The sequence below is a fragment of the Hypanus sabinus genome, chromosome 29 (genome assembly GCF_030144855.1).
Source record: "Hypanus sabinus isolate sHypSab1 chromosome 29, sHypSab1.hap1, whole genome shotgun sequence".
Lineage (NCBI taxonomy): Eukaryota > Metazoa > Chordata > Chondrichthyes > Myliobatiformes > Dasyatidae > Hypanus > Hypanus sabinus.
This window is the reverse complement of record NC_082734.1, coordinates 958518-1078388: the sequence shown is the minus strand read 5'-3', so window position 1 is coordinate 1078388 and position 119871 is coordinate 958518. Positions and strand designations below refer to the sequence as shown.

The 119871-nt window shown below is 50.2% G+C and overlaps 3 protein-coding genes and 2 long non-coding RNA genes across 13 annotated transcripts; 3 read left to right on the top strand and 2 right to left on the bottom strand.

Moving 5' to 3' along the window:
• Nucleotides 1-13815: 13815 nt before the first annotated feature.
• LOC132382855 (uncharacterized) lies at nucleotides 13816-20381 on the bottom strand. The gene is made up of 3 exons (XR_009508482.1): nucleotides 19694-20381; nucleotides 18519-18646; nucleotides 13816-13958 (listed from the first exon to the last, which is right to left on the bottom strand). It is a non-coding gene; the product is annotated as an uncharacterized LOC132382855 (long non-coding RNA).
• Nucleotides 20382-20858: 477 nt separating this feature from the next.
• Nucleotides 20859-35785, top strand: gdpd3b (glycerophosphodiester phosphodiesterase domain containing 3b). Of its 2 annotated transcripts, XM_059953327.1 has the most exons (10): nucleotides 20859-21132; nucleotides 21390-21432; nucleotides 22783-22918; nucleotides 23356-23401; nucleotides 23863-23981; nucleotides 26150-26239; nucleotides 32094-32227; nucleotides 32460-32519; nucleotides 33378-33429; nucleotides 33991-35785. In XM_059953327.1, exons 1-10 carry the CDS (start codon nucleotides 20997-20999, stop codon nucleotides 34138-34140), a joined length of 966 nt encoding a protein of 321 aa, XP_059809310.1. In that variant the 5' UTR covers nucleotides 20859-20996; the 3' UTR covers nucleotides 34141-35785. The 2 variants fall into 2 exon arrangements, with proteins under 2 accessions (XP_059809310.1, XP_059809311.1); XM_059953328.1 differs by lacking the exon at nucleotides 32460-32519.
• Nucleotides 35786-53425: 17640 nt separating this feature from the next.
• On the top strand, nucleotides 53426-57877 carry LOC132382847 (fructose-bisphosphate aldolase A-like). 3 transcript variants are annotated; one of them, XM_059953318.1, is made up of 9 exons: nucleotides 53426-53548; nucleotides 54502-54625; nucleotides 54826-55037; nucleotides 55454-55508; nucleotides 56248-56408; nucleotides 56609-56692; nucleotides 56793-56967; nucleotides 57083-57282; nucleotides 57423-57877. In XM_059953318.1, the coding sequence occupies exons 2-9, from the start codon at nucleotides 54514-54516 to the stop codon at nucleotides 57516-57518; spliced, it is 1095 nt and encodes a 364-aa protein (XP_059809301.1). In that variant the 5' UTR covers nucleotides 53426-53548; nucleotides 54502-54513; the 3' UTR covers nucleotides 57519-57877. The 3 variants fall into 3 exon arrangements, with proteins under 3 accessions (XP_059809301.1, XP_059809300.1, XP_059809299.1); XM_059953317.1 differs by having other exon boundaries at nucleotides 53444-53576; XM_059953316.1 differs by lacking the exon at nucleotides 53426-53548 and adding an exon at nucleotides 53905-54066.
• On the bottom strand, nucleotides 57572-61578 carry LOC132382853 (uncharacterized). The gene is made up of 2 exons (XR_009508481.1): nucleotides 61152-61578; nucleotides 57572-60885 (listed from the first exon to the last, which is right to left on the bottom strand). It is a non-coding gene; the product is annotated as an uncharacterized LOC132382853 (long non-coding RNA).
• On the top strand, nucleotides 60868-112142 carry ppp4cb (protein phosphatase 4, catalytic subunit b). Of its 6 annotated transcripts, none has more exons than XM_059953321.1 (8): nucleotides 60868-60897; nucleotides 62132-62242; nucleotides 63261-63312; nucleotides 68318-68368; nucleotides 68942-69043; nucleotides 109847-110020; nucleotides 110341-110467; nucleotides 111452-112142. In XM_059953321.1, the coding sequence occupies exons 1-8, from the start codon at nucleotides 60878-60880 to the stop codon at nucleotides 111805-111807; spliced, it is 993 nt and encodes a 330-aa protein (XP_059809304.1). In that variant the 5' UTR covers nucleotides 60868-60877; the 3' UTR covers nucleotides 111808-112142. The 6 variants fall into 6 exon arrangements, with proteins under 6 accessions (XP_059809304.1, XP_059809306.1, XP_059809305.1 ...); XM_059953323.1 differs by lacking the exon at nucleotides 60868-60897 and adding an exon at nucleotides 61575-61701; XM_059953322.1 differs by lacking the exon at nucleotides 60868-60897 and adding an exon at nucleotides 61608-61652.
• Nucleotides 112143-119871: the final 7729 nt, after the last annotated feature.

Here is a 119871-nt window from a genome sequence, read left to right as displayed (position 1 = left end):
AGACTTTGTGGCTATCACACGTACTGAGGAAGTGAGAGACTTTGTGATTGTCAAACGTATCGAGGGAGTGAGAGACTTTGTGATTGTCAAACGTATCGAGGGAGTGAGAGACTTTGTGATTGTCATACATACCGAGGGAGTAAGAGACTTTGTGATTCGCACACGTACCGAGGGAGTGAGAGACTTTGTCTGTGATTGTCACACGTACCGAGGGAGTGAGAGTCTTTTTGATTGTTACACATACCGAGGGAGTGAGAGACTTTGTGACTATCACACGTACCGAGGGAATGAGAGACTTTGTGATTGGCACACGTACCGAGCGACTGAGAGACTTTGTGATTGTCACACGTACTGAGGGTATGAGAGACTTTGTGATTATCACACGTACCGAGGCAGTGAGAGACTTTTTGATTGTCATACGTACCGAGTGAGTGAGAGACTTTGTGATTGTCACACTTACCGAGGGAGTGAGAGACTTTGTCTGTGATTGTCACTCGTACCAAGGGAGTTAGAGACAATCTGATTGTCATCCGTTCAAAGGGAATTTGAGATATTGTTATTGTCATACGTACCAACTGAGAGGACAGACTTTGTGATTGTTACACATACTGAGGAAGTGAGAGACTTTGTGATAGTAACGCGTACCGAGGGAGTTAGAGACATTGTTATTGTCACACGTACCGACTGAGAGGACAGACTTTGTGATTGTTACACATACCGAGGAAGTGAGAGACTTTGTGATAGTAACGCGTACCGAGGGAGTTAGAGACATTGTTATTGTCACACATACCGACTGAGAGGAGAGACTTTGTGATTGTTAAACATTCCGAGGGAGTGAGAGACTCTGTGATTGTCACACATACCGAGGGAGTGAGAGTCTTTTTGATTGTTACACATGCCGAGGGACTGAGAGACTTTGTGATTGTCACACGTACCAAGGGAGTGAGAGACTTTGGGACTATCACACGTACCGAGGGAATGAGAGACTTTGTGATTGTCACTGGTTCCGAGGGAATGAGAGACTTTGTCTGTGATTGTCACATGTACCGAGAGTCTGAGAGACTTTGTGATTGTCACATGTATCGAGGGAGTGAGAGACTTTGTGATTGTCACACGTAGCGAGGGAGTGAGAGACTTTGTGATTGTCACACGTAGCGAGGGAGTGAGAGACTTTGTCTGTGATTGTCACTCGTACCAAGGGAGTTAGAGACAAACTGATTGTCATCCGTTCAAAGGGAATTTGAGATATTGTTATTGTCATACGTACCAACTGAGAGGACAGACTTTGTGATTGTTACACATACCGAGGAAGTGAGAGACTTTGTGATAGTAACGCGTACCGAGGGAGTAAGAGACTTTGTGACTATCACACGTACTGAGGAAATGAGAGACTTTGTGATTGTCACACGTATCGAGGGAGTGAGAGACTTTGTCATTGGCACACGTACGGAGTGAGTGAGCGACTTTTTGGTTGTCACACGTACCGAGCAAGTGAGAGACTTTTTGATTGTCACACGTACCGAGGGAGTGAGAGACTTTGGGACTATCACATGTACCGAGGGAATGAGAGACTTTGTGATTGTCACTGGTTCCGAGGGAATGAGAGACTTTGTCTGTGATTGTCACATGTACCGAGAGTCTGAGAGACTTTGTGATTGTCACATGTATCGAGGGAGTGAGAGACTTTGTGATTGTCATTCGTACCAAGGGAGTTAGAGACAAACTGATTGTCATCCATTCAAAGGGAATTAGAGATATCATGATTGTCACACGTACCGACTGAGAGGGGAGACTTTCTGATTGTTACACATGCCGAGGGAGTGAGAGACTTTGTGATTGTAACACGTACCGAGGGAGTGAGAGACTTTGTGACTATCACACGTACTGAGGAAGTGAGAGACTATGTGATTGTCAAACGTATCGAGGGAGTGAGAGACTTTGTAATTGTCATACATACCGAGGGAGTAAGAGACTTTGTGATTCGCACACGTACCGAGGGAGTGAGAGACTTTGTCTGTGATTTTCATACGTACCGAGGGAGTGAGAGTCTTTTTGATTGTTACACATACCGAGGGAGTGAGAGACTTTGTGATTGGCACACGTACCGAGCGACTGAGAGACTTTGTGATTGTCACACGTACCGAGGGAATGAGAGACTTTGTCATTGGCACACGTACGGAGTGAGTGAGCGACTTTGTGGTTGTCACACGTACCGAGCGAGTGAGAGACTTTTTGATTGTCACACGTAGCGAGGGAGTGAGAGACTTTGTCTGTGATTGTCACTCGTACCAAGGGAGTTAGAGACAATCTGATTGTCATCCATTCAAAGGGAATTTGAGATATTGTTATTGTCATACGTACCAACTGAGAGGAGAGACTTTGTGATTGTTACACATACCGAGGAAGTGAGAGACTTTGTGAATGTCACAGGTACTGAGGGAGTGAGAGACTTTGTCTGTGATTGTCACACGTACTGAGGGAGTGAGAGACTTTTTGATTGTCACACAAACTGAGGGAGTGAGAGACTTTGTGATTGTCACACGTACCGAGAGTGTGAGAGACTTTGTGACTATCACACGTACCGAGGGAATGAGAGACTTTGTAATTGGCACACGTACCGAGCGACTGAGAGACTTTGTGATTGTCACACATACCGAGGGAGTGAGAGACTTTGTCTGTGATTGTCACTCGTACCAAGGCAGTTAGAGACATTCTGATTGTCATCCGTACCAAGGGAGTTAGAGACATTGTGATTGTCACACGTACTGACGGAGAGGAGAGACTTTGTGATTGTCACACATACCGAGGGAGTGAGAGACTTTGTCTGTGATTGTCACTCGTACCAAGGCAGTTAGAGACATTCTGATTGTCATCCGTACCAAGGGAGTTAGAGACATTGTGATTGTCACACGTACCGACGGAGAGGAGAGACTTTGTGATTGTCAGACGTACCATGGGAGTGAGAGAAGTTGTCTGTGATTGTCACACCTACCGAGGGAGTGAGAGATTTTCTGTATGATTGTCACACATACCGAGGGAGTGAGAGACTTTGTGATTGTCACACGTACTGAGGGAGTGAGAGACGTTGTCTGTGATTGTCATACGTACCGAGGGAGTGAGAGACTTTGTGATTCTCACACGTACCAAGGGAGTGAGAGACTTTCTGATTGTCACACGTATCGAGGGAGTGAGAGACTTTGTGATTGTCACACATACCAAGGGAGTGAGAGACTTTGTGATCATCACACATACCGAGGGAGTGTGAGACTTTCTGATTGTCACACATATCGAGGGAGTCAGAGACTTTCTGTGTCAATGTCACATGTACGGAGGGAGGGAGAGAATTTGTCTGTGATTGTCACATGTACTGAAGGAGATGAGAGTCTTTTTGATTGTCACAAGTACCGAGGGAGTGAGAGACTTTGTGATTGTCACTACGTACCGAGGGAATGCGAGACTTCGTGATTGTCACAGGTACCGAGGGAGTGAGAGACTTTGTCTGTGATTGTCACTCGTACCGAGGGAATTAGAGACATTCTGATTGTCATCCGTACCGAGAGTGAGTGACTTTGTGATTGTCACACATACCGAGGAAGTGACTGGCTTTGTGATTGCCACACGTACCGAGGGAGTGACAGGCTTTGTGATTGTCACACATACCGAGGGAGATGAGAGACTTTGTGATTGTCACACGTACCAACGGAGTGACTGGCTTTGTGATTGCCACACATACCGAGGGAGTGACAGGCTTTGTGATTGTCACACGTACCGACGGAGATAAGAGACTTTGTGATTGTCACACATACCAACGGAGTGACAGACTTTGTGATTGTCACACGTACCGAGGGAGTGACAGGCTTTCTGATTGTCACACGTACCGAGGGAGTGAGATACTCTGAGATTTTCATACGTACCGAGGGAGTGAGAGAGTTTGTCTGTGATTGTCACACATACCGAGGGAGATGAGAGACTTTGTCTGTGATTGTCACAGGTACCGAGGGAGTGAGAGACTTTGTCTATGATTGTCACATCTACCCAGGAAGTGAGTTACTTTGTGATTATCACACGTACTGAGGAAGTGAGAGACTTTGTGATTGTCATCCGTACCGAGAGAGTGAGAGACTTTATGATTGTCAGACGTACCGAGGGAGCGGTAGACTTTGTGATTGTCAGACGTACCGAGGGTGTGACAGGCTTTGTGATTGTCACACGTACCAAGGGATTGACAGGCTTTGTGATTGTCATCCGTACCGAGTGAGTGTGAGATTTTGTGATAGTCAGACATATCGAGGGAGTGAGAGACTTTGTGATTCGTACACGTACCGAGGGAGTGAGAGACTTTGTCCGTGATTGTCACACGTACCGTGGGAGTGAGAGACTTTTTGATTGTTACACATACCGAGGGAGTGTGAGACTTTGTGATTGTCACACGTACCGAGGGAGTAAGAGTCTTTGTGACTATCACACATACTGAGGGAGTGAGAGACGTTATCTGTGATTGTCACACGTACCGAGGGAATGAGAGACTTTGTGATTGTCACATGTACCGAGGGGGTGAGAGACTTTGTCTGTGATTGTCACACATACTGAGGGAGTGAGATACTTTGTGATTGTCACACAAACTGAGGGAGTGAGAGACTTTGTGATTGTCACATGTACCGAGGGAGTGAGAGTCTTTTTGATTGTTACACATACCGAGGGAGTGAGAGACTTTGTGACTATCACACGTACCGAGGGAATGAGAGACTTTGTGATTGGCACACATACCGAGGGAGTGAGAGACTTTGTCTGTGATTGTCACTCGTACCAAGGCAGTTAGAGACATTCTGATTGTCATCCGTAACAAGGGAGTTAGAGACATTGTGATTGTCACACGTACCGACGGAGAGGAGAGACTTTGTGATTGTTACACATACCGAGGGAGTAAGAGACTTTGTGACTATCACACGTACTGAGGAAGTGAGAAACTTTTTGATTGTCATACGTACCGAGTGAGTGAGAGACTTTGTGATTGTCACACTTACCGAGGGAGTGAGAGACTTTGTCTGTGATTGTCACTCATACCGAGGGAGTTAGAGACATTCTGATTGTCATCCGTACCGAGAGTGAGTGACTTTGTGATTGTCACACATACCGAGGGAGTGAGAGGCGTTGTGATTGTCACACGTACCGAGGGAATGAGAGAGTTTCTTTCTGATTCTCAGACGTACTGTGGGAGTGAAAGAAGTTGTCTGTGAATGTCACACCTACCGATGGAGTGAGAGACTTTGTGATTGTCACTACGTACCGAGGGAGTGAGAGACTTTGTGATTGTCACAGGTACCGAGGGAGTGAGAGATTTTGGCTGTGATTGTCGCTCGTACCAAGGGAGTTAGAGACATTCTGATTGTCATCCGTACCGAGAGTGAGTGACTTTGTGATTGTCACACGTACCGAGGAAGTGACTGGCTTTGTGATTGCCACACGTACCGAGGGAGTGACAGGCTTTGTGATTGTCACACGTACCGACGGAGATAAGAGACTTTGTGATTGTCACACGTACCAACGCAGTGACAGGCTTTGTGATTGTCACACGTACCGAGGGAGTGACAGGCTTTCTGATTGTCACACATATCGAGGGAGTCAGAGACTTTCTGTGTCAATGTCACATGTACGGAGGGAGGGAGAGAATTTGTCTGTGATTGTCACATGTACTGAAGGAGATGAGAGTCTTTTTGATTGTCACAAGTACCGAGGGAGTGAGAGACTTTGTGATTGTCACTACGTACCGAGGGAATGCGAGACTTCGTGATTGTCACAGGTACCGAGGGAGTGAGAGACTTTGTCTGTGATTGTCACTCGTACCGAGGGAGTTAGAGACATTCTGATTGTCATCCGTACCGAGAGTGAGTGACTTTGTGATTGTCACACATACCGAGGAAGTGACTGGCTTTGTGATTGCCACACGTACCGAGGGAGTGACAGGCTTTGTGATTGTCACACGTACCGATGGAGATAAGAGACTTTGTGATTGCCACACGTACCGAGGGAGTGACAGGCTTTGTGATTGTCACACATACCGAGGGAGATGAGAGACTTTGTGATTGTCACACGTACCAACGGAGTGACAGGCTTTGTGATTGCCACACATACCGAGGGAGTGACAGGCTTTGTGATTGTCACACGTACCGAGGGAGTGAGATACTCTGAGATTTTCATACGTACCGAGGGAGTGAGAGAGTTTGTCTGTGATTGTCACACATACCGAGGGAGATGAGAGACTTTGTCTGTGATTGTCACAGGTACCGAGGGAGTGAGAGACTTTGTCTATGATTGTCACATCTACCCAGGAAGTGAGTTACTTTGTGATTATCACACGTACTGAGGAAGTGAGAGACTTTGTGATTGTCATCCGTACCGAGAGAGTGAGAGACTTTATGATTGTCAGACGTACCGAGGGAGCGATAGACTTTGTGATTGTCAGACGTACCGAGGGTGTGACAGGCTTTGTGATTGTCACACGTACCAAGGGATTGACAGGCTTTGTGATTGTCATCCGTACCGAGTGAGTGTGAGATTTTGTGATAGTCAGACATATCGAGGGAGTGAGAGACTTTGTGATTCGTACACGTACCGAGGGAGTGAGAGACTTTGTCCGTGATTGTCACACGTACCGTGGGAGTGAGAGACTTTTTGATTGTTACACATACCGAGGGAGTGTGAGACTTTGTGATTGTCACACGTACCGAGGGAGTAAGAGTCTTTGTGACTATCACACATACTGAGGGAGTGAGAGACGTTATCTGTGATTGTCACACGTACCGAGGGAATGAGAGACTTTGTGATTGTCACACGTACCGAGGGGGTGAGAGACTTTGTCTGTGATTGTCACACATACTGAGGGAGTGAGATACTTTGTGATTGTCACACAAACTGAGGGAGTGAGAGACTTTGTGATTGTCACATGTACCGAGGGAGTGAGAGTCTTTTTGATTGTTACACATACCGAGGGAGTGAGAGACTTTGTGACTATCACACGTACCGAGGGAATGAGAGACATTGTGATTGGCACACATACCGAGGGAGTGAGAGACTTTGTCTGTGATTGTCACTCGTACCAAGGCAGTTAGAGACATTCTGATTGTCATCCGTACCAAGGGAGTTAGAGACATTGTGATTGTCACACGTACCGACGGAGAGGAGAGACTTTGTGATTGTTACACATACCGAGGGAGTAAGAGACTTTGTGACTATCACACGTACTGAGGAAGTGAGAAACTTTTTGATTGTCATACGTACCGAGTGAGTGAGAGACTTTGTGATTGTCACACTTACCGAGGGAGTGAGAGACTTTGTCTGTGATTGTCACTCATACCGAGGGAGTTAGAGACATTCTGATTGTCATCCGTACCGAGAGTGAGTGACTTTGTGATTGTCACACGTACCGAGGGAGTGAGAGGCGTTGTGATTGTCACACGTACCGAGGGAATGAGAGAGTTTCTTTCTGATTCTCAGACGTACTGTGGGAGTGAAAGAAGTTGTCTGTGAATGTCACACCTACCGATGGAGTGAGAGACTTTGTGATTGTCACTACGTACCGAGGGAGTGAGAGACTTTGTGATTGTCACAGGTACCGAGGGAGTGAGAGATTTTGGCTGTGATTGTCGCTCGTACCAAGGGAGTTAGAGACATTCTGATTGTCATCCGTACCGAGAGTGAGTGACTTTGTGATTGTCACACGTACCGAGGAAGTGACTGGCTTTGTGATTGCCACACGTACCGAGGGAGTGACAGGCTTTGTGATTGTCACACGTACCGACGGAGATAAGAGACTTTGTGATTGTCACACGTACCAACGCAGTGACAGGCTTTGTGATTGTCACACGTACCGAGGGAGTGACAGGCTTTCTGATTGTCACACGTACCGAGGGAGTGAGATACTCTGAGATTTTCATACGTACCGAGGGAGTGAGAGAGTTTGTCTGTGATTGTCACTCATACCGAGGGAGATGAGAGACTTTGTCTGTGATTGTCACAGGTACCAAGGGAGTGAGAGACTTTGTCTATGATTGTCACATCTACCCAGGAAGTGAGTTACTTTGTGATTATCACACGTACTGAGGAAGTGAGAGACTTTGTGATTGTCATCCGTACCGAGAGAGTGAGAGACTTTATGATTGTCAGACGTACCGAGGGAGCGGGAGACTTTGTGATTGTCAGACGTACCGAGGGTGTGACAGGCTTTGTGATTGTCACACGTACCAAGGGATTGACAGGCTTTGTGATTGTCATCCGTACCGAGTGAGTGTGAGATTTTGTGATAGTCAGACATATCGAGGGAGTGAGAGACTTTGTGATTCGCACACGTACCGAGGGAGTGAGAGACTTTGTCTGTGATTGTCACACGTACCGAGGGAGTGAGGGACTTTGTCTGTGATTGTCACACGTACCGAGGGAGGAAGAGTCTTTTTGATTGTCACAAGTACCGAGGGAGTGAGAGACTTTGTGATTGTCACACGTACCGAGGGAATGAGAGACTTTGTGATTGTCACACGTACCGAGGGGGTGAGAGACTTTGTCTGTGATTGTCACACATACTGAGGGAGTGAGAGACTTTGTGATTGTCACACAAACTGAGGGAGTGAGAGACTTTGTGATTGTCACACGTACCGAGAGTGTGAGAGACTTTGTGACTATCACACGTACCGAGGGAATGAGAGACTTTGTAATTGGCACACGTACCGAGCGACTGAGAGACTTTGTGATTGTCACACATACCGAGGGAGTGAGAGACTTTGTCTGTGATTGTCACTCGTACCAAGGCAGTTAGAGACATTCTGATTGTCATCCGTACCAAGGGAGTTAGAGACATTGTGATTGTCACACGTACCGACGGAGAGGAGAGACTTTGTGATTGTTACACATACCGAGGGAGTGAGAGACTTTGTGATTGTCACACGTTCCGAGGGAGTAAGAGACTTTGTGATTATCACACGTACTGAGGAAGTGAGAGACTTTTTGATTGTCATACGTACCGAGTGAGTGAGAGACTTTGTGATTGTCACACTTACCGAGGGAGTGAGAGACTTTGTCTGTGATTGTCACTCGTACCGAGGGAGTTAGAGACATTCTGATTGTCATCCGTACCGAGAGTGAGTGACTTTGTGATTGTCACACGTACCGAGGAAGTGACTGGCTTTGTGATTGCCACACGTACCGAGGGAGTGACAGGCTTTGTGATTGTCACACGTACCGACGGAGATAAGAGACTTTGTGATTGTCACACGTACCAACGCAGTGACAGGCTTTGTGATTGTCACACGTACCGAGGGAGTGACAGGCTTTCTGATTGTCACACGTACCAAGGGAGTGAGATACTCTGAGATTTTCATACGTACCGAGGGAGTGAGAGAGTTTGTCTGTGATTGTCACTCATACCGAGGGAGATGAGAGACTTTGTCTGTGATTGTCACACATACCGAGGGAGTGAGAAGCGTTGTGATTGTCACACGTACCGAGGGAATGAGAGACTTTCTTTCTGATTCTCAGACGTACTGTGGAAGTGAAAGAAGTTGTCTGTGAATGTCACACCTACCGATGGAGTGAGAGACTTTGTGATTGTCACAGGTACCGAGGGAGTCACAGGCTTTGTGATTGTCACACTTACCGAGGGAGTGACAGGCTTTGTGATTTTCACACGTACCGAGGGAGTAAGAGACTTTGTGACTATCACACGTACTGAGGAAGTGAGAGACTTTGTGATTGTCACACGTACCGAGGCAGTGAGAGACTTTGTGATTGTCACACTTACCGAGGGAGTGAGAGACTTTGTCTGTGATTGTCACTCGTTCCAAGGGAGTTAGAGACATTCTGATTGTCATCCGTTCAAAGGGAATTAGAGATATTATCATTGTCACAAGTACCGACTGAGAGGAGAGATTTTGTTATTGTTACACATACCGAGGGAGTGACAGGCTTTGTGATTGTCACACTTACCGATCTAGTGACAGGCTTTGTGATTGTCATACGTACCACGGGAGTGTGAGAGTTTGTTTGTGATTGTCACTCATACCCAGGGAGATGAGAGACTTTGTCTGTGATTGTCACACGTACCGAGGGAGTGAGAGAGTTTGTTTGTGATTGTCACTCATACTGAGGGAAATGAGAGACTTTGTCTGTGATTGTCACACGTACCGAAGGAATGAGAGACTTTCTTTCTGATTCTCAGACGTACCGTGGGAGTGAGAGTTGTCTGTGATTGTCACACCTACCGAGGGAGTGAGAGATTTTCTGTATGATTGTCACACGTACCAAGGGAGTGAGAGACTTTGTGATTGTCACACGTACTGAGGGAGTGAGAGACGTTGTCTGTGATTGTCATACGTACCGAGGGAGTGAGTGACTTTCTGATTGTCACACGTATCGAGGGAGTGAGAGACTTTGTGATTGTCACACATACCGAGGGAGTGAGAGACTTTGTGATCATATCACGTACCGAGGGAGTGTGAGACTTTCTGATTGTCACACATATCGAGGGAGTCAGAGACTTTCTGTGTCAATGTCACATGTACTGAGGGAGGGAGAGAATTTGTCTGTGATTGTCACACGTACTGAGGGAGATGAGAGTCTTTTTGATTGTCACAAGTACCGAGGGAGTGAGAGACTTTGTGATTGTCACTACGTACCGAGGAAGTGACTGGCTTTGTGATTGCCACACGTACCGACGGAGATAAGAGACTTTGTGATTGTCACACGTACCAACGCAGTGACAGGCTTTGTGATTGCCACACGTACCGAGGGAGTGACAGGCTTTGTGATTGTCACACTTACCGATCTAGTGACAGGCTTTCTGATTGTCACACGTACCGAGGGAGTGAGATACTCTGAGATTTTCATACGTACCGAGGGAGTGAGAGCGTTTGTCTGTGATTGTCACACATACCGAGGGAGATGAGAGACTTTCTTTCTGATTCTCAGACGTACTGTGGGAGTGAAAGAAGTTGTCTGTGAATGTCACACCTACCGATGGAGTGAGAGACTTTGTGATTGTCACTACGTACCGAGGGAGTGAGAGACTTTGTGATTGTCACACGTACTGAGGGAGTGAGAGACTTTGTGATTGTCACAGGTACCGAGGGAGTGAGAGATTTTGGCTGTGATTGTCACACGTACCGAGGGAGTGAGTTACTTTGTGATTGTCACACGTACCGAGGAAGTGACTGGCTTTGTGATTGCCACAGGTACTGAGGGAGTGACAGGCTTTGTGATTGTCACACGTACCGACGGAGATAAGAGAATTTGTGATTGTCACACGTACCAACGGAGTGACAGGCTTTGTGATTGTCACACGTACCGAGGGAGTGACAGGCTTTCTGATTGTCACACGTACCAAGGGAGTGAGATACTCTGAGATTTTCATATGTACCGAGGGAGTGAGAGAGTTTGTCTGTGATTGTCACACATACCGAGGGAGATGAGAGACTTTGTCTGTGATTGTCACACGTACCGAGGGAATGAGAGACTTTCTTTCTGATTCTCAGACGTACTGTGGGAGTGAAAGAAGTTGTCTGTGAATGTCACACCTACCAATGGAGTGAGAGACTTTGTGATTGTCACTACGTACCGAGGGAGTGAGAGACTTTAGCTGTGATTGTCACACGTACCGAGGGAGTGAGTTACTTTGTGATTGTCACACTTACCGAGGGAGTGACAGGCTTTGTGATTTTCACACGTACCAAGGGAGTAAGAGACTTTGTGACTATCACACGTACTGAGGAAGTGAGAGACTTTGTGATTGTCACACGTACCGAGGCAGTGAGAGACTTTGTGATTGTCACACTTACCGAGGGAGTGAGAGACTTTGTCTGTGATTGTCACTCGTTCCAAGGGAGTTAGAGACATTCTGATTGTCATCCGTTCAAAGGGAATTGGAGATATTATCATTGTCACAAGTACTGACTGAGAGGAGAGACTTTGTGATTGTTACACATACCGAGGGAGTGACAGGCTTTGTGATTGTTACACATACCGAGGGAGTGACAGGCTTTGTGATTGTCACACTTACCGATCTAGTGACAGGCTTTGTGATTGTCATACGTACCGCGGGAGTGAGAGAGTTTGTTTGTGATTGTCATTCATACCGAGGGAGATGAGAGACTTTGTCTGTGATTGTCACACGTACCGAGGGAGTGAGAGAGTTTGTTTGTGATTGTCATTCATACCGAGGGAGATGAGAGACTTTGTCTGTGATTGTCACACGTACCGAGGGAATGAGAGACTTTCTTTCTGATTCTCAGACGTACCGTGGGAGTGAGAGAAGTTGTCTGTGATTGTCACACCTACCGAGGGAGTGAGAGATTTTCTGTATGATTGTCACACATACCGAGGGAGTGAGAGACTTTGTGATTGTCACACGTACTGAGGGAGTGAGAGACGTTGTCTGTGATTGTCATACGTGCCGAGGGAGTGAGAGACTTTGTGATTCTCACACGTACCAAGGGAGTGAGAGACTTTCTGATTGTCACACGTATCGAGGGAGTGAGAGACTTTGTGATTGTCACACATACCGGGGGAGTGAGAGACTTTGTGATCATCACACGTACCGAGGGAGTGTGAGACTTTCTGATTGTCACACATATCGAGGGAGTCAGAGACTTTCTGTGTCAATGTCACATGTACGGAGGGAGGGAGAGAATTTGTCTGTGATTGTCACACGTACTGAGGGAGATGAGAGTCTTTTTGATTGTCACAAGTACCGAGGGAGTGAGAGACTTTGTGATTGTCACTACGTACCGAGGGAATGCGAGACTTTGTGATTGTCACAGGTACCGAAGGAGTGAGAGACTTTGTCTGTGATTGTCACTCGTACCGAGGGAGTTAGAGACATTCTGATTGTCATCCGTACCGAGAGTGAGTGACTTTGTGATTGTCACACATACCGAGGAAGTGACTGGCTTTGTGATTGCCACACGTACCGAGGGAGTGAGAGACTTTGTGATTGTCACACGTACTGAGGGAGTGACAGGCTTTGTGATTGTCACACATACCGATGGAGATAAGAGACTTTGTGATTGTCACACGTACCAACGGAGTGACTGGCTTTGTGATTGCCACACGTACCGAGGGAGTGAGAGACTTTGTGATTGTCACTACGTACCGAGGGAATGTGAGACTTTGTGATTGTCACAGGTACCGAGGGAGTGAGAGACTTTGTCTGTGATTGTCACTCGTACCGAGGGAGTGAGTTACTGTGTGATTGTCACATGTACGGACGGTGTTGAGAGACTTTGTGATTGTCACAGGTACCTATGGAGTGAGAAACTTTGTCTGTGATTGTCACACTTAAGGACAGCGTTGAGAGACTTTGTGATTGTCACACGTACCGAATGAGTGAAAAACTTTGTCTGTGATTGTCACAAATTGTAAAGAACTGACATCTGACATTAAATTGTGTTCTCTGATATTGGCCATTTCTATCCTGGGAGAAAGTCTCTGGCTGCCTGTATATACCCCTATCAAGTCAATTCTCATCCTCCTTCGCTCCGAAGGGAAATGCATTTGCTGACTCAACTGGAACTGCCGACTGTGTGGAAAACATCACATGTGGACCCATTACCCAAGAAGGGTCTACTGAAAGTCTTGAATGACAACCATCCAGTGGCCCTGACCTCTCACATCTGGAAGACCCTCGAGAGGTTGATCCTGGCTCACTTCTGACCCCTTTATCAGATCTGCCCTCAGTCCCCTGCACTTTGCCCACCAAGGGAACATTGCAGTCGATGCTGCTGTAATCTACTTGCTCAATGGAGACTACTCCCATTTGGATAACCTGTGAGGACCAAGTTTTATTTTGATTTCTCGAGTGCCTTCAATACCGCACAGCTGGGGAAAACGCTCCGTTCAGTGCAGGTTGGCTCTTCCATTGTCTCCCGGATAATGAACTCCCTGACTGGCAGACCTCAGTTTGTGTGGCTTCAAACCTGTGTGTCAGACGTGTGAAGGGGAGAGGGGGGAAGGAGAGAGGGAAGGATAACGGGTAGGATTTAGGACAGAGGGAGGGAGGAAAGGATCAGTGGGGACGGATTGATGGGGGTTGAGATTCAAATTCAGATTTCTTATCACTGATACGTTATGAACTTACTTCTGTGACAGCAGTACATACAAATATACTATAATTTACAGTAAAAAGTATTGACTGAGTGCCACTTTTTTAGGTAGACCCAGGTGTGGTCTTCTGCTGCGGTAGCCTGTCCATTTCAAGGTTCAATCTGTTCTGCTTTCAGAGATGCTCTTCTGCACACCACTGTTGTAACGTGTAGTTATTTGAGTTACTGTCACCTTCCTGTCAGCTTGAACCAGTCTGGCCATTTTCCTCTGACCTCTCTCACTAACAAGGCATTTTTGCACACAGAACTGCTGCTCACTGGATGTTTTTTGTTTTTCACACCATTCTCTGTAAATTCTAGGGTCTGGTGTGTGTGAAAATCCCAGGAGATCAGCAGTTTCTGAGATACTCAAACCACCCTGTCTGGCACCAACTATCATACCACAGTTAAAGTCACTTAAATCACATTTCTTTCCTATTCTGATGTTTCTTCTGAACAACAACTAAACCTCTTGACCATGTCTATATGCTTTTATGACCAGCTGAAGAAGACGATTAACACACACTCAGTGGCCACTTTATTGGACCATCAGATATAGGAGGAGAATTAGGCCATCTGGCCCATCGATTTTACTCCACCATTCAATCATGGCTGGTACTTTTTTTAATCTCCTCCTCGACCCAGTTCCCAGCCTTCTCCCTGTAACCTTTGATATTGTGTCCAATCAAGAACCTATCAATCTCTGCCTTAAATACACCCAATGATCTGGCCTCCACAGGTGTACGTGGCAAAAAAATTCCACAAATTCACCACCTTTTGGCTGAAGAAATTTCTCCACATCTCTGTTTTGAAAGGGTACCCATCTATCCTGAGGCTGTACCCTCTTGTCCTAGACTCTCCCAACATGGGAAACATCTTTTCCACATCTATTCTGTCTAGGCCTTTCAACGTTCAAAAGGTTTTAACGAGATTACCCCTCATCCTTCTGAATTCCAGCAAGTACAGACCCAGAGCCATCAAACGTATGATAACCCTTTCATTCCTGGAATCATCCTTCTGAACCTCCTCTGGACCCTTTCCAATGCCAGCACATCCTTTCTAAGATGAGGGGCCCAAAATTGTTCTCAATACTCAAGGTGAGGCCTCACCAGTGCCATATAAAGATCCAGCATCACATCCCTGCTCTTGTATTCTAGACCTCTTGAGATGAATGCTAACAATGCATTTGCCTTCCTCACCACCGACTCAACCTGCAAGTTAACCTTCACGGTGTTCTGCACAAGGACTCCCAACTCCCTCTGCATCTCAGATTCCTGGATTTTCTCCCTGTTTAGAAAATAGTCCACACATTTATTTCTACTACCGAAGTGCATAACCATGCATTGTCCAACATTGTATTCCTTTTGCCACTTTCTTGCCCACTCTCCTAATCTGTCTAAGTCCTTCTGCATCCTACCTGTTTCCTCAACACTACCTGCCCCTCCACCACTCTTTATATCATCTGTAAACTTGGCAACAAAGCCATTTGTTCCTTCATCTAGATCATTTATATACAGCATAAAAAGAGGTGGTCCCAACACCAACCCCTGCAGAACACCACTAGTCACTGGCAGCCAACCAGAAAAGGATCCTTTTACTCCCACTCACTGCCTCTGACCAATCAGCCAATGGCCTAACCATGTTAGTGACTTTTCTGTAATACCATGGGCTCTCAACTTGGTAAGCAGCCTCATGTGTGGCACCTTGGCAAATGCCTTCTGAAAATCCAAATATACAACATCCACTGCATCCCCTTTATCTATCCTACTTGTAATGTCCTTAAATAATTCCAACAGGTTTGTCTGGCAGGATTTTCCCAAAAGGAAACTACGCTGACTTTGTCCTATCTTGTCCTGTGTCACCAAGTACTCCATCACCTCATCCTTAACAATTGACTCCAACATCTTCCCAACCACTGAGGTCAGGCTAATTGGTCTATAATTTCCTTTCTGCTGCCTTCCTCCTTTCTTAAAGAGTGGAGTGACATTTGCAATTTTACAGTCCTCTGGAAGCATGTCAAAGTCCAATGATTTTTGAAAGATCATTTCCAATGCCTCCACAGTCTCTATTGCTACCTCTTCAGAACCCAGGGTGCAGCTCCTCTGGTCCAGGTGACTTATGTATCTTTAGGTCTTTCAGCTTTTTGAGCATCTTCTCTCTAGTAACTAACAGCACCCATTTCCCTTCTTTCACACACTACCACATCAGGCATACTGCTGGTGTCTTCCACAGTGAAGACTGACGCAAGCTACTCATTTAGTTCATCAGCCATCTCCTCATCCCCCTTTATTATTTCTCCTGCCTCATTTTCTAGCAGTCCTATATCCACTCTCAGTGCTCTTTTATTTTTAAGATACTTGAATAAACTTTTAATATCTACTTTGATAATATTTGCTAGCTTGCTTTCATATTTCATCTTTTCCCTTCTAATGATTTTTTACCTGTAGGGTTTTAATTTTGTTACATTTATTAGTTATGTCCTGTTCCTGCCGTACCTAACAAAGTGGCCAAGTCTATGTCCATAACTATAATTCATAATCCATAAGTTCTACGTCCACTGCAGTTTGTCTACAGATGATGCATTTAACAATGGTCTGAACTTCATACCACAACATCTCAAGGTATTTTTTAAGAGAAAAAGGATTGCAAGGGACAAAATATGGTCTTCTGGAAGATCAGAGTGGTAATCCATGTGTGGAGCCAAAATTGCTGGGACCCTAGCAGATATATTTAAATCTTCCTTAGCGAGGAGAAGTACCAGAGGATTGGAGGGTAGCCACGTTCCACGTTGTTCCACAGTATTAAAAAAAAGGCTGCAGATGTAAATCAGGAAGCTATAGGCCAGTGAGTGTGATACCAGTTGTGAGAAAGCAATTCGAAGGTGTTCTAAGGGACTGGGTAGACATGGACTGATTAAGGATAGTCAGCATGCCTTATGGTGGTAGATCATGTCTCTGACTGGAGGCCTGTGACTAGTGGTGTGCTGCAGGAATCAGTGCTGGGTCCTTTGTTATTTACCATCTATATCAATGATCTGGATGATAACGTGGATAACTGGATCAGTAAATTTGCAGATGACACCAAGATTGGGGGTGTAGTGGACAATGAGGAAGATTATCACAGCTTGTAGTACGATATGGACCAGTTGGAAAAATGGGCTGAAAAGGGCAGATGAAATTTAATGCAGACAAGTGTGAGGTTTTGCACTTCAGTAGGACCAACCAGGATAGGTTTTGCACAGTGAATGGTAGGGCACTGAGGAGTGTGGTAGAACAAAGGGATCTGGGAATAGAGGTCCATAATACATTGAAAATGGCGTCACAGGTAGATAGGGTCGTAAAGAGAGCTTTTGGCTCATTGGCCTTCATAGGTCAATGTATTGAGTACAGGAGATGGGATATTATGTTGGTTGTATGAGACATTAGTGAGGCCAAATTTGGAGTGTTGTGTGGAGTTTTGGCACTTACCTACAGGAAAGATGTAAACAATCAGAATCAGGTTTATTATCACTGGCATGTGACATGAAATTTGTTAACTTAGCAGCAGCAGTTCAATGCAAAACATAATCTAGCAGAGAAAAACTGATAAAAAAGTAAATCACTTACAGTATATGTATAATGAATAGATAAAAAATTGTGCAGAAACAGAAATAATATTTATTTAAAAAATGAGGTAGTGTCTGAAGCTTCAAAGTCCATTCAGGAATCGGACGGCAGAGGGGAAGAAGCTGTTCCTGAATTGCTGAATGTGTGCCTTCAGGCTTCTGTACCTCCTATCCTATGGTAACAGTGGAAAAAGGGCATGTCCTGTGAGTTGAATTGAATGATCTTTATTGTCATTATACATAGGTACAATGAAACTCTGTTTGGCTTCCTCTCAGGCAATCAAACAAAGTGGTAGATAAAAACAAGACAGTAATAGAAAAACAGTATTAAATAGATAAGTAGCAGAAAATAAATTACAGCAGCACCAGAATGTCACAGTAATGCGATAATCGATGCTGCCTTTCTGAGATACTGCTCCTTGAAGATGTCCTGGATACTTTGCAGGCTAGTACCCAAGATGGAGCTGACTAGATTTACAACCCTCTGCAAATTCTTTCGGTCCTGTGCAGTAGTCTCCCCCCCGCCCCCCGCCCATACCAAACAGTGATGCAGCCTGTCAGAATGCTCTCCGTGGAACATCTATAGAAGTTTATGAGTGTATTTGTTGACATGCCAAATCTCTTCAAACTCCTAATGAAGTACAAATGTTGTCTTGCCTTCTTTATAACTACATCGATATGTTGGGACCAGGTTAGGACCTCAGAGATCTTGACACTCAGGAACGTGAAGCTGCTCACTCTCCCCACTTCTGATCCCTCTCTGAGGATTGGTGTGTGTTCCTTCATCTTACCTTTCCTGAAGTCCATAATCAGCTCTTTCGTCTTACTGACGTTGGGTGCAGGTCGTTGCAGTGACACCACTCCACCAATTGGCATATCTCGCTCCTGTACGCCCTCTTGTCACTATCTGAGATTCTACCTACAACAGTTGTACCATCAGCAAATTTATATTGATATTTGAGCTATGCCTAGCCACACAGTGATGGGTATAGATAGAGTAGAGTAGTGCGCTAAGCACACACCCTTGAGGTGAACCAGTGTTGATCGTCAGCAAGGAGGAGATATTATCACCAATCCACACAGATTGTGATCTTCCAGTTAGCAAGTCAAGGATCTAATTGCAGAGGAGGTACAGAGGCCCAGGTTCTGTAACTTCTGTAAATAACATTGAAAGAGTAAAAAGAAAATTTACAAAGGTGTTGCTGAGTCTGGGGGACTTGAGTTATCAGGAAAGATTGAATAGGTTATTCCTTGGAATGTAGAAGATTGAGAGGAGATTTGATAGGGGTATACACAATAATAAGGGGTATAGATAGGGTGAATGCAAGCAGGCTTTTTTCACTGAAGTTGGGTGGGACAACAACCAGAGGCTGTGTGTTAAGGGTGAAAGGTGAAAAGTTTAAGGAGAACATGAGGGGAAACTTCTTCACTCAGAGGGTCATGAGAGTGTGGAATGAGCTGTCAGCACAAGTGGTGCGTGCAAAGTTTGATTCCAACATTTAAGTGAAGTTTGAATTGGTAAATGAATGGTAGGGGTAGGGAGGGCAATGGTCAATGGGATTAGTGCACAAGAGCTCGATTTCAATGTTTAAGGGATGTTTGGACAGGTAAATAAATGGTAGGGCTATGGAAAGTTATGGTCCCATGCAGGTCAATGAGAGTAGGCAATTTAAGCAGTACAGTATGGTATGCATTAGATGGGCTGAACAGCCTGCTTCTATGCTGTAGTTTTCTATGACTCTGCACCACTGACTGCATCTCCAGTGATCCACTGGTTAAACTGATAAAGTGTGCAGATATCACCACTGTCATTGGACTAATGACCAGAGGAGACAAATCCAATATCAGCAGGAAGTAAAGAAATCACAACAGCTTGGAGATGAATGCTCTGTAAACACTGGAGATGCAAACCGATTTCAGGGGGAATGTGTCTGTTCCCCACCCACTCATCATCTAGAGTTTTTACCATTTCAATGCTCGGGTTCCCGGGTAACATTGTTCCCACTTGGAGGAAGAACCACATCTCCTTCACAAAAAAGCTTGGCAGACGATGTTCTTTTTACAGCAGCAGGTAAAACTCCAAGTTCCCCAGAACGTACTGGTGCAATTCTACACTGCCATCACAGAGAGCATCCTCACATCAGCCATTTCCTTCGGGTTTGGTTCAGCATCCTCTCACAGCATACAGAAACTACACAGAAGCATCACGTCAGCAGAATAGATCACTGTCTGTGGTCTGCCATCAAGCCCGGCCCAGTGTGTGTGTCCAGGACAAAGGGACACATTGCAGGCACTTCCCACCCACACAGCAACCTTCCCTTTCCAAAAGCTCCCTCTGGAAAGTGCTATAGGGTTAAATAAAAATCAAAACCTTCCCACTATTTTAAAAGCACCTTCCCCCAGGCAATTAATCTGACCAACCATTCCAGTTAGCTCCACCCTTCTTATATATTAGCCAGCACTGCACTGACCCTCAAACTGTTAAACCAATTTTTAAAATGCTTAGGTTGTACTGTAAATAGAGGCTGGTGTTTATGTATATTTTATTCCATATTTGTACCCTCCAACTTTATTTTTATCTAATTATTTATTCTTTATAATTCTTTTATTGCAAGATGCAACAACACATCACAGCAAATTCCTAAAGCATGCAGCAGCATACTGATAATGTTTAATTCTTGTTAAAAGCGAATTAGCAAGGTAACCCCCCCCCCTTCACTCTCTCCCCTTCTCACTCTCTCTTCCTCTCTTCCCCATTCACTCTACATCTCTCTTCTCTCTGCCTCCTTCCTCTCTCTCTACCTGTCTATTTCTTTAGCCCCCCTCTCTATCCCTTACTCTCTCTTCTCTCAATCTCTCTCTCCCTCTATTCCCTCTGTCTCTCTTTAACTCTGCTTTCTGTCTTTCTATTCCTCTCTCTCTATCCCTTCTCACTCCCCTCTCTCTCCATCCCTCCCTCTGTCTTTAACCCCTCTCCCTCTGTCCCGAGGGTCAAGTCACTACACAGAGAGCAGAGGGAGAACTGGGCTGTGGGAGGTCAGTGTTTGGCTCTGCGCAGACAGTCTGCGCTTTCATTCGCTGACAACAGGTACAGAGTCCACACTGACCCACCCGGACACACCCCACATCCTCCAACATCCTGAGCCAGCACTGGGCTGGAATGTGCCTGGACAGGGTTGAATGAGACCAGGACAGAACCGGTCGGACAAGTAGGAGCAGAGGCTGGTGCTGGCGAAGCGAGAGGGAACCCGAGGAGGAGGTGCGGTACGATGTTTCCACTGCTGACGGCTCTCACCACTCTGGCTGGATACATACTGGCCTCCGCTTGGTTTCTCCGTCACCCATGGGTGCTCCACAGGAGGAAGAGACTGGTGTTTCAAGCCCGGCACATCTCCCACCGTGGAGGTGAGTGAGGGACGACAGGCAGGAAAAAGAAAAGAGGGTGGGGGTAGAGGATGGAAAAGGAGGCAGGGAAGGGGATTTGGAGGGGAGAGGGTAGTAAGAGTGTAGGGGAAGGAGGGATAGAATAGAGGGAAGGGAGGAGAGGAGGACTCGTGCTCCCCGGTTGGATCTGCCTCTCCATGGACTCGCTCCCATGTTGGAGAAGGAAGGATGTGTGTGTGTGTGTGAGATCTGTCTGATTTACCCCATTCCACCGACAGGAGCCGGAGAGCGGATCGAGAACACGATGGAAGCCTTCCAACAGTGAGTGTCTCCCCACCCTGCTATCATCATTGTCGCCACCCTCCCTCCACAGTGAAAGCCACAACAGCAAGTGCCCCTCCTCCATCATCGTCTCCCTCTCCTTCCATATCCCACTCTGCCCTCTCTGAAGCACACTACGATCCCACACCGCTGTCCAATTGGCTCTGCCTGCGTCCGCACCTCCTCGGGCCGTGAGCACTCAGCCACGTGTTCTCATTGGCTGCTGCTCTGTGAGAGTCCCACAGGCAGCCTGTACAAGATACAATCACACAGACTACCGTCCTTATGCCCACGTAGTCCTGGACAGTCTGTACAGAGTCAGCGGACTCCCTGAGCTAATTGACTACCCGCACCAAGCTTTATCCCCATGGACGGCAGATGCACAGTGCAACCCCATGACCCATTATGAGTGTCCCAGGAACTGCCCTGATTGGCTCTCCCCTGTCTCCCTGAGGTAAGACCATGACACAGGAGCAGAATTAGGCCATTAAGCCCATCGAGTCTGCTCTACCTTTCCATTATGGCTGATTAATTATCCCTCTCAACCGCATCCTCTCTCCTCTCTGTAATTTTTGAGGCCATGACTAATCATTAAACTTTGTAGGACCTTGTCAAAGGCCTTGCTACGGTCCATGTAGAAACATCCACTGCCTTGTCTTCATTCACTTTCCTGGATTCCCAAGAACCTCCCCAGGTCTCTGGACTCTAACTAGTGCCTTATAAAGCCTCAGCGTTACATCCTTGATTTTATATTCTAGTCCTCTCAAAATGAATGCTAAACATTGCATCTGCCTTCCTCACCACAGACTCAACCTGCAAATTAACCTTTAGGGAATCCTGCGCAAGCACTCCCAAATTGCTTTGCACCTCTGATTTTTGAATTCTCTCCCAATTAAAGAAAATAGTCTATGCATTTATTCCTTCTACCAAAATGCATGACCATACGCTTCCTGACACTGTATTCCATCTGCCACTTCTTTGCCCATTCTCCTAATCTGTCCTTCTGTAGTCTCTCTACTTCCTCAAAACTACATGTCCCTCCACCTATCTTTAAATCATCTGCATATTTTTCAACAAAGCCATCAATTCTATAATGCAACCTCATGTGTGGCACCTTGTCAAAGGTCTTCTGAAAATCCACTTACACAACATCAACTGATGTCTATTTTTGTCAACTTTGTCTATCTTGTTTATTATTTTTTCAAAGAATTCCCACAGATTTGTCAGGCAAGATTTTCCCTTGAGGAAACTATGCTGACTTTGGCCTACTTTATCATGTGCCTCCAAGGTGGAAGCACAGTATGATTCCACAATCCTCTCAGACTGGCTCTCTCCACACCCCACTCCCAGTGCTGCCGAATGTGGAACAGACATGCTGGAGTTGGACTGCTGCCTTACTCGGGATGGGGAGGTTGTTGTGTCCCACGACACGGCCCTTGAGAGGCAGGCCGGCCTCGAGGTCAGAATCCGGGATGTCGACTACAAGGTCAGTCTCTCGGCGAGGGAGGGAAACCTTGTGGGGTGGAGGGGAGGCACTCAGGGTAAGGGGAAACCCTCAGTTGGGAGGGAGACCTTGTGGGGTGGAGGGAGGCAGAGGGATGGGGTAGGGGGAGACCCTAGGGTATAAGGGGAAACCCTCAGGTGGCGGAGAGACCCTCAGTGAGGTAGGAGACCGTCGGTGATGGTGAGTGACTATCAAGGAGGAGTAGAACTCTTGGTGATAAGTCCATCAGGTACAGGAGCACAGTAGGCCATTTGGCCCATCAAGTCTGCTCTGCCATTTCATCATGGCAGATCCAATTTTCCTCTCAGCCATGATCTCCTGCCTTCTGAGGAGTGAGGGAGGGAGACCCTCCATGATGGACCCTCAGGGAGGGGAAGGTCCTTGCAGTGTTGACCCTCACTACTCCTCTCGTCCCCCAGGATCTGCCCCCCTACAAGGAGCAGTTGGAAGTTACTTTTTACTCAGGTGAGTCTGTGGGGTCGGGGGAAACGTCTGTGGGGGTCAAGGTTCACAGTGCTGGGGAGTGGCGGAGCCAGGGGTCAGAGGGGCATTATGCGTCAGATTTGAACTCAAAGGGTCGTTGGGGTTAGGGAGGGATGTGGCAAGAGGAGGTCGAGAGTAACAGAGATCTGGTCCAGGGTTGTCAAGACAGTCAAGGGTCGTGGGGTCACGATCATCAAGATGCATGGGAGTCAAAGGTCCGGAGGAGTTCCAGGGGCTCAGGGATCACAGTAAGTCAGGGTCAAGGTGGTTCTGGGGATGTAAAGGGTCACAGACGTAAGGGCTCCTGGGGTCGTCAAGGTCAAAAGGTCAGATGTAATGGTGCATCCAGATTGGTTCAGGTTGTGGGTCAGGGGTTGTGAGAATCAGGGTTCACTGGGGTCAGGAATGCTTACGTCAAGTCACCTGTGCTCTCTCCACCTCAGGACACTTCAGCACAGGGACAGATCGACGGATCCCACGGTTGGAGGAGGTTTTCCAGAACTTTCCAACACTCCCAATCAATGTCGAGATCAAAGAGAATGACCTAATGCTGATCCGCAAGGTGAGCTGGCCTGACCCCTCACCTTTCTCCAGGGTCAGAAAGCACTTTGATCCAACCAGTCTGCGCTGAGCCAGTCCCATTTGCCTACGTTTCTCCTGTTTCCCTCTGCATGTAGTTAGAGCAAAATGCAGCACAATGTTAGACTGAAGTTTCAACCCACATAGCCCTCTACTTTCCCCTCATCCATCAGCCTTTCTAAAGGTTTCTGAAATGCCTCTACCACCACCCTGGCAAGGTATTCCACACACCCATCACTACCTAACTGAGACATCCGCCCCATACTTTCCTCTAATTGTCCTGAAATGATGCTCCCTTCTATTAGCCACTTCTACCCTGGGAAAAAAGTCTCTGACTGTCCACTCAATCTCTGCCTCTTATCAAGTCACCTCTCATCCTCCTTCATTCCAAAGAGAAAAGCCCTCGCTTGCTCAACCCTTCCACATCAGACACGCTCTCTAATCCAGGCAGCATCCTGGCAAATCTCCTCTGCACCCACTCTAAATCTTCCTATAATGAGGCAACCAGAACTAAACATAATATTTGAAATGTGGTCTAATTTCCCATTCTGATATGTCTTGGTTGTCTCCTCTACTGTACTGATGAGGCCATACTCATCTGAGGAGCTTCCAACCTGATGGCATGAACATTGATTTCTTGAACTTCTGCTTATGGCTCACCCTCCCCCCCATTGTTCTCCTCTCTCACCTTATCTCCTTAACTACTCCTCACTTCGTCCTTCTCTTTCTTCCATGGCCTTCTGGTGTCTCCTTCACCAATCAACATCTCAGCCCTCCCCCATCTCCGTTTCACCCCTCACCTACCATTTTGTACGTCCTCCTCCCCCCCCCCCCCACCTTTGACTCTGACCTCCCCTTCCTTTCCGGTCTTGGCCCAAAAAGTCGATGGTTTTCTCTTTTCCATAGGTACTGCCTGACCTGCTGAGTTCCTCGAGCACGTTGCGTGTGATTTCCAGCATCTGCAGATTTTCTCATGTTGGGCTAACTAAGCTTGCCTCTTTTCCAAACACAATGACCATCCTCCTCACGTTCACGTGCTTACCTCTAAAATCCCTAATGTTTCTGCCTCTACCACCACCCCATCTCTGGGTAAAAAAAACTTGCCTCTCACATCTCCTTTGAACCTCCACTCCCTCTCACCTTAAATCCATGCTCTCTGGTTTTAGACATTTCAACCATGGGAAAATGACACTGCCCATCTACTCTATCTGTGGCTCTCAATCTTATAAACCTCTATCAGATCCCCCTCAGCATCTGCTACCCAAGTTTGTCCGCCTCCAGGCCCTCGAATCCAGGCATCACCCTGGTGAGCTGCCTGCTGCACTCTGTCTGAAACCCCCACTCCCTCACTGTAATCAACCAGTCACTAAGCTATACTACACAATCTACAGCCTGAGGGAGCCTCAATTGTTTGACAGTTTTCCACTGTCAGCCTCCCTCTTCCATCTCCCCTCTCACTCCCTACCCTCCTCTCTCTCACCACCCTCACCACTCTTTCACCTCCCTCTCTTGCCCCAGGTCTCTCGCCACCCCCTCTCTCGGCCCCCTCTCCTCTCCCAAGGACTTATCTTCCTCCACTTGAAATGTACCCAGTGACTTGGCCTACTCAGCTGTCTGTGGCAATGAATTTAACAGATTCACTGCCCCCTGGCTAAAGAAAATCCTCCTCATCTCATTTCTAAATTGACATTCTCCCATTCTTCTAGTCTGAAATTTTGCCCTCTGGTCCTAGACTCGCCCACTGTAGGAAACGCCCTCTCTACTTCCTCTATGTGTGCTCTCTGGTTCTCGACTCTCTCACTGTAGGAAACACCCTCTTCACATCCACTCTATCAAAGCCTTTCAATATTCGAAAGGTTTCAATGAGATCCCCCTTCATTCTTTTAAACTCCAGTAAGTACAAGCCCAGAGTCATCAAACACTCCTCATATGTTAACCCTTTCATTCCTGAGACATTTGCATGAACCTCCTCTGTCCCATCTCTCGTACCAGCACATCCCTTCTTGGATAAGAGGCCCAAAGCCGCTCACAATACTCCGTGTGGTCTGACCGATGTCTTATAAAGCCTTAGCTTTGGATCCCACCCTCACCTGCCAGTCTAGTTTTGTTTCTCTGAGAATGCCTTGGTCTTGTGCTCTCTTTCGGCCTCAGGTGTCGGACCTGGTGAAGAGGTACAAGCGGGAACAGATCACAGTGTGGGCCACTGAGAAAGACGAGATCATGCGGCAGTGTCACAGGGAGGTGAGGCAACTGCGTGAGCTTCACTGTCAGGTGTCGTTTAACTTTCTGAGAGAAAGTGCAATGCAGGTAGATGATAAGTTTCTAGACCAGGTAGATTGTGAGGTGAAGAGTTCATCTTTTGAAATCCATCCAACACTCTGGCAATAGCATGTAGAGGGTGTCATTGAGCCTAACTGTTCTGTAAGACCATAAGAGATCAGAGGAGATTCTTGTATCTTCTGTCCAGTGGCAGGTGGGGAACAGAGACAACAAAAAGGTCAAATTCAGGCTTAATGTCTGACCCCAGGTTTAATGTCCGACCCTGGAGTTTGATGTCCGACCCCAGGTTTAATGTCCGACCCCGGGTTTAATGTCCGACCCCGGAGTTTGATGTCCGACCCCAGGTTTGATGTCTGACCCCAGGTTTAATGTCCGACCCCGGGTTTGATGTCCGACCCCGGGTTTAATGTCCGACCCCGGGTTTAATGTCCGACCCTGGAGTTTGATGTCTGACCCTGATGTCCGACCCTGGAGTTTGATGTCCGACCCTGGAGTTTGATGTCCGACCCCGGGTTTAATGTCCGACCCTGGGGTTTGATGTCCGACCCTGGAGTTTAATGTCCGACCCCGGGTTTAATGTCCGACCCTGGAGTTTGATGTCTGACCCTGATGTCCGACCCTGGAGTTTGATGTCCGACCCTGGAGTTTGATGTCCGACCCCGGAGTTTGATGTCCGACCCTGGGGTTTGATGTCCGACCCCGGGTTTAATGTCCGACCCCGGAGTTTGATGTCCGACCCTGGGGTTTGATGTCCGACCCCGGGTTTAATGTCCGACCCCGGGTTTGATGTTCGACCCCGGGTTTGATGTCCGACCCCGGGTTTGATGTCCGACCCTGGAGTTTGATGTCCAACCCCAGGTTTGATGTCCGACCCCGGGTTTGATGTCTGACCCCGGGTTTGATGTCTGACCCCGGGTTTGATGTCTGACCCCGGAGTTTGATGTCTGACCCCAGGTTTAATGTCCGACCCCAGGTTTAATGTCCGACCCCAGGTTTAATGTCCGACCCTGGAGTTTGATGTCTGACCCCGGAGTTTGATGTCTGACCCCAGGTTTGATGTTTGACCCCGGGTTTGATGTTCGACCCCGGGTTTGATGTTTGACCCCGGGTTTGATGTTCGACCCCGGGTTTGATGTTCGACCCCGGGTTTGATGTCCGACCCCGGGTTTGATGTCCGACACTGGAGTTTGATGTCCGACCCCAGGTTTGATGTCCAACCCCGGAGTTTGATGTCTGACCCCGGGTTTAAATCCGACCCCGGGTTTGATGTCTGACCCCGGGTTTGATGTCCGACCCTGGAGTTTGATGTCTGACCCCGGGTTTAATGTCCGACCCTGGAGTTTGATGCCTGACCCCGGGTTTGATGTCCGACCCCGGGTTTGATGTCCGACACTGGAGTTTGATGTCCGACCCCAGGTTTGATGTCCAACCCCGGAGTTTGATGTCTGACCCCGGGTTTAATTCCGACCCCGGGTTTGATGTCCGACCCCGGGTTTGATGTCCGACCTGGAGTTTGATGTCTGACCCCGGGTTTGATGTCCGACCCTGGAGTTTGATGTCTGACCCCGGGTTTAATGTCCGACCCTGGAGTTTGATGTCTGACGCCGGGTTTAATGTCCGACCCCAGGTTTAATGACCGACCCCGGGCTTGATGTCCGACTCCAGGTTTAATGTCCGACCCTGGAGTTTAATGTCTGACCCCAGAGTTTAATGTCCGACCCTGGAGTTTAATGTCTGACCCCGGAGTTTAATGTCCGACCCTGGAGTTTAATGTCTGACCCCGGAGTTTAATGTCCGACCCTGGAGTTTAATGTCTGACCCCGGAGTTTAATGTCCGACCCTGGAGTTTAATGTCTGACCCCGGAGTTTGATGTCTGACCCCGGAGTTTGATGTTCGACCCCGGAGTTTAATGTCTGACCCCGGAGTTTAATGTCTGACCCCGGAGTTTAATGTCTGACCCCGGAGTTTAATGTCCGACCCTGGAGTTTGATGTCTGACCCCGGAGTTTGATGTCTGACCCCGGGTTTAATTCCGACCCCGGGTTTGATGTCCGACCCCGGGTTTGATGTCCGACCTGGAGTTTGATGTCTGACCCCGGGTTTAATGTCCGACCCTGGAGTTTGATGTCTGACCCCGGGTTTGATGTCTGACCCCGGGTTTGATGTCCGACCCCGGGTTTGATGTCTGACCCCGGGTTTGATGTCCGACCCTGGAGTTTGATGTCCAACCCCAGGTTTAATGTCCGACCCCGGGTTTGATGTCTGACCCCGGGTTTGATGTCCGACCCCGGGTTTGATGTCTGACCCCGGGTTTAATGTCCGACCCTGGGGTTTGATGTCCGACCCTGGAGTTTAATGTCCGACCCCGGGTTTAATGTCCGACCCTGGAGTTTGATGTCTGACCCTGATGTCCGACCCTGGAGTTTGATGTCCGACCCGGGAGTTTGATGTCCGACCCCGGAGTTTGATGTCCGACCCTGGGGTTTAATGTCTGACCCCGGAGTTTAATGTCCGACCCTGGAGTTTAATGTCTGACCCCGGAGTTTGATGTCTGACCCCGGAGTTTGATGTTCGACCCCGGAGTTTAATGTCTGACCCCGGAGTTTAATGTCTGACCCCGGAGTTTAATGTCTGACCCCGGAGTTTAATGTCCGACCCTGGAGTTTGATGTCTGACCCCGGAGTTTGATGTCTGACCCCGGGTTTAATTCCGACCCCGGGTTTGATGTCCGACCCCGGGTTTGATGTCCGACCTGGAGTTTGATGTCTGACCCCGGGTTTAATGTCCGACCCTGGAGTTTGATGTCTGACCCCGGGTTTGATGTCTGACCCCGGGTTTGATGTCCGACCCCGGGTTTGATGTCTGACCCCGGGTTTGATGTCCGACCCTGGAGTTTGATGTCCAACCCCAGGTTTAATGTCCGACCCCGGGTTTGATGTCTGACCCCGGGTTTGATGTCTGACCCCGGGTTTGATGTCTGACCCCGGAGTTTGATGTCTGACCCCAGGTTTAATGTCCGACCCCAGGTTTAATGTCCGACCCCAGGTTTAATGTCCGACCCTGGAGTTTGATGTCTGACCCCGGAGTTTGATGTCTGACCCCAGGTTTGATGTTTGACCCCGGGTTTGATGTTCGACCCCGGGTTTGATGTTTGACCCCGGGTTTGATGTTCGACCCTGGGTTTGATGTTCGACCCCGGGTTTGATGTCCGACCCCGGGTTTGATGTCCAACCCCGGAGTTTGATGTCTGACCCCGGGTTTAATTCCGACCCCGGGTTTGATGTCTGACCCCGGGTTTGATGTCCGACCCTGGAGTTTGATGTCTGACCCCGGGTTTAATGTCCGACCCTGGAGTTTGATGCCTGACCCCGGGTTTGATGTCCGACCCCGGGTTTGATGTCCGACACTGGAGTTTGATGTCCGACCCCAGGTTTGATGTCCAACCCCGAAGTTTGATGTCTGACCCCGGGTTTAATTCCGACCCCGGGTTTGATGTCCGACCCCGGGTTTGATGTCCGACCTGGAGTTTGATGTCTGACCCCGGGTTTGATGTCCGACCCTGGAGTTTGATGTCTGACCCCGGGTTTAATGTCCGACCCTGGAGTTTGATGTCTGACGCCGGGTTTAATGTTCGACCCCAGGTTTAATGTCCGACCCCGGGTTTGATGTCCGACTCCAGGTTTAATGTCCGACCCTGGAGTTTAATGTCTGACCCCAGAGTTTAATGTCCGACCCTGGAGTTTAATGTCTGACCCCGGAGTTTAATGTCCGACCCTGGAGTTTAATGTCTGACCCCGGAGTTTAATGTCCGACCCTGGAGTTTAATGTCTGACCCCGGAGTTTAATGTCCGACCCTGGAGTTTAATGTCTGACCCCGGAGTTTGATGTCTGACCCCGGAGTTTGATGTTCGACCCCGGAGTTTGATGTTCGACCCCGGAGTTTAATGTCTGACCCCGGAGTTTAATGTCTGACCCCGGAGTTTAATGTCCGACCCCGGAGTTTAATGTCCGACCCTGGAGTTTGATGTCTGACCCCGGGTTTAATTCCGACCCCGGGTTTGATGTCCGACCTGGAGTTTGATGTCCGACCTGGAGTTTGATGTCTGACCCCGGGTTTAATGTCCGACCCTGGAGTTTGATGTCTGACCCCGGGTTTGATGTCTGACCCCGGGTTTGATGTCCGACCCCGGGTTTGATGTCCGACCCTGGAGTTTGATGTCTGACCCCGGGTTTAATGTCCGACCCTGGAGTTTGATGTCTGACCCCGGGTTTAATGTCCGACCCCAGGTTTAATGTCCGACCCCGGGTTTGATGTCCGACTCCAGGTTTAATGTCCGACCCTGGAGTTTAATGTCTGACCCCGGAGTTTAATGTCCGACCCTGGAGTTTAATGTCTGACCCCGGAGTTTAATGTCCGACCCTGGAGTTTAATGTCTGACCCCGGAGTTTAATGTCCGACCCTGGAGTTTAATGTCTGACCCCGGAGTTTAATGTCCGACCCTGGAGTTTAATGTCTGACCCCGGAGTTTAATGTCCAATCCCAGAGTTTGATGTCCGACCCCGGAGTTAAAAGTCCGACCCTGGAGTTTAATGTCTGACCCCGGAGTTTAATGTCCGACCCCGGAGTTTAATGTCCGACCCTGGAGTTTAATGTCTGACCCCGGAGTTTAATGTCCGACCCTGGAGTTTAATGTCTGACCCCGGAGTTTAATGTCCGACCCTGGAGTTTAATGTCTGACCCCGGAGTTTAATGTCCGACCCTGGAGTTTAATGTCTGACCCCGGAGTTTAATGTCCGACCCTGGAGTTTAAAGTCTGACCCCGGAGTTTAATGTCCGACCCTGGAGTTTAATGTCCGACCCTGGAGTTTAATGTCTGACCCCGGAGTTTAATGTCCGACCCTGGAGTTTAATGTCTGACCCCGGAGTTTGATGTCTGACCCCGGAGTTTGATGTTCGACCCCGGAGTTTAATGTCCGACCCCGGAGTTTAATGTCTGACCCCGGAGTTTAATGTCCGACCCTGGAGTTTAATGTCTGACCCCGGAGTTTAATGTCCGACCCTGGAGTTTAATGTCTGACCCCGGAGTTTAATGTCCGACCCTGGAGTTTAATGTCTGACCCCGGAGTTTAATGTCCGACCCTGGAGTTTAATGTCTGACCCCGGAGTTTAATGTCCAATCCCAGAGTTTGATGTCCGACCCCGGAGTTTAATGTCCAATCCCAGAGTTTGATGTCCGACCCCGGAGTTTAATGTCCAATCCCAGAGTTTGATGTCCGACCCCGGAGTTTAATGTCCAATCCCAGAGTTTAATGTCTGACCCCGGAGTTTAATGTCCGACCCTGGAGTTTAATGTCTGACCCCGGAGTTTAATGTCTGACCCCGGAGTTTAATGTCCAATCCCAGAGTTTGATGTCCGACCCCGGAGTTAAAAGTCCGACGCCGAGTTTACCGTGAGCACAGTAAAAAACTGACTTACAACAACATCACAGGCACAGAGAATCAGAGACATAATATTCACAGAAAACATCAGTTATCTTAAACTTCTACATGGAAAAACACAGTGAAAACAAAAAATGTCGTCAAAGTGGGAACAGGGCTGCTGTGCTGAAGAGTGGTGAGGAGGGAGTAGGGATCTGTTGAGGAAGGAGGTATTTGGGAGGGGTTAGGGAACAAAGGAGGGAGGGGTGTTGAGCAGGGAGGTGGTGTTGAGGATGGAGGGAAAGAGGGAAGGAGAACAGAGGGGGTCTTATGGATGGAGGGAGGCTTGTTGAGTACAGAGGGCTGTTGGGAGGGTACTGACCCTCTGTCCCCCAGAACAGGTCAATGCCGCGGGCGTTCACCATGCACCGGATGATCTATCTCCTGCTGGCCTACATTTCCGGGATCCTCCCATTCCTGCCCCTCGGTGAGGCCTGCCTCGAGTGTCCCATGCCATCCATCGTTGGCAGGTAACATCCCCCTCCCCTTCTGTCCTACTCCTCACTTTCCTCAAACCCCTGATTTCCTTTTTCTCTCCTCCTCCTCCTCACCCTCTCATCTCCCTCACATTACCCTCCCCTCCTCTCCCCACCCTGCTCTATCTCCCTCTCCCTCCCCTCCAACTCCTCCCCAACCTCTTGCTCCCTCATCCCTTCTCCCCCTCGAGGCCCCTTACCTCACTTGTTCTCCTTCCTCCCTCAGGTACTACATCCCCAGGACTGGGCCCTTAAGCTTCCCTCTGCTCCCTCAGATTCTCGACTGGTGAGTGGGTGGGGGTGGAGGGAGTGTGGGATGGGAGGGAAAGAGGAAAGAGGGCAAAGAGGGAGGGTGTAGGTGAGAGGGCAGAGTGGGTGTGAGAGGGAAAGAAGGGGAGGGGGAGAAAGAGATTGAGAATGGAAGCAGAGAATGAGAGAGGAGTGAGTCGAGGGAGGTGGGAGGGAAGAAGTCGAGGGGAATGTAGGAAGAGTATGGAGGAGGGAGGGTGTGGGGAGATTGAAGGGGGTGTGTCTGAGAGAGGATGGAGTGGAGGGGGGACAGAGAGATTGGGCTGTAGGGGAGGGAGGGGTTAGAATTGCAGGGGAGTGAGAGTAGAGTATGAGGGGGTCTCACGAGGGTTACAGGTTAGTGGGGAGGGGAATCACATTTCCCCAACAAGTGGGGCTGAGCTCAGGAATGATGCACCCACCCTGCCCCTATAGCAATAGAGGGGAGGGGAGGGGAGAGATCCTCAATGAGTTGTGAGGGTGGAGGAGACAAGGAGGCAGGGGTACTTGGGTAACATCAGGCAGAGTGGAGCATCCCAGGACAGGAGGGAGAGGAAAAACAAGCCGGAGGCTGGAGGAGAATCTGGAGGGAAGGTGGGGGAGGGAGAGGAGAGGGAGGGGAAACAGATGAAAGGTGGGGGGAGAGAGGTGTGGTTGAAAGCATGGTTTGAACTACAACTAGTGACAAAGTAACTCTCAACCTGTTCCCCCCCACTTCCCCTTGCCCCTCTGTCTCACACCCTCCCTCACCCCCTCTCCCTTGTGAACATTCACTCCATCCTCCCCACCACACTGTACTACATCTCACACTCTGCTTTCCTTCTCACCCGCTCCACGCCCCTCTCCCTCTCTCCAGGTTACTGACCCGAAGGACCTTCATTAAACACCTGGTGGATAGAGGGATTCAGGTAATGGGACACAGGGGGACGAGAGCACATGGGAGATGTTCACACACTGTGGTAGGCAGAAAACATCCCTACTCTGTACATAGTGTGGGCATCGAGAGCCCCTGGGGTAGGCAAATACACACTGTCAGTGGTGGGTAGTGTCGAGGGACAGGGGGTCCTCCATGTATCCATGTACAGGGTAGGAAATGCACCAAGACTGGTTGGGAGACTCGAGGGACAGAGACACCTCGAAGTAACAGGGTATGACACACACTATGAATGGTGGAGAGTTTCAAGTGAGAGACACAGAGCACAGGGGTAGGACACACACATTGAATGGTGGGGAGTGTCGAGGGACAGAAGAACCTAACTGTACACGTGTAGGGCACACACTATCAATGGTGGGGACTGTCAAGGGACAGAGGAACCTCGGTGTACAAGGGTAGGATACGCACCATGAATGGAGGGGAGTGCTGAGGGACAGAGAGACCTTGGTGTACAAGAGTAAGGGACACAAACCCAGAGGACTAGACTAATACACGTGTGATTTCCTCTCCTTCCCTCGCTCTCACCCCGGATCAGGTTTACTTCTGGACACTCAATGAGGAAGCGGACTACCGAAGGGCATTCCTTATTGGAGCCACTGGAGTGATGACAGATTTTCCCAGCAAACTCCGGAGATTTCTGGACCAGAACCCTGATCTCAGTCCTCATCAGGAAAGCTCTGGATGAGCTCTATTCCCCTCACCTAGTTGTGTGTGGATAATATTCCCTCTGTTCCCAACTTTCCTCACCTCTGTTCCCAACCTCACTCCCCTCTCCCACCTCCCTCCTCCCCCACCACTTACCCTTTCCCCTGCCTTTGCCCCTTTCCACCCTTTTCACTCCTCCTCCCCACTCCCTCCGTTTCTGCCGCCACTTCCCCTTGTCCTACTGTGGTGAACTACATATACCTGTCTGGACACGCCCCTCTGCTGACTACTCCTGTGGCTCCCCCTGTATAAAGGCGATTGGAGACACTGCTCCTCCCTCAGTCTCCAAGATGTTGTGGTCACGTTTGCAGCTAATAAAAGCCTATCTTTTGCCTCCCGTATCCAAGAGTTATTGATGGTGCATCACCTACGTGCTCAGTAAAGTTCAGCGGCCTATCCTTCTGTTGTGTACAATCATTTATTTCCCCAAAGAATTGGAGTCACGGAGGCGAGACGGGGAGGGGTTTGATGATAGTCCATCACTCAAGCACAGACCTTGCTTTGGAAGATTTCACAGAACAGGCCCTTCACCCCACAATGTGCTGCCTATCCTTTAACCACTATAAAATCAATCTGATGCATCCCTCCATTTTTCTATCATCCATCTGCCTATCTAAGAGCCTTTCAGTTGTCCCTAATGTATCTGCCCCTATCATTACCCCTGTGAGTACATTCCACACTGTGTAAAAACAACAACCTATATCCCCCTATACTTTCCTCCAATCACTTTACACAGTATGCCCCTTGTGTTAACCTTTTCTAGCCTGGGCAAAGGGTAGTGGCTGTTCTGTCTTTCAATATGGATGTGGACCCCAAAATTCCTCTGTTCCTTCACACCAGGGATGGCCAATCTATGGGGCATGCACCAAAAGTGGCGCATTGCACACCAGTGATAATAATACAAAAATCAGCCTACTCATGCAGAAAAGTATTAACCAAAAACTGATTTGTAGAAAAAATAGCTTAGAGCTAGAAATGGGTTTTACTGAGAATAAATCTAAAATTTAGCAATTATTTTTAGTGATATTATTTCATGCACATCTTTTGGTGAATGTTATCTTCTTTCACAGTAATCTGTTTTCAATTTAAAAATGTTCAAGGAATCAAACTAGGAAAGAAAGACTTTTGTTCTTCAGTCATTGCATAATTGTTCAATACACGTTTGATACTTTTTGCCAGTCAGTTTACAATTGACACTCATGCGCTATGGAGTTGTGCTTTGTTCATCCTTTGTGAACGTTTGCAGTTTTGTACTTTTTCTAAAATTAAGCCTTTTTTTTACATTCAGTTACCCATCATAGTGCAAACAAAAAGCAGAAAGTGATAGTAAGCATGAATTCAATGAACAGTGGGAAAATGAATTCTTATTTATAGCGGGTCCGTCAGGAAAACCGTTGTGCATTGTTTGTGAAAACACTTTCACACATAATAGATCTTAATAGACACAATAAAACACAACATCAGACTGAAATAGGAAAACTGAAGCTAGTGCTTGGGTCTGAGTTACGGAAAGAATATGTGATTAAGAAAAAGGAAGAAATCAAAAGAAGATTTGTTATAAGTCTCATTATGTAATGTTTATCTTGTTTTTATATTAAATCAATATATCATGTAAAAATGCTAAATATGTCTATATTATCTTATTTTCACAAGAATTTACGGCACATCTGAACTCATGCGAAAAAATTGACTCATGGAATGTAAAATGTTGGCCACCCTGCTCTACACTAACAATCTTGCCATTAAATCAATATTCTGCCTTCAGGCTTCCTGCGAATATGGGCCAAAGGCGAGTAAATGGGGCCGGTTCGGTTAGGAATATATGTCAGCATAAGAAAAGCCTGTTGTTGTCCCGGGCAACACCGAAAGAGGGAAAGAAATGTAGTTATTCCAGCTCATTTCCGCCCGCAACAAAGATGGTGGCATCAACATGATTTCACCATTCCCCCGGATAGAGCTTCCCGCGAGAAATATGGCACCGCAATACCACGTGAACTGCCAACAACAAATATGGCGCCGCCAGCTCTTGTCTGGCCCCACAAGTTAAGTTGGCACCAATTTCTTGACCGCAAGGAACATGGTATCGGACAACGCCTTCACAGCGCTTGCATTCTGTCCGCAGATGAAGTTGACTTTTGACAGCTGCCCACAACAAATATGGTGGCAGCTGTGCATTCAAGTCCGCATGGACAAAATGGGCTCCGGAGATCTGCCCCGAGCTAACATAGTGGATGCAGGCGACGGTAGCGGAGGAAGCAGTTTCCCTTTAACGGGCACCTGGGAATAGTTGTATTTTGCAATTTGCAGATGTGCTGGAGGCGTGGGGGGGGGGGGGGGGAGAGAGATTGTGAGCCGGCGTTGGGGAGTTCGGCGTAAACGATGCTTGCCCCTCACCAAGGTGGCGGCAGCTGGAGCCCGCCATCTCGATACGCGCAGGGGCCCGGCCGCCATTTTGTGAGGCCGGCAGAGAGGCTGCCGGGAGTCTGTAGGAAAACTGAGTTTCTGCCCCAAATCAGGGAAAATATCGAGAGAAAGGAGAATTTCTCCCCAGAATCAGGGACAATATGCAGGGAACGTTGGAGGGGGTATTCTAGCCAAGAGAGAAAATTCACCAGAGAAGGTGGGAATCTGACCCCTCTCAAAATGGAAAACTGGTAGATTAGAAATTCCAGAATTGGGAACAAAGTTCCCTTGAACTGTCATTCAACCATACATGAAAGTGAAAGCCAAAGGAAAGCCTTCCTCTGGGGACAAGGTGCAAAGCACGTTGCCCACAGCACATGATGCAGATGGTTACAATTTTAGGAAACGTGGTTGCAAAGAAAGGAAAATAGAGGCCAAATCCCAGAGTGGTACAGAAACATAGAAAAATCTCTATGACTGCAGATTCCTGGTCCAGCTTGTTCTACTGTGTGAACGCCTGGGAGTGGTGCCAATAGGACGGGCCAGCATGCCCAGCAGAGGCCCCTGGGCAGCTGCAACGGGCCACCCCATGACTGAGACCTAGTCCTTGCTACAACCAAGGCAACTCCCGCCGTCAGTCTCGCCAATGAAAAGACCTTGTACTCTACGGTGCCAATGTCCAACAGGGTCTTGCAATCCCAATATAAACACTATCATCTTATTCTGAGAAAGGGGACATTTGCCCCACCAACATGTGAGGATTGCAGGAAGCCAGGAAAAAAATGCTTGGAATTGGAAGAATTCATCCCACAAACTGGGAAAGTGGAAATTCATCACATTTGACATTTCAGGTCGAGACCCTTTCTCAGAAAGAAAGATGGATGGTAAAAAGATGTCGGGGGATAGTAGGACCCTGGGGGAGTGTTGTAGAACAGAGGGATTGAAGGGTACAGGTATGTGGTTCCCTGAGAGTGGCATTACAAGTAGTCAGGGCACTGAGTACAGGAGTTGGGTCGTTATGTTGCAGTTGTACAAGATGCTGGCAAGACCACATTTGGAGTATTTCAGTTCTGGTCACCCTGCTCTACGAAAGTTGTCATCGAGCTGGAAAGAACGCAGAGATCAGAAAGAAAACAGAGGATCTCTGTTTGTTTATCTAGTGATACAGGGTGAAGTTGGTCCTTCAAACCACACCACCCCAGAAACCCCACATTAACCCTTAACACGGGGCAATTTTACAATGATAAATTAACCTACCCAGTTCACCTTTGGACTGTGGGAGGAAAGCGAAGCACCGGAGGAAAACCCAGAATTGAACTCTGAACTCTGAGCTGCAAACTGTCACCTAAACACTACGCTACTGTGTCGCCCACAGCATGGGACTCGGGGGACTGAGGAATGGAGAGCGTGGACAGGTTGGGACCTTTTTATTTTTTGGAGTGTAAAAGACTAAGGAGTGACCTTCCAGAGGCGTATAAAACCACGAGGGGCACAGATAGGGTGAATGTGAACGGTCTTTCCTCCCAGGGTTGGGGAATCAAGAACCAGAGGGAACAGGTGAGAGGAAGGAGATTTAATAGGGATCCAAAAGACAAGTTTTTCATCCAGAGGGTGGTCTGTACATGGAACGAGCTGCTAGAGGAAGCGAATGAGTCAGGTATGTTAACAACATTTAAAAGACAATTGGACAGATACACGAAGAAAGGTTTAGACCAGGAGTTGCCAAGCTTTTATATGTCCTTATGTTGAACAAGGGGTCAGTGGATCTCAAGTTGAGGATGCCTGCTTTAGAGGGGTATGGGTCTGGATTTGATGCAAACCTGGGGGCTTCCTGTTGAACCTCTTCTGCCCCTTTTCCGAAGCCCCCACACCAATGTAATCAATTACCTCACTCAGCCCGGAATTCATTCTTCCCTCTTTCACCGGGCAGAGGATAGAAAAGCCTGAAAGCCTGTCTCACCAGACGCAGGGACAGTTGCTACCCCACTGGATGGACCTCTTTTACGATAATATGGTCTCCGGAACTCACATCTACCTTGTTATGATCTTGCACATTATCATTGACCTGCACAGCACTCTCTATAACTGTGAAACTTTATTCTGTTGTTGTTTTGTCTTGTTCTGCCTCAGTGCACTGTGTAATGATCTGATCTGTATGAACATTGTATGAGACAAGTTTTTCGCTGTATCTCTGTACAAGTGACAATAATAAGCCAATTCCAGTACAAAGAGAAATTTGCTAAAGATAGAATCAGTGACGTACTTTATCTCTGATACATGTTGTGAAATTTGTTGTGCTCGTGGTAGCAGTAGAATGCAAGACATAAAAATAATTACAATATTAGAATGAGGAATTGTGTGAGATAGTACAAATAAAGAATAGTGAGACATCACGGGCCTTTCAGAAGTCTGATGGTGTGGTGAAGGGGCTTTTCCAGAGTGGGTCTGCAGGCCACTGTACCTCCTCCAGATGGTGGTAATGAGAAGAGGGCACGTTCCGTATAGTGAAGGTCCTTAGTTTCCCGAGGCACGCCTCTTGAGGATGTCCTCGATGGTAGGGAGTGTTGTGCCCGTGAGGAAGTTGATTGAGTCTACAACCCTCTTGTGATCCTGTGCAATGGAGCCTCCAGACCAGACAGTGATGCAGCCTGTCTGAATGCTCTCCACCGTACATCTGCAGAAATTTGCAAATGGTGATGTACCAGATCTCCTCAAACTCCTAATGAAGTGTAATTGCTGTCGAGCCTTCTCCACGACTGCATCGATGTGTTGGGCTCACGACAAATCCTCTCAGATTTTGGAACTCAGGAACTGGAAACTGCTCACCCTTTCCACTGCTGACCCCTCAATGAGGACTGGTGTGTGTTCCCTCGACTTCCCCTTCCCGAAGTCCACAATCAGTTTCCTGGTCTTGCTGAATTTGATTATGAATCTCTGGAAGGAACTTGGGGGCAGAGGAAAGATTCCCAAGGGCTCCCTGGTTCCTACATCCCAAATGACTGACTGCTCCCACCCCCATTTATTGCTCTAATTCCCTTATTTTGAGGAGAATTCTGCATGATTTTTTCTGTTTGTCAGGGAGAGTGGAACAGGCCATTTGGCCCAAATTCAAAAGGATGGGTCATAGTTCATTGTAGGACCATTGATGGGAGAGGGGAGAAGAGACTATTTCTTCTCTCTTCTACAGATGTACGGTGGAGAGCTCCAATGCACAGGATCGCAAGAAGCTACAGAGAGTTGTAGTCTCAGCCAGCTCCATCATGGGCACAACCAATCTTACAGACCAGGGGTTTCCAACCTGGGGTCCATGAACTCCTTGCTTACAGTAGATGAACTGCTGTCCAGTAGATGTTGTCCACAGGGACTTTAGCAAGCCATTTGACAAAGTCCTGCATGGGAGTTTGGTCTAGAAGTTTCAGTCACTCAGCATTCAGGATGGGATAGTAAATTGGATTAGACATTGGCTTTGTGGGAGATGTCAGAGAGTGCTGGTAGATGACTGGAGGCCTGTGACTAGTGGAGTGCCGCACGGATCGATGCTGGGTCCATTGTTGTTTGTCAATTATATCAAAGTAAAATTTATTATCAGAGTACATACATGTCATCACTTACAACCTTGAGATTGTTTTTCTTGCAGGCATTATCAGCAATTGTAGAATATAACTGTAAACAGGAACCGTAAGCAAACTGTGCAAATGCAGATATAAATAATAGCAATAAATAACAAGCATAAAATAACAATGTAACAGAATCCTTAAATTAGTGTAGCTCTCCCATTTTGTTCAAGAGCCTGACGGTTGAGGGATAATAACTGTTCTTGAACCTGGTGGTGTGAGTCTTGAGGCTCCTGTACCTTCTACCGGATGGCAGCATACCTGGGAGGATTGTAGAAACGAGTGTGGCCTGGGTCGACGATCTGTATGATGATGTGGTGAACTGGATCAAATTTGCAGATGACACCAAGACTGGGGGTGTAGTGGACACTGAGGAAGGTTATCATTGGAAAAATGGGCTGAAAATGGCAATGGAATTTAATGCAAACAAGTGCAAGATTTTGCACTTTGGTAGGACAAAGGTTTAAGAAGTGACCAGGCCTGTTGGAGCTTGTCTGCTGAGTGGGAGATTACTTGCTAGTAATTTAGCAAGGACCCATAAAAAGAACCAATGCATAAGCGAAGCGGCCATTGTTGGAATGGGCCAGTGTTAACAGTGGTCAGACTTCTGCTCAACAAGCATCAGGGAAACAGGCGCAGGCTAAGGTTGCTGAGTCATTTGGAATAGGAGATTGTAGAACTTAAGAAGTTAGAGCCAAAGGTATAACGAGTGTAGACAGGATTTCATTTCAAGCAGTAAGAAGCATTCTACATAAAATGTGGGATTAGAGGGTACCTAACAGTATCCCTGATGACTATGTCCACAGGAACTACACCAGGTTTCCTGGAGCTGTTTGGGGGAGGGGTGGGATGAGAGCTGGACTGACCGGGCTGAGGACAGGCAACTGATATACAAGTTGATGCAGTGTGTAATGAGACGGTGAGGAAGGACAGGCAGATGATCAGGCAACTGTTCAGTCAGTTGCACTGTAACAAGGGGACAAAATGGAAAAGGGGATAAATACAGGACTGAAGGTGTAATACTTGAATGCACACAGTATATGGATGATGCACCATCAATAACTGTTGGAGATGTGAGGCGAGATATAGGCTTTTATTGGCTGGAAGAAAGAACAAGCAGCAAGTGACCACCACACAGCATCCTGGAGACTGAGGCCAGGGCTGTGTCTCCAATCGCCTTTATACCGGGGTCTGTGGGAGGAGCCACAGGAGCAGTCAGCAGGTGTGTCCAGACAGGTATATGTAGTTCTCCACATTCACCCCCCACCCTTTGTTTTAAAAGAGAGTCCCCATGGGGCGAAGTTTCTTACAAGTATATTTACAGGTTAAGTCTATCAGGTGGTCGAATCTGTCGCTGCGATCTACATAGCACTGACTGTGATTGCACAGGAGCTGGTGGTGATTGCACCAGAGATGGTGGTTGTGCTGGTTCCAGCCTAACTGGAGGTGTCAGCCCACTAGGCGTCAGTGATCCCTCATGTGTGTGCCTGGTATATGCACGTGCGAGACGCCCAGTATAGGAGTGTCGTGAGGAGTCTGTGTAGGGCTCGGTGTGCGCGGTGTCACCTTGGGTACAGGGTTCATAGTTACCGTGGAGTGTTCGGGGTAGTGGTCTGCTGCTCCTGTGGGCACCAGGTCGCGGACGGAGACCGTGTCCTCCCGCCCATCAGATAAGACCACGTAGGCATACTGGGGGTTGGCATGTAGAAGGTGAACCCTCTCGACCAGCGGGGAGTATTAATTGCTCCTCACATGTTTCCAGAGCAGCACTGGCCCTGGGGGATGTCAGCCAAGCCAGTAGGGTGGTCCCAGTGGCAGACTGCCTGGGAAAAGAGAATAGGCGCTCGTGAGGGGTGGCATTGATGGACGTACATAACAGGGAGCAGATAGAGTGGAGTGCCTCGGGGAGGACCTCCTGCCATCGAGAGACCGGCAACCCTTTTGACTTAAGGGCTAAAAGTGTGGCCTTCCACACTGTGGCATTCTCCCTCTCCACCTGTCCATTTCCCCGGGGATTATAGCTCGTGGTCCTACTAGTAGCAATGCCCCTAGCCAGCAGGTACTGGCGCAGCTCGTCACTCATAAAGTGGCAGGCTCAGTCACTGGAATCTGTTCCAAGTATGATTGGAAGCATGCAAGCCAGAGTTCAAAGGCAAGAGCTGCTTCTGAGTCTTGAGGATCAATGTCTAATTTTTCTGGACGTAAAATGCTTTCCATGTTTTAAAACTTCCAGCCAATAAAATTGATGCACCATCAATAACTGTTGGAGACGTGAGGCGAGATATCGGCTTTTATTGGCTGGAAGAAAGAACAAGCAGCAATTGACCACCACACTACATCCTGGAGACTGAGGCCGGGGCTGTGTCTCCAATCGCCTTTATACCGGGGTCTGTGGGAGGAGCCACAGGAGCAGTCAGCGGGGGGCGGGGGGGGGGGATGTCCAGACAGATATATGTAGTTCACCACAATGGAATGAGGTAGATGATCTTGTAGCTCAGTTAGACATTGGCAGGTATGATATCGTGGGTATCACTGCATCATGGCTGGAAGAAGATCATTGTTGCAGCTTTACATCCAAGGATACTCCTTGTATCAGACGGATAGGTAGAAGGGGTGGGATGTCTCTTTTGGTAAAAAAATAATGCCAAATCCTTAGAAAGGTGACATAGGATTGGAATATGTAGAATCATTGTGGGTAGAATTGAGTAACAGCGAGGGTAAAAAAGACCCTGATGGGAGTTGTATAAAAATCCCCGAACAGTAGCAAAGATGTAGTATACAAATTACAACAGGAATAGAAAAACCATGTAAAAATGTTATGGTAGTCATGGGGGATTTTAAAATGCAGTTAGATTGGGAAAATAGGGTTGTTGCTGGATCCTCAAGAGGGGGAATTTGTAGAAGGCAAAGGATATATACATCCAAAGAGGAAGAAGTATTCTAAAGGGAGGATGACATGACCGTGGCTGACAAGGGAAGTCAATGCCAGTATAAAAACCAAAAAGAGGGCATATAATAGAGTAAAAATTTGTGGGAAGTTAGAGGATTGGGAAGCTTTTAGAAACCATCAGAAGGTAACTAAAGAACTAAAGCCATTAGAAGGGAAAAGATGGAATACAAAGGTAAGCTAGCCAACAACATCAAAGAAGATACCAAAAATCTTTTCAGATATATAAAGAGTAAAAGACAGGCAAAAGTAGATATTGGACTACTGAAAAATGACACTGGAGAGGTAGTAATGGGGGACAAGGAAATGGCAAATGAACTGAATAAGTATTTTGCATCAGTCTTCACTGTAGAAGACACCAGCAGAATGCCAGAAATTTGAGAATGTCAGGGGGCAGATGTGAGTGCAGTTGATATTACTAAGGAGAAGGTGCTTGGGAAGCTGAAAGGTCTGAATATGGATCAGTCACTTGGACCGGATGGTCTACACCCCAGCGTTCTGAAAGAAGTAGCTGAAGTGGGGGCATTAGTAATGATCTTTCAAGAATCACTAGATTCTGGAATGGTTCCAGAGGACTGGGAATTGAAAATGTCACTCTGTTCTTCAAGAAGGGAGGGAGGGTGAAGAAAGCAAATTATAGGCCAGTTAGCCTGAATTCAGTGTTTTCAGTAACTAGGAGGCACATGGTTAAATATGCCAAAGTCATCACGGTTTCCTTAAGGGGAAATCTTGCCTGACAAATCTCTTGGAATCCTTGGAGGAAATAACAGGCAGGGTAGACAAAGCAGAGTCAGTGGATGATGTTTACTTGGATTTTCAGAAAGTCGTTGATAAGGTGCCACACTTGAAGCTGCTTAACAAAGTATTACTGGAAAGATACTGGCATGGATAGAGGATTGGCTGATTGGCAGGAAGCAAAGAGTGGGAATAAAGGGCCTTTTCTGGTTGACTGCCGGTGACTAGTGCTGTTCCACAGGGGTCAGTACTGGGACTGTTTCTTTTCATGTTATATGTCAGTTATTTGGATGACAGAATTGATGGCTTTGTGGTCAATTTGCAGATAATACAAAGATAGACCGAGAGGCAGGTAGCGTTCAGGGAGCAAGGAGTCTGCTGGAGGATTTAGACAGATTAGGAGAACGGGCAAAGAAGTGGCAGATGGAATATAATGTCAAGAAGTGTATGGTCATGCACTTTGATAGAAGGAATAAAGGCGTAGACCATTTTCTAAATGGGGAGAAATTTCAAAAATCTGAGGTGAAAAGGGACTTGTGAGTCTTTGTACAGGATTCCCTAAAGGTTAACTTGCAGACTGAGTCAGTGGAAAGGAGGGTAAATGCAATGTTAGCATTAATTTTGAGAGGACTAGAGTATAAGAGTAAGGATGTAATGCTGGTTCTTTATAAAGCATTCGTCATACTGCACTTGGAATATAGTGAGCAGTTTTGGTCCCCTTATCTAAGAAAATTTGTTCTGGTATTGGAAAGGGTCCAAAGGAGGTTCGTGAGAACTATTCTGGAAAAGAAGGGGTTAACATACGAAGAGTGTTTGATGGCTGTGGGTCTGTACTCACTGGAGTTTAGAAGAATGGAGGGGGATCTCATTGAAACCTGTCAAATATTGAAAGGCCTCGATGGAGTGGATGTGTACAGAAGGACCAGAGAGCAGAGTCTCAGTATAGAGGGACATCCATTCAGAGATGAGGAAGAATTTCTTTAGTGAGAGGTTGGTGAAACTATGGGATCCATTGCCCCAGATGGCTGTGCAGGCCAAGTCATCGAGTCTATTTAAAGTTGAGATTGATAGGTTCTTGATTATCCAGGGCATCAAAAGTTATGGGGAGAAAGCAGGAGAATGGGTTGAGAAGGAAATGGATCAGCTATCAAGTCAAGTCACTTTTATTGTCATTTCGACCATAACTGCTGGTACAGTATATAGTAAAAATGAGACAACGTTTTTCAGGACCATGGTGTTACATGACACAGTACAAAAACTAGACTGAACTATGTAGACTACAGACCTACACAGGACTGCATAAAGTGCACAAAAACAGTGCAGGCATTATAATAAATAATAAACAGGACAATAGGGCAAAGTGTCAGTCCAGGCTTTGGGTATTGAGGAGTCTGATAGCTTGGGGGAAGAAACTGTTACATAGTCTGGACGTGAGAGCCCGAATGCTTCGGAGTCTTTTCCCAGATGGCAGGAGGGAGAAGAGATTGTATGAGGGGTGCATAACGCTATTTCCTTTGCAGATGCAGCGTGTAGTGTAAATGTCCGTGATGGCGGGAAGAGAGACCCAATGATCTTCTCAGCTGACCTCACTATCCACTGCAGGGTCTTGCGATCCGAGATGGTGCAATTTCTGAACCAGGTAGTGATATGATGAAATGGTAGAACAGGCTCAATGGGCTGAATGGCCTAATTCTGTTCCTATCTCTTATGGTCGTAAACCAGAGCAGGACTGAAACATTGAACAGTAGGAATATGGTAGAAGAGAGGGATCTGGGAAAATAGATCCATAATTCCTTGAAAGTGGCTGCATAGGTAGACAAGGTCTTAAAGAGAGCTTTTGGCACATTGACCTTCATTGATCAACGTGTTGAGTACAGGAGTTAGGATGTTATGTTGAAATTGTACAAGACATTAGTGAGGCCTCATTTGGAGTATTGTGTGCTGTTCTGGTCACCAGCCTACAGGAAAGATGTAACCAAGGTTGAAAGAGTACAGAGAAAACTTAGAAATATGTTGCCGGGAATTGAGTACCTGAGTTAAAGAGAAAGTTTAGGTTTAGGACTATATTCCCTGGAGCACAGGAGAATGAGGGGAGATTTGATAGAGGTATACAAAATTATGAGAGGTGTAGATAGGGTAAATGCAAGGAGACTTCTTCCACTGAGGTTGGGTGAGAACTAGAACTGAGGTCATGGATTACGGGTGAAATATGAAATGTTTAAGGGTAACATGAGCGGGAAGTTTTCACTCAGATGGAGGTGAGAGTGTGGAAGTGGTGGATGAGAGCTCAAATACAATGTTTAAGAGAAATTTGGATAGGTATATGGATGGGAGGTGTGTGGAAGGTTATGGTCCAGGTGCAGTTTGGTGGGGCTGAGCCAATTTATAGTTCAGCACTGACTAGATGGGCGGAAGGGACTGTTTCTGTTCTGAGTATTCTATGACTCTATAAGCCTCCTCACCATTGAGGACATCCTCAAGAGGAAAGCATCTGTCACTGAGGGCCCTCATTTCTACCATCAGAATGTATACTGAACGATTTAGAAACTACTTCCCCACCGCCATCAGATTTCTGAATGGTCCATGAATCCTACTTTGGTACTCCTATTTATCTTTGTAATTTACAGCGGTTTCTATATCTTTGCATTTCCAAACAGTCTTGCGTTCTGGTCACCTTGATATAGAAGATGGAGGATTCAGGATTCAGGGGGGAGTATCATAGGACTGGAGGCCTAGGGAGAAAGAAAGGGGGAGGGAAGCACCACAGGAAGATGGAGAACAGGCAAGGAGTTATTGTGAGAGAGAGAGAAAGAAAGAAAAAATTTTAAATTAGGGATGGGGTAAGAAGGGGAGGAGGGGCATTAACAGAAGTTAGAGAAATCAATGTTCATGCCATCAGGTTGGAGGCTGATGGAATATAAGGTGTTGTTCCTCCAACCTGAGTGTGGCTTCATCTTGACAGTAGGGGAGGCCATGGATTGACATATTGGTATGGGAATGGAACGTGGAATTAAATTGTGTGGCCACTGGGAGATCCTGCTTCCTCTGGCGGACCGAGCGTAGGTGCTCAGCGAAACAGTCTCCCAGTCTGCGTTGGGTCTCACTAATATATAGAAAGCCACACCGGGAGCACCGGGCACAGTATATCACAATAGCAGACTCACAGGTGAAGTGTCGCTTCACCTGGAAGGACTGTCTGGAGCCCTGAATGGTGGTGAGGGAGGAAGTGTAAGGGCAGGTGTAGCACTTGTTCCGCTTACAAGGATAAGTGCCAGGAGGGAGATCGGTGGGAAGGGATGGGGGGGGATGAATGGACAAGGGAGTCGCGTAGGGAGCAATCACTGCGGAAAGCAGAAAGTGGAGGGGGAAGGGAAAGATGCTTGGTGGTGGGATCCCATTGGAGACGGTGGAAGTTACAGAGAATTATATGTTGGACACGGAGGCTGGTGGGGTGGTAGTTAAGGACAAGAGGAACCCTACCCCTAGAGGGGTGGCGGGAGGATGGGGTGAGAGCAGATGTGTGTGAAATGGGAGAGATGCGTTTGAGGGCAGAGTTGATGGTGGAGGAAGGGAAGCCCCTTTCTTTAAAAAAAGGAAGACATCTCCTTCGTCCTGAAATGAAAAGTCTCATCTTGAGAGCAGATGCGGCAGAGACAGAGGAATTGAGAGAAGAGGCGGTGTAGTGGATAGTGAGAAAGGTTTTCAAAGCTTGCAGAGGGATTTGGACCAGCTGGAAAAATGGGCTGACAAATGGCAGATGGAATTTAATGCAGACAAGTGTGAGGTATTGCACTTTGGAAGGAAAAACCAAGGTAGAACATACAAGGTAAATGGTAGGAAACTGAGGAGTGCAGTAGAACAGAGGGATCTGGGAATACAGATACATAATTCCCTAAAAGTGGTGTCATGGGTAGATAGGGTCGTAAAGAGAGCTTTTGTCACATTGGCCTTTATGAATCAAAGTATTGAGTCTAAGAGTTGGAATGTCATGGTGAGGTTGTATAAGACATTGGTGAGGCCGAATTTGGAGTATTGTGTGCAATTTTGGTCACCGAATTACAGTAAGGATATTAATAAGGTTGAAAGAGTGCACAGAAGGTTTACAAGGATGTTGCTGGGACTTGAGAAACTGAGTTACAGAAAGAGGTTGAATAGGTTAGGACTTTATTCCCTGGAGCGTAGAAGAATAAGGGGAGATTTGATAGAGGTATATAAAGTTATGATGGGTATAGATAGAGTGAATGCAAGCAGGGTTTTTTCACTGAGGCTAGGGGAGAGAAAAAACAACAGAGGACATGGGTTAAGGGTAAAAAGGGAAAAGTTTAAAGGGAACATTAGGGGAAGCTTCATCACACGGACAGTAGTGGGAGTGTGGAATAAGCTGCCAGTTGAAGTGGTGAATGCAGGCTCACTTTTAATATTTAAGAAAAACTTGGACAGGTACATGGATGAGAGGGGTATGGAGGGATATGGTCCAGGTGCAGATCAGTGGAACTAGGCAGAAAAAATGGTTCGGCACAGTCAAGAAGGGCCAAAAGGGCTGTTTCTGTGCTGTAATGTTCTATGGTTCTATGGGATGGTATTTTTACAAGTAACAGGGTGGGAAGAGGAATAGTCCAGGTAGCTGTGAGAATCTGTGGGCTCATAGCAGATAAGCTGTCTCCAGAGAGAGAAACAGAGAGATCAAGGAAGGGGAGGCAGGTGTCAGAAATGGACCAGGTAAATTTGAGGGCAGGGTGTAAGTTTGAGGCAAAGTTGATGAAGTCACCATCTCCAAACCAGGAAGCATTCTGGTAAATCTCCTCTCTGGTAAATCTCCTCTGCACCCTCTCCAATCCAGGCAGCATCCTGGTGAATCTCCTCTGCACCCTCTCTAATCCAGGCAGCATACTGATGAATCTCCTCTGCACCCTCTCTTATCCAGGCAGCATCCTGGTAAATCTCCTCTGCACCCTTTCCAATCCAGGCAGCATCCTGGTGAATCTCCTCTGCACCCTCTCCAATCCAGGCAGCATCCTGGTGAATCTCCTCTGCACCCTCTCTAATCCAGGCAACATCCTGGTGAATCTCCTCGGCACCCTCTCTAATCCAGGCAACATCCTGGTGAATCTCCTTGGCACCCTCTCTAATCCAGGCAACATCCTGGTGAATCTCCTCGGCACCTCTCTAATCCAGGCAGCATCCTGGTGAATCTCCTCTGCACCCTCTCTAATCCAGGCAGCATCCTGGTGAATCTCCTCGGCACCTCTCTAATCCAGGCAGCATCCTGGTGAATCTCCTCGGCATCCTCTGTAAAGGTCCCGAATCCTTTTTGCCAACTTTCCAGCTCTTAGCTTCATCTCTCCCCCTCCTGTCTTCTCCTATCATTTCAGATCTCCCCCTCCCACTCTTAAATCTGTTTTTTCAGTTAGACCTGACGAAGGGTCTCGGCCCAAAACGTTGACTGTACTTCTTCCTATAGATGTTGCCTGGCCTGTTGCATTCCACCAGCATTTTGCATGTGTGGTTCAAATTTCCAGTATTTGCAGATTTCCTCATGGAAATGTGGGAAGGGTTAGATTGGTCAGTTAAAGGTCAGCATAACATTGTGGGCTGAAGGGCACAGTACAAGCCCTCTTATATTTCACAGCATGTAAAAATGATTCTGATTCATGGACCTCCCAGGAACTGGGGAGGAGTGGGGCAGCAAGTTGGGGAGTGGCCAAATGGACTGCAAAAGGAGATTCCTCCCCACCCCCACCCTGCCTCCCAATTTGGAACATTCCAGAATGCCAGCCAGCAGCTGGTGCTTGGGAAAAGGTTAGTGGTGCAAGGGGAGAAGGTCAGAAAAGACACCGTCTACCCTCCCCCGGGCCCCTATAAAAGGCAGGGCAGACGGTGCTGGGATTCACCTTGCACCTTGGTCCCACCCCGCCGCCCTCTCGCAGACGCAAGCAGACTCATCGGGCACAGTAAGTCCACCATCATGCCAACCTTCCTTTACCAGACCAGAATTACCTCCACTGTACCTCAGGAGATGTGTCGCTTTACAACAGCGGTACAGTGTGAGAGATTAAAATGTTTATTAATGTGAGTTAATTAATTAACAACTCTAATGAGGATGTTGATGGAACATCTGGTTATAGGGAAAAGTTGAATATGTCAGAAAGCTACCTCATGGTTCTTTCCTACACTATTTATTTATATTTTTATCGTAACTGTAGTAGGAGTATTTTAAAATTTATTCAGCAGCAACAGGTATCTGCAGACAAAGGAGGCACTGTACACATGTTAAAGGTTACACTGTGAAGTGGTGGAAGGTTGAACCTGAAGGCAGAATACAGAATTAATGGCAGCATTCTCAGCAGTGTGAGGGAACAGAGTGATCCTGGGATTCACATCCATAGACTTGTCAAAATGGTCACACAGATTGAGTCCTGATGAAGGGTCTCAGCCTGAAGCATCGACTGTTTATTTTGCATAGACGTTACCTTGCCTGCTGAGTTCTCCAGCATTTTGTGTGTGATGCAAGTTGATAGGGTGTCGAAGAAGGCATATCGTGTGTTGGCCTTCATTAATCAGGGGATTAAGTTCAAGGTGCTGTTGCAGCTCTATAAAACCCTGGTCAGACCACACTTGGAATATTGTGTTCAGTTCTGGTCTCCTCATTATAGGAAGGATGTGGAAGCTTTAGAGAGGGCGCAGAGGAGATTTACCAGGATGCTGCCTGGATTAAAAAGCATGTCTGATAAGGAATGGTTAAGCAAACTAGGGCTTTTCTCTTTGGGGTGAAGGTGACTGAGAGATGATTTGATAGTGGAGCATAAGATGATAAGAGCTACAAGTAGAGTGGACACTTAAGAGACTTTCCCTGGGCAAAAAAAGCTTATTCAAGGAGGCATAATTTTAAGATGATTGGAGGAAAGTATAGGGGGAATGTCAGAGATAGTTTCATACACAGTGAATGGTGGTTGTGTGGAATGCGATGCCAGGGGTGGCGGTAAAGGCAGCTACATTCAGGACAGTCAAGAAAATCTTCATGGATGAAAAAAAAAATATTGGATTATGTGGAAGGGAAGGGTTAGATTGATCTTGGAGTTAAAAGGTCAGCACAATATTGCTGGCAGAGAGACCTGTACCTTATATTGTTCTATGTCCTAAGAAATTACTTTATCAGAGAAACATAAAGAATAAGACCAAAAGTAAAATGGTTAATGAATTAGTAAACAAGGCAAAATAATATTTATCAACCAATCACTGAACCACGTCACATGATATCTTGCTGAAGGAACCACATTTGTCTTTCCTCTCTTTTCTGTACTCTTCTCTCTCTCCCCCTCACTTTCTCGCCTCCTCTCCTCTCCCCCAATCCCTCTCTCCAGCTCCATCAGTCACAACCCCCAAGCTAAATTTCCCATTTGCACCAAGATGGTGGCCCTCTTTATACTCTTCAGAGCTCAGCTTTGTCTTTACCCCAGCACTTTTCCATGTTGTAGTGACACCAGCTATATCGTGGTCTCCATCATGACCTTCAGACGAGGCACCTAACAGCAGGCTTGCCAGGAAGGAAACAGATTCATCTTGTGTATTTCAAAACCTACAGTGAAACTCATCATTTGCATTCAAACCAACGTGCTGGGGGCAGTCCGCAAGAGTTGCCACACATCCGACCACTGATGTAACTTGGTCACCATGTTCAACAAAACAAAAATAGATGAACAAATTCCTTTCCCAAACTCCCACCCACTCAGTCAGACAACCCCTCCTAGCCTCCGAGCTCCAGTCCTTGGCTGAGTATATCATCCTTCACCATTATATGTGTAACACATCAAGGAGGAATTTCTTTAGTAAAGCTGTGGAATTCCTTGCCACAGACAGCAGTGCAGGCCAAATCATTGGGTATATTTAAAACAGAGATTGATAGGTTCTTGATTAGCCAGGGCATCAAAGGTTATGGGGAGAAGGCAGGATAATAAATCAGCCATGATGGAATGGTGGAGCAGACTCGATGGGCCAAATGGCCTAATTCTGCTCCTGTATCACATGGTCTGGTTTTATTATAAGCTGACATCATCTTATCTTACAAACTTCAATTTAGGATATATTGAGAAGAGTAAGTTATTGGCTTACAATCCTTTTTAATGTCTTGCACTGTATTGCTCCCACAAAACCACACATTTCACGACATTTCTCAGTGATGATAAACTTTGAAGGAGTGCAGATAAAATTTACAAAGATGTTGCTGGATCTTGAGGACCTGTGTTATAAGGAATGATTGAATAGGTTAGGACTTTATTCCTTAAGAGAATGAGAGGGAATTTGATAGAGGTATACAAAATTATGAGGGGTTCAGATAACATAAACGCAAGCAGGTTTTTTCCACTGAGGTTGGGTGGGACTACACCCAGAGGCCATAGGTTAAGGGTGAAAGCTGAAAAGTTTAAAGTTCAGAGGGTGGTGAGAGTGTGGAATACGCTGCCAGCAGAAATAGTGGATGTGAGCTCGATTTGAACATTTAAGAGAAGTTTGGATAGCGACATGGATGGGGGGGTATAGAGGGCTATGGTCCATGTACAGGTCTAAACAAATCAAGTCAACATGGACTACGTAGGCTGAAACGTCTATTTCTATTTTGTATTGTTCCATGACTCCAATTAAGTTAATATTTTATTGTAAGTTATAACAACAAACTATAAAGAACTAAATTATAATTATAAATGACAATGTTAAATATAATACAATATAAAATTATATTATGTGAATATTTTTGTTGCCATACAACGAACATACATAAACGATACAAAAGCGGAATAGTGAGGTGGTGTTCCGGGTTTCAGGAGGCGAGGATGCAGTTTCAGAATCATCGAGGCTCCTGTTGGTCTGGGTAGAGATGGGTTAGTAAAAACCTGGGCTGAACAGTCTGTCTCTTGTCTGTGTGATTTTGTCACAAAATGAGGTGGCAACTCCTCTACCCCTAAACTTCTCCCTACTCCACCCTTTCCCCATCTCTATCAACCTCTCTCTCTCCTACACCTCTCCCTGTCTTTGGCACTCCCTCTATCCCCGTCATACTCTCCCTCTCCTACATCCCACCGTCTCCCCAATATCCCTCACCATCTCCATTGTACCGTCTCCCCCAACCCTCCCCATCTCTGTCACATCCTCCCTCCCCTACACTACTCCCTGTCTCTGTCACCCTCACCTGTCACCTCTTCCCTCCCAGTCTGTCAGCCCTCCCTCCTCTACACCCCTCGCCATCATCACCCACTCTCCCATCTCCATCACCCCTCCCTCCCCTTTATCTCTTCCCGTCTCCATTACCCCTCCCTCCCCTCACTGTCTCTCTCTGCCAGCGCTTCTTCACCCCGTTGCCATCAGCCCTCTTTGCATCCGTCAGCGCCCCCATCAAACACCTCCGTGTCCATCATCCCCTCCTTCCCCTGCAACCCACCCCATTTCTGTCACCCCCTCCCTCCCGTACACCCCTCCCCATCTCCGTCACTCCCTTTCTCCCCTCTTCGCTTCACCCTCTGCCCAGGTCAGTGGGAGCTGGGAGCTGCTCCCAGGGGTGTGGGTGTCGGGTGACGACTTGACCTTTTCGCATTTGCCAGGAATGAGACGGGGAACAGCTGCCGGCTGATCCCAGATTCCGGCTGTTGGCTCCACCTCGGATCACAGAGCGACTCACCGTGTGTCAGCACAATCGCAAGGTCACCTCTGGGGTCGGGGTATAAGGGGGTAAGAGAGGGGCAAAGAGAGAGGAGGGAGGGGAGGGAAGAGGTTCGAAGAACAGGAGGGGAAGGAGAAAGGCGGACAGACGGAAAGGAGGTGAAAGCCTTGAGTAGGGGTGAAAAGGGGAGGAGTAGGAAAAGAAGTGGAGGGGGAGGCCTGTGGTCAAACCTCACCTGATTGAACAATCCCTCAGCCTGAGGTCCCCCCCCCCCCGGAAATCCCGACCATCCACGGGGAGGTCCCGGCAGACTGACCCACCCTCCTGAAGCCGGACTCGCCTCTCCCATCTCCCCCTTCGGGAGGGTTTTGCCGCAGTGTGCCTGGGCCTTTAAGAGGGATCTCCGCAGTGCTCTTCTGACGTCGCTGTGTATCTGAGCCCGGTCACGTAGAGGGACGGAGGGAGGAGGAGGAGGAGGAGGGCTCTGATCCGATCCGTCTCTCATTGCACAGAGGAACGTCAGCGGGGACGGAAGCAAGAGGCACAGCAGCCGAAACGGTAGGGGTGGAGGGAGGGCAGGTGGGGTGGGAGAGAGGATAGGTGAGAGGGAGGGATGGACAGGAACATGCAGACATACCCCCTTCCCTCATAGAGAGAGACAGACTTACTCACTCAGAAGGACGGGGACTCATACGAGGGCACATGTAATACAGACTGGGACAGTCTCACATGCCCGACCTCTCGGTGAACAGGGGTGCGGGGCAGGCAGAGATGGGAATTTGGAAGTGGGTGCCGGAGCCCTGGTGCCATGATGGGAAACTTTCTCACTTCCTGTCCGCATCTCCCTCTCTCTCGCATGAGGGTGGAGAGAGGCTCGGTGTCTCCTCCCCTCAATGCTCTGTGGAAGGGCGCACGTTAAACCGGTGTGATCGCAGTTACCCTCACCGGGAACCGGGACGGTGATGGAGTAACCGAGATGCTATGTCCCCACAGGCAGAAGCCAGCATGACGCACCAGTACCCGGCCTTCACCACCGAACAGAAGAAGGAGTTGTCGGACATCGCCCGTCGGATCGTGGCCCCGGGCAAGGGCATCCTCGCCGCCGATGAGTCCACCGGTAGGTACACCCACCCATACCCGTCCCTGTGTCCCTCACATACTCGCTGGGTCAAGGGTTTGCCAAACTGAGGTGAAGAGTTATAACCAACCCCTCATTCTCCCGTCTCTCACCCTGCCTCTCTTCCTGTCCACCCATATCCCACCCCTCGCCTCGTCTCCCCCTCCCTCTCTACCCTTACCCCTCTTTCCCCCTCCCAGGAAGTATGGCTAAGCGGATGACCAGCGTAGGCGCGGACAACTCGGAGGAGAATCGCCGTTTCTATCGACAGATCCTGTTCCAGGCCACAGAGGAGGTGAAAGAGTATGTCGGGGGCATCATCTTCTTCCACGAGACCCTGTATCAGAAGACCGATGATGGGACCAGCTTTGTCAAATTAATCAAGGACAAGGGTATCGTGGCTGGCATCAAGGTGATGTGGGGCAAGAGGGTGCATATTCCCCCCCCCCCCCCCCCCCCCCCCGGCGATCTGCCTGTCTCCCTCCCTTACCACCCTGTCAACCTGTGTGGCCACCTTCCGGGAGCTCTGGGCATTGTCCTAGGATCCCTCCGTAGGTCAACACAGTTAAGGGTCCTGCCATTAACTGTGCCCTGTCCTGTTACATTTGACCTCCCAAAGTGTAACACCTCATTCCTGGCCGGATTAAACTCCATTGGCCATTTCTCTGCTGTATCTGTAACTGATCTCTATCCCGCTGTGTCCTCCGTCATCTTTGCTGCCCACGGGTCCAACTGACTGCTGACAAACATGATGATTGTACTGAGCCAGGAGAGGGGTTGGTGTCTGTAGAAAGGGGACTCAACTTCTCCCTCTCTTCCCTCCCACAGGTCGACCTCGGAGTGGTTCCGCTGCCTGGTACCAATGGTGAGACCACAACTCAAGGTAGGTCATTGCCCGAAGCCAACCCTCCCTCCTCCCTCTCTCCCCATAGGTCTCTTTCCTTTCTCTCGCACGCTGCATGCTTTCCTCCCCCCCCCCCCATTCATTGATTCCAAACTGAGAGGTGAGAAGGATGGAGGGGTGGGAGAATGAATGAGGGGGACTGGGAAGAGAGACAGAGAAGAGGTTGTAGTGTAGATGGAAAATGTTACAGGAGAGAGGGAGGAGAGGAAGGTGTAAAAGGGGAGGAGGAGATGGGAGAGAGATTGCAGGAGAGTGAAGGGGAGATGGAAGAGGAGAGGTGTTGCACAGAGAGGGAAAGAATTGAGGGGGACATGTTACAGGGTAGGGAGATGGAAAAGAAGGGAGGTGTTACAGAAGAGTGGAGAAGGTGAGAGGGTAGCAGATGATGTTACAAGGAAGGGGAGAGCAGATATTACTGGAGAATGAATGGGGAGAGGGAAATGTTACACAAGAGGGGGAGATGGGGAGAGGTGAGATGTTACCCTCTGTAAGAAGGAGGAGGTGAGAAGGAAATGTTACAGGGGAGAGGGAGATGGGGTGATGTTACAGAGGAGAGGGTAGGAGATGGGGACTGATTGTTCTGGGGGTAAGGAGAGGGAGAGTGATGGTTCAGGGAGGGGGTAGGGAGAGTGAAGGTGGTACAGGGAAGGGAGATGTTCTGGGAAAGAGGAAGTGTATATGAGTAAGACTAATGGTCCCCTTTTCGCCCCCATCCCAGGGCTGGATGGACTGAACGAGCGCTGTGCCCAATACAAGAAGGATGGAGCTGACTTTGCCAAGTGGCGGTGTGTACTGAAGATCACCGAGACCACCCCGTCCCCACTCGCCATTATGGAGAACGCCAACGTCCTGGCCCGATACGCCATCATCTGCCAGCATGTACGGCTAGAGGGGAGGAGGAATGAGGGTGGTGTTGGGGGTGAGAGGAGGAATAAAGAGCAGAGGGAATGGGGTAGATGAGGAGAGAATTGAGAGAGGAAGGGGGGAACAAACAGCAGGGGAGGCAGATGCCCGAGGGGGCAGGTACGAACACTGTCTATTCACCCGTTTTCCCTCCTTTCTCCCATCTCCACCCACAGAATGGCATCGTCCCAATCGTTGAGCCTGAGATTCTTCCTGACGGCACCCACGACCTCAAGCGCTGCCAGTACGTCACCGAGAAGGTAAGAAGTCTGTTCAGCCCATTGGGGCCTGCTATATGCTGGTACACTCCTCCTCGCTTGCTCCCTACTCAGCCCTCGACTCTCTTCCTCCCCTGCCCAGGTGCTGGCTGCAGTGTACAAGGCCCTGAGTGATCACCATGTTTACCTGGAGGGAACACTGCTGAAACCCAACATGGTGACACCTGGACACGCCTGTAAGGAAAAGTACACCTCTGAGCAGATTGCCATGGCGACTGTTACTGCCCTGCGCCGCACCGTTCCTCCAGCTGTGCCAGGTCAGTCTGACGTAAAAAGCTGTGTGTGAGTGTCCCTGTAAGTGGGAAAGGTGGGAGGAGGCCCCAACCTCGCTCTCCATCCCTATCCCTGACTGTCTCTTGGTCTCAACTCTAGGTATCACCTTCCTGTCGGGCGGTCAGAGTGAGGAGGAGGCTTCCATCAATCTCAGCGCCATCAACCGCTGCCCGGATCTCAAGCCGTGGGCTCTGACCTTCTCATACGGACGCGCACTCCAAGCCTCTGCGCTCAAGGCCTGGTCTGGCAAGAAGGAGAATGCCAAGGCAGCCGCCGCAGAGTTCATCAAACGGGCCAAGGTGAGGGGGAGCCTGTTGTCAAGTGGGAGAGGGAGCTTGACATCAGGAATATATATCTGGGGTGTGGAACAGTGTCTGATATGCCCGTGGTTTGCATTGTACCCCTCACACTGACCCTATACCCTCTCTCTCTCTTACAGACAAATGGATTGGCAGCCCAGGGCAAGTACGCTCCCTCTGGGGCGTCAGGAGCCGCAGCTGAACAGTCTCTGTTTGTGGCCGGACATGCGTACTGAGATGGTGTGTACGTCCCTCCCTCCCCTCTGGACCCAACCACTGTTTTGTGTGAGTGTGCCATCTCTGTGCACCCCCCCCCCCCTGCATCCTGTGTAGTGGCAACAGCTCCCTGCTGTGTGTAACGGTTCCCTCGCTACACCCTGCATTGGCGGGGGTGGGGATCGGCCCGCAGTGGAGTCAGCGTTTTCCCTCCGGGCTGCACTTTATCCCCCTCAGTACCCCCCAACTCGAACTCTACACAGGTCCCAGTGTGCCTGTGTCGTTGGGATGATCCCAGAGAGAACGCTCCTTTCTGCCGTCTCACCGGCAGTGACAACTAGGAACTAAACAGTAACTAATAAAAGACTGGTCAAATGCTTTACCTCGTCGTGTGTCTTCATTACCATACAGTCAGGGCTGGCCATAATGTTGTGTTGGCCCTCACTGTACTAAATCCCTTCTGCCTGCACAGTGTCCCATCTCCCTACATTCCATACACATTCATGTGTCTGACAGCACCATAAAAGCCTCTGTCGTATCTGTCTCCATTACCGATCTCTGTTGAGCTCCTCTCTCCCACCGTAAATGCATATCTTCCTTGGGGCGGGGAGAGAAAATACCGGCTATCTACTCTGACTCCTGTACTCTCTCAGATTTCCCCTCAGCCTCTGATGCTCTGGAGAAAATAACTCAAGTTTGTCCAGCCTCTTCTTCCAGCTCATGCCTCTAATCCAGGCAGCATCCTGGTGAACCTCCCCTGCATCCTTTCCAAAGCCCCCACACCCGTACTGTGATGGGCTGACCAGAACTGTACATAATAATCCAGATGTGGCCTGACTGGAGTTTTATAAAGCTACAAGATGAATTCCTGACTCTTGAACTTGACTAATAAAGGCAAACATGCCATGCACCACCTTCATCAGCCTGTCAACCTGTGCAGAAACTTTCATAAAGCATGGAGCAGTTGACAAGGACACCTTGATTCCTCCATACGTCAACACAGGGGTTCTGCCGTTAACTGTGCCCTGTCCCTTTACATTTGACCTCCCGAAGTACAACCCCTCACACTTGTCCGGGTTAAAACCCATCTGCCATTTCCCTGCCTGTATCTATATCCCACTGTATCCTTGAGGTACAGCGAAAACCTTATTTTGCACACCGTATATACAGATCAGTTTATTACATAAGTACAAGAGAAATGCAGAATGAGGTGTTACAGGGTTAGTGGAGGCAGACAGTAAGGAGCAAGGTCATGGGGTAGATTGTGAGGTCCTTTCAATAGTTCTTTTGTGCATGGTGGAAGGTGTCTTTTAGGTAATCTCTCCTCATTCCAGAGTTTATTGTCAGAGGTCGAGGTGTGGTGAAAACTAACTTGGAGCAGCATCAGATACACAACTCTCACAGGATAAGCATAAATTATACCCAATTTTTTTGGCAAAAAAATGAACACAAATAGAAGAAAAGCAAGTATCCATTGTATCACAAAGTGGTCATGGTGTTTCTGTACTGAGATGGTGGTTCGGATTGTGCCTGTTGGTTCAAGAACCAACTGGTTGAAGAGAAGTCGCTGTTCCTGAACCTGGTGGTGTGGGACGTCAGACTTCTGTACCTCCTGCCTGATGGAAACTGAGAAGATGGCATGGCCTGGATGGTGGGGATTTTGATGGTTAATGTTGTCTTCTTGCAGCAGCCCCTCCTGTAGGTACTAATGATGGTCGGAAGAGCCTATGATGTACTGGGCTGAATTTGCTTGCCTCTGCAGCTTCTAACATTCTTGTGCATTTGAATCGATGTCCCAGACTGTGACGTGACTAGTATAACCAGATTTAACCGTGATGTAACTAATGTAACTGATGTGCCCGTGATCTATTGGTAGCAGAGCAGTTCGTGCAATCACTTTCAAGATTTCCAGTACCCAAGTGTAAAGGAGAACAAAATAATTGTTAAAGTGGGTCTGATGCACAATAAGATAAATTAAATACATGAGATAGTTTATTATACATGGTATGTGAATAAAGTGACACTAGGCACAGGAGTGTCTGTACATAAGGTGACAGGAGATGATAAAGTAGTGGTAGTTGGGGGTGTTGATCAACTTTCTGAGTTACTGCTGGTCTGGGTGGGATCCTTTATGATGTTACTGGTCCTTTTCCCACACCTTTCTGTATATATATCAGGTAGGCTGGTGCCGGGTAGTTTTGACTACCAGTGTAAAGCCTTCCTGTCTGCCATAGTGCCCTTTCCTTACCGAGCAGTGATGCAGCTTGTTAGAAAGCTCTCTACTACGCATCTGTAGAATGACATGAGTATGGATGTACAGGGTTCGATTTACAATGTCAGTGATCACTGATGGTTCAATTCCTCCTGCTGTCTGTAAGGAGTTTGGATATTCTTGGTGTGACTGTGTGGGTGCTCTGGTTTCCTCCCAAGTTCCAAAGATGTATGGGTTAGAGTTGCACACTGGAAGCATGGTGAGTATTGCAGGCTGCCCCCAGCACATCCTTGGAGCACGTTGGTTGTTTATGCAAAAGATGGATTTTAATGTACATGTGACAAATGAAGCTAATCTTTAAAAAATGCTATCAAGTCTCTGCAGCTCAAAGGTATGCTTGCTGGTATTAGATATTTTCACCCTGAAGAAAAGATTCTGGCTGTCTACTCCATGTATCACATAATCTTATAAACCTCAAACCTCCACTGCTCCAAAGAAAACAACCCAAGTCTATCCAGCCTCTCCTTGCAGCTTGTGCCCTCTAATCCAGACAGTCTCTTGGTGAACCTCTCCAAAGCCCCCACACCCTTTCTGTCGCGGCTGATCCATTTTGGTCATCCTGCTGAAGGAAACATCACATTAACTTGAAAAGACTACATAGGAGATTTATGAGGTTGTTCTCGAGACCGAGTTATGGAGAATGGGGACTTTATTCCTTGGAGTATAGGAGATGGAGGGGTGACCTTACAGAGATGTATAAAACCATGAGGGGCACAGTTAGGGTGAATGCACACAGTCTTTTTCCCCAGGGTTGGGCAATCAAGAACCAGAGGCTACAGGGTTAAGGTGAGAGGGAAGAGATTTAATAATTAAAACAATTATTGAGCACTTTTCATAGGCTGCTCTACAATGGAATAGTGGAATATAAAAACAACATGAGAATAAAAATCAAGGTTAAATAAATAGGTTTTGAGCTTTGTTTAAAACAACTTAGTTTAAAAATGACAAGTAAGTATGCATTCCATATAGTTTTGGGAAATGAATTTCACAGTTTAGGAGCGTGGTTCAGAAAAAGCTGACCTGCCAATAATCCACAGAGAGAGATTTATATGGAAGCAGGCAGAGTCCCAGCCAAAGCGATTCAGTGATGTTCTCCGGTCCCAGACCATGAAGAGCTTTAAAAACAAGTAAGAGAACTTTAAAATCAATTTCTAAAGGACACAGGATAGCAGCGGCGCTTTGAACAAGTTGAAGTTTGTCTAGAATTCTGAATAGGGAGCCGAGCGGTAACTTTTTCACCCAGAGGGCTAAGGACAAAGCTGTCATAAATTGGTTGAGGCAGGTACATTTAAAGGGCACTCGGGCAGGTACGTGGATAGGAAAGGTTCAGCGAGAGATGGGCCAAATGATACTGGCCTAGAAGGGGTATCTGCGAACGCACCCACATTGATCCCAATTGTCCTATTGATCCTGTACTGGGGTGGGACACAACAAGGAGTCCCATTGGCTGCCCCTCAACAAGATGGCACAGGGAGCCTCGTTGATTGCGATCTGTGCCCCTCAACAAGATGGCGTAGCCCGCCACTGTTAGTCCCATTAGCTCCAATTTGCAGCCCTCAAGAAGATAGTGGCGGCAGTCCGGAACTGAGCGAGAATCATCAACTTTATCAGTCTCTTAAAGAGATGGCGCCGACCCACTTCACGGCTTCCATCGCCACTCTCTCTCTCCGTGGCCTGTCCCTCAACAACATGGCGCCGGCAACCTCGTATTTCCATTGGCTGCCCCTTTCCTTCTGTCCTCAATAAGATGGCAAACCTAGATCACGTGATTGAACCGCCACCTGGCGGACGTTGTAGCCGCGAAGGGAGCCGGAGTTGCGCCTGCGCAACGATCCTCCCTCCCCCTCCGGAACCGGCCGGAAGTGGCGCCGCCGCGCGGGTGGTTGGTGGTCGGAGGGAGCGGCGGTCGGGGAGGGAGCGGAGGGAGGGAGGTGAGGGAGCGCCTCGGGGCGGTGAGTGGGGAGGAAGGCACTGAGGGGATGGGGCGTCAGGGAAGGAGGGGGAGCGACAGGAAGGGTAGAGGAGGGTTTTAGGGAGGAGGGACCAGGAAGGGAGTCAGTTGGGGGAAGCACTGCCTCAGGTAGCTGGAGGGGGTGAGGGAGAGACCCGACAGGGGGAGGAGGGATGATGTGTTGTATTAGAAGGAGTGGTTGGTGGGAAAGGGAGGGAGGGCTGGGGGAGGGACGGACGGAAAATCAGGGGGAGGGGAGGAAGAGTTTCTGAAGGAATTGTGGTGTGGGAAGGGATGTCGAGTGTTATCTGTGTTGGAAGGGTTCTGGGGAAAGGGGAGACGCTTCTGGCCTCTCCTCAACCCCTCAGACACTATTATCCCTGTCTAACTCCTTCCCTCTCGTTTCCCAGGTCACTCTGCGCCATGACTGAGATCAGTGACCTGGATCGCCAGATTGAACAACTCCGCCGCTGTGAACTCATCAAAGAAAATGAAGTCAAAGCTTTGTGTGCAAAGGCCAGGTGTGTCCAACCCCAGGAGTGTGTGATGGGACGGTGTGGAGGAAGATTCACTCTGTGTCTGACCCCGGGAGTGTGTGATGGGACGGTGTGGAGGGAGCTTCAGTCTGTGTCTGACTCCGGGAGTATGTGATGGGACGGTGTGGAGGGAGATTCACTCTGTGTCTGACCCCGGGAGTGTGTGATGGGACGGTGTGGAGGGAGATTCACTCTGTGGTTGACCCCGGGAGTGTGTGATGGGACGGTGTGGAGGGAGATTCACTCTGTGTCTGACCCCAGGAGTGTGTGATGGGACGGTGTGGAAGGAGATTCACTCTGTATCTGACCCCGGGAGTGTGTGATGGGACGGTGTGGAGGGAGATTCACTCTGTGTCTGACCCCAGGAGTGTGTGATGGGATGGTGTGGAAGGAGTTTCACTCTGTGTCTGACCCCGGGAGTGTGTTATGGGACGGTGTGGATGGAGCTTCACTCTGTATGTGATCCCAGGAGTGTGTGAATGGACGGTGTGGAGGGAGTTTCATTCTGTATCTGACCCCGGGAGTGTGTGATGGGACGGTGTGGAGGTAGTTTCACTCTATATTTGACCCCGGGAGTGTGTGATGGGATGGTGTGGAGGGGGTTTCATTCTGTATCTGACCCCGGGAGTGTGTAATGGGACAGTGTCGAGGGAGCTTCACTTTGTGTCTGACCCCGGGAGTGTGCAATGGGATGTGTGGAGGGAGTTTCACTCTATATCTGACCCCGGGAGTGTGTGATGGGACGGTGTGGAGGGGGTTTCATTTTGTATCTGACCCCGGGAGTGTGTAATGGGACGGTGTCGAGGGAGCTTCACTCTGTGTCTGACCCCGGGAGTGTGTGATGGGACGGTGTGGAGGGAGTTTCACTCTGTATCTGACCCCGAGAGTGTGTGATGGGACGGTGTGGTTGGAGACTCACTCTGTGTCTGACCCCAGGAGTGTGCAATGGGACAGTACTGAGTTTCACCCAGTGTCTGATTTCTTGCTCTCTCTCTCTTTGCAGGGAGATTCTGGTCGAAGAGAGCAACGTGCAACAGGTCGATTCCCCGGTCACTGTGAGTGAATTTCTTTGTAGATGTTTTTAAAGGACAAGCAATTTGATGAATGGTCTCAGAGGCTGAATGCTTACAGGCTTTTTCCGGAGTTTGGGTAAGAGTAGAACAAGCAGTCTTATGTTCAGGGTGAAAAGTGAAATAGTTAAAGGTCACCTGAGGGGGATCTTCTTAATTCGTGGGTGGTGAGATTGTGGATCAAAGTGCTCCGCGTGTTTGATGTGGAATCGATTCAATTCAGGCTGGTATGGACTAGATGGGCTGAAGGGCCAGTTGCTATGTAGTGCTCTTTTTCTTGATTTCTACCCTTCCTTCAGTGAGATCATGGCTGACTTTAAGTTTATTGTTTATCAGAACTGCAAAGGGACCTGCGAGTCATCATGCAGGTTTCCCTAGCTTGCAAGTTGCATTGGTGGTGAGAAAGACAAATGTAAGATTTTCATTTATTATGAGAGGACTCAAATATGAAGCTAAGGATGTAATGTTGGGGCTTTATAAGGCATTGATTGGTCAGAGCACACGGAGCAGTTTTTGACAGCTTATCTGAGAAAGGACTTGCTGGCTTTGGAGAGGGTCCAGAGGAGGTTACAAGAATGGCCCTGCAGTGAAAGGGTTAAGGTACGTGTTGCTTCTGATGGCTCTGGGCCCGTACTTACCAGAGTTCAGAGGAATCTTATTGAAATCTCTTGACTTTTTGAAAGGCCTGGATAGAGTGGATGTGGTTTCTATATTGGGGGAGTCCAGGACCCAGAGGGCACAGCCTCACAGTAGAAGTATGTCCCTTTGGGACAAAGATGAGGAAATTCTTCAGCCAGACGATGGTGAATCTGTGCAATTTATTGTCACAGACGGCTGTGGAAGCGAAGTCACTGAGTATATTTAAAGTGCAGCTTAATAGATTCTTGATTAGTCAGGGTGTTAAAGTTACAGGCAAAAGGAGGGTTGAGAACAATAATAAATCACTTAGAATGGAATGGTGGAGCAGACTCAATGGGCTGAATGGCCGGATTCAGTTCTTCTGACTTGTGGTCTGAATGAAGCAACAAGTCCACTCAGTGATGAAAGGATTAACCAAACCACAAATCCAAAACTGCAGATGATGGACTTGGTAACAAGCCCCCACACCCTTCTGGTGGTCATGACTCCGATATAAGATGACTGTCTGGAATCTCTGACATCCCTTCCTTCCTGTTTTTTTCCTCCAATCATCTTAAAAGTCTGGCTCTCCACTCTATTCCTCTTATCTGGCCGCTTCCATCCCTGACCCTGTTCAGGGCTTCCTTCACCATGTTGGTATCTTCCTTGGTTTTCACTGCTTTCAGTCATGCAAGTCCCATGTGAAGACTCTGAAACACCATCGCACTCAGATGTAGAAGGATTCTTCATTGCTGTTTCCGTAACAATTTTGTTTGACCAGTCAGGCTGAACCCCCTAACCTGGAGGACAGGTGGACCACTCTTAGTCTGGCCTCTACCCTTTGACCTGTTTGGCTTGGGTGACCCTACCAAGAACCAAAGCATAAAGCCCTGACTCCAGCCAACAGTAGCGGTTTCGGGGCCACTGAGACACACAAGCCTCCACACCCTATGAGATGTTGAGGTCCTCTTGAGCATCTCCAGCACTTTTCCAGATTTTCAGCATCTGCAGATTCTCCTTATGCTTGTAGCTACAAGACTAAATCTGTTTGTCTACGATATCGTAACACAGGAAACAGCAGAGGAACCTAGCAGGACAGACAGCTTCTATAAATGGTAACTATTTCTTCATGAGGGAGAATTTTGTATTTTCCCCTGAAGTGGTCCAACTTATTCCTGAAAAACCAGTTGCCTCCTTGCTGACAGTCAACTCAAGGATGAGTGCTCTACTCTCTCTACACCTCTGTGTTGCTAGGCACAACCCAAACATCATCTGTAAGTTTGCTGATGACACCACTGTTGTTGGCAGAATTTCAGATGGCGTCAGGAGAGAGATCAGCTAGTTGATTATTGTTGCAACAACAAGCTTGCATTTAACATCAGCAAGAGCAGAGAATTTGATTGTGGATGAGGAAGGGAAAGAGGGGAGAACAAACACCAGTCCTCATCAAGGGGTCAATGGTGGAAAGGGTGACCTGTTTGAAGTTCCCGGATGAACATTTCAAAGGATCTATCCTGGGCTTAGTACATTGATCACATCTCAGTGAAAGTATGTGAGGTCTCTACTTTGTGAGGAGATTTGGTTTGTCATCAAAGTATTGGATGAACGAATAGATCATCAATCCGCTGTGAGTCAGAACAGTGACTTTCAGGTCTGCCAAACAAGTAAACAGCAGAGGTCCAGATGTGACCTTTGGAAAGCTATTTCACATGCAAGGTAGCAATTCCAGATCAAACTTGAATCACGGAAGGATGTTCGACAACTGTGGCAGGGTTTGAATCCATGGAAAGCATCGAGCCCAGGCAGTGTACCTGACCGAGGACTAAAGGCTTGAGCTGATCAACTGGCTGGAGTGTTCACTGAGATCTTTAACCCCTGGCTTTGGCAGTCTGATATACCCACTTGCTTCAAGCAGGCTTCAGTTATACCTTTGCCTAATAACATGGTAACCTGCCTCAATGACTATTGTCCGGTAATACTTACATCCACGGTTATGAAGTATTTTGAGAGGTTGGTGATGAAACGTATCAGTTCTTGCTGAAGAAGTGACTGATCCACTCCAGTCTGCTACGGGTCGACAGCAGATGCTATTTTATTGGCTGTTCGCTCAACCCTGCAACATCTAGACGGTGAAGGTACATGCATCACGTGCTCTTCATTGGCTGCAGCCCAGCATTCCTCTCAAAACTAATCAATAAACTCCAAGACCTAGGACTCAATGGTCCTTGTACAACTGGATCCTCAACCTCCTCACTTGCAGACCCAGTCAGCTTCGATTAGCAACATCTATCACAAGACTGGGTGCTTTGCCCCTTGCTCTATTTGCTTCACATTTATACACACTTATCACACTTCACACTTACGCACAGCTCCAATGCATATTCAGGTTTGCTGATGACACCACTGCTGTGGGCCAAATCAAAGATGGTGACAAGTCAGCATAGAGGAGAGAGACTGGAAACCTGGCTGAGTGGTACCATACCAGCAACCTATCACTCAGTGTCAGCAAGACCAAAGAACTGATTATAGTCTTCTGGAGGAGGAAAGCAGAGGTCCATGAGTCAGTCCTCATCAGAGGTGGAGAGGGTCAGTAAATCATGACCTGGTACTGAATCACCAATGCCATTGAATGGAAAAGCCTACAAAAAGTAGTGGATTCAGCTCAGTCTATCATGGGTAAAGCCGTCCCCAGCATTGAGTACATCAACACTGAGTGTTGTCACAAGAAAACTACATCCATTGTCAAGGAACCGCACAATCTTTTCTCTCTGCTGCCATCGGGAAGGAGGTACAGGAGCCTCAGGACTCACACCACCAGGTTCAGGAACAGTTACTACCCCTCAACCATCAGGCTCTTGAACCAGAGGGTGTAACTTCACTCCCCCAACACTGAACTGATTCCACAATCTATAGACACGACAACTCATAGTTTTAATACATAATTTGTGTACTATTATTTTGTATTTTTCCCCTTTTTGTATTTATACAATTTTTTTCCTTTTGCGAATTGGTTGTTTGCCCATCTTTGTAGTTTCTCACTGATTCTATTTCCTTTGTACAATGAATGCCCGCAAGGAAATGAGTCTCAGGGCTGTATATGGTGACGTGTATGTACTTGGGTAGTAAATTTATTTTGAACTTGGAAGACTGGCAAATTTGCATAGATGTATGCTGACTGGTTGCAGGCTCGTCCAGCTCCACCAAAGGCATAACCCGCTCTGGAAATGCAGACGCCTTCCTGAGGCAGTGCTTCAGGAAGGCCGCATCATTGGTGAGGAGCCTGGGCACCCACGGTCCACCAACGGGTTTCTAATGGTGCATGAACAAACGTTACCTCATTAATTTATCCTGTTTATTTACTCTTTCGGAGTTTATTTTAATTGTTGCAAAACAACAAATCTCCATAAGACATGGGAGCAAATTAGGCCACTCGGCCATCGAGTCTGTTCTACCATTTGATCACAGTTCATCCATTTCCTACTGAGCCTCATCCTCCAGCCTTCTCAATGCAACGTGACTAATCATGAACCTCTGCCTTAAATATACCCAATGACTTGGCCTCCACAGCTGCCTAAGGCAACAAATTGAACAGATTTCATCATCTCCTTTCTAAAGCAACATCCCTCTATTAGAAGTTGTGGCCTCTGGTTCTAGACTTGCCCCACTATAGGAAACATCGTCTTGACGTCCACTCTATGTAAATTTCATGATGTACACTCAGTGGTCACTTTTTTGACTACCTCCTGTACCTAACAAAGTGGCACTGAGTGTATGTTCATGGCCTTCTGCTACAGCCCGTCCACATCAAGGTTCAATGTGTTGTGAATTAAAAGATGCTCTTCTGCACACCACTGTTGTAACGTGTGGTTATTTGAGTTACTGTCACCTTCCTATCAGCTTGAACCAGTCTGGCCATTCTCCTTTGACCTCTCGCATTAACAATGAGCTTTCTCTCACAGAACTGCCTCTTATTGGATGTTTTTTTTGTGGTCTTTTGCACCATTCTCTAAACTCTAGAGACTGTTATGCATGAAAATCCCAGAATTTCATCAGTTTCTGAGATACTCAAACCGCCCCATCTGGCACAAACAATCATTCCACAGTAAAGGTCACTTATCATATTTCTTCCCCCATTCTGATGTTTGCTCTGAACAACAACTGAACCTCTTGACCATGTCTGTATGCTTTTATGCATTGAGTTGCTGCCATGTGATTGGCTGATTAGATATTTATATTAATGAGTGGGTGTACCTAATGGCTACTGAGTGCATAATCCTAATTAACAGGTTTGTTCATTATGAGAACTGAACAGACTAACTACTTTAAAAGAAAAGTGGTTCTTTTTTAACCCTCTCTTCACCTTCACCCACAGGTCTGCGGAGACATTCATGGGCAGTTCTATGACTTGAAGGAGTTATTCCGGGTGAGTCTGGTATCCTTCCCTTCTGCCTGCAGTTTGACACCCATACACCCTCCAAATCAAGCTTCCCTTCCTCCCCCACTTCTTCTCACCCGCCATTCGCCCCACCACTTTGCACTTTGACCTCCCCCACCCTGCCATCCAAGTCTCTCCCCCTTTCTCTCCATGCTATTCTACACAGTCTTCACCCCCACTGCTCTGTCCCTGGATTCATCTCCCCAGAATCTACACCGTACCTACTCTCTGCCTACAAGTTCTCTGACTTGCACTCGTTCTCCCTCATCATCTCCTCCCTGCCCTCTGGTTTTGCATGCTCCCCACCCCCCAGGTCCCTCACACTCTTAACCCCCGGGCCTCCCCTTTTTTCCTGTCTGACCAGCCTTCTCCCCGGGGCTCCATTGGCTCTCTCTCACCATGTGTTTCTTATTCCTTTCCCCACGACCTGTGAGTCCTCCTCCCCCACTCTGTACCACCACAATACCTCTACCATATCCTTCCCTGCCCTCTCCCCAGCAGCATACTGGCTCCTACTGACCTGTTATCTACTCTCTCTTGCCCTCCCTCCCTCCCCGTCAGGTTGGGGGAGATGTACCAGAAACAAACTATCTGTTCATGGGTGACTTTGTGGACCGAGGGTTCTACAGTGTAGAAACTTTCCTCCTGCTCCTTGCTCTGAAGGTAAGGCAGCCTCATCATGAGTCCGAGATCGGAAATATGTGGTGGAATGGTGCGGATGGAGCTTCACTCTATTTCTTACCTGGGACTGTGTGGAGGGAGATTCACGCTGTGTCTGACCCCAGGAGAGTGTGATGGGACAATGTTGATGGAGATTCACTCTGTGTCTGACCCCGGGAGTGTGTGATGGGACGGTGTGGATGGAGATTCACTCTGTGTCCAACCCCGGGAGTGTGGGATGGGACAGTGGAGGGAGATTCAATCTGTATCTGACACCGGGAGTGTGTGATGGGACAGTGTGGAGGGAGATTCACTCTGTGTCTGACCCCGGGAGTGTGTGATGGGACGGTGTGGAGGGAGTTTCACTCTGTGTCTGACCCTGGGAGTGTGTGATGGGACGGTGTGGAGGGAGATTCACTCTGTGTCTGACCCCGGGTATGTGTGATGGGATGGTGTGGACAGAGTTTCACTCTGTGTCTGACCCTGCAACCATGTGATGGGACAGTGTGGAGGGAGCTACACTCTGTGTCTGACCCCGGGAGTGTCTCATGGGATGGTGTGGAGGGAGATTCACTCTGTGTCTGACCCCGGGTATGTGTGATGGGATAGTGTGGAGGGAGTTTCACTCTGTCTGACCCCGGGAGTGTGTGATGGGACGGTTTGGAAGGAGTTTCACTCTGTCGAACCCTGGGAGTGTGTGATAAGATGTTGTGGAGGGAGATTCACTCTGTGTCTGACCCTTGGAGCTTGTGATAGGACAGTGTTGAGGGAGTTTCACACTGTGTCTGACCCCAGGAATGAGTGGAGGGAGATTCACTTTGTGTCTGACCCCAGGACTGTGTGATGGTACAGTGCGGTGGGAGTGTCACTCTGTCTGACCCCAGGAGTCTGTGATGGGATGGTGTGGACAGAGTTTCACTCTGTCTGACCCCAGGAGAGTGGAATGGGACAGTGTGGAGGGAGTTTCCGTCTGTGTCTGACCCTGGGAGTGTGTGATGCGATGGTGTGGAGGGAGTTTCACTCTGTGTCTGACACCGGGAGTGTGTGTTCGGATGGTGTGGATGGAGTTTCACTCTGTGTCTGACCCCGGGAGAGTGTGATTGGACTGTGTGGATGGAGTTTCACTCTGTTTCTGACCCTGGGAGTGTGTGATGGGAAGGTGTGGAGGGAGATTCACTCTGTCTGACCCTGGGAGTGTGTGATGGGACGGTGTGGAGGGAGTTTCACTCTGTTTCTGACCCTGGGAGTGTGTGATGGGAAGGTGTGGAGGGAGATTCACTCTGTCTGACACCGGGAGTGTGTGATGGAATGGTGTGGATGGAGTTTCACTCTGTCTGACCCCGGGAGTGTGTGGAAGGAGATTCACTCTGTGTCTGACCCTGGGAGTGTGTGGAGGGAGATTCTCTCTGTGTCTGACCCTGGGAGTGTGTGATGGGACTGTGTGGATGGAATTTCACTCTGTTTCTGACCCTGGGAATGTGTGATGGGACGGTGTGGTGGGAGATTCATTCTGTGTCCGACCCCGGGAGTGTGTGATGGGACTGTGAGGATGGAGTTTCACTCTGTTTCTGACCCTGCATCCGTGTGATGGGACAGTGTGGAGGGAGCTACACTCTGTGTCTGACCCCGGGAGTGTCTCATGGGATGGTGTGGAGGGAGATTCACTCTGTGTTTGACCCCGGGTATGTGTGATGGGATAGTGTGGAGGGAGTTTCACTCTGTCTGACCCCGGGAGTGTGTGATGGGACTGTGTGGATGGAGTTTCACTCTGTTTCTGACCCTGCAACCGTGTGATGGGACAGTGTGGAGGGAGCTACACTCTGTGTCTGTCCCCGGGAGTGTGTGGAGGAAGATTCACTCTGTGTCTGACCCCGGGAGTGTGTGATGGGAAGGTGTGGAGGGAGATTCACTCTGTCTGACCCTGGGAGTGTGTGATGCGACAGTGTGGAGGGAGATTCACTCTGTGTCTGACGCCGGGAGTGTGTGATGGAATGGTGTGGATGGAGTTTCACTCTGTGTCTGACCCCGGGAGTGTGATGGGACAGTGTGGAGGGAGTATCACTCTGTGTCTGACCCTGGGAGTGTGTGATGGGAAGGTGTAGAGGGAGTTTCACTCTGTCTGACCCCGGGAGAGTGGGGAGGGAGATTCACTCTGTATCTGACCCCAGGACTCTGTGGAGGGAGCTGCACTCAGTGTCTGACACCGGGAGTGTGTGATGGGACAGTGTGGAGGGAGTTTCACTCTGTTTCTGACCCTGGGAGATTCACTCTGTGTCTGACCCCGGGTATGTGTGATGGGATAGTGTGGAGGGAGTTTCACTCTGTCTGACCCCGGAAGAGTGTGATTGGACAGAGTGGAGGGAGTATCACTCTGTGTCTGACCCTGGGAGAGTGTGATGGGACTGTGTGGATGGAGTTTCACTCTGTTTCTGAGCCTGGGAGTGTGTGATGGGAAGGTGTGGAGGGAGATTCACTCTGTCTGACCCCGGGAGTGTGTGATGCGACAGTGTGGAGGGAGATTCTCTCTGTGTCTGACCCTGGGAGTGTGTGCTGGGACTGTGTGGATGGAATTTCACTCTGTTTCTGACCCTGGGAGTGTGTGATGGGACGGTGTGGAGGGAGTTTCACTCTGTCTGACCCTGGGAGTGTGTGATTGGACAGAGTGGAGGGAGTATCACTCTGTGTCTGACCCTGGGAGTGTGTGATGGGACTGTGTGGATGGAGTTTCACTTTGTTTCTGAGCCTGGGAGTGTGTGATGGGACGGTGTAGAGGGAGTTTCACTCTGTTTCTGACCCTGGGAGTGTGTGATGGGAAGGTGTGGAGGGAGATTCACTCTGTCTGACCCTGGGAGTGTGTGATGGGACGGTGTGGAGGGAGTATCACTCTGTGTCTGACCCTGGGAGTGTGTGATGGGACTGTGTGGAAGGAGTTTCACTTTGTTTCTGACCCTGGGAGTGTGTGGTGCGACAGTGTGGAGGGAGATTCACTCTGTTTCTGACCCTGGGAGTGTGTGATGGGAAGGTGTGGAGGGAGATTCACTCTGTCTGACGCCGGGAGTGTGTGATGGAATGGTGTGGAGGGAGTTTCACTCTGTTTCTGACCCTGGGAGTGTCTCATGGGATGGTATGGAGGGAGATTCACTCTGCGTCTGACCCCGGGTATGTGTGATGGGATAGTGTGGAGGGAGTTTCACTCTGTCTGACCCCGGAAGAGTGTGATTGGACAGAGTGGAGGGTGTATCACTCTGTGTCTGACCCTGGGAGTGTGTGATGGGACTGTGTGGATGGAATTTCACTCTGTTTCTGACCCTGGGAGTGTGTGATGGGACGGTGTGGAGGGAGTTTCACTCTGTCTGACCCTGGGAGTGTGTGATTGGACAGAGTGGAGGGAGTATCACTCTGTGTCTGACGCTGGGAGTGTGTGATGGGACTGTGTGGATGGAGTTTCACTTTGTTTCTGAGCCTGGGAGTGTGTGATGGGATGATGTGGAGGGAGTTTCACTCTGTTTCTGACCCTGGGAGTGTGTGATGGGACGGTGTGGAGGGAGTTTCACTCAGTCTGACCCTGGGAGTGTGTGATGGGAAGGTGTGGATGGAATTTCACTCTGTTTCTGACCCTGGGAGTGTGTGATGGGACGGTGTGGAGGGAGTTTCACTCTGTCTGACCCTGGGAGTGTGTGATTGGACAGAGTGGAGGGAGTATCACTCTGTGTCTGACCCTGGGAGTGTGTGATGGGACTGTGTGGATGGAGTTTCACTTTGTTTCTGAGCCTGGGAGTGTGTGATGGGATGGTGTGGAGGGAGTTTCACTCTGTTTCTGACCCTGGGAGTGTGTGATGGGATGGTGTGGAGGGTGTTTCACTCAACTGACCCTGGGAGTGTGTGATGGGACGGTGTGGAGGGACTTTCACTCTGTCTGACCCTGGGAGTGTGTGATTGGACAGAGTGGAGGGAGTATCACTCTGTGTCTGATCCTGGGAGTGTGTGATGGGAAGGTGTGGAGGGAGATTCACTCTGTGTCTGACCCTGGGAGTGTGTGATGGGACTGTGTGGATGGAATTTCACTCTGTTTCTGACGCAGGGAGTGTGTGATGGGACGGTGTGGAGGGAGTTTCACTCTGTTTCTGACCCTGGGAGTGTGTGATGCGACAGTGTGGAGGGAGATTCACTCTGTTTCTGACCCTGGGAGTGTGTGTTGGGAAGGTGTGGAGGGAGATTCACTCTGTCTGAGACCGGGAGTGTGTGATGGAATGGTGTGGATGGAGTTTCACTCTGTCTGACCCCGGGAGTGTGTGGAAGGAGATTCACTCTGTGTCTGACCCCGGGAGTGTGTGGAGGGAGATTCACTCTGTATCTGACCCCAGGAGCTGCACTCAGTGTCTGACAGCGGGAGTGTGTGATGGGACAGTGTGCAGGGAGTTTCACTCTGTTTCTGACCCTGGGAGTGTGTGATGGGACAGTGTGGAGGGAGCTGCACTCTGTGTCTGACCCCGGGAGTGTCTCATGGGATGGTATGGAGGGAGATTCACTCTGCGTCTGACCCCGGGTATGTGTGATGGGATAGTGTGGAGGGAGTTTTACTCTGTCTGACCCCGGAAGAGTGTGATTGGACAGAGTGGAGGGAGTATCACTCTGTGTCTGACCCTGGGAGTGTGTGATGGGACTGTGTGGATGGAATTTCACTCTGTTTCTGACCCTGGGAGTGTGTGATGGGACGGTGTGGAGGGAGTTTCACTCTGTCTGACCCTGGGAGTGTGTGATTGGACAGAGTGGAGGGAGTATCACTCTGTGTCTGACCCTGGGAGTGTGTGATGGGACTGTGTGGATGGAGTTTCACTTTGTTTCTGAGCCTGGGAGTGTGTGATGGGATGGTGTGGAGGGAGTTTCACTCTGTTTCTGACCCTGGGAGTGTGTGATGGGAAGGTGTGGAGGGAGATTCACTCTGTCTGACCCTGGGAGTTTGTGATGGGACTGTGTGGATGGAGTTTCACTTTGTTTCTGAGCCTGGGAGTGTGTGATGGGACGGTGTGGAGGGAGTTTCACTCTGTTTCTGACCCTGGGAGTGTGTGATGGGAAGGTGTGGAGGGAGATTCACTCTGTGTCTGACCCTGGGAGTGTGTGATGGGACTGTGTGGATGGAATTTCACTCTGTTTCTGACGCAGGGAGTGTGTGATGGGACGGTGTGGAGGGAGTTTCACTCTGTTTCTGACCCTGGGAGTGTGTGATGCGACAGTGTGGAGGGAGATTCACTCTGTTTCTGACCCTGGGAGTGTGTGATGGGAAGGTGTGGAGGGAGATTCACTCTGTCTGACACCGGGAGTGTGTGATGGAATGGTGTGGATGGAGTTTCACTCTGTCTGACCCCGGGAGTGTGTGGAAGGAGATTCACTCTGTATCTGACCCCAGGACTGTGTGGAGGGAGCTGCACTCAGTGTCTGACACCGGGAGTGTGTGATGGGACAGTGTGCAGGGGGTTTCACTCTGTCTGACCCTGAGAATGTGTGATGGGACGGTGTGGTGGGAGATTCACTCTGTTTCTGACCCTGCAACCGTGTGATGGGACAGTGTGGAGGGAGCTACACTCTGTGTCTGTCCCCGGGAGTGTGTGGAGGAAGATTCACTCTGTGTCTGACCCTGGGAGTGTGTGATGGGAAGGTGTGGAGGGAGATTCACTCTGTCTGACCCTGGGAGTGTGTGATGCGACAGTGTGGAGGGAGATTCACTCTGTGTCTGACCCTGGGAGTGTGTGATGGGAAGGTGTGGAGGGAGATTCACTCTGTCTGACGCCGGGAGTGTGTGATGGAATGGTGTGGATGGAGTTTCACTCAGTGTCTGACCCCGGGAGTGTGATGGGACAGTGTGGAGGGAGTATCACTCTGTGTCTGACCCTGGGAGTATGTGATGGGAAGGTGTAGAGGGAGTTTCACTCTGTCTGACCCCGGGAGTGTGTGGAAGGAGATTCACTCTGTGGCTGACGCCGGGAGAGTGGGGAGGGAGATTCACTCTGTATCTGAACCCAGGACTCTGTGGAGGGAGCTGCACTCAGTGTTTGACACCGGGAGTGTGTGATGGGACAGTGTGGAGGGGGTTTCACTCTGTCTGACCCCGGGAGTGTGTGATGGGACTGTGTGGATGGAGTTTCACTCTGTTTCTGACCCTGCAACCGTGTGATGGGACAGTGTGGAGGGAGCTACACTCTGTGTCTGACCCCGGGAGTGTGTGGAGGAAGATTCTCTCTGTGTCTGACCCTGGGAGTGTGTGATGGGACTGTGTGGATGGAATTTCACTCTGTTTCTGACCCTGGGAGTGTATGATAGGACGGTTTGGAGGGAGTTTCACTCTGTCTGACCCTGGGAGTGTGTGATTGGACAGAGTGGAGGGAGTATCACTCTGTGTCTGACCCTGGGAGTGTGTGATGGGACTGTGTGGATGGAGTTTCACTCTGTTTCTGTGCCTGGGAGTGTGTGATGGGAAGGTGTGGAGGGAGATTCACTCTGTCTGACCCTGGGAGTGTGTGATGCGACAGTGTGGAGGGAGATTCTCTCTGAGTCTGACCCTGGGAGTGTGTGATGGGACTGTGTGGATGGAGTTTCACTCTGTTTCTGTGCCTGGGAGTGTGTGATGGGAGTGTGTGGAAGGAGATTCACTCTGTGTCTGACCCTGGGAGTGTGTGGAGGGAGATTCTCTCTGTGTCTGACCCTGGGAGTGTGTGATGGGACTGTGTGGATGGAATTTCACTCTGTTTCTGACCCTGGGAATGTGTGATGGGACGGTGTGGTGGGAGATTCATTCTGTGTCCGACCCCGGGAGTGTGTGATGGGACTGTGAGGATGGAGTTTCACTCTGTTTCTGACCCTGCATCCGTGTGATGGGACAGTGTGGAGGGAGCTACACTCTGTGTCTGACCCCGGGAGTGTCTCATGGGATGGTGTGGAGGGAGATTCACTCTGTGTTTGACCCCGGGTATGTGTGATGGGATAGTGTGGAGGGAGTTTCACTCTGTCTGACCCCGGGAGTGTGTGATGGGACTGTGTGGATGGAGTTTCACTCTGTTTCTGACCCTGCAACCGTGTGATGGGACAGTGTGGAGGGAGCTACACTCTGTGTCTGTCCCCGGGAGTGTGTGGAGGAAGATTCACTCTGTGTCTGACCCCGGGAGTGTGTGATGGGAAGGTGTGGAGGGAGATTCACTCTGTCTGACCCTGGGAGTGTGTGATGCGACAGTGTGGAGGGAGATTCACTCTGTGTCTGACGCCGGGAGTGTGTGATGGAATGGTGTGGATGGAGTTTCACTCTGTGTCTGACCCCGGGAGTGTGATGGGACAGTGTGGAGGGCGTATCACTCTGTGTCTGACCCTGGGAGTGTGTGATGGGAAGGTGTAGAGGGAGTTTCACTCTGTCTGACCCCGGGAGAGTGGGGAGGGAGATTCACTCTGTATCTGACCCCAGGACTCTGTGGAGGGAGCTGCACTCAGTGTCTGACACCGGGAGTGTGTGATGGGACAGTGTGGAGGGAGTTTCACTCTGTTTCTGACCCTGGGAGATTCACTCTGTGTCTGACCCCGGGTATGTGTGATGGGATAGTGTGGAGGGAGTTTCACTCTGTCTGACCCCGGAAGAGTGTGATTGGACAGAGTGGAGGGAGTATCACTCTGTGTCTGACCCTGGGAGAGTGTGATGGGACTGTGTGGATGGAGTTTCACTCTGTTTCTGAGCCTGGGAGTGTGTGATGGGAAGGTGTGGAGGGAGATTCACTCTGTCTGACCCCGGGAGTGTGTGATGCGACAGTGTGGAGGGAGATTCTCTCTGTGTCTGACCCTGGGAGTGTGTGCTGGGACTGTGTGGATGGAATTTCACTCTGTTTCTGACCCTGGGAGTGTGTGATGGGACGGTGTGGAGGGAGTTTCACTCTGTCTGACCCAGGGAGTGTGTGATTGGACAGAGTGGAGGGAGTATCACTCTGTGTCTGACCCTGGGAGTGTGTGATGGGACTGTGTGGATGGAGTTTCACTTTGTTTCTGAGCCTGGGAGTGTGTGATGGGACGGTGTAGAGGGAGTTTCACTCTGTTTCTGACCCTGGGAGTGTGTGATGGGAAGGTGTGGAGGGAGATTCACTCTGTCTGACCCTGGGAGTGTGTGATGGGACGGTGTGGAGGGAGTATCACTCTGTGTCTGACCCTGGGAGTGTGTGATGGGACTGTGTGGAAGGAGTTTCACTTTGTTTCTGACCCTGGGAGTGTGTGGTGCGACAGTGTGGAGGGAGATTCACTCTGTTTCTGACCCTGGGAGTGTGTGATGGGAAGGTGTGGAGGGAGATTCACTCTGTCTGACCCCGGGAGTGTGTGGAAGGAGATTCACTCTGTATCTGACCCCAGGACTGTGTGGAGGGAGCTGCACTCAGTGTCTGACACCGGGAGTGTGTGATGGGACAGTGTGCAGGGGGTTTCACTCTGTCTGACCCTGAGAATGTGTGATGGGACGGTGTGGTGGGAGATTCATTCTGTGTCCGACCTCGGGAGTGTGTGATGGGACTGTGTGGATGGAGTTTCACTCTGTTTCTGACCCTGCAACCGTGTGATGGGACAGTGTGGAGGGAGCTACACTCTGTGTCTGTCCCCGGGAGTGTGTGGAGGAAGATTCACTCTGTGTCTGACCCCGGGAGTGTGTGATGGGAAGGTGTGGAGGGAGATTCACTCTGTCTGACCCTGGGAGTGTGTGATGCGACAGTGTGGAGGGAGATTCACTCTGTGTCTGACCCTGGGAGTGTGTGATGGGAAGGTGTGGAGGGAGATTCACTCTGTCTGACGCCGGGAGTGTGTGATGGAAAGGTGTGGATGGAGTTTCACTCTGTGTCTGACCCCGGGAGTATGATGGGACAGTGTGGAGGGAGTATCACTCTGTGTCTGACCTGGGAGTATGTGATGGGAAGGTGTAGATGGAGTTTCACTCTGTCTGACCCCGGGAGTGTGTGGAAGGAGATTCACTCTGTGGCTGACGCCGGGAGAGTGGGGAGGGAGATTCACTCTGTATCTGACCCCAGGACTCTGTGGAGGGAGCTGCACTCAGTGTCTGACACCGGGAGTGTGTGATGGGACAGTGTGCAGGGGGTTTCACTCTGTCTGACCCTGAGAATGTGTGATGGGACGGTGTGGTGGGAGATTCATTCTGTATCCGACCTCGGGAGTGTGTGATGGGACTGTGTGGATGGAGTTTCACTCTGTTTCTGACCCTGCAACCGTGTGATGGGACAGTGTGGAGGGAGCTACACTCTGTGTCTGTCCCCGGGAGTGTGTGGAGGAAGATTCACTCTGTGTCTGACCCTGGGAGTGTGTGATGGGAAGGTGTGGAGGGAGATTCACTCTGTCTGACCCTGGGAGTGTGTGATGCGACAGTGTGGAGGGAGATTCACTCTGTGTCTGACCCTGGGAGTGTGTGATGGGAAGGTGTGGAGGGAGATTCACTCTGTCTGACGCCGGGAGTGTGTGATGGAATGGTGTGGATGGAGTTTCACTCAGTGTCTGACCCCGGGAGTGTGATGGGACAGTGTGGAGGGAGTATCACTCTGTGTCTGACCCTGGGAGTATGTGATGGGAAGGTGTAGAGGGAGTTTCACTCTGTCTGACCCCGGGAGTGTGTGGAAGGAGATTCACTCTGTGGCTGACGCCGGGAGAGTGGGGAGGGAGATTCACTCTGTATCTGAACCCAGGACTCTGTGGAGGGAGCTGCACTCAGTGTTTGACACCGGGAGTGTGTGATGGGACAGTGTGGAGGGGGTTTCACTCTGTCTGACCCCGGGAGTGTGTGATGGGACTGTGTGGATGGAGTTTCACTCTGTTTCTGACCCTGCAACCGTGTGATGGGACAGTGTGGAGGGAGCTACACTCTGTGTCTGACCCCGGGAGTGTGTGGAGGAAGATTCTCTCTGTGTCTGACCCTGGGAGTGTGTGATGGGACTGTGTGGATGGAATTTCACTCTGTTTCTGACCCTGGGAGTGTATGATAGGACGGTTTGGAGGGAGTTTCACTCTGTCTGACCCTGGGAGTGTGTGATTGGACAGAGTGGAGGGAGTATCACTCTGTGTCTGACCCTGGGAGTGTGTGATGGGACTGTGTGGATGGAGTTTCACTCTGTTTCTGTGCCTGGGAGTGTGTGATGGGAAGGTGTGGAGGGAGATTCACTCTGTCTGACCCTGGGAGTGTGTGATGCGACAGTGTGGAGGGAGATTCTCTCTGAGTCTGACCCTGGGAGTGTGTGATGGGACTGTGTGGATGGAGTTTCACTCTGTTTCTGTGCCTGGGAGTGTGTGATGGGAGTGTGTGGAAGGAGATTCACTCTGTGTCTGACCCTGGGAGTGTGTGGAGGGAGATTCTCTCTGTGTCTGACCCTGGGAGTGTGTGATGGGACTGTGTGGATGGAATTTCACTCTGTTTCTGACCCTGGGAATGTGTGATGGGACGGTGTGGTGGGAGATTCATTCTGTGTCCGACCCCGGGAGTGTGTGATGGGACTGTGAGGATGGAGTTTCACTCTGTTTCTGACCCTGCATCCGTGTGATGGGACAGTGTGGAGGGAGCTACACTCTGTGTCTGACCCCGGGAGTGTCTCATGGGATGGTGTGGAGGGAGATTCACTCTGTGTTTGACCCCGGGTATGTGTGATGGGATAGTGTGGAGGGAGTTTCACTCTGTCTGACCCCGGGAGTGTGTGATGGGACTGTGTGGATGGAGTTTCACTCTGTTTCTGACCCTGCAACCGTGTGATGGGACAGTGTGGAGGGAGCTACACTCTGTGTCTGTCCCCGGGAGTGTGTGGAGGAAGATTCACTCTGTGTCTGACCCCGGGAGTGTGTGATGGGAAGGTGTGGAGGGAGATTCACTCTGTCTGACCCTGGGAGTGTGTGATGCGACAGTGTGGAGGGAGATTCACTCTGTGTCTGACGCCGGGAGTGTGTGATGGAATGGTGTGGATGGAGTTTCACTCTGTGTCTGACCCCGGGAGTGTGATGGGACAGTGTGGAGGGAGTATCACTCTGTGTCTGACCCTGGGAGTGTGTGATGGGAAGGTGTAGAGGGAGTTTCACTCTGTCTGACCCCGGGAGAGTGGGGAGGGAGATTCACTCTGTATCTGACCCCAGGACTCTGTGGAGGGAGCTGCACTCAGTGTCTGACACCGGGAGTGTGTGATGGGACAGTGTGGAGGGAGTTTCACTCTGTTTCTGACCCTGGGAGATTCACTCTGTGTCTGACCCCGGGTATGTGTGATGGGATAGTGTGGAGGGAGTTTCACTCTGTCTGACCCCGGAAGAGTGTGATTGGACAGAGTGGAGGGAGTATCACTCTGTGTCTGACCCTGGGAGAGTGTGATGGGACTGTGTGGATGGAGTTTCACTCTGTTTCTGAGCCTGGGAGTGTGTGATGGGAAGGTGTGGAGGGAGATTCACTCTGTCTGACCCCGGGAGTGTGTGATGCGACAGTGTGGAGGGAGATTCTCTCTGTGTCTGACCCTGGGAGTGTGTGCTGGGACTGTGTGGATGGAATTTCACTCTGTTTCTGACCCTGGGAGTGTGTGATGGGACGGTGTGGAGGGAGTTTCACTCTGTCTGACCCTGGGAGTGTGTGATTGGACAGAGTGGAGGGAGTATCACTCTGTGTCTGACCCTGGGAGTGTGTGATGGGACTGTGTGGATGGAGTTTCACTTTGTTTCTGAGCCTGGGAGTGTGTGATGGGACGGTGTAGAGGGAGTTTCACTCTGTTTCTGACCCTGGGAGTGTGTGATGGGAAGGTGTGGAGGGAGATTCACTCTGTCTGACCCTGGGAGTGTGTGATGGGACGGTGTGGAGGGAGTATCACTCTGTGTCTGACCCTGGGAGTGTGTGATGGGACTGTGTGGAAGGAGTTTCACTTTGTTTCTGACCCTGGGAGTGTGTGGTGCGACAGTGTGGAGGGAGATTCACTCTGTTTCTGACCCTGGGAGTGTGTGATGGGAAGGTGTGGAGGGAGATTCACTCTGTCTGACGCCGGGAGTGTGTGATGGAATGGTGTGGAGGGAGTTTCACTCTGTTTCTGACCCTGGGAGTGTCTCATGGGATGGTATGGAGGGAGATTCACTCTGCGTCTGACCCCGGGTATGTGTGATGGGATAGTGTGGAGGGAGTTTCACTCTGTCTGACCCCGGAAGAGTGTGATTGGACAGAGTGGAGGGAGTATCACTCTGTGTCTGACCCTGGGAGTGTGTGATGGGACTGTGTGGATGGAATTTCACTCTGTTTCTGACCCTGGGAGTGTGTGATGGGACGGTGTGGAGGGAGTTTCACTCTGTCTGACCCTGGGAGTGTGTGATTGGACAGAGTGGAGGGAGTATCACTCTGTGTCTGACGCTGGGAGTGTGTGATGGGACTGTGTGGATGGAGTTTCACTTTGTTTCTGAGCCTGGGAGTGTGTGATGGGATGATGTGGAGGGAGTTTCACTCTGTTTCTGACCCTGGGAGTGTGTGATGGGACGGTGTGGAGGGAGTTTCACTCAGTCTGACCCTGGGAGTGTGTGATGGGAAGGTGTGGATGGAATTTCACTCTGTTTCTGACCCTGGGAGTGTGTGATGGGACGGTGTGGAGGGAGTTTCACTCTGTCTGACCCTGGGAGTGTGTGATTGGACAGAGTGGAGGGAGTATCACTCTGTGTCTGACCCTGGGAGTGTGTGATGGGACTGTGTGGATGGAGTTTCACTTTGTTTCTGAGCCTGGGAGTGTGTGATGGGATGGTGTGGAGGGAGTTTCACTCTGTTTCTGACCCTGGGAGTGTGTGATGGGATGGTGTGGAGGGTGTTTCACTCAACTGACCCTGGGAGTGTGTGATGGGACGGTGTGGAGGGACTTTCACTCTGTCTGACCCTGGGAGTGTGTGATTGGACAGAGTGGAGGGAGTATCACTCTGTGTCTGATCCTGGGAGTGTGTGATGGGAAGGTGTGGAGGGAGATTCACTCTGTGTCTGACCCTGGGAGTGTGTGATGGGACTGTGTGGATGGAATTTCACTCTGTTTCTGACGCAGGGAGTGTGTGATGGGACGGTGTGGAGGGAGTTTCACTCTGTTTCTGACCCTGGGAGTGTGTGATGCGACAGTGTGGAGGGAGATTCACTCTGTTTCTGACCCTGGGAGTGTGTGTTGGGAAGGTGTGGAGGGAGATTCACTCTGTCTGAGACCGGGAGTGTGTGATGGAATGGTGTGGATGGAGTTTCACTCTGTCTGACCCCGGGAGTGTGTGGAAGGAGATTCACTCTGTGTCTGACCCCGGGAGTGTGTGGAGGGAGATTCACTCTGTATCTGACCCCAGGAGCTGCACTCAGTGTCTGACAGCGGGAGTGTGTGATGGGACAGTGTGCAGGGAGTTTCACTCTGTTTCTGACCCTGGGAGTGTGTGATGGGACAGTGTGGAGGGAGCTGCACTCTGTGTCTGACCCCGGGAGTGTCTCATGGGATGGTATGGAGGGAGATTCACTCTGCGTCTGACCCCGGGTATGTGTGATGGGATAGTGTGGAGGGAGTTTTACTCTGTCTGACCCCGGAAGAGTGTGATTGGACAGAGTGGAGGGAGTATCACTCTGTGTCTGACCCTGGGAGTGTGTGATGGGACTGTGTGGATGGAATTTCACTCTGTTTCTGACCCTGGGAGTGTGTGATGGGACGGTGTGGAGGGAGTTTCACTCTGTCTGACCCTGGGAGTGTGTGATTGGACAGAGTGGAGGGAGTATCACTCTGTGTCTGACCCTGGGAGTGTGTGATGGGACTGTGTGGATGGAGTTTCACTTTGTTTCTGAGCCTGGGAGTGTGTGATGGGATGGTGTGGAGGGAGTTTCACTCTGTTTCTGACCCTGGGAGTGTGTGATGGGACGGTGTGGAGGGTGTTTCACTCAGTCTGACCCTGGGAGTGTGTGATGGGACGGTGTGGAGGGAGTTTCACTCTGTTTCTGACCCTGGGAGTGTGTGATGGGAAGGTGTGGAGGGAGATTCACTCTGTCTGACCCTGGGAGTTTGTGATGGGACTGTGTGGATGGAGTTTCACTTTGTTTCTGAGCCTGGGAGTGTGTGATGGGACGGTGTGGAGGGAGTTTCACTCTGTTTCTGACCCTGGGAGTGTGTGATGGGAAGGTGTGGAGGGAGATTCACTCTGTGTCTGACCCTGGGAGTGTGTGATGGGACTGTGTGGATGGAATTTCACTCTGTTTCTGACGCAGGGAGTGTGTGATGGGACGGTGTGGAGGGAGTTTCACTCTGTTTCTGACCCTGGGAGTGTGTGATGCGACAGTGTGGAGGGAGATTCACTCTGTTTCTGACCCTGGGAGTGTGTGATGGGAAGGTGTGGAGGGAGATTCACTCTGTCTGACACCGGGAGTGTGTGATGGAATGGTGTGGATGGAGTTTCACTCTGTCTGACCCCGGGAGTGTGTGGAAGGAGATTCACTCTGTATCTGACCCCAGGACTGTGTGGAGGGAGCTGCACTCAGTGTCTGACACCGGGAGTGTGTGATGGGACAGTGTGCAGGGGGTTTCACTCTGTCTGACCCTGAGAATGTGTGATGGGACGGTGTGGTGGGAGATTCATTCTGTGTCTGACCCCGGGAGTGTGTGATGGGACTGTGTGGATGGAGTTTCACTCTGTTTCTGACCCTGCAACCGTGTGATGGGACAGTGTGGAGGGAGCTACACTCTGTGTCTGTCCCCGGGAGTGTCTCATGGGATGGTGTGGAGGGAGATTCACTCTGTGTTTGACCCCGGGTATGTGTGATGGGATAGTGTGGAGGGAGTTTCACTCTGTCTGACCCCGGGAGTGTGTGATGGGACTGTGTGGATGGAGTTTCACTCTGTTTCTGACCCTGCAACCGTGTGATGGGACAGTGTGGAGGGAGCTACACTCTGTGTCTGTCCCCGGGAGTGTGTGGAGGAAGATTCACTCTGTGTCTGACCCCGGGAGTGTGTGATGGGAAGGTGTGGAGGGAGATTCACTCTGTCTGACCCTGGGAGTGTGTGATGCGACAGTGTGGAGGGAGATTCACTCTGTGTCTGACCCTGGGAGTGTGTGATGGGAAGGTGTGGAGGGAGATTCACTCTGTCTGACGCCGGGAGTGTGTGATGGAAAGGTGTGGATGGAGTTTCACTCTGTGTCTGACCCCGGGAGTATGATGGGACAGTGTGGAGGGAGTATCACTCTGTGTCTGACCTGGGAGTATGTGATGGGAAGGTGTAGATGGAGTTTCACTCTGTCTGACCCCGGGAGTGTGTGGAAGGAGATTCACTCTGTGGCTGACGCCGGGAGAGTGGGGAGGGAGATTCACTCTGTATCTGAACCCAGGACTCTGTGGAGGGAGCTGCACTCAGTGTTTGACACCGGGAGTGTGTGATGGGACAGTGTGGAGGGGGTTTCACTCTGTCTGACCCCGGGAGTGTGTGATGGGACTGTGTGGATGGAGTTTCACTCTGTTTCTGACCCTGCAACCGTGTGATGGGACAGTGTGGAGGGAGCTACACTCTGTGTCTGACCCCGGGAGTGTGTGGAGGAAGATTCTCTCTGTGTCTGACCCTGGGAGTGTGTGATGGGACTGTGTGGATGGAATTTCACTCTGTTTCTGACCCTGGGAGTGTATGATAGGACGGTTTGGAGGGAGTTTCACTCTGTCTGACCCTGGGAGTGTGTGATTGGACAGAGTGGAGGGAGTATCACTCTGTGTCTGACCCTGGGAGTGTGTGATGGGACTGTGTGGATGGAGTTTCACTCTGTTTCTGTGCCTGGGAGTGTGTGATGGGAAGGTGTGGAGGGAGATTCACTCTGTCTGACCCTGGGAGTGTGTGATGCGACAGTGTGGAGGGAGATTCTCTCTGAGTCTGACCCTGGGAGTGTGTGATGGGACTGTGTGGATGGAGTTTCACTCTGTTTCTGTGCCTGGGAGTGTGTGATGGGAGTGTGTGGAAGGAGATTCACTCTGTGTCTGACCCTGGGAGTGTGTGGAGGGAGATTCTCTCTGTGTCTGACCCTGGGAGTGTGTGATGGGACTGTGTGGATGGAATTTCACTCTGTTTCTGACCCTGGGAATGTGTGATGGGACGGTGTGGTGGGAGATTCATTCTGTGTCCGACCCCGGGAGTGTGTGATGGGACTGTGAGGATGGAGTTTCACTCTGTTTCTGACCCTGCATCCGTGTGATGGGACAGTGTGGAGGGAGCTACACTCTGTGTCTGACCCCGGGAGTGTCTCATGGGATGGTGTGGAGGGAGATTCACTCTGTGTTTGACCCCGGGTATGTGTGATGGGATAGTGTGGAGGGAGTTTCACTCTGTCTGACCCCGGGAGTGTGTGATGGGACTGTGTGGATGGAGTTTCACTCTGTTTCTGACCCTGCAACCGTGTGATGGGACAGTGTGGAGGGAGCTACACTCTGTGTCTGTCCCCGGGAGTGTGTGGAGGAAGATTCACTCTGTGTCTGACCCCGGGAGTGTGTGATGGGAAGGTGTGGAGGGAGATTCACTCTGTCTGACCCTGGGAGTGTGTGATGCGACAGTGTGGAGGGAGATTCACTCTGTGTCTGACGCCGGGAGTGTGTGATGGAATGGTGTGGATGGAGTTTCACTCTGTGTCTGACCCCGGGAGTGTGATGGGACAGTGTGGAGGGAGTATCACTCTGTGTCTGACCCTGGGAGTGTGTGATGGGAAGGTGTAGAGGGAGTTTCACTCTGTCTGACCCCGGGAGAGTGGGGAGGGAGATTCACTCTGTATCTGACCCCAGGACTCTGTGGAGGGAGCTGCACTCAGTGTCTGACACCGGGAGTGTGTGATGGGACAGTGTGGAGGGAGTTTCACTCTGTTTCTGACCCTGGGAGATTCACTCTGTGTCTGACCCCGGGTATGTGTGATGGGATAGTGTGGAGGGAGTTTCACTCTGTCTGACCCCGGAAGAGTGTGATTGGACAGAGTGGAGGGAGTATCACTCTGTGTCTGACCCTGGGAGAGTGTGATGGGACTGTGTGGATGGAGTTTCACTCTGTTTCTGAGCCTGGGAGTGTGTGATGGGAAGGTGTGGAGGGAGATTCACTCTGTCTGACCCCGGGAGTGTGTGATGCGACAGTGTGGAGGGAGATTCTCTCTGTGTCTGACCCTGGGAGTGTGTGCTGGGACTGTGTGGATGGAATTTCACTCTGTTTCTGACCCTGGGAGTGTGTGATGGGACGGTGTGGAGGGAGTTTCACTCTGTCTGACCCTGGGAGTGTGTGATTGGACAGAGTGGAGGGAGTATCACTCTGTGTCTGACCCTGGGAGTGTGTGATGGGACTGTGTGGATGGAGTTTCACTTTGTTTCTGAGCCTGGGAGTGTGTGATGGGACGGTGTAGAGGGAGTTTCACTCTGTTTCTGACCCTGGGAGTGTGTGATGGGAAGGTGTGGAGGGAGATTCACTCTGTCTGACCCTGGGAGTGTGTGATGGGACGGTGTGGAGGGAGTATCACTCTGTGTCTGACCCTGGGAGTGTGTGATGGGACTGTGTGGAAGGAGTTTCACTTTGTTTCTGACCCTGGGAGTGTGTGGTGCGACAGTGTGGAGGGAGATTCACTCTGTTTCTGACCCTGGGAGTGTGTGATGGGAAGGTGTGGAGGGAGATTCACTCTGTCTGACGCCGGGAGTGTGTGATGGAATGGTGTGGAGGGAGTTTCACTCTGTTTCTGACCCTGGGAGTGTCTCATGGGATGGTATGGAGGGAGATTCACTCTGCGTCTGACCCCGGGTATGTGTGATGGGATAGTGTGGAGGGAGTTTCACTCTGTCTGACCCCGGAAGAGTGTGATTGGACAGAGTGGAGGGAGTATCACTCTGTGTCTGACCCTGGGAGTGTGTGATGGGACTGTGTGGATGGAATTTCACTCTGTTTCTGACCCTGGGAGTGTGTGATGGGACGGTGTGGAGGGAGTTTCACTCTGTCTGACCCTGGGAGTGTGTGATTGGACAGAGTGGAGGGAGTATCACTCTGTGTCTGACGCTGGGAGTGTGTGATGGGACTGTGTGGATGGAGTTTCACTTTGTTTCTGAGCCTGGGAGTGTGTGATGGGATGATGTGGAGGGAGTTTCACTCTGTTTCTGACCCTGGGAGTGTGTGATGGGACGGTGTGGAGGGAGTTTCACTCAGTCTGACCCTGGGAGTGTGTGATGGGAAGGTGTGGATGGAATTTCACTCTGTTTCTGACCCTGGGAGTGTGTGATGGGACGGTGTGGAGGGAGTTTCACTCTGTCTGACCCTGGGAGTGTGTGATTGGACAGAGTGGAGGGAGTATCACTCTGTGTCTGACCCTGGGAGTGTGTGATGGGACTGTGTGGATGGAGTTTCACTTTGTTTCTGAGCCTGGGAGTGTGTGATGGGATGGTGTGGAGGGAGTTTCACTCTGTTTCTGACCCTGGGAGTGTGTGATGGGATGGTGTGGAGGGTGTTTCACTCAACTGACCCTGGGAGTGTGTGATGGGACGGTGTGGAGGGACTTTCACTCTGTCTGACCCTGGGAGTGTGTGATTGGACAGAGTGGAGGGAGTATCACTCTGTGTCTGATCCTGGGAGTGTGTGATGGGAAGGTGTGGAGGGAGATTCACTCTGTGTCTGACCCTGGGAGTGTGTGATGGGACTGTGTGGATGGAATTTCACTCTGTTTCTGACGCAGGGAGTGTGTGATGGGACGGTGTGGAGGGAGTTTCACTCTGTTTCTGACCCTGGGAGTGTGTGATGCGACAGTGTGGAGGGAGATTCACTCTGTTTCTGACCCTGGGAGTGTGTGTTGGGAAGGTGTGGAGGGAGATTCACTCTGTCTGAGACCGGGAGTGTGTGATGGAATGGTGTGGATGGAGTTTCACTCTGTCTGACCCCGGGAGTGTGTGGAAGGAGATTCACTCTGTGTCTGACCCCGGGAGTGTGTGGAGGGAGATTCACTCTGTATCTGACCCCAGGAGCTGCACTCAGTGTCTGACAGCGGGAGTGTGTGATGGGACAGTGTGCAGGGAGTTTCACTCTGTTTCTGACCCTGGGAGTGTGTGATGGGACAGTGTGGAGGGAGCTGCACTCTGTGTCTGACCCCGGGAGTGTCTCATGGGATGGTATGGAGGGAGATTCACTCTGCGTCTGACCCCGGGTATGTGTGATGGGATAGTGTGGAGGGAGTTTTACTCTGTCTGACCCCGGAAGAGTGTGATTGGACAGAGTGGAGGGAGTATCACTCTGTGTCTGACCCTGGGAGTGTGTGATGGGACTGTGTGGATGGAATTTCACTCTGTTTCTGACCCTGGGAGTGTGTGATGGGACGGTGTGGAGGGAGTTTCACTCTGTCTGACCCTGGGAGTGTGTGATTGGACAGAGTGGAGGGAGTATCACTCTGTGTCTGACCCTGGGAGTGTGTGATGGGACTGTGTGGATGGAGTTTCACTTTGTTTCTGAGCCTGGGAGTGTGTGATGGGATGGTGTGGAGGGAGTTTCACTCTGTTTCTGACCCTGGGAGTGTGTGATGGGACGGTGTGGAGGGTGTTTCACTCAGTCTGACCCTGGGAGTGTGTGATGGGACGGTGTGGAGGGAGTTTCACTCTGTTTCTGACCCTGGGAGTGTGTGATGGGAAGGTGTGGAGGGAGATTCACTCTGTCTGACCCTGGGAGTTTGTGATGGGACTGTGTGGATGGAGTTTCACTTTGTTTCTGAGCCTGGGAGTGTGTGATGGGACGGTGTGGAGGGAGTTTCACTCTGTTTCTGACCCTGGGAGTGTGTGATGGGAAGGTGTGGAGGGAGATTCACTCTGTGTCTGACCCTGGGAGTGTGTGATGGGACTGTGTGGATGGAATTTCACTCTGTTTCTGACGCAGGGAGTGTGTGATGGGACGGTGTGGAGGGAGTTTCACTCTGTTTCTGACCCTGGGAGTGTGTGATGCGACAGTGTGGAGGGAGATTCACTCTGTTTCTGACCCTGGGAGTGTGTGATGGGAAGGTGTGGAGGGAGATTCACTCTGTCTGACACCGGGAGTGTGTGATGGAATGGTGTGGATGGAGTTTCACTCTGTCTGACCCCGGGAGTGTGTGGAAGGAGATTCACTCTGTATCTGACCCCAGGACTGTGTGGAGGGAGCTGCACTCAGTGTCTGACACCGGGAGTGTGTGATGGGACAGTGTGCAGGGGGTTTCACTCTGTCTGACCCTGAGAATGTGTGATGGGACGGTGTGGTGGGAGATTCATTCTGTGTCTGACCCCGGGAGTGTGTGATGGGACTGTGTGGATGGAGTTTCACTCTGTTTCTGACCCTGCAACCGTGTGATGGGACAGTGTGGAGGGAGCTACACTCTGTGTCTGTCCCCGGGAGTGTCTCATGGGATGGTGTGGAGGGAGATTCACTCTGTGTTTGACCCCGGGTATGTGTGATGGGATAGTGTGGAGGGAGTTTCACTCTGTCTGACCCCGGGAGTGTGTGATGGGACTGTGTGGATGGAGTTTCACTCTGTTTCTGACCCTGCAACCGTGTGATGGGACAGTGTGGAGGGAGCTACACTCTGTGTCTGTCCCCGGGAGTGTGTGGAGGAAGATTCACTCTGTGTCTGACCCCGGGAGTGTGTGATGGGAAGGTGTGGAGGGAGATTCACTCTGTCTGACCCTGGGAGTGTGTGATGCGACAGTGTGGAGGGAGATTCACTCTGTGTCTGACCCTGGGAGTGTGTGATGGGAAGGTGTGGAGGGAGATTCACTCTGTCTGACGCCGGGAGTGTGTGATGGAAAGGTGTGGATGGAGTTTCACTCTGTGTCTGACCCCGGGAGTATGATGGGACAGTGTGGAGGGAGTATCACTCTGTGTCTGACCTGGGAGTATGTGATGGGAAGGTGTAGATGGAGTTTCACTCTGTCTGACCCCGGGAGTGTGTGGAAGGAGATTCACTCTGTGGCTGACGCCGGGAGAGTGGGGAGGGAGATTCACTCTGTATCTGACCCCAGGACTCTGTGGAGGGAGCTGCACTCAGTGTCTGACACCGGGAGTGTGTGATGGGACAGTGTGCAGGGGGTTTCACTCTGTCTGACCCTGAGAATGTGTGATGGGACGGTGTGGTGGGAGATTCATTCTGTATCCGACCTCGGGAGTGTGTGATGGGACTGTGTGGATGGAGTTTCACTCTGTTTCTGACCCTGCAACCGTGTGATGGGACAGTGTGGAGGGAGCTACACTCTGTGTCTGTCCCCGGGAGTGTCTCATGGGATGGTGTGGAGGGAGATTCACTCTGTCTGACCCCGGGAGTGTGTGATGGGACTGTGTGGATGGAGTTTCACTCTGTTTCTGACCCTGCAACCGTGTGATGGGACAGTGTGGAGGGAGCTACACTCTGTGTCTGTCCCCGGGAGTGTGTGGAGGAAGATTCACTCTGTGTCTGACCCTGGGAGTGTGTGATGGGAAGGTGTGGAGGGAGATTCACTCTGTCTGACCCTGGGAGTGTGTGATGCGACAGTGTGGAGGGAGATTCACTCTGTGTCTGACCCTGGGAGTGTGTGATGGGAAGGTGTGGAGGGAGATTCACTCTGTCTGACGCCGGGAGTGTGTGATGGAATGGTGTGGATGGAGTTTCACTCAGTGTCTGACCCCGGGAGTGTGATGGGACAGTGTGGAGGGAGTATCACTCTGTGTCTGACCCTGGGAGTATGTGATGGGAAGGTGTAGAGGGAGTTTCACTCTGTCTGACCCCGGGAGTGTGTGGAAGGAGATTCACTCTGTGGCTGACGCCGGGAGAGTGGGGAGGGAGATTCACTCTGTATCTGAACCCAGGACTCTGTGGAGGGAGCTGCACTCAGTGTTTGACACCGGGAGTGTGTGATGGGACAGTGTGGAGGGGGTTTCACTCTGTCTGACCCCGGGAGTGTGTGATGGGACTGTGTGGATGGAGTTTCACTCTGTTTCTGACCCTGCAACCGTGTGATGGGACAGTGTGGAGGGAGCTACACTCTGTGTCTGACCCCGGGAGTGTGTGGAGAAAGATTCTCTCTGTGTCTGACCCTGGGAGTGTGTGATGGGACTGTGTGGATGGAATTTCACTCTGTTTCTGACCCTGGGAGTGTATGATAGGACGGTTTGGAGGGAGTTTCACTCTGTCTGACCCTGGGAGTGTGTGATTGGACAGAGTGGAGGGAGTATCACTCTGTGTCTGACCCTGGGAGTGTGTGATGGGACTGTGTGGATGGAGTTTCACTCTGTTTCTGTGCCTGGGAGTGTGTGATGGGAAGGTGTGGAGGGAGATTCACTCTGTCTGACCCTGGGAGTGTGTGATGCGACAGTGTGGAGGGAGATTCTCTCTGAGTCTGACCCTGGGAGTGTGTGATGGGACTGTGTGGATGGAATTTCACTCTGTTTCTGACCCTAGGAGTGTGTGATGGAACGGTGTGGAGGGAGTTTCACTCTGTCTGATCCTGGGAGTGTGTGATTGGACAGAGTGGAGGGAGTATCACTCTGTGTCTGACCCTGGAAGTGTGTGATGGGACTTTGTGGAGGGAGTTTCACTCTGTTTCTGACCCTGGGAGTGTGTGATGGGAAGGTGTGGAGGGAGATTCACTCTGTCTGACCCTGGGAGTGTGTGATGGGACTGTGTGGATGGAGTTTCACTTTGTTTCTGAGCCTGGGAGTGTGTGATGGGACGGTGTGGAGGGAGTTTCACTCTGTTTCTGACCCTGGGAGTGTGTGATGGGAAGGTGTGGAGGGAGATTCACTCTGTCTGACCCTGGGAGTGTGTGATGCGACAGTGTGGAGGAAGATTCACTCTGTGTCTGACCCTGGGAGTGTGTGATGGGACTGTGTGAATGGAATTTCACTCTGTTTCTGACGCAGGGAGTGTGTGATGGGACGGTGTGGAGGGAGTTTCACTCTGACACTGGGAGTGTGTGATGGGACAGTGTGGAGGGAGTTTCACTCTGTTTCTGACCCTGGGAGTGTGTGATGGGAAGGTGTGGAGGGAGATTCACTCTGTCTGACACCGGGAGTGTGTGATGGAATGGTGTGGATGGAGTTTCACTCTGTCTGACCCCGGGAGTGTGTGGAAGGAGATTCACTCTGTGTCTGACCCCGGGAGTGTGTGGAGGGAGATTCTCTCTGTGTCTGACCCTGGGAGTGTGTGATGGGACTGTGTGGATGGAATTTCACTCTGTTTCTGACACCGGGAGTGTGTGATGGGACAGTGTGCAGGGGGTTTCACTCTGTCTGACCCTGGGAATGTGTGATGGGACGGTGTGGTGGGAGATTCATTCTGTGTCCGACCCCGGGAGTGTGTGATGGGACTGTGAGGATGGAGTTTCACTCTGTTTCTGACCCTGCATCCGTGTGATGGGACAGTGTGGAGGGAGCTACACTCTGAGTCTGTCCCCGGGAGTGTGTGGAGGAAGATTCACTCTGTGTCTGACCCCGGGAGTGTGTGATGGGAAGGTGTGGAGGGAGATTCACTCTGTCTGACCCTGGGAGTGTGTGATGCGACAGTGTGGAGGGAGATTCACTCTGTCTGACGCCGGGAGTGTGTGATGCGACAGTGTGGAGGGAGATTCACTCTGTCTGACGCCGGGAGTGTGTGATGGAATGGTGTGGATGGAGTTTCACTCTGTGTCTGACCCCGGGAGTGTGATGGGACAGTGTGGAGGGAGTATCACTCTGTGTCTGACCCTGGGAGTGTGTGATGGGAAGGTGTAGAGGGAGTTTCACTCTGTCTGACCCCGGGAGTGTGTGGAAGGAGATTCACTCTGTATCTGACCCCAGGACTCTGTGGAGGGAGCTGCACTCAGTGTCTGACACCGGGAGTGTGTGATGGGACAGTGTGGAGGGAGTTTCACTCTGTTTCTGACCCTGGGAGATTCACTCTGTGTCTGACCCTGGGAGTGTGTGATGGGACAGTGTGGAGGGAGTATCACTCTGTGTCTGACCCTGGGAGTGTGTGATGGGAAGGTGTAGAGGGAGTTTCACTCTGTCTGACCCCGGGAGTGTGTGGAAGGAGATTCACTCTGTATCTGACCCCAGGACTCTGTGGAGGGAGCTGCACTCAGTGTCTGACACCGGGAGTGTGTGATGGGACAGTGTGGAGGGAGTTTCACTCTGTTTCTGACCCTGGGAGATTCACTCTGTGTCTGACCCTGGGAGTGTGTGATGGGACTTTGTGGAGGGAGTTTCACTCTGTTTCTGACCCTGGGAGTGTGTGATGGGAAGGTGTGGAGGGAGATTCACTCTGTCTGACCCTGGGAGTGTGTGATGGGACTGTGTGGATGGAGTTTCACTTTGTTTCTGACCCTGGGAGTGTGTGATGGGACTGTGTGGATGGAGTTTCACTTTGTTTCTGAGCCTGGGAGTGTGTGATGGGACGGTGTGGAGGGAGTTTCACTCTGTTTCTGACCCTGGGAGTGTGTGATGGGAAGGTGTGGAGGGAGATTCACTCTGTCTGACCCTGGGAGTGTGTGATGCGACAGTGTGGAGGAAGATTCACTCTGTGTCTGACCCTGGGAGTGTGTGATGGGACTGTGTGAATGGAATTTCACTCTGTTTCTGACGCAGGGAGTGTGTGATGGGACGGTGTGGAGGGAGTTTCACTCTGACACTGGGAGTGTGTGATGGGACAGTGTGGAGGGAGTTTCACTCTGTTTCTGACCCTGGGAGTGTGTGATGGGAAGGTGTGGAGGGAGATTCACTCTGTCTGACACCGGGAGTGTGTGATGGAATGGTGTGGATGGAGTTTCACTCTGTCTGACCCCGGGAGAGTGTGGAAGGAGATTCACTCTGTGTCTGACCCCGGGAGTGTGTGGAGGGAGATTCTCTCTGTGTCTGACCCTGGGAGTGTGTGATGGGACTGTGTGGATGGAATTTCACTCTGTTTCTGACACCGGGAGTGTGTGATGGGACAGTGTGCAGGGGGTTTCACTCTGTCTGACCCTGGGAATGTGTGATGGGACGGTGTGGTGGGAGATTCATTCTGTGTCCGACCCCGGGAGTGTGTGATGGGACTGTGAGGATGGAGTTTCACTCTGTTTCTGACCCTGCATCCGTGTGATGGGACAGTGTGGAGGGAGCTACACTCTGAGTCTGTCCCCGGGAGTGTGTGGAGGAAGATTCACTCTGTGTCTGACCCCGGGAGTGTGTGATGGGAAGGTGTGGAGGGAGATTCACTCTGTCTGACCCTGGGAGTGTGTGATGCGACAGTGTGGAGGGAGATTCACTCTGTCTGACGCCGGGAGTGTGTGATGCGACAGTGTGGAGGGAGATTCACTCTGTCTGACGCCGGGAGTGTGTGATGGAATGGTGTGGATGGAGTTTCACTCTGTGTCTGACCCCGGGAGTGTGATGGGACAGTGTGGAGGGAGTATCACTCTGTGTCTGACCCTGGGAGTGTGTGATGGGAAGGTGTAGAGGGAGTTTCACTCTGTCTGACCCCGGGAGTGTGTGGAAGGAGATTCACTCTGTATCTGACCCCAGGACTCTGTGGAGGGAGCTGCACTCAGTGTCTGACACCGGGAGTGTGTGATGGGACAGTGTGGAGGGAGTTTCACTCTGTTTCTGACCCTGGGAGATTCACTCTGCGTCTGACCCCGGGTATGTGTGATGGGATAGTGTGGAGGGAGTTTCACTCTGTCTGACCCCGGAAGAGTGTGATTGGACAGAGTGGAGGGAGTATCACTCTGTGTCTGACCCTGGGAGTGTGTGATGGGACTTTGTGGAGGGAGTTTCACTCTGTTTCTGACCCTGGGAGTGTGTGATGGGAAGGTGTGGAGGGAGATTCACTCTGTCTGACCCTGGGAGTGTGTGATGGGACTGTGTGGATGGAGTTTCACTTTGTTTCTGAGCCTGGGAGTGTGTGATGGGACGGTGTGGAGGGAGTTTCACTCTGTTTCTGACCCTGGGAGTGTGTGATGGGAAGGTGTGGAGGGAGATTCACTCTGTCTGACCCTGGGAGTGTGTGATGCGACAGTGTGGAGGAAGATTCACTCTGTGTCTGACCCTGGGAGTGTGTGATGGGACTGTGTGAATGGAATTTCACTCTGTTTCTGACGCAGGGAGTGTGTGATGGGACGGTGTGGAGGGAGTTTCACTCTGACACTGGGAGTGTGTGATGGGACAGTGTGGAGGGAGTTTCACTCTGTTTCTGACCCTGGGAGTGTGTGATGGGAAGGTGTGGAGGGAGATTCACTCTGTCTGACACCGGGAGTGTGTGATGGAATGGTGTGGATGGAGTTTCACTCTGTCTGACCCCGGGAGTGTGTGGAAGGAGATTCACTCTGTGTCTGACCCCGGGAGTGTGTGGAGGGAGATTCTCTCTGTGTCTGACCCTGGGAGTGTGTGATGGGACTGTGTGGATGGAATTTCACTCTGTTTCTGACACCGGGAGTGTGTGATGGGACAGTGTGCAGGGGGTTTCACTCTGTCTGACCCTGGGAATGTGTGATGGGACGGTGTGGTGGGAGATTCATTCTGTGTCCGACCCCGGGAGTGTGTGATGGGACTGTGAGGATGGAGTTTCACTCTGTTTCTGACCCTGCATCCGTGTGATGGGACAGTGTGGAGGGAGCTACACTCTGAGTCTGTCCCCGGGAGTGTGTGGAGGAAGATTCACTCTGTGTCTGACCCCGGGAGTGTGTGATGGGAAGGTGTGGAGGGAGATTCACTCTGTCTGACCCTGGGAGTGTGTGATGCGACAGTGTGGAGGGAGATTCACTCTGTCTGACGCCGGGAGTGTGTGATGCGACAGTGTGGAGGGAGATTCACTCTGTCTGACGCCGGGAGTGTGTGATGGAATGGTGTGGATGGAGATTCACTCTGTCTGACCCCGGGAGTGTGTGATGGGAAGGTGTGGAGGGAGATTCACTCTGTGTCTGACGCTGGGAGTGTGTGATGGGACTGTGTGGATGGAATTTCACTCTGTTTCTGACGCAGGGAGTGTGTGATGGGACTGTGTGGATGGAGTTTCACTCTGTTTCTGAGCCTGGGAGTGTGTGATGGGAAGGTGTGGAGGGAGATTCACTCTGTCTGACCCCGGGAGTGTGTGATGGGAAGGTGTGGAGGGAGATTCACTCTGTGTCTGACGCTGGGAGTGTGTGATGGGACTGTGTGGATGGAATTTCACTCTTTTCTGACGCAGGGAGTGTGTGATGGGACGGTGTGGAGGGAGTTTCACTCTGTTTCTGACCCTGGGAGTGTGTGATGCGACAGTGTGGAGGGAGATTCACTCTGTTTCTGACGCAGGGAGTGTGTGATGGGACGGTGTGGAGGGAGTTTCACTCTGTTTCTGACACCGGGAGTGTGTGATGGGACAGTGTGCAGGGGGTTTCACTCTGTCTGACCCTGAGAATGTGTGATGGGACGGTGTGGTGGGAGATTCATTCTGTATCCGACCTCGGGAGTGTGTGATGGGACTGTGTGGATGGAGTTTCACTCTGTTTCTGACCCTGTAACCGTGTGATGGGACAGTGTGGAGGGAGCTACACTCTGTGTCTGTCCCCGGGAGTGTCTCATGGGATGGTGTGGAGGGAGATTCACTCTGTCTGACCCCGGGAGTGTGTGATGGGACTGTGTGGATGGAGTTTCACTCTGTTTCTGACCCTGCAACCGTGTGATGGGACAGTGTGGAGGGAGCTGCACTCTGTGTCTGTCCCCGGGAGTGTGTGGAGGAAGATTCACTCTGTGTCTGACCCCGGGAGTGTGTGATGGGAAGGTGTGGAGGGAGATTCACTCTTTCTGACCCTGGGAGTGTGTGATGCGACAGTGTGGAGGGAGATTCACTCTGTGTCTGACCCTGGGAGTGTGTGATGGGAAGGTGTGGAGGGAGATTCACTCTGTCTGACGCCGGGAGTGTGTGATGGAATGGTGTGGATGGAGTTTCACTCTGTGTCTGACCCCGGGAGTGTGATGGGACAGTGTGGAGGGAGTATCACTCTGTGTCTGACCCTGGGAGTGTGATGGAATGGTGTGGATGGAGTTTCACTCTGTGTCTGACCCCGGGAGTGTGATGGGACAGTGTGGAGGGAGTATCACTCTGTGTCTGACCCTGGGAGTATGTGATGGGAAGGTGTAGAGGGAGTTTCACTCTGTCTGACCCCGGGAGTGTGTGGAAGGAGATTCACTCTGTGGCTGACGCCGGGAGAGTGGGGAGGGAGATTCACTCTGTATCTGACCCCAGGACTCTGTGGAGGGAGCTGCACTCAGTGTTTGACACCGGGAGTGTGTGATGGGACAGTGTGGAGGGGGTTTCACTCTGTCTGACCCCGGGAGTGTGTGATGGGACTGTGTGAATGGAGTTTCACTCTGTTTCTGACCCTGCAACCGTGTGATGGGACAGTGTGGAGGGAGCTACACTCTGTGTCTGACCCCGGGAGTGTGTGGAGGAAGATTCTCTCTGTGTCTGACCCTGGGAGTGTGTGATGGGACTGTGTGGATGGAATTTCACTCTGTTTCCGACGCAGGGAGTGTGTGATGGGACGGTGTGGAGGGAGTTTCACTCTGTTTCTGACCCTGGGAGTGTGTGATGCGACAGTGTGGAGGGAGATTCACTCTGTTTCTGACCCTGGGAGTGTGTGATGGGAAGGTGTGGAGGGAGATTCACTCTGTCTGACACCGGGAGTGTGTGATGGAATGGTGTGGATGGAGTTTCACTCTGTCTGACCCCGGGAGTGTGTGGAAGGAGATTCACTCTGTGTCTGACCCCGGGAGTGTGTGGAGGGAGATTCACTCTGTGTCTGACCCCAGGACTGTGTGGAGGGAGCTGCACTCAGTGTCTGACACCGGGAGTGTGTGATGGGACAGTGTGCAGGGGGTTTCACTCTGTCTGACCCTGAGAATGTGTGATGGGACGGTGTGTTGGGAGATTCATTCTGTGTCCGACCTCGGGAGTGTGTGATGGGACTGTGTGGATGGAGTTTCACTCTGTTTCTGACCCTGCAACCGTGTGATGGGACAGTGTGGAGGGAGCTACACTCTGTGTCTGACCCCGGGAGTGTCTCATGGGATGGTGTGGAGGGAGATTCACTCTGTGTTTGACCCCGGGTATGTGTGATGGGATAGTGTGGAGGGAGTTTCACTCTGTCTGACCCCGGGAGTGTGTGATGGGACTGTGTGGATGGAGTTTCACTCTGTTTCTGACCCTGCAACCGTGTGATGGGACAGTGTGGAGGGAGCTACACTCTGTGTCTGTCCCCGGGAGTGTGTGGAGGAAGATTCACTCTGTGTCTGACCCCGGGAGTGTGTGATGGGAAGGTGTGGAGGGAGATTCACTCTGTCTGACCCTGGGAGTGTGTGATGGAATGGTGTGGATGGAGTTTCACTCTGTGTCTGACCCCGGGAGTGTGATGGGACAGTGTGGAGGGAGTATCACTCTGTGTCTGTCCCTGGGAGTATGTGATGGGAAGGTGTAGAGGGAGTTTCACTCTGTCTGACCCCGGGAGTGTGTGGAAGGAGATTCACTCTGTGGCTGACGCCGGGAGAGTGGGGAGGGAGATTCACTCTGTATCTGACCCCAGGACTCTGTGGAGGGAGCTGCACTCAGTGTCTGACACCGGGAGTGTGTGATGGGACAGTGTGGAGGGGGTTTCACTCTGTCTGACCCCGGGAGTGTGTGATGGGACTGTGTGGATGGAGTTTCACTCTGTTTCTGACCCTGCAACCGTGTGATGGGACAGTGTGGAGGGAGCTACACTCTGTGTCTGACCCCGGGAGTGTGTGGAGGAAGATTCTCTCTGTGTCTGACCCTGGGAGTGTGTGATGGGACTGTGTGGATGGAATTTCACTCTGTTTCTGACCCTGGGAGTGTATGATAGGACGGTGTGGAGGGAGTTTCACTCTGTCTGACCCTGGGAGTGTGTGATGCGACAGTGTGGAGGGAGATTCTCTCTGAGTCTGACCCTGGGAGTGTGTGATGGGACTGTGTGGATGAAATTTCACTCTGTTTCTGACCCTGGGAGTGTGTGATGGAACGGTGTGGAGGGAGTTTCACTCTGTCTGATCCTGGGAGTGTGTGATTGGACAGAGTGGAGGGAGTATCACTCTGTGTCTGACCCTGGGAGTGTGTGATGGGACTGTGTGGAGGGAGTTTCACTCTGTTTCTGACCCTGGGAGTGTGTGATGGGAAGGTGTGGAGGGAGATTCACTCTGTCTGACCCTGGGAGTGTGTGATGGGACTGTGTGGATGGAGTTTCACTTTGTTTCTGAGCCTGGGAGTGTGTGATGGGACGGTGTGGAGGGAGTTTCACTCTGTTTCTGACCCTGGGAGTGTGTGATGGGAAGGTGTGGAGGGAGATTCACTCTGTCTGACCCTGGGAGTGTGTGATGCGACAGTGTGGAGGAAGATTCACTCTGTGTCTGACCCTGGGAGTGTGTGATGGGACTGTGTGGATGGAATTTCACTCTGTTTCTGACGCAGGGAGTGTGTGATGGGACGGTGTGGAGGGAGTTTCACTCTGTCTGACACTGGGAGTGTGTGATGGGACAGTGTGGAGGGAGTTTCACTCTGTTTCTGACCCTGGGAGTGTGTGATGGGACTGTGTGGATGGAATTTCACTCTGTTTCTGACACCGGGAGTGTGTGATGGGACAGTGTGCAGGGGGTTTCACTCTGTCTGACCCTGGGAATGTGTGATGGGACGGTGTGGTGGGAGATTCATTCTGTGTCTGACCCCGGGAGAGTGGGGAGGGAGATTCACTCTGTATCTGACCCCAGGACTCTGTGGAGGGAGCTGCACTCAGTGTCTGACACCGGGAGTGTGTGATGGGACAGTGTGGAGGGAGTTTCACTCTGTCTGACCCCGGGAGTGTGTGGAAGGAGATTCACTCTGTGTCTGACCCCGGGAGAGTGGGGAGGGAGATTCACTCTGTATCTGACCCCAGGACTCTGTGGAGGGAGCTGCACTCAGTGTCTGACACCGGGAGTGTGTGATGGGACAGTGTGGAGGGAGTTTCACTCTGTTTCTGACCCTGGGAGATTCACTCTGCGTCTGACCCCGGGCATGTGTGATTGGACAGAGTGGAGGGAGTATCACTCTGTGTCTGACCCTGGGAGTGTGTGATGGGACTGTGTGGATGGAGTTTCACTCTGTTTCTGAGCCTGGGAGTGTGTGATGGGAAGGTGTGGAGGGAGATTCACTCTGTCTGACCCCGGGAGTGTGTGATGGGAAGGTGTGGAGGGAGATTCACTCTGTCTGACCCTGGGAGTGTGTGATGCGACAGTGTGGAGGGAGATTCACTCTGTGTCTGACCCTGGGAGTGTGTGATGGGACTGTGTGGATGGAATTTCACTCTGTTTCTGACGCAGGGAGTGTGTGATGGGACGGTGTGGAGGGAGTTTCACTCTGTCTGACCCTGGGAGTGTGTGATGGGACGGTGTGGAGGGAGTATCACTCTGTGTCTGACCCTGGGAGTGTGTGATGGGACTGTGTGGATGGAATTTCACTCTGTTTCTGACGCAGGGAGTGTGTGATGGGACGGTGTGGAGGGAGTTTCACTCTGTCTGACCCTGGGAGTGTGTGATGCGACAGTGTGGAGGGAGATTCACTCTGTTTCTGATCCTAGGAGTGTGTGATGGGAAGGTGTGGAGGGAGATTCACTCTGTCTGACGCCGGGAGTGTGTGATGGAATGGTGTGGAGGGAGTTTCACTCTGTTTCTGACCCTGGGAGTGTGTGATGGGAAGGTGTAGAGGGAGTTTCACTCTGTCTGACCCCGGGAGTGTGTGGAAGGAGATTCACTCTGTATCTGACCCCAGGACTCTGTGGAGGGAGCTGCACTCAGTGTCTGACACCGGGAGTGTGTGATGGGACAGTGTGGAGGGAGTTTCACTCTGTTTCTGACCCTGGGAGATTCACTCTGCGTCTGACCCCGGGTATGTGTGATTGGACAGAGTGGAGGGTGTATCACTCTGTGTCTGACCCTGGGAGTGTGTGATGGGACTGTGTGGTGGGAGATTCATTCTGTGTCCGACCCCGGGAGTGTGTGATGGGACTGTGAGGATGGAGTTTCACTCTGTTTCTGACCCTGCATCCGTGTGATGGGACAGTGTGGAGGGAGCTACACTCTGTGTCTGACCCCGGGAGTGTCTCATGGGATGGTGTGGAGGGAGGTTCACTCTGTGTTTGACCCCGGGTATGTGTGATGGGATAGTGTGGAGGGAGTTTCACTCTGTCTGACCCCGGGAGTGTGTGATGGGACTGTGTGGATGGAGTTTCACTCTGTTTCTGACCCTGCAACCGTGTGATGGGACAGTGTGGAGGGAGCTACACTCTGTGTCTGTCCCCGGGAGTGTGTGGAGGAAGATTCACTCTGTGTCTGACCCCGGGAGTGTGTGATGGGAAGATGTGGAGGGAGATTCACTCTGTCTGACCCTGGGAGTGTGTGATGCGACAGTGTGGAGGGAGATTCACTCTGTCTGACCCCGGGAGTGTGATGGGACAGTGTGGAGGGAGTATCACTCTGTGTCTGACCCTGGGAGTGTGTGATGGGAAGGTGTAGAGGGAGTTTCACTCTGTCTGACCCCGGGAGTGTGTGGAAGGAGATTCACTCTGTGTCTGACCCCGGGAGAGTGGGGAGGGAGATTCACTCTGTATCTGACCCCAGGACTCTGTGGAGGGAGCTGCACTCAGTGTCTGACACCGGGAGTGTGTGATGGGACAGTGTGGAGGGAGTTTCACTCTGTTTCTGACCCTGGGAGATTCACTCTGCGTCTGACCCCGGGTATGTGTGATTGGACAGAGTGGAGGGAGTATCACTCTGTGTCTGACCCTGGGAGTGTGTGATGGGACTGTGTGGATGGAGTTTCACTCTGTTTCTGAGCCTGGGAGTGTGTGATGGGAAGGTGTGGAGGGAGATTCACTCTGTCTGACCCCGGGAGTGTGTGATGGGAAGGTGTGGAGGGAGATTCACTCTGTCTGACCCTGGGAGTGTGTGATGCGACAGTGTGGAGGGAGATTCACTCTGTGTCTGACCCTGGGAGTGTGTGATGGGACTGTGTGGATGGAATTTCACTCTGTTTCTGACGCAGGGAGTGTGTGATGGGACGGTGTGGAGGGAGTTTCACTCTGTCTGACCCTGGGAGTGTGTGATGCGACAGTGTGGAGGGAGATTCACTCTGTTTCTGATCCTAGGAGTGTGTGATGGGAAGGTGTGGAGGGAGATTCACTCTGTCTGACGCCGGGAGTGTGTGATGGAATGGTGTGGAGGGAGTTTCACTCTGTTTCTGACCCTGGGAGTGTGTGATGGGACAGTGTGGAGGGAGCTGCACTCTGTGTCTGACCCCGGGAGTGTCTCATGGGATGGTATGGAGGGAGATTCACTCTGTGTTTGACCCCGGGTATGTGTGATGGGATAGTGTGGAGGGAGTTTCACTCTGTCTGACCCCGGGAGTGTGTGATGGGACTGTGTGGATGGAGTTTCACTCTGTTTCTGACCCTGCAACCGTGTGATGGGACAGTGTGGAGGGAGCTACACTCTGTGTCTGTCCCCGGGAGTGTGTGGAGGAAGATTCACTCTGTGTCTGACCCCGGGAGTGTGTGATGGGAAGATGTGGAGGGAGATTCACTCTGTCTGACCCTGGGAGTGTGTGATGCGACAGTGTGGAGGGAGATTCACTCTGTCTGACCCCGGGAGTGTGATGGGACAGTGTGGAGGGAGTATCACTCTGTGTCTGACCCTGGGAGTGTGTGATGGGAAGGTGTAGAGGGAGTTTCACTCTGTCTGACCCCGGGAGTGTGTGGAAGGAGATTCACTCTGTGTCTGACCCCGGGAGAGTGGGGAGGGAGATTCACTCTGTATCTGACCCCAGGACTCTGTGGAGGGAGCTGCACTCAGTGTCTGACACCGGGAGTGTGTGATGGGACAGTGTGGAGGGAGTTTCACTCTGTTTCTGACCCTGGGAGATTCACTCTGCGTCTGACCCCGGGTATGTGTGATTGGACAGAGTGGAGGGAGTATCACTCTGTGTCTGACCCTGGGAGTGTGTGATGGGACTGTGTGGATGGAGTTTCACTCTGTTTCTGAGCCTGGGAGTGTGTGATGGGAAGGTGTGGAGGGAGATTCACTCTGTCTGACCCCGGGAGTGTGTGATGGGAAGGTGTGGAGGGAGATTCACTCTGTCTGACCCTGGGAGTGTGTGATGCGACAGTGTGGAGGGAGATTCACTCTGTGTCTGACCCTGGGAGTGTGTGATGGGACTGTGTGGATGGAATTTCACTCTGTTTCTGACGCAGGGAGTGTGTGATGGGACGGTGTGGAGGGAGTTTCACTCTGTCTGACCCTGGGAGTGTGTGATGGGACGGTGTGGAGGGAGTATCACTCTGTGTCTGACCCTGGGAGTGTGTGATGGGACTGTGTGGATGGAATTTCACTCTGTTTCTGACGCAGGGAGTGTGTGATGGGACGGTGTGGAGGGAGTTTCACTCTGTCTGACCCTGGGAGTGTGTGATGCGACAGTGTGGAGGGAGATTCACTCTGTTTCTGATCCTAGGAGTGTGTGATGGGAAGGTGTGGAGGGAGATTCACTCTGTCTGACGCCGGGAGTGTGTGATGGAATGGTGTGGAGGGAGTTTCACTCTGTTTCTGACCCTGGGAGTGTGTGATGGGACAGTGTGGAGGGAGCTGCACTCTGTGTCTGACCCCGGGAGTGTCTCATGGGATGGTATGGAGGGAGATTCACTCTGCGTTTGACCCCGGGTATGTGTGATGGGATAGTGTGGAGGGAGTTTCACTCTGTCTGACCCCGGAAGAGTGTGATTGGACAGAGTGGAGGGAGTATCACTCTGTGTCTGACCCTGGGAGTGTGTGGAGGAAGATTCTCTCTGTGTCTGACCCTGGGAGTGTGTGATGGGACTGTGTGGATGGAATTTCACTCTGTTTCTGACCCTGGGAGTGTATGATAGGACGGTGTGGAGGGAGTTTCACTCTGTCTGACCCTGGGAGTGTGTGATGCGACAGTGTGGAGGGAGATTCTCTCTGAGTCTGACCCTGGGAGTGTGTGATGGGACTGTGTGGATGGAATTTCAGTCTGTTTCTGACCCTGGGAGTGTGTGATGGAACGGTGTGGAGGGAGTTTCACTCTGTCTGATCCTGGGAGTGTGTGATTGGACAGAGTGGAGGGAGTATCACTCTGTGTCTGACCCTGGGAGTGTGTGATGGGACTGTGTGGAGGGAGTTTCACTCTGTTTCTGACCCTGGGAGTGTGTGATGGGAAGGTGTGGAGGGAGATTCACTCTGTCTGACCCTGGGAGTGTGTGATGGGACTGTGTGGATGGAGTTTCACTTTGTTTCTGAGCCTGGGAGTGTGTGATGGGACGGTGTGGAGGGAGTTTCACTCTGTTTCTGACCCTGGGAGTGTGTGATGGGAAGGTGTGGAGGGAGATTCACTCTGTCTGACCCTGGGAGTGTGTGATGCGACAGTGTGGAGGAAGATTCACTCTGTGTCTGACCCTGGGAGTGTGTGATGGGACTGTGTGGATGGAATTTCACTCTGTTTCTGACGCAGGGAGTGTGTGATGGGACGGTGTGGAGGGAGTTTCACTCTGTCTGACACTGGGAGTGTGTGATGGGACAGTGTGGAGGGAGTTTCACTCTGTTTCTGACCCTGGGAGTGTGTGATGGGAAGGTGTGGAGGGAGATTCACTCTGTCTGACACCGGGAGTGTGTGATGGAATGGTGTGGATGGAGTTTCACTCTGTCTGACCCCGGGAGTGTGTGGAAGGAGATTCACTCTGTGTCTGACCCCGGGAGTGTGTGGAGGGAGATTCTGTCTGTGTCTGACCCTGGGAGTGTGTGATGGGACTGTGTGGATGGAATTTCACTCTGTTTCTGACACCGGGAGTGTGTGATGGGACAGTGTGCAGGGGGTTTCACTCTGTCTGACCCTGGGAATGTGTGATGGGACGGTGTGGTGGGAGATTCATTCTGTGTCCGACCCCGGGAGTGTGTGATGGGACTGTGAGGATGGAGTTTCACTCTGTTTCTGACCCTGCATCCGTGTGATGGGACAGTGTGGAGGGAGCTACACTCTGTGTCTGACCCCGGGAGTGTCTCATGGGATGGTGTGGAGGGAGGTTCACTCTGTGTTTGACCCCGGGTATGTGTGATGGGATAGTGTGGAGGGAGTTTCACTCTGTCTGACCCCGGGAGTGTGTGATGGGACTGTGTGGATGGAGTTTCACTCTGTTTCTGACCCTGCAACCGTGTGATGGGACAGTGTGGAGGGAGCTACACTCTGTGTCTGTCCCCGGGAGTGTGTGGAGGAAGATTCACTCTGTGTCTGACCCCGGGAGTGTGTGATGGGAAGATGTGGAGGGAGATTCACTCTGTCTGACCCTGGGAGTGTGTGATGCGACAGTGTGGAGGGAGATTCACTCTGTCTGACCCCGGGAGTGTGATGGGACAGTGTGGAGGGAGTATCACTCTGTGTCTGACCCTGGGAGTGTGTGATGGGAAGGTGTAGAGGGAGTTTCACTCTGTCTGACCCCGGGAGTGTGTGGAAGGAGATTCACTCTGTGTCTGACCCCGGGAGAGTGGGGAGGGAGATTCACTCTGTTTCTGACCCTGGGAGATTCACTCTGCGTCTGACCCCGGGTATGTGTGATTGGACAGAGTGGAGGGAGTATCACTCTGTGTCTGACCCTGGGAGTGTGTGATGGGACTGTGTGGATGGAGTTTCACTCTGTTTCTGAGCCTGGGAGTGTGTGATGGGAAGGTGTGGAGGGAGATTCACTCTGTCTGACCCCGGGAGTGTGTGATGGGAAGGTGTGGAGGGAGATTCACTCTGTCTGACCCTGGGAGTGTGTGATGCGACAGTGTGGAGGGAGATTCACTCTGTGTCTGACCCTGGGAGTGTGTGATGGGACTGTGTGGATGGAATTTCACTCTGTTTCTGACGCAGGGAGTGTGTGATGGGACGGTGTGGAGGGAGTTTCACTCTGTCTGACCCTGGGAGTGTGTGATGGGACGGTGTGGAGGGAGTATCACTCTGTGTCTGACCCTGGGAGTGTGTGATGGGACTGTGTGGATGGAATTTCACTCTGTTTCTGACGCAGGGAGTGTGTGATGGGACGGTGTGGAGGGAGTTTCACTCTGTCTGACCCTGGGAGTGTGTGATGCGACAGTGTGGAGGGAGATTCACTCTGTTTCTGATCCTAGGAGTGTGTGATGGGAAGGTGTGGAGGGAGATTCACTCTGTCTGACGCCGGGAGTGTGTGATGGAATGGTGTGGAGGGAGTTTCACTCTGTTTCTGACCCTGGGAGTGTCTCATGGGATGGTATGGAGGGAGATTCACTCTGCGTCTGACCCCGGGTATGTGTGATGGGATAGTGTGGAGGGAGTTTCACTCTGTCTGACCCCGGAAGAGTGTGATTGGACAGAGTGGAGGGAGTATCACTCTGTGTCTGACCCTGGGAGTGTGTGATGGGACTGTGTGGATGGAATTTCACTCTGTTTCTGACCCTGGGAGTGTGTGATGGGACGGTGTGGAGGGAGTTTCACTCAGTCTGACCCTGGGAGTGTGTGATGGGAAGGTGTGGAGGGAGATTCACTCTGTCTGACACCGGGAGTGTGTGATGGAATGGTGTGGATGGAGTTTCACTCTGTCTGACCCCGGGAGTGTGTGGAAGGAGATTCACTCTGTGTCTGACCCCAGGACTGTTTGGAGGGAGCTGCACTCAGTGTCTGACACCGGGAGTGTGTGATGGGACAGTGTGCAGGGGGTTTCACTCTGTCTGACCCTGGGAATGTGTGATGGGAAGGTGTGGAGGGAGATTCACTCTGTCTGACCCTGGGAGTGTGTGATGCGACTGTGTGGAGGGAGATTCACTCTGTGTCTGACGCTGGGAGTGTGTGATGGGACTGTGTGGATGGAATTTCACTCTGTTTCTGACCCTGGGAGTGTGTGATGGGACGGTGTGGAGGGAGTTTCACTCTGTCTGACCCTGGGAGTGTGTGATGGGACGGTGTGGAGGGAGTTTCACTCTGTTTCTGACCCTGGGAGTGTGTGATGGGACTGTGTGGATGGAATTTCACTCTGTTTCTGACCCTGGGAGTGTGTGATGGGAAGGTGTGGAGGGAGATTCACTCTGTCTGACACCGGGAGTGTGTGATGGAATGGTGTGGATGGAGTTTCACTCTGTCTGACCCCGGGAGTGTGTGGAAGGAGATTCACTCTGTGTCTGACCCCGGGAGTGTGTGGAGGGAGATTCTGTCAGTGTCTGACCCTGGGAGTGTGTGATGGGACTGTGTGGATGGAATTTCACTCTGTTTCTGACACCGGGAGTGTGTGATGGGACAGTGTGCAGGGGGTTTCACTCTGTCTGACCCTGGGAATGTGTGATGGGACGGTGTGGTGGGAGATTCATTCTGTGTCTGACCCCGGGAGTGTGTGATGGGACTGTGAGGATGGAGTTTCACTCTGTTTCTGACCCTGCATCCGTGTGATGGGACAGTGTGGAGGGAGCTACACTCTGTGTCTGACCCCGGGAGTGTCTCATGGGATGGTGTGGAGGGAGGTTCACTCTGTGTTTGACCCCGGGTATGTGTGATGGGATAGTGTGGAGGGAGTTTCACTCTGTCTGACCCCGGGAGTGTGTGATGGGACTGTGTGGATGGAGTTTCACTCTGTTTCTGACCCTGCAACCGTGTGATGGGACAGTGTGGAGGGAGCTACACTCTGTGTCTGTCCCCGGGAGTGTGTGGAGGAAGATTCACTCTGTGTCTGACCCCGGGAGTGTGTGATGGGAAGATGTGGAGGGAGATTCACTCTGTCTGACCCTGGGAGTGTGTGATGCGACAGTGTGGAGGGAGATTCACTCTGTCTGACCCCGGGAGTGTGATGGGACAGTGTGGAGGGAGATTCACTCTGTGTCTGACCCTGGGAGTGTGTGATGGGAAGGTGTAGAGGGAGTTTCACTCTGTCTGACCCCGGGAGTGTGTGGAAGGAGATTCACTCTGTGTCTGACCCCGGGAGAGTGGGGAGGGAGATTCACTCTGTTTCTGACCCTGGGAGATTCACTCTGCGTCTGACCCCGGGTATGTGTGATTGGACAGAGTGGAGGGAGTATCACTCTGTGTCTGACCCTGGGAGTGTGTGATGGGACTGTGTGGATGGAGTTTCACTCTGTTTCTGAGCCTGGGAGTGTGTGATGGGAAGGTGTGGAGGGAGATTCACTCTGTCTGACCCCGGGAGTGTGTGATGGGAAGGTGTGGAGGGAGATTCACTCTGTCTGACCCTGGGAGTGTGTGATGCGACAGTGTGGAGGGAGATTCACTCTGTGTCTGACCCTGGGAGTGTGTGATGGGACTGTGTGGATGGAATTTCACTCTGTTTCTGACGCAGGGAGTGTGTGATGGGACGGTGTGGAGGGAGTTTCACTCTGTCTGACCCTGGGAGTGTGTGATGGGACGGTGTGGAGGGAGTATCACTCTGTGTCTGACCCTGGGAGTGTGTGATGGGACTGTGTGGATGGAATTTCACTCTGTTTCTGACGCAGGGAGTGTGTGATGGGACGGTGTGGAGGGAGTTTCACTCTGTCTGACCCTGGGAGTGTGTGATGCGACAGTGTGGAGGGAGATTCACTCTGTTTCTGATCCTAGGAGTGTGTGATGGGAAGGTGTGGAGGGAGATTCACTCTGTCTGACGCCGGGAGTGTGTGATGGAATGGTGTGGAGGGAGTTTCACTCTGTTTCTGACCCTGGGAGTGTCTCATGGGATGGTATGGAGGGAGATTCACTCTGCGTCTGACCCCGGGTATGTGTGATGGGATAGTGTGGAGGGAGTTTCACTCTGTCTGACCCCGGAAGAGTGTGATTGGACAGAGTGGAGGGAGTATCACTCTGTGTCTGACCCTGGGAGTGTGTGATGGGACTGTGTGGATGGAATTTCACTCTGTTTCTGACCCTGGGAGTGTGTGATGGGACGGTGTGGAGGGAGTTTCACTCAGTCTGACCCTGGGAGTGTGTGATGGGAAGGTGTGGAGGGAGATTCACTCTGTCTGACACCGGGAGTGTGTGATGGAATGGTGTGGATGGAGTTTCACTCTGTCTGACCCCGGGAGTGTGTGGAAGGAGATTCACTCTGTGTCTGACCCCAGGACTGTTTGGAGGGAGCTGCACTCAGTGTCTGACACCGGGAGTGTGTGATGGGACAGTGTGCAGGGGGTTTCACTCTGTCTGACCCTGGGAATGTGTGATGGGAAGGTGTGGAGGGAGATTCACTCTGTCTGACCCTGGGAGTGTGTGATGCGACTGTGTGGAGGGAGATTCACTCTGTGTCTGACGCTGGGAGTGTGTGATGGGACTGTGTGGATGGAATTTCACTCTGTTTCTGACCCTGGGAGTGTGTGATGGGACGGTGTGGAGGGAGTTTCACTCTGTCTGACCCTGGGAGTGTGTGATGGGACGGTGTGGAGGGAGTTTCACTCTGTTTCTGACCCTGGGAGTGTGTGATGGGACTGTGTGGATGGAATTTCACTCTGTTTCTGACCCTGGGAGTGTGTGATGGAACGGTGTGGAGGGAGTTTCACTCTGTTTCTGACCCTGGGAATGTGTGATGGGACGGTGTGGAGGGAGATTCACTCTGTGTCTGACCCTGGGAGTGTGTGATGGGACGCTGTGGAGGGAGTTTCACTCTGTGTCTGACCCCGGGAGTGTGTGATGGGAAGGTGTGGAGGGAGATTCACTCTGTCTGACCCTGGGAGTGTGTGATTTGACGGTGTAGTGGGGCTGGGGATTCAGTTGTTGACAGTGTGAGACTGGAGGGTATGGTGTCAGTTGCTGAAGGTGTGTCTGACAGCATTATCCCTCCCAAAACAGGTGCGTTACCCGGACAGGATCACGCTGATCCGGGGTAACCATGAGAGTCGTCAGATCACCCAGGTGTATGGCTTCTATGACGAGTGTCTACGCAAGTACGGCTCGGTGACCGTCTGGAGATACTGTACTGAAATCTTCGACTATCTCAGTCTGTCAGCCATCATTGACGGCAAGGTGTGTGGGAGAGGGAGCGGGCAGGAGCTGCATCTCTGTGGTTTGTGTTTACGTGGGAGTGAGGAATGGGCCAGAGTGGTGGAGATTAGGGAATAGGTTTGTTGATGTAGGGGTTTGGGGTGTAGATGTGGGTGGGACATGTTGAAATTAGGGTTACGGGGTGTAGATGGGGCAGTGGGTCGGGGTGTGTTGTACAGAAGGGAGGTGTAGTAAATGGAAGGAAGGGATTGTATGGGATGGAGAGCAGTACAGGGTGAAGCCGATTGCAGTGACTTTCATTCCATGTGATATTTGTGTGACACCCCCTTCCTCACACCCAGATATTCTGTGTACACGGGGGTCTCTCACCTTCCATCCAGACGCTGGACCAGATCCGTACCATCGACCGGAAACAGGAGGTTCCGCACGACGGGCCCATGTGTGACCTGCTGTGGTCTGACCCTGAGGGTAGGAACTGACCGATAACCCTCCCCTGTCCCCTGTCGCCCTTTCCTCGTTTGCCCAGTCCTCTCTTCCCTCCATCCTGACTGTCCTCGCTCTCCCCACCGCCTCATGTTTCCTGCCCTTGCTCACCGCAGTCTTTGCCCCCCCCCCCCCCAGACACGACAGGATGGGGTGTGAGCCCACGGGGTGCGGGTTACCTCTTTGGCAGCGACGTGGTGGCACAGTTCAACGCGGCCAATGACATCGACATGATCTGCCGCGCCCACCAGCTCGTCATGGAGGGCTACAAATGGCATTTCAATGAGACCGTGCTCACCGTCTGGTCGGCACCCAACTACTGCTACAGGTGAGTCCCTCCACGTCTGCTCTCCTTCCTCCTTCCCCTCCATCCACCCAGTCCCCCAACCTGCCCCCTCCATTCATCCAATCCTCCTCCTTTCTGCCACTCGCTGAGGTATATCCACCTCTCTCCGTCTGTCTAAGTCTGCCACATCGAAGAACTGATTCAGTGGTGGGGGAGAGGGAGAGGTGTGGGTGGGGAGAGCGGACAGTGTGGGTCTGAGTGGACCTCTCTCTCTCCTCAGGTGTGGGAATGAGAGGGGAGGGTGGGAGGGAGAGGTGAGGGTGTGGGTATTTGGACCTCTCTCTCCTCAGGTGTGGGAATGAGAGGGCAGGGTGGTGTTGGGACCGAGGGAGAGGGGGTGTGGGTCTGAATAGACCTCTCTCTCCTCAGGTGTGGGAATGAGAGGGGAGGGTGGGAGGGAGAGGTGAGGGTGTGGGTATGTGGACCTCTCTCTCCTCAGGTGTGGGAATGAGAGGGCAGGGTGGTGTTGGGACCAAGGGAGAGGGGAGAGTGGGAGGGAGAGCAGACGGTGTGGGTCTAAGTGGACCTCTCTCTCTCCTCTCAGGTGTGGGAATGAGAGGGGAGGGTGGTAGGGAGAGCGGACAGTATTGTAGGCCTGAGTGGACCTGTCTCTCTCCTCTCAGGTGTGGGAACGTGGCGGCCATCCTGGAGCTGGACGAGCATCTTCAGAAGGAGTTCATCATCTTTGAGGCTGCGCCTCAGGAGACCCGAGGCATCCCCTCCAAAAAACCTGTGGCTGATTACTTCCTGTGAACTGTCCCTCCTTGTCCTCGTCATCCTCCTCCTCCTCCGTCCTCATCTATCCTCACCCCTACTCCCTCTCCCCCATCCCCTCCAAAAATCACATCCAATTGACCTAACCCTCTCCACCACCCTGCTCATCACTTCCTCCTCACTACCTTGGAGTCTTGTCACACTCTCCTCCGTTCTCCATCCTCTTTCCCCCTCAACTTACCCCACACTCCTCTCCCCAAACTGATGTTCGCTTCCCAAGCCTCCCACATTTCCTAAGGACACCCCTTCCTGCTCTTCCTGTTGACCCTGAGGAGAGGGGTGGTGGAGAGGGGTGGTGAAGAGGATGGTCACAATCGATCAGGGAGATTTCCCCACCCCGACCTGCCTTAGCCAGGGTGACTTAACTCGTCAAGGATTCACACTTCTTCTGTGCGGAGATGCCCCAGCGGCCTTCAACCATCCACACCCCACCCCGTTCCCATCACTAAGCTCCGACCGTGGCTTCGTTCTACAAAGAGGAAAAGAAATTCCGTCTGGGGATTGAGAAACAAAAAAATTCCAATAAAAATAGTAAACGTTCTCTGTCTCCACCTGTGGTCTGTTCCCTGAACTCAAGGTAGAGATACCCAAACCCTCCCCCCTCTTCCCTGCACCAACCATACTGATCTGTCTCTGTGGCTTCTGCCCCCTCACTCATGCTCTCTTTCTCTCACTGTATTCCTGTCTGTATCTATTTGCCCAGTCAGCAAGTCCCAATTTCTTGACTCTGCTCAGATCCCTGTAAGCAATACTCTCCTTGTGCTTCTAAAATGATTCTGTTGTACCTGTCTCCACCATTTCCTCTGGCAGCTTTTCCATCTGCGGACCCCCTTCTCTGCGAAAATGTTGGCCGTCCGGTCCATTCTAAATCTCTCCTCTCACCTACACCTCTGCTCCCCAGTTTTGGGCACCCCTACGCTGGCATAAGAATGTCACCACCCACCTTATTGAAGCCTCTCATTGTTTCACATGTCAGAATTTGACTTTTTATCGTTGACATCTCAAGATTAAAGTTTGTTTTTCACACATAGAATGTGAGATGACCAACACAACCAAAGGATGTGCTGTAAGCAACCCCCAAGCATTGCCACACATTCCAGAGCCAAACTCTCATGACATTTGTTGTGGAATTTGTCTTGTGGTAGCAGTACAGTCCAAAAACATAAAATTTACTGTAAGTTACAAAATAAATACCCAGTGCAAGAGGAATAGTGAGGTTAAGAAATCTGATGGCGTAGAGGAAGAAGCTCTTCTTAAATCATTGAGTGTGGGTCATCAGGCTCCTCAGTGAACAGAGGGCATGGGCTGGGTGATGAGGGTCCTTAGTGATCGATGCCACCTTGAGGCACCATGGTCTGGTGAAGATATCTTCAATGGCAGTGAGTGTTGTGCCCATGACAGAGCTGGCTAACTCTACAGCCCTCTGCACTTTTGTGATCCACACCAGGCAGTGATGCAACAGTCAGACTGTGGGAATTTGCTTATTTCTTTGGTGACATCCCTGATCTCGTCAAACTAATGATTGCCTGATTGCTCTGATGTGTTTTAATTTGAAGCTACTCACCCTTTCCACTTCTGACCCCTTGAACCCTAATGTGAGGCCTTTTGACTCATCAAGTCTGCTCTGCCATTCAATCATAGCTGATTTCTTCAAGATTGCAATCTCTTCTGGGGCAGGTATAGCCTGTTAATAAGTGATGGGTTGCACCTGAACCCGAGGAATGGCAGGGGCAGGTTTGTTAGAGCTTTTGGGGAGGGTTTAAACTAATTTGATGGGGGTGGGAACCGAAATGAAGGGATTCAGGATAGGATGGATGGTATAACAGTAAAGATAGCGTACAGCCAGCAGGGTGAGTACCAGTGCATTGAAGAATCAAAAAGGGTAACAAATAGAGCACTCAAAGTGTTATTTCTCAGTGTACAGAGTATAAGAAATAAGATGGATGATCTTGTTGCACTATTACAGATTGCCAGGTATGATGTTGTGGCCACCACTGAATCGTGGCTGAAGGATGGTTGTAGTTGGGAGCTGAATGTCCAAGGCTACTCGTATCAAAGGGATAGGAAGGTAGGCAGAGGGCGTGGCGTATCTCTGCTGGTAAGGAATGCCGTCAAATCAGTAGAAAGTTATGAAGATGCGATTCTGTGCATGCAGGAAAGAAACCTAGATGGTAGTTTGCCTCCCAGGTACCAGGGAGTGGGATGTTTCTGATCGCGTCCACGATATCTTGAAGTGGGGAGGAGAACAGCCAGAGGTCGTGGTACATGTTGGTACCAACAACATAGGTAGGAAATGGAGGAGGTCCTGATAACAGACTACAGGGAGTTAGAATGGAAGTTGAGAAGCAGGGCCTCAAAGGTAGTAATCTCGGGATTACTGCCTGTGACATGTGGCAGTGAGTATACGAATAGAATGAGGTGGAGGACAAATGCGTGGCTGAGGGATTGGATCTGGAGGCAGGGATTCAGATTTCTGGATCATTGGGACCTCTTCTGGGGCAGGTGTGACCTATACAAAAAAGGACAGGTTGCACTTAAGTCGGAGGGGGACCAGTATCCTGGTGGGGAGGTTTGCTAAGGCAGTTGGGGAGAGTTTAAACTAGAATTGCTGGGGGATGGAAACCGAACTAAAGAAACAGAGGAAGGGGCGGTTGGCTCACAAACAGACAAAGCTCGTAGACAGTGCGGGAGGGAGGATAGGCAGGTGATAGAGAAGGGACGCACTCAGACCGATGGTTTGAGATGAGTATTTTACTGAGAGGAGTATTATGAATAAAGCAGATGAGCTTAGAGCATGGATCAGCACTTGAAGCTATGAAGTTGTGGCCATTACAGAGACTTGGATGGATCAGGGGCAGGAGTGGCTACTTCAAGTGCCGGGCTTTAGATGTTTCAGAAAGGACAGGGAGGGAAGCAAAAGAGGTGGGGGCATGGCACTGCTGATCAGATAGTGTCATGGCTGCAGAAAAGGAGGAAGTCATGGAGGGGTTTTTATCAGAGTCTCTGGGTAGAGGTTAAGAATACTGGGTATTTTTTATTGACCACCCAATAGTAACAGGGACATGAGGAGCAGATAGGGAGACAGATTCTGGAAAGGAGTAATAATAACAGGGTTGTTGTGGTAAAATATTTATTGGCATTTCCCCAGAGTGAGGGGGTTTATATGGGGTAGAGTTTGTTAGGTGTATTCAGGAAGGTATGTAGGTAAGCCTACAAGAGGAGAGGCTGTACTTGATCTGGTATTGGGAAGTGAACCTGGTCAGATGTCAGGTCTCTCAGGGGGAGAGCATTTTGGAGATAGTGATCACAATTCCAACTCCTTTAGCATTGGAGAGGGATAGGAACAGACAAGTTAGGGAAACATTTAATTGGAGTCAGGGGAAATATGAAGCTATCAGGAAGGAACTTGGAAGCATAAATTGGAAACGTTCTCAGGGAAACGTACAGAAGAAATGTGGCAAATCTTTAGGGGATATTTGCGTGGGGTTCTGCATAGGTATGTTCCAATGAGACGGAAAGGATGGTAGGTTACAGGGACCATGGTGTACAAAGGCTGTTGTAAATCTAGTCAAGAAGAAAAGAAGAGCTTACGAAAGGTTCAAAAAACTAGGTAATGATAGAGATCTAGAAGGAGCTTAAGAAAGAAATTAGGAAAGCCAGAAGAGGCCATGAGAAGGCCTTGGACAGGATTAAGGAAAACCCCAGGGCATTCAACATGTGAAGAGCAAGAGGATAAGACATGAGAGAATAGGACTAATCAAGTACGACAGTGAAGAAGTGTGTATGGAACCGGAGGAGATGGCAGAGGTACTTAATGAATACTTCGCTTCAGTATTCACTACGGAAAAGGATCTTGGAGATTGTAGGGGTAACTCGCAGCAGACTGAAAAGCTTGAGCATGTAGATATTAAGGAAGAGGATGTGCTGGAGCTTTTGGAAAGCGTCAAGTTGGATGGGACCAGGACGGGATTTACCCCAGGCTACTGTGGGATTGCTGAGCCTCTGGCGATGATCTTTGCATCATCAATGAGGATGGGAGAGGTTCTGGAGGATTGGAGGGTTGCGGATGTTGTTCCCTTATTCAAGAAAGGGTGTTAGAGATAGCATAGGAAATTATAGACCAGTGAGTCTTACTTCAGTAGTTGGTAAGTTGATGGAAAAGATCCTGAGAGGCAGGATTTTTGAATATTTGGAGAGGCATAATATGATTAGGAATAGTCAGCATGGCTTTGTGAAAAGCAGGTTGTGCCTTATGAGCCTGATAGAATTTTTTGAGGATGTGAATAAACAGATCGATGAAGGTAGAGCTGTAGATGTTGTGTATATGGATTTTAGTAAGGCATTTGTCAAGGTACCCTATGCAAGGCTTATTGTGAAAGTAAGGAGGCATGAGATTCCAAGGGGACATTGCTTTGTGGATCCAAAACTGACTTGCTCACAGGAGGCAAAGAGTGGTTAAACGGGTCATATTCTGCATGGAGGTCAGTGACCAGTGGCATGCCTCAGGGATCGATTCTGAGACCCCAACTCTTTGTGATTTTATAAATGACCTGGATGAGGAAGTGGAACGATGGGTTAGTAAGTTTGCTGATGACAAAAAGGTTGATGGTGTTGTGGATGGTGTGGAGGGCTGTCAATAGACAGTAGGTGCAGGAGTAGGCCATTTGGCCCTTCGAGCCAGCACCACCAGAGGTTACAGCGGGACATTGATAGGATGCAAAACTGGGTTGAGAAGTGGCAGATGGAGTTCAACCCAGATAAGTGTGAGGTGGTTCATTTTGGTATGTCAAATATAATGACAGAATATAGTATTAGTGGTAAGACTCTTGGCAGTGTGGAGGATCAGAGGGATCTTGGGGTCTGAACCCATAGGACACTCAAAGCTGCTACGCAGGTTGACTCTGTGGTTAAGGTGGCATATGGTGCATTGGCCTTCATCAACCATGGGATTGAGTCTAAGAGCTGAGAGGTAATGTTGCAGCTCTATAGGACCCTGGTCAGACCCCACTCGGATCACTGTACTCAATTCTGGTTGCCTCACTACAGGAAGGATGTGGAAACCATAGAAAGGGTGCAGAGGAGATTTACAAGGATGTTGCCTGGATTGGGGAGCATGCCTTATAAAAACAGGTTGAGCGAATTAGGCCTTTTCTCCTTGGAGCAACGGAGGATGAGAGGTGACCTGTTGTGCTGTAGGTTTTTTATGGTGAATCCTTGTGGGTTGAGTTAAGAAACTACAACGGTAAAAGGACCCTGAGGGCAGTTATATACCGGTTTCCCAACAGTAGTTGGCATGTGAACCACAGATTACAATTGGAAATAGAAAAGGTGTGTCAAAAGGCCAATGTTTTGATAGTCACGGGAGATTTCAATACGTAGGGCAATTGGGAAAATCAGGTTGGTAATGAATCTCAAGAGAGTGAGTTTGTTGAATGCCTAGGAGATGGCTTTTTTAGAGCAGTTTGTTGTTGAGCTTACTAGGGGGTCAGCTATACAGGATTGGGTGTTACATAATGAACCAGAGGCGATTAGGGAGCTTAATGTAAAAGAACCCTTAGGAACCAGTGATCACAATATGACTGAGTTCAACTTGAAATTTGATAGAGAAAAAGTAAATTCTGATGTAGCAGTATTTCAGTGGAGTAAAGGAAATTACAGTGGTATGAGAGAGGCATTGGCCAGAGTTAGCTGGAAGGAGATGCTGGCAGGGATGTCAGCAGAGCAGCAATGGTGTGAGTTTCTGGGAAAAATGAGGAAGGTAGACATATTCCAAAAAACAAAGAAATACTCAAATGGTAAAATTGTACAACCATGGCTGATGAGGGAAGTTGAAAGTTAATATAAAAGCAAAAATTGGTAAGACAGATAATTGGGAAGCTTATAAAAACCTACAGAGAGTAACTAAAAGAATCATTAGGAGGGAAAAGGCGAAATATGAATGCAAGTTGGCAAACAATAAGCAAAGTGGATAGAAAAAGTTTTTTCCAACTATGTTTAAGAAAAAAAGATAAATGAGCATGGATATGGGACTGCTAGAAAATGAGGCCATAGAAATAATAATGGGGTCAAGGGGATGGCAGATGAACTAAATGTTTTGCATTTGTCTTCACTGGACAACACTATCAGTGTGGCAGATATTGAAAGGTGTGAGGGAAGAGAAGTGAGTACAGTTACTATTACAAGGGAGAAGGTGCTCAAATAGTTGAAAGTCCTAAGGGTACATAAGTCACCCGGACCAGATGAACTGCACCCTAGGGTTCTGAAAGAGGCGTCAGTAGAGATTGTGGAGTTATTAGTAATGATCTTTCAAAAACCATTGGACTCTGGTATGATACCAGAGGACTGGAAAATTACAGATGTCACTCCACTCTTTCTCACCCAGAGAGTGGTGGATATGTGGAATGCTCTGCCCCAGAAGGCAGTGGAGGCCAAGTTTCTGGATGCATTCAAGAGAGAGTTAGATAGAGCTCTTATAGATAGCGGGGTCAAGGGATATGGGGAGAGGGCAGGAATGGGGTACTGTTTGTGTATGATCAGCCATGATCGCAGTGAATGGCGGTGCTGGCTAGAAGAGCCGAATGGCCTACTCCTGCACCTACTGTCTATTGTCTATTTAACAAAGAAAGGAAGGCAGCAGAAAGGAAATTATAGAGCAGTTAGCCTGACCTCTGTGGTTGGGAAGATGTTGGAGTCAATAGTTAAGGATGAGGTGATGGAGTACTTGGTGACACAGGACAAGATAGTACAAAATCGGCATGGATTTTCAGGGGAAAATCTTGCCTGGTGAACCCGTTGGGATTCTTTGAGCAGATTACATGTAGGATAGATAAAGGGGATGCAGTAGGTGTTGTATATTTGGACTTTCAGAGAGCCTTTGACAAAGTGCCACACATGAGGCTGCTTACCAAGTTAAGAGCCCATGGTATTACAGAAAAGTTACTAATATGGTTAGACCATTAGCTGATTGGTCAGAGGCTGCGAGTGGGAATAAAAGGAACCTTGGCTGTTTGGCTGCCAGTGACTAGTGGTGTTCCGCAGGGGTTGATGTTGGGATCACTTATTTTTATGCTGTATATAAATGATTTAGATGATGGAATAGATGGATTTGTTGCCAAGTTTACAGATGATACAATGATTGGTGAAGGGCAGGTGCTGAGGAAATAGAATGTAGGACTTGGCTTAGGAGGATGGACAAGAAAATGGCAAATGAAATACAAAATTGAAAATAAAAAGTGTGAATTATTTTCTAAAGGGGAGGAAACGCAAAAATCTGAGATGCAAATGGAATCAGGAAGTCCTTGTGCAGAACACTCTAAAGGTTAACTTGCAGGTTGAGTCAGTGGTGAGGAAGGCAAATGCATTGTTAGCATTCATTTCAAGAGGTCTAGAATACAAGAGCACGGATGTGATGCTGAGGCTTTATAAGGCACCGGTGAGGCCTCACCTTGAGTATTGTGAACAGTTCTGGGCTCCTTGCTGGCAATTGGTGAGGGTCCAGAGGAGGTTCACAAGGATAATTCTGGAAATGAAAGGGTTATCATAGGAGGAAGGTTTTATGGCTCTGCATCTGTACTCACTGGAATCAGAAGGATGGGGGGGGGGGGGGGTATCTCATCAAAACCTTTCGAATGTTGAAAGTGTTGAAAGGCCGAGACAGAGTGGATGTGGAAAGGACGTTTCCCATGTTGGGAGAGAGTAGGACAAGAGGGCAGAGCCTCAGGATGCCGAGAAATTTCTTTAGCCACAGGGTGGCGAATTTGTGGAATTTCTTGCTATAGACAGCTGTGGGTGTATTTAAGGTAGAGATTGATGGGTTCTCAATTGGGCACGGCATCAATGGTTACGGGGAGTGGGGCTGAGCAGGGATAAAAGGATCAGCCATGATTGCAACACTGAGCGTCATAGGAAGTCATTCCTGCCTGTGGCCATCAAACTTTACAACTCCTCCCTCGGAGTGTCAGACACCCTGAGCCAATAGGCTGGTTCTGGACTTATTTCCACTTGGCATGATTTACTTATTATTTAATTATTTATGGTTTATATTGCTATATTTCTACACTATTGGTTGGTGTGACTGTAACGAAGCCCAATTTCCCTCGGGATCAATAAAGTATGTCTGTCTGAATGGCGGAACAGACTCGGTGGGTCAGGTGGCTTAACTCTGCTCCTTTGTCTTATTTATTTTATCTCTCAACTCCATTCTCCTGCCTTAGTGCAGCCACAATGTTTCACCGAACTAATTAGTAATCAGTTGGCCATTTAATCTCTT

Excerpts from the sequence above, each read along its gene's own strand:
- gdpd3b (XM_059953327.1), top strand. The coding sequence starts at position 20,997 with ATGTTTCCACTGCTGACGGCTCTCACCACTCTGGCTGGATACATACTG. Across the intron at positions 23,402-23,862 it reads GGAAGTTACTTTTTACTCAG|GACACTTCAGCACAGGGACA; the intron begins GTGAGTCTGTGG and ends TCTCCACCTCAG. Across the intron at positions 23,982-26,149 it reads ACCTAATGCTGATCCGCAAG|GTGTCGGACCTGGTGAAGAG; the intron begins GTGAGCTGGCCT and ends TTTCGGCCTCAG.
- LOC132382847 (XM_059953318.1), top strand. The coding sequence starts at position 54,514 with ATGACGCACCAGTACCCGGCCTTCACCACCGAACAGAAGAAGGAGTTG. Across the intron at positions 55,509-56,247 it reads TGGTGAGACCACAACTCAAG|GGCTGGATGGACTGAACGAG; the intron begins GTAGGTCATTGC and ends CCCCCATCCCAG. Across the intron at positions 56,409-56,608 it reads ACGCCATCATCTGCCAGCAT|AATGGCATCGTCCCAATCGT; the intron begins GTACGGCTAGAG and ends CTCCACCCACAG.
- ppp4cb (XM_059953319.1), top strand. The coding sequence starts at position 62,016 with ATGTCGAGTGTTATCTGTGTTGGAAGGGTTCTGGGGAAAGGGGAGACG. Across the intron at positions 62,243-63,260 it reads GCTTTGTGTGCAAAGGCCAG|GGAGATTCTGGTCGAAGAGA; the intron begins GTGTGTCCAACC and ends CTCTCTTTGCAG. Across the intron at positions 110,021-110,340 it reads CAGCCATCATTGACGGCAAG|ATATTCTGTGTACACGGGGG; the intron begins GTGTGTGGGAGA and ends CCTCACACCCAG.